The 121,956-nt window shown below is 46.2% G+C and overlaps 2 protein-coding genes and 1 non-coding gene across 3 annotated transcripts; 2 read left to right on the top strand and 1 right to left on the bottom strand.

Annotated features, from left to right (window-relative positions):
- Positions 1–18,486: 18,486 nt before the first annotated feature.
- fbn3 (fibrillin 3) lies at positions 18,487–92,710 on the top strand. The gene is made up of 65 exons (XM_088907551.1): positions 18,487–18,519; positions 21,161–21,464; positions 29,358–29,440; positions 30,031–30,129; positions 36,373–36,468; positions 37,528–37,623; positions 45,707–45,904; positions 46,459–46,584; positions 51,089–51,214; positions 54,764–54,916; positions 56,305–56,496; positions 56,932–57,075; positions 57,297–57,416; positions 57,985–58,110; positions 58,862–58,984; positions 59,208–59,483; positions 60,173–60,226; positions 61,055–61,180; positions 61,378–61,503; positions 61,840–61,959; positions 63,035–63,172; positions 63,655–63,705; positions 64,130–64,255; positions 64,636–64,863; positions 65,035–65,160; positions 65,376–65,504; positions 66,127–66,252; positions 66,748–66,873; positions 67,215–67,337; positions 68,015–68,140; positions 68,720–68,845; positions 69,030–69,152; positions 70,157–70,279; positions 70,729–70,854; positions 71,896–72,018; positions 72,943–73,065; positions 73,572–73,733; positions 74,162–74,230; positions 74,634–74,759; positions 74,895–75,020; positions 75,170–75,319; positions 75,992–76,063; positions 76,206–76,331; positions 76,474–76,599; positions 77,063–77,188; positions 77,679–77,795; positions 77,960–78,088; positions 78,223–78,342; positions 78,885–79,010; positions 79,845–79,997; positions 80,347–80,412; positions 80,633–80,758; positions 81,664–81,783; positions 81,909–82,031; positions 82,207–82,338; positions 83,059–83,184; positions 83,691–83,897; positions 84,375–84,500; positions 85,287–85,409; positions 85,904–86,020; positions 86,610–86,738; positions 87,079–87,198; positions 87,417–87,648; positions 88,234–88,411; positions 88,813–92,710. Exons 2-65 carry the CDS (start codon positions 21,289–21,291, stop codon positions 89,188–89,190), a joined length of 8,634 nt encoding a protein of 2,877 aa, XP_088763677.1. The 5' UTR covers positions 18,487–18,519; positions 21,161–21,288; the 3' UTR covers positions 89,191–92,710.
- A 1,203-nt stretch (positions 92,711–93,913) lies between these two features.
- ctxn1 (cortexin 1) lies at positions 93,914–106,463 on the bottom strand. The gene is made up of 3 exons (XM_088907677.1): positions 106,274–106,463; positions 96,214–96,506; positions 93,914–95,552 (listed from the first exon to the last, which is right to left on the bottom strand). Exon 3 carries the CDS (start codon positions 95,530–95,532, stop codon positions 95,125–95,127), a length of 408 nt encoding a protein of 135 aa, XP_088763803.1. The 5' UTR covers positions 95,533–95,552; positions 96,214–96,506; positions 106,274–106,463; the 3' UTR covers positions 93,914–95,124.
- An 11,643-nt stretch (positions 106,464–118,106) lies between these two features.
- LOC148813827 (U4 spliceosomal RNA) lies at positions 118,107–118,240 on the top strand. Its single transcript, XR_016086198.1, has one exon. It is a non-coding gene; the product is annotated as a U4 spliceosomal RNA (small nuclear RNA).
- The last annotated feature ends 3,716 nt before the right edge of the window (positions 118,241–121,956 follow it).

Below are 121,956 nucleotides of genomic sequence, written 5' to 3'. Positions count from 1 at the left end.
TGCAGGACGAAGAGGGAGATGGGAGATGCTGAGAAAACAGGGGCAGTTTGGATGACTGCGGGACAGCTGATCTGGATCGTCAACTGTAAGCAATAAACCCCCCCCCTCCTGCTTTCAGCCTTAATTAACAGACACATGCAAAGAAAGCCAAATGCATCCTTGTATGATGTCATCTGTGACTATGGAGACAAGCGCTGTTGCCTTTAACAGATCTTCTCTCAGTCTCCAGGTCAGCCCTCCAAAGCACTCTCACTTCCTGGTAAAGTCTGTTGTGTTTGTTGGCCCAGATTCTTCTGAGCCGCCGTCAGCGTCTTGTAGAGAAAGGGAAATGTCTGAACTGTTCGTGTGCTAGACGACTTGTCAGGGCTAACCAGTCCTTGGATGTCTGGTTTAACACCGAGCTCTGTGATCAAAACCCTTTTTTTTTTTGGCTCAGTGAGTGATAATGCAGAAGTCTCAGAGCGTATCCCATTCAAGAACTCTTACTATAAGAAGTCAGTGGCAAAGTTCCGATTGCTTTCTTTTCAAAAGCTCTTAATGTACAGTTGTAGCATTTTTAAATATGTTTTGTGAATGTGTGGGGGGAAAAAAACTGTCAGCATAATACAGGAGGCTGGGCTTTATTAAAAGAGCCATCATTTTGTAGCCTGACTCGATTTATGGGTGTTATAGCCTTAACATAGAAGGGCAGGGAGGAAATGCATTGAAATATGACAGAGATAGTGTTTTCACAGTGAGCCCTGAGGGGGACAAGGAGAAGGATTGTGATCTTAAATCACAGAGATCACGGCTGTAGCCTTAGACAGTTTAAATACTAGCTGCAGCTAACGGGTCACTTTAAAAGCAAAACCAGGTGAGTTTGCTGGGGTTTTTTTTTTGCCTGAGGCCATCTTAAAAAAAGACAAAACCTGCTGAAGAGCAGGGTCCTGCAGTAATGCGATCACAGTGATCCAACTTGTAGCTTTTCCAGACTTCTCCAGCCCTCAGTAGGGGCCCAGTTAAGTTATTCTCCGCCTTGTGAGACTGTGTGGTTGAGTGCTCGGGCATACACTCTATCATGTACAGTCTCTTTTTTTTCAAAAGGGAAATGAACCTCTGGAGGAAAAACAACTTGAGATCGACTTGTTGATATCAAGGTCCTTTTTTTGTCTGGGTTCGTAGTTCGGGTTGATGGGGGGGGGTCTCTTATTTTCTGAATGCCAATAAATATGCTGAGAAATGCATTTGGAAGGGCTGCTTTTCATTATGTTACTACACCAAAAAAATCAATTAACCATGGCAGTGTGCAGCAACACAATTAGGATCTTTGGAAATCCTCAACAGAAAAGAGCATGCCAAAACATACATATAGTATACATATGCATGCATATACACAGTAATAGAGTGTGTTTGTACATATGCATCTCATTTCTAGGGAGGGATAAGGTATATTTGTAGTCGGGCATTGGATGAATATCTTATTGTTAAACCTGTAGAAGTTACGATCACACTTTGCAGCGATATGTAGCAAGCATCACACTTTCATAGAGGCTATGATAATACATGATGAGATGCTCTTGTACCCTGACCAAGGTGCTTCACTCAGTGTGCTCCAGTAGATGCACTGCTGTGCAATCAATCTGTTTTATTATTTTATACCCTCTTATTATATAGTGTCAACCCAGAGCACTCAAATACATAGATTAAACATATAAGAAGTACAAGGGAAAAAAAAAGAATGCCAAAAAACCATGTATACATGTGAAATTAAAAGAAAGAAACAGTTTAAGAATCGAGGGCCATTGAAAACAAGTCAAAAACATCAGCAGAGGCTATATTTTTAAAAGGGGAACTGCAACACCATATTTATATTTTGGGGTTAGAAAGAATTGGCATTGATGAGTGCATTTAAAACCACAATGAATGTCAAATGTACACAGTAGTGTGTAAAGCCTTCATTTTACATCACAGAATAGATTAAACTTTTTAGGTATGCACACCACCATTTTGCTGTCATTGTCTGTGATTCAGAACAAGGCGACAGATCTTGTGATATGGGAATACATCTCTTTTAATTCATTGTAAGTATTGCTCTCAACTTGAAGACAGTTTTGCCAACGAACAACAAGATACCAACTGTACTTATTTGTTCGTACGTCACATTACATTAGTCATTGCAGTGACTAGTGAGCAGGAAGGGCCGCTTCAGGTCACACCTCTCACGAACTCTCGCTCTCGCCCATGGTGAGACCAGGGGTTTGCAACAACATGGCAACAATACAGGACTTTCACAAAGTTATAAATCACAATTTTGCAATACCATCAATTTATTTTGTTACCAAGATTGAATAACCAGTCGGAGAAATCAGGACTGCAGTGCCCATTTAACAAGGTCAGGAAGTGCAGATCCCCTAACATACGATGTGATGTTTTGGAAGATCGAGGCAGTGAGCTGAGACCTGTGGGGATAGCTCTTGAAGGTACTGTACACAGGAGACAGACTACGCAAGTCCTAGTAGGTCAACAAAATACAGTCAGTAGAGCTTCAGGTCATCATTGTAAGTGAGAATTTGTTTTCAACGTACTTACCAGGTCAAATAAAAAGGTCGCATAAGTAGTGACAGTAATACACACTGTGAAATACAATACACACTGTAATACACACTGTGAAGGCCATAGCGACTCTTAGGGTTATTGTGATTGATGTGCCTGGCACATGTGTAGGGTTACAATTGAGAGGAGGCTGGCTCATTAGGTTGCTAGTAGTCAAGTAATTGGAGGACCTCATCCTACCCTTTCCTGAAAGCCAGGATATAAACTTTGAGCACATGGTCAGGTAGCGTGTTCCTGACTCCCACAAGCCCTCTGCTCCCGTGCTTGGTTTTTCCTGCACCCCTCCCCTTATCCCCCACCTGTGCCCTCTGGCCTGTGATACTCAAGTCCAGGGGGCTGATGACTTTGCCAGTGCCCTTCAGTGTTAAGGGTGTCGCTGCAGTGCTGTACATAGACTGTTTGCTGGCTCCGCACAGACCACGTTCAATTGAAGCATTGCTGAAGTAACCACTGTGTCTGTGCCTTTGGGATGCTTCCTGTAAAGCACTGGGCTGCTCAGCTGAGGGTGGTGTTTTACTAACCTCTCCTCTTTGCCCCATGGCGTTTGTTCGGGAGGCTTTTTTTTTTGGGTTTGTATTAAGACTGTAATTGTCCTGTGGCTGCATCACGTTTGACTAATTTCCTGGTGCCCTGCTAAAACATGATAGAAGCTGAAGGATCAAAGTCACAGTCCCACGATGAATCTCAAAGTGGAAACACATTTGGGGAATTGGCCACTTGCTTTGTATAGCATCATCATCTTGGAAAGTTTGTTGTCTGGCGCCAGAAAGAAGGATTTTTTTTTTCCCATCTGATTCTGTCCTGCAGCAGATTTTGTGTTGATGTTCCCTAGATTAAGTTTTTTTTATACTTACTTAAACCAAAACACTAATCTCCATCAGAGGCACTTCTATTCTCTTGTTATGGCCAATCAATTTGTCTGACACCATAACGGTAAAAGGTCAGAGGCGTAATGTTGCATTGCGAACAGCACCTTAAAACAGCCTCTGTAAAAATGCCTGGCAATGACTGCACAGACAATGAGGGCACACAGTCTGTAGAGGCTTCAGATGGGCTGATATGCTTGTGAAAATTGAACTGCTATAATCTGTGTTTCAGCCTGATGGCTTTAGAATTACTGTAACGTCAACGACAGATGTCATCCTGTTTGTGCCCAGAAAGACTACACTGCCTGACCCCTGCAGTGAACAGGGATGACCAGTAGCGAGACCCCTGTGGTCTCCCTGTCCTACAGCAGTAAACCACATCTCCAGTGATCTAGCCGGTGGGCTGAGGATCGTACCACTGAGAAGCTTGCAGTCTCCTCTGACGATAGATTAAAACAAAAAACACTTCCCTTTGATTCTCAGGGCCAACTAGCTCCCCCCATTGCACAAATGCTAGTTGCAATAAAGGCTTAAAAACCTGCTCAAGGGAGCAAATCAAATATCCAACATTGTGTGTAAAAAGAAATGCTCGATAATGAAGATGGACAATTTTTAACTGCACATGTGTGTCAGAGAATAGGGGCATTCCTCCCTTGAAAGATGCAGTGGGATTGTTTTGCATATCTCTGGATTTGGGTTGGATGAATGGATTATCTGACATCAGGATCCATGAGTCTTGATCACCCACAGGGCGCTACATCCACTGCGCAGGAGCACAGGAGTCACCAATCTGCACTGCAGACCCTCCTCATCAGTTCTTGGCAGGTCAGTATTGCTTTTTCTGACATAAAAGATACTTGAGAGGTACTGGAATTACTGACTCGGAATACGTCCTTAAATTAACATAGCCGATGAGCCTTGATTCTCTTCCTTCTCCACAAGAAGCTCAAGTTGAAGAGACAGCCACTTTTGGACAGTTGCATTCAAGTTGAGAGAGTGTACAAATAAGCTATTATCTAGAAAATAGCTTATTGTATCACTCTTTTTTATGTTGCAGCAGAAAGGTTGCCAAAATCCCTATTTTAGAAACGCGGGTGACATGCAGATTTTGTTTACTCATTTGGTGCTGCCTTGGGCCATTTGCAAAAGTTGATCTTTGGGGTCTCTGCTACATTTGGACACGAGAAAAAAAATCCGTTCCGCCCATCTAGCACAATCCAGCATGTGGTTGCCAGTAACTAATTGGATCTAAAAGGATCCCATCCGACCACTTCTCGAACAGGAATCCCGCAGTCTGGGAGCTCACCGTGTGCTTCTGTCCGTCTCTGTGGTATCTCAGGGCCAGGGAGAGTAAGATAAGTTCAGATCTCTTTATTGGCCCTATACAATTTCTTGCAGTAGGAATTTGTCTTTTCGCATACCCCAACTTGCTCTCCATGAGACGCACAGATAGGGAGAGAAGCTTGGGGTCAAAGTGCAGGGTCAGCCTTTAAAACGGCGCCCCTGGAGCAGTTGGGGTTACGGGCCTTGCTCAGGAGCCCAACGGAGTAGGATTCCTCTGCCGGCAGTGGGATACAAACCAGCAACCTTCCAGCCACAGGCGCAGATCCTGAGCCACAGAGCCACTGCTCCGCCCTGAAAGTGGCTGAAAGTTAGCCCTGTTGGGCGCATTTGGTCACAAATATTGACTCAAGTGTATCCCGTTCACACCAGTCCCCGGGTCTTGCTGGGAAACAGCTGCCCACCCCTGACACAACTCCCCATCCCAGCCTCCCTGCCCCCTGTGCGGCACTGTCTGATTACAGCTCTCACTTCAAAGCTGCAGCCTGGGTGTTCCTCTGAGATGACACCCAACTGTGGCCATGAATCCGACAGGATCACACTTGTTAATACATGGCAAACAAAGAGGTGTGTGTGATGGACACAGAGAGGCTGGAGCAAAGGAAATGCAAGACCTGCCCTCCTTTTAACTCGGCTCCCCTTATGAACGCCATCGGATGTGCAGTGCATGAGGACTTTTGAAGTGCAATTTTCTTTTCTTCCCTGCAATGGAGAGAAACAGTGACTTGAACTGATTCTAGTTACAATAATGTTAGGTTCAACAAACTAGGGACAAGAACTTGATTTCCCCAAAATAAAAAAGGAAAAACAAAAAGCAATGGAACTGCCAGCTAGCTATTTTTTGGAGCTATCAGGTCATATTGTTCTCCATTCTTGGATTTTAATGTAGTGTTTGTGTTTTGCAATGCTTCAGCTTTCGTATTCGTTGTTCTTTCTGTAGCTTTTCTACAGAAATCAGTTAATCAGACGTTAATCAGTTTGGGTTTGTGCACAGTACTGTGCAATGCTCTGCTCTGCTGGGGCTTCTGTTCGTCACCCAGGTGGGGGCAGTAGTGGATGAAATGGGTGCCCTCCTATATATAAAGCACTTTGGGATCCTGTGAGATGTAAAATGCTGTACAAATGAAAGTTGATTTTATTGCATGTGTGCCACAGGAGGACTTAGTATTATTTTTGAGTGTTATGTCAGACAAGGCACAGACATAGACAGGATCTTAACCACTTGTATTGGTTCTAACGCTCTTAAGGCCTCCCTGTTCTTCAATTCCCAGAGCTAACAAAGTGCAGGTCTGTATGTTGGTCCTGGAGCCATTTGAGCTTAATGGTGCTTCTTCAGTCCCAAATGGTTTGGAGAAATAAATGGTTTGGTGATGTCTGTGTTGAAGATGAGCTGTGCTCTGTTAAAATGGACTTTCTTTCCAAAGCCAGACCTCCATTCAGTGCTGGTTTGTGGTGCTGAGTAAGTTACAGTTCTTGTTCAATCTGGGCTTTGATTGAATACATACATAACTGGGATGAAACAGGCCAGCTATGCAGGGCGGAGGTACAATAAGTATTATTTTGTGTTGTGTTTGCGTTAGCTTTTTTTAATTTTTTGCCAAATTCAGTTGTGTATCTGGTAGCTTTCCAACATCAAAGTTAGTTTTGGTAGAAAAATATTGGTGTCACCCGCTTAAAAATATGGATGAGTATTGGACAGCAGAAAATGTGATTATTTGAGTGTGAAATATTATGTTGACTGCAAGAATGCAAGCCCCAACTTTGATCCTCTTTCCACTCTGCATATTTTGCCTTATAAGTTGGGAATATGTCCTAATGCTGTTTTTTAAATATCTCAGAATAATTTGCTGAAGTTATGCTTGCCCCCGTATCTATTGGATCCCATTACAGTCCAAGTACTCTATAAAGGTTAAGGTTCCAGTGAAAATAATTTGGAAGTGAAGTATGTGCCCTCCTTGCCTGTGCAAATAAGCAGCGCAGTGACTCATGGTTGCAGGGCAGCTAACCTGGGAGCAGTTTATTATAATTGAAGGAATTCAGTGTTTCCTCAAGATCGATCCACACTGAGAGGCAGCATCCAATTTCCTCTTTCTCTCGTGCGGCTCGGGGGTAAATGTGAGCGTCATACAGAGGGAGTTTGCATTTCACTTGAAAAGGACTTCAAATCACCTGCCGTGGACCTGACTGTGCCTGCTGCGGTGTTGACAGGGCAGAGTAGAGAGAGAAGGAAAGGTCTAGTGCCTCAAGAGGTTCTGTAAAGGAATATTCCATTCAGGAGTGTCACGCAGCGTCTTTCAGGACCCTGTGCAGACAGCACAATCCGGAAGGGAGTGAACAGACATGGGGAGGAGACGAGGAACTGGGCTGGTAGATGAACAGGGGGGCGTGACGAAGGTGCTCAGGGGGGCGTGGTCCAGGCATACAAGTCCGAAGGGAGTCCGTAGGAAAATCCATGAGTGAGCGAAATTCCAGAGCCGGGTAATCAATCCAAGACGAACAAGACAGGAGTTAAAAGGGTCGGGAAATAGAAGGTGTAAAAGGGCCAGGCGCTCCGAACCCCGGACACAGACGGTCAGGACGCCGTTGTGAAGCCGATGCCGCCGAGCCTCTCCTGGACTCGCTGGTAGGCGGGCTTCCGGGCGTCCATCTTCCAAAGCTGAGCCCAGATTGGCAGGAATGTCTGGCTCTTATAGGACAGGGGCAGAAACCGGAGGCAGGTGCAGGAGATCAGGTCAGCGAGGAAGGGCTGGAGCGTCTTTAAGAGGAGGGGTTTACGATCGTGACAAGGAGCCATTAGTGTAAAATAGTCTCGGAGGATTTTTGATCATTGGTCATAATCTTTAGTGCTGAATATGCAAGAGGAAATGAAGTGGAATTGTGATTTGGACAGAGAGTTGGAGGTGTTCCTTTTTAGATAGAGTGTCAGGATCCAACTGCTCGTCTGTGCGGATGAATCCTGTTCCCTGGGAATCATCAAGTTCTTCTTACCTGTCATTTGTCAGGAAAACGGATAAACTGAAGGGCAAAACTTTTTGTTTTAAAGTGGTCTTAAATCCAGAGAATTATTAACTTTAACCTCTGCCCTAACCCAAAATTGCAAAATGTTGGTGCTTGATTGGTAAAGTCCAGGGGAACATCTGGACAGGACACCGGGGTAACACCCCTACTGTATTGTGTAACATCAGAGGCTTTGTAGGATATAGAACCATCTCTGGGTTGACGACATCACTGCCACACTCTCTCTCACACATATAAACATTTGTATTCCTATGTACTGTACGTGGGGACAGCCCACTGGCTCTCATTCTGTTTTTAATGTTCTTTTTATTTTGCTTTTATTTTGCTTTTAACAATAACAATAATAGTAGGTAGTCCGTTTACAGAATACTCTGAAGGTGTCAAAATATCATCATCGCCCATTGATGCTCAAAGAAATAAACTACGCAATGATGCGTTTTGGCATATAGGGACAAAATTACACAGCCCTCCAGTACCAAATTAATCTCCTTCTGTTTTTAATACTATTCCACCATTGCGCTCAAAGGAAGCCCCACAAGGGGCAAAAATTAACCTGGTATAGGTTTTTGGAACTTTTAAATCTAGAACTAATATTAAATGTACAAGTGCATAAGAATTCATTTGCCTTTTGGGTATGTCACCCTCCTGTTTGTCACAACTTACTAACTTTGTGGCAGCATTTTCTCAAATTTTGACAGTAATACATGTGCGCACACATGCTTACTGTATGTTTCTGTAACTAAGAGAGTCTCCTATAGACTCTCATCCTATTTTTATTTACTCCCAGAAGGAGACTTGACTCAGGGTGAACCTAATAATACAACTTTTTGGCCTTTAATATTTTTAAAAAGGTGCCATTTGCTATAAAAGCAGGCTCAGTAATTAGCCCTTGGAAACACAGGTGAGGAGGTGTCAGAGAAGCCACTGTCTTTGGGAAGCCGTTATCTCTAATTTGGTCCTCACACACATAGTAATACCTCCACACACACAGGTGTCTGGTAACTCTGAGAGGAAAACTGTGAAGCTGCTTGTAGGAAGAGAAGGCAAAAAAAAATCTCTCACCAGGCAGCGCAGCCCCTGTGAAATATGATATGCACTCTTACAAGTCTCCCAGGCCAGTCTGTCTCGGCTTTTTCATGAGTCAGATGCAGACTGGCCATGTTGTCTTTAACCCTCTCTGTCCCAGCTTGGCTAACTCCCAGGTGCCCAGCACAACAGAGCAGCACTCGCAGGTACAGCTACCCCAACAGAAACACTGCATTCTGCATTCACCACAAGCGCGATCAAAAGATTCGATTTTCCCCACACAATGAACGAACAATCATGTTTTTAGGGCAAAGGTGCTATCAACAAGGTGAACCCAACATTTACTGACATGCCAGGAGAGAGTGTAGAACTTCCCTCCTATCACTTTTACTGTGTTTTACAATGTAAACTGTGTTTTACTTGTAAAACTGTTTGTGTGTTTTACATGCGAGACTGTTTTACTTTTCCCTCAGTTTGCATGGCTTCACAGTCACCAGTCCTCTGCCCACTCTCATCCCTTCCAGTTAGAGCTGCTTTTCAAGCGCCTGGCTTCCTGAGTTCAACGCTCACACGGACGATGTATGGAATTCGTAACTAAATGTCGGGAGGGATGACAACAGCCAAGTGCAGTCAGCCTCAGCTGTCAGTAATTTGAAATCAATCCTGACATTATTTCCTCGCCTACACATTAGAAACGCTGTACGTTATCCCCTTCTCTCCCTCGCACATGTCTTTTGTATCCCCCCTTCACCCCAATGCGACCTCTGACCCCTCGGTCACCCCTCACTCTGCAGGGGGGTCCCAGCCTTCTCGTCCTCTGGCCAGGGGGTCAGCCCTTGGCCCAGTGAGTAAAGCCCAGTTTACTGTGAACCTTTTAATACACCGAAGTCTCTGGTGTTGTTATTCCTAGTGAATGTAGAGTTGAATCCTTCCTCCACCACTTCCAAAACCTGCAGCAGATCCCTGCATGGTTCCTGCTGGAAGACAAATGCCATTCGGTAGAAGCAGAGTTTTATTTCTTCCAGGTGGGCTTGTCGGCAGGGATTAAACTTTCAGCGCTGACCAAAGATATTGACTGATTGGCGATTGCTAATCAGGAATGCTTGGATGCTAAGTCATTCTCTGGATTTGGAATGGTTTTTCCAGGTGTTCGCTGATATGCAGTGGAATGGATACATCCCTGTTTTTACAGCAGGAACGGTAGTCTTCACTATTTATTGACCAGGCAGATCTTATCATAAGGACATAGGAAAGGTTACAAACAGGAGGAGGCAATTCAACCTATCTACCCTGTTTGGTTGTTCATTGATCCGGACATGCAGATCAATTTGGAACATCCAAACATCTCGTCCAGCCTTGTCTTGAAAGAAACCAGGCTTCAACAACATGGCTGGGTTGCTTGTTCCAGATTCCCCCCAACCATTTGCATAGAGGGGTCTTAAATGCATTTCCATGTACTGTACTGTACTGTAATGTCGATTGCAGACAATGCATTTGCGTGGTTTCTCGTGCTGTAACGTGCAGCGTGTTTCTCCCCTGCCTGTGTGCACCACATGGATCTGCGCCCCTGATAGAAAACATCACTCGGTTTTTACGGACACATTTTATCGGCGTGACGTTATGCACCAGATCTGAGTCACTCCATGGTGCACGGAAGGGAGCTGCTCCGTCAAATCAAGAGGTTCTTGACGTTTTGGCACAGACACTTCCATCAGGAAAGCTTTGCGTGCCTCACGTTCACTGTATGGGATCTCGGCTTTCAGCTTTCCTTTGGAGAAAAAAAAATCATCTAGGTGCACATCCAGTTGGCCTGAAATGATACTTTGAGCTTTGTGTTTATGCATGGAAATCAAAGTGTTTAAGCTTTACTAACATCGTACAGTTGAGTAAAACTGTCATCCGACCCCCCATTGGGTCTGTATGAGTGTTGAGCTATTGAGAAAATAAATACATTTTAACAAAGTTTCCAGCCTTCCAGTTTTCCCAGGACCAGAGCTCACTATGTTTCCAACCTTGCTCTGTCAGATAATTAAGCATAATTAATTTGTTTAATGGACCGTGAGCCAGTTTCAGCACTCAGGGTATAAACAGTTACACTGGGAGAATGAACGGTTTTTTGGTCCAGAGCCAAATGTCCTTCTCTTGTTGTGAAGTCATTGTAAATGTTTCAAGGTGTCTTTAAGCCCAACCAACTGAGGCCTACACAGACGCAGGCGAGAGATCTGTTTTTTTCACTTCATCACAGTTGTGAACATTTAACACAACACATTTAAATGCAGTTTAAAGAAAAGTTATAAAGAAAAGTTTTTATTTTTCAAGACAAAGCATAGCATGTACATAGTCATTTCTTCTTTAAATACGCATAAAAAGTGTCCCCAATTAAACAGCTGCCTTCCAGGAGACTTTTTTAGAGTGACAGAAACAAGGGCTTGAAAGCTAAAACAGTATTTTTTGAAGAACCTGTTTATTTCTTCCCTGCCTGGTAGATAATTTGCCCGGCTCTGTAAAAAAAAAAACAACAAAACATTTTGTAGTCCGATCGCTCTTGCGTCTTACTCATTTAAGAAAATAACATGGAAAGAAAATCTGAGACTACAGCCCCATGTTACCATTGAAACAATTACATTTGAATATATTGTGAGAAAAAACCCCACTGAAAATCCTTTAATATATGCCTTTTGTCTTCCTCCAGTGTGACTGTTGCAGTAAATTCCTGCCGTTAGTAGGATTCCCTTGAGACAGAGTGTTTGATGTACTTTTGAAAATGAAAGACGCAGCACATCTGAAAACCATTAGCGAAAAGAGCTGTTAGCAAGAGACGCATTCTTCCAGGCTTTCTTGGAATCCAATTACATTACCGTTTCTTTCTCTATTTTCTTTTAGCAGTTACAAGGAACTCAGGAATTCCTGAATCTTTTTGCAGGGAGTCATTGAGACTTATTGCATGCCTCACTGGCTCTCAGTAACTTCCAAGGAGTGCACGTTTCTTTATCGTCTCCTGACTGTCTGTGAAAAATCAGTGAGATAGCTGTGCAGGAGACTGCCACACAGTGTAATTATCAGTGAATGAAGTGCTCTTGGGTTCAGTCTTTGGTGTATACAGTGCATGAGTTGTCTGTGTGCTGGGGTATATTTCAGAGGTATTGCTGACATCAAGGAAACAGTTACTTCTTTCCCATAAGAAAGATCTTGTGTTTGGAAGGGTTAGGAGTCTGCGTTTACAAATCTCAGATATATTAAATTTAAACGTATAGTCCAATGTAAGTAACATTTTCTCCCCTGTAATATTTGATCCAGTTTTTACTGCCTTTTTTTTTAAGTCTACAATTTAATTAACTTTCACAGACAAGAAATGTAACTTCTCTTTATTTTCCCCTGTCTCAAAATCTGGGCTTTTAAATTTGTGCTTTGACATACAGAAATTAGATACTGTATTTATACATTGTAGCCCTGCATCCTGAAGAGCAAAAGAAGTCTGATGTTTCATTTAAAGAGAAAGGCCAGAGATTAGATGGAAGGTCCAAAGGTTATGCACATGATTTCTCCCCTAGAGATAATGGTAGTCAATAAGGATCAGTAGTAGCAAAGACTTAAAATAAATAACACATTGCTTGCATTTATATAGACCCTTTCTTCTCAAAGATTCCCATAGAATTTGGACTAGAGGAGGGAGTCCCATTTCATCCCACATGGATGATGTGGTGCAGCTACTGTACACCTGTAGCTCAAGCCAGACAGATCAGGTGGAGCAGAAAGAAACTGAATTAAGGAGGAAAAAGAGGGATGCTCAACTGTGAAAGCCCTGAACTGAATCTAGCCTGAACACCAAGGATCACTCTCCTCTCCCTCTTGAACAGTCTCATAGGACGTTTAACGACCAAGTAGTCAGGACCTTCAGGACATCTCATCCCTACAACACAGTGTCCCTATGCCTAGAAACTGGTTTAGAAATTCAGATCCAGAGGGAAAAACTCCACCTGTCGGTCCAGTAAGAATGGCATCAGAGAGCCTGCATGGCCTACCCCTGAGCTACAGTCCATCTGGACAACCCTAAATGTCTTTATCCTCGATGGGATACAGAGGCAAAGGCACAGGCTTAAAATGGTTATAAGACAATGATGGTATATAGAAACTGCTTCGGATGTCCTGCTGCTCAAGCTCTGTGATGAACTCAGAGGTTGCTCAAAGGGATTTCTGGGGACCACTGCCATTCGCAGTGAACTTCGTCCCTCTCCTCCCTCAGTCCGCTTGCTTTGCTCAGCTCTTCCTGTTCTCCCAGGGTAGTGAGCTGAACTGGTTCCTTCTATCCTGGCAAAGGCAGGCAGCTCCAATACCACACGCGCCGTGACTCGGGGAACATGCCCCAGTCACTCATGGTTTTGGTTTTGATGTTCCTTTTTGCTTCTTTGAGTTTTTCTTTGGAGAGACCTAAAATTGCATTTCCTCGGGGCTAACCACCAGACCACACTGCCTCTCAGTTCTGAGCGTCTGCCTGCCTGACAGCCCCACGCTTCTAACCACATGGCCACATGGCCCTCTCGCTGTTCCTGTTCCTGTTCCTTATGCTCATCACCAGCGCACCAGAGTCCCTCTGTGATCTGTGAGACTCAGCCCACTCCAGTCCTCGCCGTCCTCCAGATCTTGCAGTCCTCATCGCAGCTGTAGTATCGGTTACGTAACTGAATCCGTTTATTTTTAATGGGGCACAAACACCTTTCTTTTTTTTTTCCGATCTGGAGCTGTTGATGATTTCAGTCCCATGTCCGACAGGTTTTATAGGGAGTTATAAAAAGAGTAGAAGCCTGAAAAACAGTCGCTTTTTGCAATTAAGCCACAAATTAGTCCAATTAGAATCTCCTATAGCCAAGGGTAGAAAGAATATACAGTACATATACTGTAGCTCTCTGCTTATATGCAAATCCAGCAGGACTGACACTCATGGCTCTACTGTAGGTTCATCCTGTCCAGTTTCTCAGACTTGCAGACCTGTACTATACTATACTGTACTCCTGAAAATCCAGTGTCTTGAGCAGAGTCCTCCTCCTTTGACACAAAGAAGCTGTGCCCCGGAGGAAGTCTCCCAGCCTTTGCTTTCAGACAGTCGGTCTTGCTGGGCTGGCAGACAGAGCGGCTGCCGTGGACGTTATGGTCTCTGTTATGGTGGACGTTATGGTTATTGCCCACTGACAGCGCCTCACTCCTCCCTCCGTCCCCACTCCACGACTCCCTCGCCTCTCTGTCTGCCTCCATGCAAGACGGCTCTTGGGTTGTTCTGGCCCTGCCCTCCTGTGACCTCCAACCACACGCAGAGACACGAAAGCTCGAGGAGGTCAGTAAACAGACTGCATCTGGCTGTGTCCCTCTCTTAATTTGTCTAAACTTTCCGATTTTTAATGCTCTTCATTCCTAGGGAGTAAATAGTGGGGGTTGAGGTTAAGGCCTCTAGGCTGAATACCAGGGGCTGGGGTGATGACTTTCGCATTGTTTGTGTCCACACCATCGTGTGCTGTGGGGCTAATCAGCAGCCTGTGTTCAAACCCAGAGGAGGGGCTTCCTATGGAATAATTACCAAGTCCTTCATTCCTTCCAAATTATTATGTAGAACATTTTTTTTTTCTAAATCAAGAGAGACAACTGTTAATGGTGCAGCTTGTGGCTTGCAGAGCTGGGCTTTTGCCTTCCCTAACGTGTCCAGCAGACCCACTCCTGTTTTGACCCTTCTGGCCGACAGCGAGAGGGAGCTAAAGGGTGAAAGCACGACCTTTCACATCCTTCAGTCCTTAGTGCCCATCTAAGGCAAGCTGACACTGGCCTGCACAGACCCTTCATGAGAAAACGGACTACTCTATTTCCAGGGTCTGGAGTGGTGATTTGTTGCAGATGTCCGTTTTGTTTTCCCATATAGTCCAGTTTTTACTCTCTCTCACTGTACAGTACGTCTCCGAAACGTTAATAAGGTACTGTAGATGGTTGTGCCGGTTAGTCTACACTGAGTGGATAAAGGCATTTACTAACAGCCCCCCCCCCCCCCCCCAGCTCTGCTTTTTACATAATGGACCTGTCCACTCCAGACATCTAAACGTTTTGGTCTCTGTTGAACAGGAAAATAGTTTAGGTACCATCCCTTGCTTTGAGGTTAGTGGGTTGTGTGAAACCAGGGAATAGGGCGGATTTATAGGAATGACACAACTGTTTGGTGCTGCATCCTGGCCTACAGTCCTTTTAGAAGCCTGCCTGTTTCAAAACGGAGCAGTAAACACCCCAAAGTTTGCAGATTTGAGAAAAGTCATTTCACGCATTCCTTCTGAAGGTGCTGATTGCTTCAGCCTCTGCTTGATATTGGGGTGGCTCCTGTTAAGAGGCACGCCAAAGGCTGCCCTGTTTGAAGGGGATGGCTTTGTACAGCCTTTTTTGAGGATTATCTGTCATTGCACTAACCACAATGAGACACTTCTGTTGCTCACGGCTTCCTAGAAAATATTTTTTTTATTCGCTTGTTTTTCAGCTGCGGTGCCCTGTTTAATCAGAACTGGAAATGAACTGGGCTGGGGATCAAGAATCCGAGCCGTTCCTCCCCCCACAAAAAAAAAGAGGGACTTGTTGCATTCTGCTCAAGGAAATTGTATTGGAATACCGGTAAGGCCAAGGGGGTGGGGCGGATTGATCAGTACATATGGAAACCAACTGTGTATTCATCTGGTTTCTGTATGAATGTCATTCCTCATACACAATAAATGCTGGGAAGGACCCCAGCTTTAAAGCTAGGCAGTGCCTGAATTCATTGTTCTGTACTCTTTGCGTTGTACACATGTTAAAACATTTACTTTGGGGAATGCGAGCGAGGAAATTGTTGCTGTTTTTATCGGCGGTATTAACACCCACCAACATGTTAACAGCCCCCTGGTAGATGTTAAGAGCCTATATTGAGTTAATTAGCATGACTGTGGATATCCTTTGTGCTTGTCATATACATTTCTTGATAGGTATATACTGCTCTGAAATTTTGAAATCGCAGTACTAAAAGCTGGTTACCCCATGCACTTCATTTAAGTACTGTTTGATATTTTACAGTGTATCTTGAGATGAATAGAGCCACTGTACAAGGCGAGTCTCTACGATATAAGTGAATAATCAGAAATGTAGTAATGTAGTGTGTAATGACCAGGTACAGGAACATTACGAGATGAGCCTGGGATGGGGAAATTCCCCAGAGTGTTCATGGGAACTCAAATTCAATTGTTGCTTTGCCTTAATAACCCCCCACAGGCATGTTTTGCCCAGTGCAGAGCAACAGAGAAAGAGGGAGGAGAGGTGGCTGTGGTGGTGGGGTTCAGACCACTCTCTCTCTCTCTCTCTCTCTCTCTCTCTCCCTCCAGTCCCAGCAGAATAAAACAGCATGTTAACAACACAGCCTGGGTCTGTATCTGGTTCTGGGGGCAGAATTTGCTTTTGTTTAGGACGAGGAAAGACAATTGCAGGGGCGTCCTCATCGTGAGCATCACCCACTGCGGCTGGACGATGGAAGACGCCAGCTACAGACGTGTAACGGACTCTGATCTGACTTCCCCAGCTCCTGCTGCAGCAGCAGAGACTCTGGACCTCGGGGGAATGGAGTCATTCTTGATGGACAGAGAAGGAAAATGCTGAAGGAAACTAAAACTGGTGTGCCCTGCCTGCCTACTTTTCGTTCAGATGCCTTAAAAATGAGTTTTTACATGCAAAGAAAAAAAATCAGTGAAGGGCTGAGGAGCCAGCTGGCCTCCAGCAGGAATTCGGTTTGAGAGGTTTCAGCTCTTCCCCCTGGTAGAAGGCATTCTAGTTGGGTGGACAGACTTAAACATACACAATCAAACTGTCTAATTATGCCCTAGCATTCCTCAGTGCAACAGGGGAAAGGCTTTGAAACAAATTTACAGCCCCACAGAAGTGCAATAATTGTAAAACGAAGAAAATGTCTGAATAGGTTGCTGCAGTAACTGAATAGTCTCTTGCTCCAGTTGAAAAACCTCCTGTAAAAACACTTCTTCCTCGTTTCGTGACGAGGAACGGGCGTTTTGGGTTTTCTTAAAGGTCAGCCCAACCCCACGACCTCTTCTGTTCCCCGAGACCGGCAGCCCATGTGAGCGTGGGGCTGTCATGTGATCTGGCAGTGTCCACAAGGGCTCCCGTCTCTCGGGGTGAAACCGCGCCCCTCTTTCCTCCCACCTGAACCCTAATGAGGCCGTTCCCCTCGCTTGTTCTCTTGATTGGACGTCTCGTTCCTAGGTGTGCTGAAGAGTGATTCGCGGCGACCTACCTATAGGACTCTGTTTTTGCAAAGCAGCCATAGCTTAGAATACCTCGCATTCACCCTAGCGAGAGCAACAAGCTCGGGCTTCTGAAATAGCTTCTGGTGGGAATGCAGCTGTACTGCAGATCCTTTCAGACAACCCAGAAGCTCTGTAAAAGCCTAAGACGGGCTTAATGCTTTGCTTTGTTTAGTCATCGTGGCTACAGAAGTTTTACCACCAAATTGAGTAACCCAGCCCCAGCTAGCATCTGCCCCAGAAACCCCCTCTTCTGCCCAGTGGTCACCTATCCAGCTGTAACCAGCTCAGCTTTTACAATAATCTTTCCACAACACCACAGCAGCTCCGTCCACTCATTTTCTAACCAGTACAGGGTCACAGGGGAGGCGGAGTCTATCCCAGCAGGCAATGGGTGCACAGAGGGGTACACCCTGGCCAGGACGCCAGTCCATCGCAGGACACACACACTCACACCAGGGCCAGTTTTCCCAGAAGCCAATTAACCCACCAGCATGTCTTTGGACTGTGGGAGGAAACCCATGTGAACTCAGGGTGAACATGCAGACTCCACACAGACAGCACCCCAGGTCTGGAATTGAACCCAGGGCCCCAGTGCTGAGAGGCATTAATGCCAGCCACTGCGTAATCATGCCGCCCAACACTGCAGCAGTTTAAAAATATTAAATTTAACCATAGATAATAGTTATGTGAACTACACATAATTCCTCCACAGTTTGTACGCCTAAATTCGCTCAATTAAAAATATATAATTTTAAGGTTTTAAGAATTGTGTATGAGTTAAGTCTCCGCGTGTCCAATTTTTACAATCTGTAGGCCTATTCATGAAAAGAATACTGATGAGGAAACCAACGAAATAGCTGTGCCGAGAATTATCTTGGCCTCAACATATGTCTTTTCCTCTAACCATCCCCGCTGGATCGGGTCTGCAGGCGAGGATGTGAACGGCGAGATGGACGCGTCGCGGTCTTGAGATGTCAGCCGCGACCCCCGCAGTATCTGGGGTCACTCCTGCCAACGGTGTCTCGAGCGAAAATGAACCCTTGAACAGTTCTGCGTGGCGTGGCGTGGCGGACCAGCTCGGCCCGCGTTAACCCCATCCCCCTTCGGAATTAAAGAAATTTGGCGAGTGTGCCTGCGAGAGAGGGAGACTTGAGGAATGCGGTGGGTTTGTCCTGAAGACCGTTAGCGAACCCCCCCCCCCACCTCCCCCCTTTCTCTCGTGCGCAGAAAAGGGACCTCCCTTCTCCCAATATGGGTAAAATGTTGCCTTTTTTCCTCACGCTGGGATGGTTTAATTCTCCTCTCTGAAGCCCATTCCCCATTACAAAAAGAGACTCATATACTCCGGACACTCCGACAATTGCAAGGTATCGTGCTCTTTTATGCAAATTCTTTAAACCTTAAATGTTTTCCTCTTTTAACCTAGTTTAGCGTGTGCTCAACACAAGCGTTCTTGTGCAAGATATGTAAAAGTTAAATGTTTTTGGAACTTATTTGGAAAAGTCTATGGAAAATATATCTTAAGTGGCTAAAATTCCTAGTAATGAATGTGTCTCCTTCGTGGTGCTACAGTTAGCTATAGATATTGCTTAATCAGCAAATAGATTATTTTTGCAAGAACTTCTATTTTTTCACGATCCACTCATAGAAAACGGCATACATCTGTTAAGATGATCCTATTTTTTAACCTATGCTTTCGGTTTCAAAGCTAATTAAATCATAGCCGCCACTTACTTCTCACGATTCACACTAGTTCTATTATAAATTCCTTTACATTGAGTTAAAGTTTATCGGAGTTTATTATGAATCAGCCAGCGCTTGTGGGAGCTTATCTCTTGCAATGCCCGGAATGTATATTAAACCTCGTATCTTTAAAAAGAACCTGGAATCTTTTCCACGGTTTCCTGTCTGACGGACAGGACAGAATACAATGTAGTTTCTCAAAGTTACCCTGTGATGAAAACCCTTCAATGGTGATAACCGTCGCGTTTTTTTCCCCCCACCTAGAGTGTATGAACGTTTTTAGTGCGGTTTCCTAACTTTTTCTACGGTCAGTGGTGCTGGCTTTCCAAAAAAACATAATAATAATAATAATAATTGGGCAGTCAATCTGAACCTGAACCGGTTTGAAAATGACACCTTTAAAGCGGGCGGCCAGGACCGAATGTGGCGAGAGCCCTGTGCGTGTGCGACAGTGACGTACCTGAGCCCAACAGAGGGTCGAGCCTGCGGACTCTCCGCCCGTCCTTTGTGAGCTCGGTCCGCCCCCAGTGCAGGGGCTCAGAAACCCGAATCTCTGCTCTCCGCTCCAGCCGGCTGTCAAATAAAGGCTTCACTCGCGAATGGAGACCTCTGCGTTTGAGCTGAATTCATCCCCCCCCCCCCCTTTTTTAATGCGGTTTGAGAATGATTTAGAGCGTTACCCAGTGGTTGTACCGTATGTTACACTGGTCACTCTATGTGCAGAAATAGTTCAGGTCAGTAGCGATGCGCAAATTCGCTAAAAAAGCGTTAAATCTAATTGCCGACGTCTTGAAGAAATCGCACTTCCGAATGCTACACCGCTCCAACCAAAACTTCATGCGCTGTAAGATCGCGCAGGGGCCATGTCAGACAGTTGCAAAAACTTCAGACTAAAGCACAACTGCGTGATTTGCGCTTTTGCAGTTGGTTGATCGTCCTGTTAAAGAAGGTAGGAGCGTTAAATAATTCAAATAAATACGAGTACATTGATGGTTTCCATTCCAGAGTAGTAAAACGATTCCAATACAATACATATCCAGAATTTACTGACAGCTTGGGGTGGTAAGGGAATTTTGGAAATGCGTTAATGAAACGGAGTCTTTCATCTGAAATTCGGTCAAACAGCTGGGTGGATTTGATTCCTTCCCGACAGCCAACGGCCTCTGAAATCGTTCCCAAATATTCCTCCGTCTCTGTGGCCCCTAGTGTTGAACCCAAAATGTATCAGGGTCGTAAATCGCCAGTCTGTCGGTGCAGAATTCTGATGCTTTGTTCTGAGGAGCACCAAAAACACACGCCAGTCAGTCCGAACTGCGCGTTTTTCCAGGTAATAAATCATATATATCAAAGAAGGGGCTAACTCTAAGCGAACGGTTTACTCGTGACTGTTATTGCCTTATTGCTTTGGAAACCCAGGCTGCGACAGTTGTAAAGTTATTAAACTTCGGTAAACAATGGTATTTAGTTGCACTTAGTCTCAAACAACCTCACGGTGCTAAATAGCGCAGAACCCGCTTTTCCTCCACGGTGTCTGAAAGGAAGTGATAAACTCAGTGAACAGGAGTGCAGACTAAAGAAAATATGAATGTAAATAAAACGGGCGCAATCCCTTCCACTCGGCTCCCCTCACACGGAAAGAGCGGTTCGGCAGAGCTCATTTTTGGTCTGCAGCACAGCACAACCCTGCTGAAGGGGGTTGGCTTTGCTGTTTGTACAGAGGCCGTGGAAAACTTGATGCTCACTGTCACCCAGCAGATGAACACGCTGACGTTCTCAAGCCCCCTGTCCAATTCTCCGCAATTTCTAACCTGAAGCCAGTTGTACCTCCGTGCAGGAATGTCGCTGTCTGGGTATGTAATGTGTAATGAAAGGGCACTGTCGCCGGCTCACCTCCTGGTTCTAGATAGTAAAACCAGGGCCAAAATACCAGCCTCTCACTGCCAGGAGCTGGGGGAGTAAGAATCGCTCTTATTTTACATGATTATACTGTCATACTTTTCAGCTCCAACATCTCCAGAGTGACTGACAGGCATCATTCTCATTGATCTGAGTCTCCTCAAACCTTGATCAGGCTTGTCTCTGAACATCCAATCCACAAACCCCAGCAAAGCTTTAAACCTCCTACCTCAATTGGCCAGCCCCTTACCTGGAGACTTGAGAGAGTCCTGGAGGAGCGATTTCCCCATAGCTGTCTCACTTTACTCCTCCCTGTGGAGGAAACATCCCTTGCTTCCAGTCATCTCTTGTCTTTGGTTTTCTCTCTAGCCCCTCAAGCTGGAGTGTACCGGGACGGGAACCATCGTTAACCGCAGCGTGTTGCCGGGGGAGCAGCAGGTGGAAGAGCGCAGATTGGCGTGAGGGCACCTGGAGAGAGAGCACACAGTAGGAAGCCAATGGCGGCTTTGCAGCTGGGGAAGCTGGTGCTGGGATGGGCGGCTGTCTGTTGGGCGGCACTCCAAACAGCGCATGGCCAGCTGGACGGGAACCTGCAGGCCAGTCGCTTCACGGGGCGGGTGGACGAGAGGGAGTCGCTGAGGGTACGAAGAAGGGGCCAGGAGTCCCTGAGAGGGTAAGCTGTCCGATTGGAAACGGTTTCCTGAACTTCGCAGAGACGTTCAGATGGGGGTGGAATCCGGATGAGCGCCGGAGCCGGGAAACTTGGGTGTTTTTGCCACAAAGCCCTGCGCCCGTGTGGCATGATGGGAGTGTTGATGTGGCTGCGACAATGCGAGTAAAATCGGACTGAAATAAAATGGTTCAAATTTGTAAGCAAGTAGCCATTCTCCATTGAGCAAGGGTTTCAAAACGATCTGCGGCTTCCAGTCTTTCACTTAGGACACATAAGGGCCACTTACATTTTTTACACAAGCACTAGCAGAAGACTAACCAGAATGTGAGGTCGTGGGATATGGTAACAATATTGGATTCACATGCACAACTGCTGCAGATATCCCAGGCGGTTGGCACATGGGTGTTTCTATAGTTGATAGCTTTGAATGTTGAGAGCAGAGGAGCACGGTTCCAGTCCTGGAGCTCTTACGTACCTAATTGATCTCCTTATTTGCTTAATGGCACAAGCTGAAGCCATGCTCTTGGGAAGCTGCAGATTTAGACAGACCTGTAAAGCCTCCTGGGCAGCAGCTCTCGAGGGCCAGAATTGGGCTCCACCATGTTAGAAGTGACCAAAGGAATGTGCTTATTTGTTCAAGGCTGCTCTGAGATATGACCTCAGTATGTTTCAGCCGATGATGTAAGCCAAACCTGGAAGGTCCAGGGACAGGCTGCTGTGAGCTAGGGTCTGGCTGTGGCCGCCTTGTCGGTGTCTGCGTAATGTTAGTGCCTGCTTGGAGTCTGTCCGTTGATCGGTCACGGCATCTGTGATAGGCATCTATTGTTGCTGGACTCTTCTCGGATCACAGCCCGGCTCTTTGCCTGTGCTCTTCCGTTTCGAATCGAACGTTCGCACTGTCCGCCAAAGTGCAGCCCTTCGGGCTCACGTTTGTGTGACGGCTTGGAAGGACTCCCAGAACCTTTGGTGAAGCGAAGGACGTTCTGCTCTTCCAACCAGCCACTTGCACCATTGTTCCTGCCAGCGTGCCAGCCACAGCAGCTGACGGGGACACGGGGCTTTCCGTTTCAAATACAAGACCCAAGGCCCCGTACACTGACCCCGCGTCAGTCAGGCCACCAGTCCCATAGCTAAGAGAGATTCCTCACCGTGCATAGAGCATGGGATTAAGTATAATGAGGGACGGGGCTTTAAAGAGGTTTAATCCAGGATGGAATTGTGGTGGAAGGAGTTTAGGTGCATAAGAGTTTGTATCCTGCACTGTTGTAAGAATGGGTTTAGAGCAAACTGGTGTAGCCTTCCTTATCCTGCCTGTGTCCCCCCTCTCCTACGTCCTGAGCAGCCAGTCCTGCTGTTTGAATCACCTGGAGAGTGTTACTCTGTGCTGAAATGAGTGATGTCATGGTGCAATGGTAACATGGGGTGGGGGAGGAGCCGGTGTAATGGTGGGGGCTTAATTCTTTATTTCTGGGTGGTGGTGGGGGGGGGGGGGGGGGGGTTGAGTGCAGATCAACCATAGCAGAGAAACCACAAGCGCCCCCCCCTTCTCTCTTCACCCCCGACATACACACACACACATCCTCCAGGGACTGAGACGGGGAGTGAGCGCTGTTTGGGAGGGGGGAGGTCGCCAGCAGTCATTTTCTTTAATTTTCCCCAAAAAAGAAAACAAGGGATGTTTTGTTCCGCAGGCGGAGTGACTTTAACTCCAGGTTTTCTTCAGAGTCAATTATTCCAATCAGGCCCCACGTATTCCAGCATAAGTCTCCCTCCTCGCACACGTCTCAGGAAATGATGTAGTCTGATCAGTCCAAGGCCAACAGGGGACGTGTGTTTCCAGTTCGAAAGGCGATAAAGTCCTGGAGAGATATGGCTGGCGCAGAGCTGCAACACAAAGAAAGCCCTTCATCTGCGTGCTTTCGAAGAAACAAAATGTCTGCTTCTAGGATGGGAATAAAGGCTTGTGATCTTTGTAAAATAAAAGTGTTTTTGCCACAAATATTAGGTAGTTTAATGTAGTCTCAGACAATCCACTGTTGTTCTGTGGGATGGCTTGTCATTGGTGATCACATAGAGCTTCACATATATCTCTCTGTGGAGCGATGCAGTTGTAGTAGGATATCTATTAAGTAACAGTGAAGCTCAATTTTGTCTCACCTGTTCAAACACACTGATGTGACAACCCCACATTTCAGCTGCAGTAATTAAAATGGAAAATGTGGTTCCGGACTTCAGAGTCCAGTCACATACTGTAGGACCGGTTTACATTAGGATATGAAACTGTCTTGCATGTGTTTAGGAACTGTGCTTCCTCAGATAAATATTGCTATTGTTTAGCCTGGTCCAAGGCGGGGTTAGAATGTAGACAAAGTTTTCCCTTCAGTTTAAGTGTAATTAACAAAATTATATGGCTCGCAAGTATTTCCATCAGTTAATCTTTGTGCATTAAACAAGCGACTTTGTGCAGCCAAATTCTGCTGCTTCTGGAACTTGACCTGTGGCTCTTTTCAAGACCGTTGTTGTCAACCAATTGTTTACTAGTCTAAAGTAAATTTGCTGGTTTTTAGTCACGATCATTGTGTGTTGACGTCAGCTCTATCTGTAAAAGTAAACTGCGTCTTTCTCTGCCACAAGCACTCCTGGGTAGGCATAAGTTCAGTGTCACTACAGTGTTTGAACTGTAACTGTCTTTGTCTGACAGTCTTGGAGTCATGTTTCCAGGGCATGATAACCCTGGTTAGACTGTGTTCTATTGTTGTTCCAGCCCTCTAATTGGGAACATTGAGGAAGCCATGGACCGACATTGCAGTACTTGCTTTTGCTGAGTCACCAGTTTTTTTGGCTGCCCCAAATGCATTTGGCTTATTGGCGTCAAGCGCTAGGCAAAAACTGGAAGAGACGTGGCAGAAACCCAACTGCAACATTTCTGGGGACCTCCACAAATCCCATTAATAAAACCGCTGATAATTGTAAACCCGGTGGATTTTGGGAAAAAAACCCTCATTTGTCACGCCTAGCGGCCAGCCAGCCATTATGATTTATAAGATGTAACAGCGCTTGAAATAATAAGTGAGACTGAGTCTTTGTATCTGAAAGAGGCCCAGGCTTGTGGGTTCAGGAGCCAGCTGTGAGCTCAGGGGAAATGTTTTGGAAGTGGCTTGCCTGACTGAGTTAGTCAAGACAGAGGATTGCATTCAGCGGCTCATGTTTCTTCCAAAACCATGTCAATTCTGCTTTCTAGCCAACTGATGGGCTATTTTGGGTCCCCAATGGTTCGCCATAATGGATGTCACACATGGCTCATATGTACAAACTCCTTTTGACCTTTCTAAATCCATGCCATATAAATATAGACGTACGTAAATAGTTTTTATGTTTAATGAATTTTTAAGTTAATCTGAAACAAAAATTGATGTGTTAGACATCCAGTTCTTTTTTTTTTGATGTATCATATTTTTGTGTGTCTGCTTCTAAGCGCAGTTTTTCAGAAACCATACAGGAATTTTTCAGATCTCCACATTTCCTGGAGAGTGCTTTGTCTGATATCCCTCCTCAAACGGATTGCCGCTCCAGACATATTTTTCAGGAACATAAAATGACACCCTTTGTAACTTCTGCCCAGAACTGCAACTGGGAAGAATAATGAATCTGTAGGATTTGTTTGAGGTTTAAGTTTATTTTTCTTTTTTTGGTCATTAAATCAGAACCGCTTAAAGATGATCTTCATAGCAGAGAAATAAACCCTTTAAAAACAAGAACACTGACATTGTTAATAGAACTTTTCTTTTACAAAAAGGCTAAAATGAACCTGCCTTTATGAAGAGAATTTCCCATAAATACAATCAGCAGGAAATTTAATAAGCAAATTCCTGACAAATAGGAAGTAGGAAACAGTGTATTAGTGTCTATCTGAATGGTACTGACTTTCTAGCAGTCTCATTGACCTCCAGGAATTTAGCACAGCTTATTGAGACCTCATTAAGCAGCCAGAGAGAGAGGTATGCTGGAGCTCTTGTCTAGACAACAGTGATGAGAAGTAAAGAGTTTGGAGCAGAACAGTGACAAAGAAAAAAAACAGGCACACGTGATCTGGAAGTCTTTCAGACTCTTTCAAGACTAAGGCACCACATCCTATTAATGTCAGCCTTGACAAAACGAAGCACAGCCGATCTCTCAGTGGAGAATTAGACAACAATCCAGGCATCGACAGGGGTCAGATGCCAATGAGTTGACCTCTGACCCTAAGCAGTGGAGGCTGTAGGGTAATGATTGCCTTGGCAGTCTGAGCTTGCCTTGGGAATTCCCAGCTGATTTTTTTTTCTGCATCACTGGTGATTTCTTTGTCCTTAAAGACCTGTTTTCTCACTGCCAGGAGCTGACCCCACCCAGAGCCTCTGGTTCTCATCCTGTCGAGACCGGAGTTTGTTTGATCCTTAAGTTTTTCTGACTTGGAATACCGAGGAGCTGCAGCACATGTCATGTCATGTCATTTGCCAAACCGCTTTGTACCATATGGTATCGCGGGAAGCTGGAGCCTACCTGGCAAGCAACAAGTGCAAGGCAGGGTACACCAGTCCGTCGCAGGGCAAGTGCAAGCCAATCATACATGGGGACAATTTGGAGGCCACGGTAAAGGCCGAGGGGGGAAATTTGGCCTGGTCACCGGGAGAACTCCCTACTCTTGTCGAGAAACGCCCAGGGATCTTTAATGGCCACTGAGAGTCAGGACCTCAGTTTAACGTCTCATCCAAAAGACGGAGCCCACTACAGTATTGTGTCCCCGCCACTATACTGGGGCATTAGGACCCACACAGACCGCAGGGTTGGGCACCCCCCGCTGGTCCCGCTAACACCCCTTCCAGCAGCACCCATAGCTTCCCAGGAGGTCTCCCATGCAGGTACTGACCAGGCTCAACCCTGCTGAGCTTCAGTGGGGCTGAGAGCTGCCCTGAGAGCTGCAGGGAGACATGGCTCCTGGCCCAGTCAGGAAAATGCAGCATTTCTAAAAATACAGGGATCTTTCAATGTATTTTAGCCAAGCCCTGAACACACCTGCATTAGTGAATTCAAATTTGAGTCTGTATTTTAAATCATATCTCAGGCCTGTGGCCTATGATTCTGTTGTATATGAAGTCAGCACAACCGATTCATTCAATGACATGATGTGACCCTTTGTTTTTTTCATCTGCAGCTCTGTTTTGGCTGTTGTTCCCTTTCCTACTCTCTTTTCTGGCTTCATCTTCCCCCTCTTCCCTCTTCCTGTCCACTTCCTCTTCCTGTCCACTCTTCCTGTCCACTTTTCCTGTCTCCTTCCTGTTCCTTTCCACTTCCTCTGTCTGTCCCCTCTTCCTGTCCACCTTCTTTTCCCTTTCTCCCCCTTTCTGTCTACTTTCTCTCCCTGCTTCCCATCTCTTGGTTTCTCCTCCTTTCTCCTGATTTCTCTCCAACCGTCCTCACTCCCTCCCCCCACCCCACCCCCTCACCGTCTCTCTCTGTCTCTCTCTCTCTGTTTTCCTGTTTCAGCCCCTCCCGCCATCTGGTAATGTGGTTAAATCCAGCTCCTCCTTGAAGAGTTCATCGAAAGAAAGGACTCGTTCGGCAGCTGGGCTCTTGCTGGGCTGCATAGGCTACGGCCACTCGTAACTTTTTTTAGCCTTGAGCAGAATGTCCAGAAGAGGACAGTAATTCTGAGAGAAAGGGTTCAATATCTACAGGGCACCTGAAATAAAAGCAACATTCCCTTAGCCTGAAATTCTGAAGAATGATTAATCCCATTTGTAGACGTGAAGTTAACTCCCATCATGTTTCCATAGCCTAAGACACAGGTCTTCTCACCAAGGTAGCTCAGTTAGTAGTTTGGACTAACACCGTCAGGTCGGTCACTTTTGGCAGGCAACTGTGTGGGCAGGCCTCACCAGTGGAGATACTGTATGGTAGATCAGCAATTTGGCAACCAATAGTCTGACATTTTCTGGCAGATCTGGCAAAAGTATACTGTACTGTTTTTATAAACATGTTCTCATTAAACAGGTACAGTACTAAAGGGAGCATATTGTACTTTGCATGGAACAAGCTGACGTAATGCACTGCACAGCCCTGTTCCTGTAATACTGTACTGTATTTGTGTTGTCTCCCCACATTATTTACAACATTTTTATACAGGAAACAATTTCCAGACACTAAAAACACAAACTCGGCACCCCAAAACACCCACTTTTATTACAGAATGTGCAAAACTAAGATCCTGTGACACTATGAATTTTGGACGAGAACTCTCTCCCCCCCCCCCCCCCCCAGATAGGCATGTAATTTATCATCAGCTGTAATTAGTCATAGTGTGTTGCATCCGTTAAAATACTAAGAGCACACAACACGGAGAAAATTCATTGAAGGAGAACTTTGCCCAAGAAATAGCATAGTTCTTGAGCACACGGTCTTGAAATCTTCATTTTAGATAGGTTTTCAGTACCAAGGTGCTAAAGCTTTAACCTGAAGAGGCTTTTCATAAAATGTAGAATGTCAACATATTTGATCAATGACAATGAAAATGACATTTTCAACCACTTTGGTAAGATCAGACTAATTAAAAATTACCTTGATGCAATTTTCTGTGCTAACAGTGAAAGGGGAAGGAACAGTTTAAGGTGAAGCTGGACTAAGGTAATACAAATATTGCCGTGTACCATGTGCATAAAGAATTCTGGAATGGCTTACTAAGGAGATCTTAGAAAAAGTCAGTCGCACAGTAATGCATCTTTGGGAGAGAACGTGCCAAACATACGATCAAGGGACTCTGTGTTACTGAAAATGTCAGACAAAACAGAGCCAGGGAGAGATGAAGATGTTCCCTGCGAGACGCGTGTGATCTGGAAGGACTTTGATCTTCACAATGGGACGACCCCTGCATGTGTCAGGGGTCAGGAGTTTCTCTCGCTCTGTCAGGAGGAACGGGGAGCTGCGACCATCGGGGCATGGAGGAGGATCCCAGACTCTGTGGGACTCCCGAGTCACTGTCAGAAAGTTCCAAATATTTCCAAATTTATTTTAAAGATCAGAGCAGAGACTTAGCCGGTGTGTCCATAAATATGCCCCCTTCTGGGATCTTAGGCTATGTGGTAAGCAGACTAGAGCTTCTGCCTTAACATCCTTTTAAATGTCCCAACCAACTGAAGGTTTTGGCTGAAATATTTGTGATAGCCATTCACAAGCTGCTTTCATTACTCTGTAGTGGTGTTATAATAGTAAAAGCAGTATGGGAGATGTTGTTTATGGACATAATGGCCAAACTGTAGACAGTGTTATATCAGCCTGTGAAAACACAGGCATCTGCTCCCTTTCTCGAGGAAAACATCTACTCAAGCCATTGCTTCCACAGCAGAAGAACAATTCCACCTGTATGTGGTGCCTAATTTAGGGCAAACATGTCTCAACATACAGTATCTGTCTTGCACAAAATCAGAAGCTGCAGCGTCAACCGCTGGAGGAAAGGTTTAGAGACAAACTAGTGGTCAAGAGCTCTGGCAAATATTGGGAAGCATTTCAGGAATTAGTCTGGGAGAAATCCTAAAACGTCTGTTTGCTATAAACAAGGCGGCACTCCACTGTGTCTGGGCTCATGGGAAACCGCTCTATCAAAAAATGATGTAAGGTGCAGCGAAGCAACAGCCTTCTGTGTGTCTAAAATCAGGGCACTTTTCTGCTTAAAGCACAGCATTCTGAATACAAAACCTGTACATTACATAGTGGCTCATGGAAGTGTCCTATATGTTGCCTATAGCATTGGTGCAGAAAAGTGCAGTAAAAGGACAGTACATTGTGTTCTAGATACATAGTTTGTCAAAGCAGCACAATGAAATAGCTTTTGAGCTCACATGGCCTCTCTCTCTGACACAGGCCCAATGTGTGTGGATCTCGTTTCCATTCCTACTGCTGTCCTGGGTGGAAAACACTCCCGGGAGGAAATCAGTGCATCGTCCGTAAGTATCCCACTTTCCTTTTCCTTCAGCAGAATCTCCGCGCCTCAGGGGAGAGAGGGGTTCGTTCTGGAGCTCAGCTCTCTTTCTCTCCGTTGTCGGAAAGTCTTTTTTTTTTTCTCCCCGAGAGATGAAAAGAACAGATCTAGCAAAAGATGACCTAAGTGCAACAAAATGATTTGTCCGCGTAACGTTAGAAGAACCAGCTGGAGTTTATGTGTTGGGGGGGTTTCGAAATGGGAAGCACCTTTGACCCCGGAAATGTCACGGATTCTGTTTCTTGAAAAGCTCCGCGCTGCCTTGGTTGTTAAAGAGACTCATTTCCAAAATTAATAGCCAGTGTTAGCAGCAGTGGAATGTTTAATGTGGAAAATTCTTAACTCTTTTTTCGCTGTGACTCATGCATCAAAGCGTGCCCTGGAGCGATCTCCGAACTGTGCAGGTGTTACCGTGTCACGCTCGGCTCTGAAATACTGTCATTCCGGTAACTGCCCCCTCCACCAAGACTGGTGTTGACTGTGTTGTCTTCCTGCTTATTTTCGCATCCGACCCCCTTGCCTGACGTTCCTTCTCCCTCCCTCTGTCCCGTTCAGCCATCTGCAGGAATTCCTGTGGGGAAGGCTTCTGTTCTCGCCCCAACATGTGCACGTGTTCCAACGGGCAGCTGTCCCCCGGCTGTGGGGCTACGTCAGGTGAGATCTCACTGTCCCACGATGCCCCTGGCATGGCTGGGAGATGCGGAAATGTATTTATGGTGGTTTGGCTCATGCCATATTGAAAAATGTTGTTCCATAAACAATCCAAGAGCCCCCTATCTCCAAACACTCATTTGCAGTCCAGATGTTTTGATTTCTTTCGTTTTTGAGATCGGCATTGTGAGTTGTGTTGAACGACGACTGATCATCGGTCTTAAAAGCGCAAGATATTTCCCTGCTTTTTTGTGCAGGCTACCCACAATGCTGATTTCAAGACAGTGCGTTGCATTGCTCAGCAAGTGCTGAAGCAGGCCGTGTGTGATCTGGGGTTTCAGGAAAAGCTCAAAAGCTGCATTTCTGTCAAACCGCTGTCATTTGCGGAAGCCCCTTCATGATGCCTGCCAGGAAAAAAAAAATGAACTGGGCGATGAAAACCAATTGATAGCATGACTTGGAATCTGAACAACTTTCCTGTTTGGAGAACTTTTCTGATTTGTGTTTCTGGAAGAATTACACAGGATCATAAGAAAGGTTACAGATGGGAGAGTTGAGATAATTCGTAGCTAACTGATCAAGCTGTGTCTTGAATGGAGCTAGGGTACGGACGTCAACAACCTAGCTTGCTTCATACTGCCACAATGTCTCCTACAGCGAAGGTAGGTGTGAAGGTTTTATTTTTCCAGTCTCCACAATGTATCTACAGATACTGATCGTCTAGAATTATTGAAAGAGGAAAGAGAAGAACGTTGCTAAAAATATCTGTAGCCACTAGAATTTTTTTTTAATTAGATGGTTATTTTTCTCATTTCCCATGCAGGGTTTAACATTTCTTCATATCGCTGGCAATTAGCCACTGGCGTACTGTAAATTACTGTACTGTGTGTGTGGGAGTGTGCTGTTTGTATGACTGTGTGCAGTTATGCCCTGTAGGAGCATGGGTCTCTGTGTATTCCTCTCTCTTTCTGCACAGAGACACACACCTACAGTAGCCCTGCCTGGTCACACACAAGCGCACACACACATACAATTCACAGCTCTGGTTGTCTGAGCCTCTAGGGTGTAAAGAGGGACGTCTTTTACTGCCATGAAACTCGGGGGAGGCCCTGCGCAGGATTTATGTGCTGGGAAGTAGTCCATAGTCCCTGAACAGAGAGACCAGCCTTCATGCAGGTCTCTACTGTCAAAGAGGGCCTCTTTCTGGCTGGGAGCTGGAAATCCCTATGAAGTCATTTTCCAGAAGGCAACACCTCACATAGCCATGCCTAACTGACTATCCCCGATCGGCTGCCCACGGACTGTACCAAAGATGCATTTTAGATATATATATATATTATATATATATAGTTCAAGTAGGGAGCTGCGTCGGCATGCGTAGACTGCAAAAGAACAAGTAAAGGTTTATTCCATGCTGAAAAGAGAAACGCAAATCTTGACACCCGAAGAAGGCTCCACAGCCGAAATGTTGTGTTTCTTTTCTTCTCTTTTTAACATGGAACAAACCTTTACTTGTTCCTATATTTTATATATGTGCATTTTATATAATGCCATGCAAGCCCCTGTAATGCATCATATATAAAATGCATCTTTGGTAAAGTAAGTCAATCTAAAGTAAATCTTTACCAAACGTGCGTTTTATATATAATGCACTACATGGGCTGGTTTTTGCATGACGTTTCAAGCACTAATTCCTGACATACCTGAAAGGCACTAGTTGATGTGCATGTGTTTGACAGACAGAAGAGCTTAATCCTCAAGTTACCCCTCCAGACACAATATTCCCTCTTTGTTATAGTCATCACTTTTAAACTTTCAAACACTTGTAGTAGTCCCACCAGCTCTCTTTCCCAGAACTTCGCACACGGCTCTAGGACGGCCGTCCTTTGCCGTCTTTAAAAACCAGCCGCGAGGACTTTGTAGTGCAGGGACTGGCTCTGGTTGTAAACATTTCCCAAATGTGATAAACATCCTGCCGGCACATTTATGTACCAGTTATAAACAAAACATCCAATGGACTCTATGTGGAGTTGTGGCTCAAAGAGATCTCATCACTATGGATTGATTCCCAGTTTTTGAAGAAACATCTGTGGGTTGCATTGCTTTCTGAAATTAGACTCTGGTGCACTTCTAAAACGAGTTTTCTTGGTGCATTTAAGTAATGTTTAAGCTACATTGTTTCCTCTGGCTCTTCTTTGGGTATTGGAATGATAGGACAGGCTACAGTTAGTTCCCCGATGTTCTGTCCAGTGCATGCAGGGAACTGTAGACTGAGGCTGTGCTTTTATTACCCAGAAGGGAAACCGGAATTAGCTCCCGAACAACAAACGCCGTGCCTCCTGTTCACTGGGCACAGTCATAAAAGACTTGCAGGGCAGAGAATGTGGACTGACTGCCCCTCCTCCTCCTCCTCTCCTTCGAACTTTAATTGTCCCTGAGCTGCTGTGCGCATTAATTTTCGGTTCCTTCAAAACAGCTGTCAACAAACAGCAGTCATGTGTGTCCAATAAATACGTGGGGCGGGGGCCAGCTGGCGAGGAACAGGACCTGGAAGAGAGCACAAAGTTGTGTCAGCCCTGGGGCACTCCTTTTTGGGCTAATCCGAGACACAGTACCGCATTGTTCCTCTAGCTCTGTGGCCCATGAGGCCTAAACATCCTTAACACATCGGCATTGTTTCTGGGCACCGCTGGAGAAACGGGGCGCTAGCTCCGCAGACGCTGTGTCGTGCTGGAATGAGAGGTGCTTACGTAGCTCTCTGTGAAGCTGTATCTGCATTTAATTATTGTGAGCTCTGGGCAGTAGCCTCTTGAAGACGGCGGTTGTATTGCTCCCTTCAGGCAGACAAAGTTTTAAAGAATGGCATCTTAAATATAAAGGATGTAGAAATATAATATTAAATATGAAGTAGAAAATATTATAAATATAAAGGTGGATACTTCACATTGGTGGAGGAGAATCCCCATTACCTGTAAGGTGCTTTGAGTGGAGTGTCCAGGAAAGCGCTATGTAAGTGTAAGCAATTATTATTAATTATTAATTATATGTGGAGCCCAGCTGAGGCTTGTGTTTTAAGCTCTGCTGTAGCCAAGGCTTTGTTTTGTGATTTTTAAGGAAAGAGTTTTCCGCTTCCTGGGTAAAAAGCATCACGTTTTGTGCTCCCTGGCTAAAAAGCATTGCATAAAAAAGTGTTACAGAACTGTATCACAAGGAGAAGGTTTCTTCCCCCAAAAACATTGCCGGGCTGCGCCGTTGTGAGCAGTGCGATTGCATCCCAACTCTCCAGCGGGGACAAAGAGAATCAGGCCTTGCTAAAGCTCCCGGACGCCCCATGGATCGGTTTCCTGTTTACAGCCCGGCTGGAGAACGTGACCCCGGTGTTGCCTTTCCCTGCTAGGGGCCGTGTTCAGCCGCAGCCAATGGGAGGGCCGTGTCAGCGCCCAGGCCAGCGCCGGAGGGGTGTGAACCCCAGTTCTCATCCCAGTGCCTTGAGCCAGGGGCTGCAGCCTCGTCTTCTTCAGCAATATTGTGTTCTAAATCATTCCCTTTCCACGGCCCTAGGGAGCCTGCCTGGTTGTGTGTTTGTTTAAAATCTATTTTTTTTTTAACCAATTGCAGGCCTTGTTATCCTGGGCGCCTGTGATTGAATTACGTTACAGCATTCCAGTGGATCTTTGCCTTGACTGAGAGCTGAGGGAGCTTAGTCATAGACTTAGTCATAGACTGTACTGATGCTTCTGCCTGTGCTCATGACTAAGACACACCCTCTGTTTGGGTCTTTAGGTGGATTAAATCCGGTTATAAGTGCTGCTATCAAGTCCAGTTCTTCAATAGGAGTGAGCTATTTTTTTAAGCCGACATCATGATACTCTTGATATTTAGAAACATTAGAGTGGCCTTTGCTCACGGCACTGCTAAGCAGTGGAGCACGCTGTGGTCCATCAGGAGAGCAGAGCTGCAGTCGACTGAGGCGAGCCCCAGAGAGCGCAGGCTGGGACCGGACGAGGCTCACCCAGCGAGAGGGCCTGTCGTTTTCCTTCAGTGCGCATAAAGAGGAAAAGAAAAGGACGGTGTGAATATTTTCCAGGGACATGGGTGTGATGCGGGTTCCACCCAGAACTGGGGGCTCTGGAACACGTCGCTTCCAGTGCCAGTTTGCATGACTCGCCAAATCTGTGAGAGGCGGGAAAAATCTCAGTTTCTCCTTTCCTGTTCAATTTGTTTTTCTTAGGGACGCAACAGGGGCATGGAGCCAATTCAGGTGTGTGCAGAAACGCCCCTGGGGTGACAGGTTCGCCAGGTGGCTTTAACAAATGTGTAAATAAAAATCCCATAATTCACTAATATTCATAGTTATAACAATGTACATGTGCCATGACCTCATATGCCATCATGTCTGCGTGTCTGCACTGGACATTACTCTACCGACACACGGTGACAAAACTCAAACCATGAAGTCATTTTTAAAATCCAGCTGTTCTACTGCCTCCCCTCTCGTGATGCAATTGAATTAATGTGCTGGAGAAACACAAGAAAAGCAGTATTTCTGGCATCACGTGAGTTTCCTACTGTTGCACGTACAGCCTGACACGGGGGAACTCCAATATATCCCATATTACTTTGGGGATTTTATCATTTGATCTCAGTTTGGACTTTGTCGAGGAGAATGATCTAACCATTGTTACACGAGCTATTTGGCAATCGATAGAGTCACCACCTTGTAGCTAGATCTCGTCATTTCTCAGAAGCTAAGCAAGACAGGGTTCTGGTCTGTACTGGGATGGGAGATCTCTTTGGAAATCCCCCCAGTGGACCAAGTTAGTGTCACTTTCACCTCTGGACCAGTTTGTCCCATCTAATTCTCTAGTATGATGACTGAGGACACTGCTGTATGAGGTGCTGTCATTTAGACAGAATGAAAACAAAGTCATTAAAGGTCCCGTGGTGTTGTTCATTAAGAGCGTGGTTGTTGCTCATGCTAACATGCAGTCTTTTTGGATACTTTTTCATTTTTCAATTAGTTAAATTATGCACTCCTAGTTGTAACGTCTGCATCATGTTTTTGCTCTTGGCCTTTGTGCTACTGGTTTCAACTAAAGCGTTTTACTGTGATTACAACTACATGTCTCCTAGAACACGCTGTTTCACTGCACGTCTTAGTCTGCACAGGTAACGGCATAAAAGGCTGCACAGACAATAAAAAACACAATGTGTGCTTTTCCACCGATAAAATATCATATTTTACTTTCCGGTTTTGCTTCCTGTCCTTGAAAATTGGAACACGCAGTGTCCTGACAGTGTCTTGATGGAGACGAGGAAACTTGGCCCTCGATTGCATATCAGCGCAATCCCGATTTTATCGGAACCACCTTTGGCGTCTGATTCGAAATTGGGCCTCTTCCAGTAGGTGTTGGTCCACCCAGAGCATTCTCGGGTTTCCTGCATGGCTCTGACTCGAGACAAATTGCTGCAGCTCCTGGTTTGGTTTAGGAGTCTGACTGCTTTGAACCGCACCTGACCAAAACCTCCACGTTCTCCAACAGGCCCTACATTTACAAGCCAGCTGGAAGGACATGAATGAGTAAGGAAGTACTGACCTGATTAGCAATTTAATCATTGGTAACAGTCAAAATGAAAGATGAAGGAAGCGCCTGTTCAATTTTTTTTTCTTCTGCGCTTTGTTCTGCATTAATAAGAACTTTCGGAATGCAAGCAGTTTGAACGCCGAGCACGAGCTTATACTTCTTGTCCCAGTAAAATATCAAAACCATAGTATGGTAGGTGTGCAGTTATTTTTTTTTCCTGTGCAATACTGTTTTTTTAAAAAAAGTTGTATTTAACCTGTGGAAGTAAATGTATATACTGTATGTCTTGTGCTAGCAAGTGTGTGCTGGCTGTGAATGGTTAATTCTGTGCTCAAAAACAGAAAGAAGAAATGCAACATTTCTGCTGTTGAGTCTACTTTGGATGAAGCCCTTCTGTGGGTTGAACCTTCTTCAGCTGAAGAAGACTCACCAGTCGAAACGCTGTGTTTCTTCTGTCTCCTTCTTAGCGTGGAATTAACCTTTACTTCCTCCTTAAGTCTGGTGGCTTGATTCCTCTATTGCGAAATGAAAATTCAAGCGGATTCCCCTGCGCGCCCTGTTGAAAATGACGACCTCGCGTTGCCCCCCCCGTCCTGTGTGAGGCTTTGAGCCGTCGTGATGCCGACGACCTCTGACCCCTGTGTCTGTGTCCTCCCTGCAGTGCAGTCCTGCAACGTCCGGTGCATGAATGGTGGGAGCTGCAATGACGACAGCTGCCTCTGCCAGAAGGGCTACACTGGAACTCACTGCGGCCAGCGTGAGTATTTCTTCTTTTTCCTCACCGTTGTACATTTCACTAGGGTTAGGATTGGACTGCACGACAGCACAGTGGTGAGCACTGCTGCTTCGCAGCGCTGGGGCCCTGGGTTCAACTCCTGGGGTGCTGTCTGCATGGAGTTTGCATGTTCACCCTGTGTTTGCAAGGGTTTCCCGCCACAGTCCCACACATAGGTTAACTGATTCCTGGGAAAATGTTCCCTGTTGTGAGTGTTTGCGTCTGTGTGTGTCCTGTGAGGGACTTGCGTCCCATCCGGGGTGTATCCTGCCTTGCTGGGATAGGCTCCAGCTCCCCGGCAACCGGGAATTGGATAAAATGGTTAGAGAGTGGATGGATCAATGGAGTTAAAATCACATCTTATTTTGTTCCCCAGTCTGTGCGCCTGCCATTTTGGAGTGACCTTAAATTCCAGTTTATCACCACACACCCTTCTTCAAGCCTGCGTCCTCCACAAATTCTACTTGTCCTGTTCAGAGCTCTAGATAGCGGTTTGGACAGGACTAACACAAGTCTCTCTCTGCGTAGCAGCACAAGCTCGCAGGCGCCCCAAGTGTCACCCCAGATTAGCCAGTCCTTTCGGAATCCCTTTCCCCGTCAGCATCACCGGGGCTGGCCGCAGGTTGCAGCACATCATCTTCTCAAAAGCGAGAGATTTAAGAGCCTTGTCGTATTTTCCACAAAAAAAAACAACTCTCTCCATTCCCTGACATCCAAAACTTAAAACCATGTTCTGTGAGAGCAGGCTCTCCAGTCCCATCTGCGTGCGGCCCGAAGGACTAGATCCTACCCCAGTGCTAGTCTCTGGTCCATGCTGAAATAGGCCCTACTTATTGAAAGTTTTTCTGGGCAAAAAAAAAAAAGAAAGGTGACCACTTGGGCATGACATAAGAAAAAAACAGCACCATTACGCATTCAGAAGAGTTACAGTCCTGCAGGTGGTTCTCAGCCCTGCAGGTGTGTGTTGGGTTGTGGGCACCGGTGCATGGTCCGAACACGTGATCGCTAACCCCGAGCCCCCGCGGCTCTCTCTCCCGGCAGCGGTCTGCGAGAACGGCTGTCAGAACGGCGGCCGCTGCATCGGCCCCAACCGCTGCGCCTGCGTGTACGGCTTCACCGGCCCGCAGTGCGAGAGAGGTAAGGTCCAAGACACGGCTTCCCCGCCTCAAACAATCTTCCATCCCACCGCCGGCTGAACAGAAACCTGAAGGCGATGAGCGTCACCGGCCCCGGCACCTGGTTATTCGTAGTATGACCAAAACCTATGTCCGGTCCAAATCACGGAAAAGGTGGCCCGGGCGCGCGTAGTCGCCACCTTTTTGGATAAGTTCAGGGGGGCAGCTGCGTCAGCATGCGTAGGCTGCAAAGGAACAAGTAACAGGTTTATTCCATGTACGTTATATATATATATTATATACATAAAATGAAGTGGTCTGGGAAGTACCCTGTGTTTGAGCCCTTTAAAATGGAAGTAAGGGGGTATTTGCAGACTATTTCGAAGTGCAAAAATATGAAAGCGGCGCGGACATTATTTTTGATTTCTTTCATCTTCTTTCATGACTCGAATCGATGTAGTAATATGTACCCCTGACGATATTTTTTGTCTTGAATTGTTGTATGTACTCTTGTTTGTATGGTATTTTTTGTTAAGCAGAAATAAAAAAAAAAATGGGGGGAAAAAAAGGGTTTATTCTATGCTGGAAAAACAGAAGGAGATAGAAAACACAACGTTTCGGGCCTGGAGCCTTCTTGAGGTGTTCTTCTTTTTATTGAGGATGGAATAAACCTATTCCTTGTACCTTTTGGATAAGGCTTGATGTCGTTGAGACCGGGAGCGCTTTGTCGGCCGCTCTCCGAAATTTCTTTTCTTTTTTTAAATGCGTAACTGACACCCCGCGCGTGGCCGGTCTCGTGTTACTTATTGTTGAGCAAAGCTAACGGTATTTACAGTGTAACTGACTTTATTGATCAGCTTTATTTACAGACCGTAAAATGCGAGGGGAAAAATAACGGATTTAACCAGAAACGATACGGAGAAGTTTGGACGATGGAGGTTTAAGACTCCCATCGAAAGAAGTGGACTTTTGTGACTTTGTACGGTTGCTTAACACAGCGTTTCTCTACCGTGCAAAGTACGCAACACGCAAGTTTCTTTCCTTCTGTGGAGTCTTAAACCTTCATTCTCCGTACCGTTCCTCGTTAAATTATTTTTTCTCCCTTTTAACAGCCTGTAAATAAAAACTCGGGAAGGGTTGCTGTCGTGTTGTTGGTTTAATAGTTTGTATTTTCTCCCTTTTGATTTGTGTTGCTTCTGTATCTCTAATCGTTATTTCCTCTACGCAGTCAGAGCCACTGGTGGAGAATTTTATACCCAACACCTAGTAAAAACCTCCACAAGATTTACAGCCGCCTTGGATTTCTCTTGTTATCCCCTGATATTAGCTAATCCCTATGTCTTTATACATTACAGTTGTGCATCCAAGCACTTTGAATGCATTCAGCAGACCACTTAGTTTATCGGTTATCTTTGTGGAAGATTAAACAAATACAGTTGAAAGCAAACAGTACAGTACAGATACTGTAGATAAGACTTTATTGATCCCGGAGGAAATTGATGAATTGATAAGGAATCCTAGTGTCTTGTCCACATTTCCAGACGTTGCTGCTTTACCTCTGATGCTGCCAGCCGTACCTGAAGGTGATTGATCTGAATAACCAGAGTGTGGAATTCTTATTAATAATACAGGATTTTTACAGCAGATGGATGGAAGTTGTATTGTATTCTTTTCCTTGTTCGGACCCTGGTCTTGTTCAAACAAAAAAAAAACAAATCAAGCCCAGACGCTTTTCACCTGCTGTGTGTGTAGACATGCGTCTGTGTGACCAAACCACCGCACTGTGTTTCGCTGCCCATGGTGACTTTGCCAGTCGGTCTTTTGTTTCTCGCCCCCGGAGTTGTCTGGGGACCGTCGGCGCGAGCCTACGGAGCTAGGGGCCCTGGAAGTTCAATTCCTTAACAGGCCTGCTGGCGAGAGAAGGCCGCTCAGCTCAGGAAGTCGGCTCTTCTCCCTCGATGGCTGTGCCATCGCTTGTCTCCGGGAATACAGTGCAGGCTGTACCAGCCCTGTGTGTGTGCGCGTGTGCTTTCCTGTGCGCAGGATCACACGCTGAAACCAGACGTTTCCTCTTGACTGGTGGCCTAACTCAATTTAGGGCGCGGAGCAGTAATGAAATCTTCAACTGAAACCGCAGGGGCAAAGGGGGTTACTGGAAAGTAATGAAAGGCAGAGTTTATTGATACCAGGGCCAGAGCTTCCTTGAATGAACGGGGTCGCAGAGCCCTGCCAGGAGCAGGGAGAGACGTGGTCTGAAACCAGCTTCAGCGCTCTCTCCACCTCCCCACACCCCCCACCCTGCCTTGCTCTCCATCCATTCTCTGGGGCTTGTTTTCTTGAAAAACACGACACTTTGAGAGAAAACGTGCAGACATCTGGCAATAAATAAAGCTCCCCAGGAGTGAGAGAGAAAGCGATTCTTTTAGCGGAGCCCTGGACATTTCCTGATGGGGATGGGGAAGGCGGGAGGGGTGGTGGTGGATGTCTGAAGAAAATGGCCTCCCCAGCTGTGTACACACAGCCAGGACCAGGCTTGCACAAACAGTCTGGTCTTCATGCTGAGCCAGGACGAAAGAGAATAAAGGCCTCCACCAATCTCCCCCCCCACCCAGTACCTCCAGGCCCCACCTGTGCCCCCCCCCCCCACACACACAACCTACAAACAAACCAGCCCACTCGCATTTGGAACAGTCACTGTGGAAGGAGTTCAGTCAGTCCCCCTCTCTTATTCTTGAGGTTTTCTTTTTGAGGCCTATTGGAACAGACTGCCCAGCAGCCTGCTTCAGAGTAGCTCTTCACCCCCTCCTTGCCTCTCGTATGAAACCACAAGAATGTTGCGACCAGGGGGGTTGGGTGGGGTGGAGGGGGTGTTCAGCTCTCTGTGCACCCTTGTCTCGAGTGTCTTGAGCAGTTGTCTCTTGATGGTTCCCATGGGAATCGGTTTTCGACACCATGCCTTGGCCATGTGGGTGACAGCTTGTGCTAAAGCTACCACACTGGCAACACTTTGAAACGGATCTGGGTTGGGATTGAAATTCTCTTTGAAGTTATATGAGGCAAATAAGAAGGGATTCAAGTGGTAATGCTGTGCAAATAACGTCACCCCCCCTCCCCTTCCCAAGCTATTTGGGTGTTTTGTACTGTAAACAAGGCATAGGGCTTTCTTCTGTTTTTATCCTGCTCTTAGGTAAATATTGGAACACTTGACTGCTCAGTGGGTCAACAAAAGGCAATCTCTTGTGACTTAAAATAGCTTTTTCCCATTCACCTGACCCCCCTGGAGTGCTGCCTCATTGCTTCACACTGGACTGCAATGCCACTCAAAGTGTGGGTGCAGTACTGCCATTTGGGGTGCTGTTACACCCCACACTGTAATTCATGCACACAGGCCTTTGGAGCATCAGCCACTCAACAAGTGGCAGAATCAGCCATCCTGCTGTCTAGTGCAAAGCTGAGCCACAGCGTGATACCTCCATAAAGAGAGGATTACATACAGCAAATAGTTACAAACAGTATGTAATTAAAAGATGGTCTGTCATCTTCAATTTGGGTCAAAACATTTACAGCTAGCACCTACTGATTGGGGAAGGGATCTTACGGCTATATTTGTGCATTTCAGTGTGCATACTCTTTTTTTTTCCCCCCACTTTTAGCTGAAACGGGAAAGCAGTAGCTTAGTGGCAGATCTCTTCCCTGCGAGGATGGCATTGTTGATGGGTTTAGTCTGTACCCAGGGGGGCTGGGGCTCAGCAATCTGCTGTTGGAGCTTGACTCAGATCGTTGCAGTAAGGCCCTGCGGTAGAAGTGGGAGCTTTCCAGGTTGTCACTGCAAGTGTGGTTTTGCTTTCAATTGTCCCAGCTTATTCAAGAAAGGATGGAAAAAAAAGAACCACATCATTGTGTTTTTCTTTTTAGCTGTCCGTGAAGTCTCACAGAAAAAAACTACAGAGCGGTACTTGCTTTAGCCACAGGGTTGACTATATTAAGTACAAAATGGAAACGAGCTAATCATCGACACGTTTTTACTTAAGGGCAGTGGGTCTTAGTGCCAGTTTCCTCAAACAAGATAGCCATGGTGCCAGAATCTGAGTCTTTGTGGCAACAACCCGTAAAAAGTCAACAATGCATCCTGTGTACTAAGAGCATGTGTGTTCGTGCAAAGATATGCTAATTGAAACATCTGTTGCAGCTCTTCGTTGAGCAAAGCATTGTATGAGCTTTGTGGTAGTTTATCAAATAGCAACAAGTGACACATACTGTATAGTGTTCTTGATACACCACCTGAGCCTGTATGATATTGAGCACAAACTCAAGTCTCCTGGAGCAAAGTCTGTCTCACTGGGATCTCTAGGAGAAGGCAGGGAGGGAAATTCCATATTTCCTTTCTACACTTAAGTGTGGATCAAGTGCTCCCCCTCCTATACAGAAATATGATTTGGGATCCTTTAGAATGTAGAAATGCAAGCTACTATAATTAATTATTATTACTCTATAAATACAAATACTAACATTTGTTTGATGTATAACTGTTCAAACCCTATTTGCACAAAACAACGTAGACTCTGCTCCATGCTTTTGACTTTTAAAGGTGACGTTGTTAGTTATAAAAAAAAAAGGTGCCAGCCACTTCATAAAGGTGCTCCGAAAGCATTTTGCTTTCCCTGCTTGAAGTGTTATCATATATATTGGCTGAAAATGCTCTTCCAAAACTCCCCACTTGGCGGTGGGAAGGACAGTTGTGTTGCACTGTGCTCTGATGTGAGTTGTTGAATGTTTATGCGTCTAAGTCTGTATAACAAGCATATTCTTCCCCATGTTTGTCAGCCTTGAGGAACAGTTTAGTAAGGGACCATTAACAATTAGCAGAAACATTAGTGTAAGAGTATACCCAAGAACATGCACAACAGGCAAGAGGTTGCACAGCATGTGAAATAAAAGAATGGGATTAAAGACTGACATCAGCTACTAATTTTCAGTGGCTGGTCAAGAATGTGAGGCCTTTGCTCTGGCTGCCCTTGAAAAGAACACGTTCTCAGGAGGAGGTGGTGGGAGGGGGGTCATTGCTTGTCCTGTTTAGGTGTCTTATAAATCACTCTGCTTTAAGAGGCCAGGCTGTTCGATACCGGAAACATTAAACTTCTGTCAGGAAAGCCTAGGAGTTTCTAATATTTCCTTTTTGCTAGAGAGTGCCTTGACCTTTTGCTTTTTGAGCACATTCTCCCCTTCCCCAACGTGAAGAAGTTAGGCTGTTGAGTTTTGCTATGGTATCATTTAATTTGGGTTCAAAGGCTCAAGATATTGGTGGAAACCACAGTTTGGCTCTTTTTCTTTCTTGTGACAAGATAAAGGAGCATCCAGCTCCATTCTGACTTTTATTCTGTTTAACTTGGCACTTGTGAAACCTGCACAGAAGGCAGATACTTGACCCTTGTAGAGTATCGTTACTTGATCCTGGACATTGTCTAGAATGTTTTACCTGTGTTACAAGGACTCCTCCTGCTGCTTTAGTACAAACACCACTCGATATTACTCCACTTTGCAGATTTCCATTACTTTTGGAAAATATAAACCTATTCTGATGTCCTAAAAAATTGGATGGTTAGTGATGAAATATCTCTGTAGGAGGTGATTAGTTTTTGCGAGATTTTCTTGGGAAGGGATGGCATTTTTCTGTAGAGTATGGAGGAGCAGGCAGCGTAGGAAAACTAAGGATAATGGCAGGGAAGGGGTTGGGTGAGGTTTGAGTGACCAAACATCCCACAGAAACAAAGGACAACAGCAGGAGGGGTACACTGTGTCCTCCTGTGTGATCTGTGCAGAGTGTAATAAATGTAGAAATTGCTTCCGAATGTTGCCAGCGTTCCTAAACTCCCAGTTGGCCCCTACACCACCCATTTCTAGCTCTCTGGAGTCAGAATGGGAATGTTCTCAGGCTACGGAGCTCACAGGAGTTTACCGGTTGGTTTTCCAGCTGTGTACAGAGGCTGCTTTCCTGAGCCCCTGGGGTCTGAGGCTGTGGCTTTGTAATTCTTAGTCAGCCTATTACAACCACGCTCATAACTCAAGAGTCTTTTGTTTGACGGGTGCTGTTCTGAGTGTGATTCTCAGGGCCTGCAACCAGATCAGCTGTGCTGCCCAATGCTGGAACAGCACTTTGTGAGCTTGCTTCTTTTCCCCCTGTTCCTGCATTATTCTTGGGTCATACGTAATGAGCACAACACATTGTGCAAAGGTTTGGGAGCTCACATTTCAGAATATTTTTTTTAAAGATCAAAGTATTGGAATATGGACTTTTTCCCAAATTCAAGCAGCTTTTCTTCCCATTCATGGCTCCTTTGATGAAATAGCACCGACCTTGTAGAGTTGGGTGGCCTTGCAGATCAACACTGCATGACCTTCTTATCTGTTCATTTCTGTAGGTGTTGGTTTTAATCTTGCACAGGCCAAAAACTTTTTTTACCATCTTAGGCTTGGTGAACTGCAATCTTTCTAAGAAACAGCATAGTCAGAAGAGGCATTTGAGCAACCAGGAGACAGAGGAATGATTTATTCTGACTGTTAATAAAACCATATAAAAATGCCTGACTTTCTTACACTATGCTAGTCTAAGCGGTATAATACAGTAAGTATTATATTATCATGTTGGGGTGGCATCGGCCTCCAAAGCACTTCAGAGCACTGCAGCTCCCTGCAGCAAGAGAGTAGTGTTTTGGCACAGTGGGTTGGGCTCTTGTCTGTATTGTCTTGGTTGAAATAGGGCCTGACAACACAATATCCTTGATTTGAGGGCACCTATCCTGTGCAGTACATCTCACAGTGTTAAGCATGCAAGGCAATCTGTGCTCAAATCAGAGTGTAAGTCAGAGGAGCACCAGAATCCGTCAGTGGGATAAAACAGTAATTAAATTCTGGATCCAGATGTTACAGGTACAACAGTAAGAAAATAAAAAATGTCAAGTTTAAAATAGGACAAGAGGTCCTGATGTGAATAGCATTGACATTGGTCTGGTTTACTTTAAATGAGTTAATTTGAGAGACCGGGGGGTCAGAAGGTGTGGTTGTCTTTTCTGTATACCTGGCCTGATTTTGTTTCCTAGCATTGGAGGATTGTAGTATATGGTACTGTATATGCTGGGAGATGGACAAAATCAGAGTTCCATACACGTCGGGCCACATTCAGCCTGGAGTGGTGTCTCTAGCCTCGTCTCCAGCCAGGCGGGATGATCAATCCCAGATGTTTGTTGCTTTGCTCAGCGGGTCTTTGGGCCTCAGAGGAGATTGACATGCCTGGCCTCAAATTGGCCAGGAAGATTGTGAGGTCACGGGAGTGAGCAGGGGGGAGGGGGGTGCCCTGGGGGACTGACTGCCTCCTGCTCTCAAGTCTGTCCTAGTTTAGGTGCAGTGCCGTTTTGTTTTTCATTAACCACAAGTGAGCCACAGGTTCAGAGGGGTTTACCTGCCATTTTGAGGGAAACATTTTAGGTCATTGAGAATAGCGATCTATTACCTGCTGCAAACTTCTGTACAGACTGTACTGAGGGGGCAGAACCATGATGCATCTGACTTTATTTTAAGTGCACACAAGTGGCAATTGCAAATGTGCATTGCAATAGGCAGCTCAGGATAAGGTAAAATGCTTATAATATTCCGCACCAGTTACCCACAGTTCATTCAACCACAAACAGACCTGTAGGAAATGTTCACTGTTCACTGTTTTGCCCCTGGACTTCTGAAGTGCAGTTTACTCAATTGCATACTACTTCCCAGTAAACAGCTCAGTCAGTGGCCACTGGTCCCTCACTAATTCCTGAAAGCAAAGCCACACTGGTGCTGTTTGAGCCAAGTTTGAATTGCTTCTCTCTCTGTCTGTCTCATTCACATTAATCCATTTTTTAAAAGATTTGTATAGAGTGATGCAAAATGGCCTGTCGAAACTCAGATTTTTACAGTTCCTTTCAGAAACTGATCTCTGCTTTGATGCAGGGGGCTTTGTAAATCCCCCTGCAGAGGCTTCTGTCAAAGGCCTCTTGGTGAGCCCTTCAGTTGGATATCAGACGACTTCATTCTTTTTCTCTGATTTCTCTTGCTTTCGGTCTCTCCTCCAGATTACCGCACTGGGCCCTGCTTCACTCAGGTCAACAACCAGATGTGCCAGGGTCAGCTGAGTGGCATCGTCTGCACCAAGACCCTCTGCTGTGCTACCATTGGCCGTGCTTGGGGTCACCCGTGCGAAATGTGCCCAGCCCAGCCACACCCCTGCCGACGTGGTTTCATCCCCAACGTTCGTACTGGGGCCTGCCAGGGTGAGCCTAACATCTGCGGGTCGGCTGGGGTTCCAGTTGAATTCATCAGTCCAATACCTTTCCCTGTTTGTAGAGATATCCCTGCCTGCATGTTCCCTGTTTCTGCCTGTGCATCACGGCACAATTTTAGGAGCTTTGCAAAACGCTCAAACGAGTCTCTTGCAGAATGTCTTCTGGAGCATGTCTTGAAAAGGTCTTGAGCAATTCATGGCTCCTTGTGTTCTTTCTGTATCTGCTAGATCACAAAGAAAGGAACAGTAATTGTAACTCCAAAGTATTACAAATAAGATTTCCATGCTGTGTCACTTAACATTCCCTAAGCTTTTATTTCACTGAAGGTTATTGATACCACCGTATTCAGAAGTTTACTGTACCAGAACATGAATGTAGCTTTGAAACAAAATTTTGCAAGGGTGATATTTTTAAATTATAAAAAGATTGGTTTTTCCTGTAATCGCTGATAGCTCTGATGGGTCTTACAGAAATGCTTTGGCTCAGTTTGTGCACATTCCCTAAATATCAGGCATCATGGATTCTGTCTCTCTCTCTCTCAGATGTGGACGAGTGCCAGGCCATTCCGGGGCTGTGCCAGGGTGGGAACTGCATCAACACTGTGGGGTCCTATGAGTGCAAGTGCCCTGCTGGGCACAAACAGAGCGAAGTCAACCAGAAGTGCGAGGGTGAGTGGGTGCACGGTGCGGGTTCGAGACTGAACGTTGCCCAGAATTTTTTAGACTTGTGCATTAGGTCTGTCTGGGCATGGGGGTGGCTTCAACTGGTAAACAAGCTTTTTCTCTTTTGGCCCTTCCATAAGGTCATATGGTTTTATTTTAATATTCATGAGTAAAGACTGATTAAATCATTCTTAATATTTTGCTGACATATTACAATGTACACAATTAAGAGGGTTTGTATCATGCCAGAAAGATTTCGTTGTGTGCGCTATTCACTTCTAGGACTCTGAAGTTCTGCAGTGTTGCCAGCAGCAGTTCCTCTGTATTTCTCATCCTAGACATTTGACCATTCAGACCCTAAATTGTCCTGGGACTGTTCCTGTATAAATTGCCTTTACATTGTCACGACTCCAGTCCCAGCAGTCCAGAAAAATTGTAGAGAGTCAGACCTGGAGAATACAGCAGCCAAGATCAGAGGTGTCTTCAGTGCTTCTGCAATGATTTGAAATCACTCTGCTCTACTGTGGTAGAGAAACCATATGAAACTCTCAAGTGGTGGCAGATATATATGAGGCAAAGCTAATTCTAAGCATGAATTGTTCTGGAGGTTCTGACTTCACACTTGTTAAAGGAATAAAATGATGATTGTGTTTCTTCTTTAGTGTATTAGTCCGAAAACATTCTGGTAGGTTAATGTGTGTCTGCCCTGCGATGCACTGGTGTCCCATCCATGGCGTACCCTGCCTTGTGCCCATTGCTTGCCGGGATAGGCTCTGGCTGCCCTCTGACCCTGAATTGAAAGCAGCAATTAGAAAATGGCTGGACAGATGGATGGGCTCATGGCTAAGAACCCTCAACCGCACACAGGAGAATGAGGGAGTGCAGGCTGACACCTCCACCCCACCCACCCACCTTCCAGCCAACCACAGATGTTCGTGACGTGCCCTAAGCACCAAGTGGTGTTTACTGGAGTTTCTGTACTATAAATGTATCCTTTACAACAGCCCAAGTGACAGTCTCAATCCATCCCATTTCAAAGCTTTATTTCCTATTCTTTGGTCCCTTTTATAAGGCCTCCCAACAAGTGTTTGCGTTACTGTTGTGCAAATACTGACTGTAGTCCTGTGCATTGGTGTCTTATGAGCACTGATCAGCAGTTCAGGTTTCAATCCTGTATATGTGCTGCATTCCGTGGCGCTGCTTCAGCCAGAATTTAAACAATGCAAAGTGAAAACAAACAAGGACCTTTCAAGAGTCATGGTGAAAGTTTGTATCACATCCTGCTCTTCAGGAAGATATGTGGTCTCATTCTTGTTGCTGTAGCTAAAGGAATTAGAGGTTGCTTTTAGTATCATGCCATTATTTATGTGTGTGTTTGTCCCACGCTAAAGGGGAGGAACATGTCCAGTACAGTGCTGTATTGCGAGTGTTTCTTTTATTGGCTTGCCGGTACTGGCCTGAGCTAAGAGATTAGACTCAAAATCCTCACGGGAAGACATGTAGAGGAAAAACTGAGGTTGTGAAGTCGTGGGTGTATTTGTGTTCAACACTGTTATGTGAAACCATCTGTGGTTGGCGGGTCTAGCTAAGCACATGTAAGGGTCATTCAGAAACCTCTGAATCTGGTGTCGAAGGAATCACAAGAGGCCATTGCTTGTGCTGCTAAAAGGACCAGGGTGGGATATTCTCTATTGCTTTGTTTTCTTCTTTGTGTTTGTAATTTTCAAATCAGATCATATCACATGCTGGAAATTAAAAAAAAAGCCTTGTCCTGTGTTCAGACTTCTGCTTGCATTTCAAATTTGCTTTAGCACTGTGGTCTCTAGGGCCAAAAAAGGCGAGGCTTGCATTTTCTGGTTTCTTCTTTTCTAGAGGGGTCTGCTGAGTTAAGAGATAAGTACATGCCTATACATAGAAACACTTGGCAGATGGCGTTATCTGTATCACTCCTCCTTTCATCACTGTCCGCTGACAAAGGGGATTAGTAATGATCAGCCTGAAGGCTTAAAGGGTAACTTTAGCTGGGAAGAAGCTCAATGAGCTAGGCTCTAGTCAGAACTGCGTAGATCGGAATCACGTTAAGTTGCGTATCTGTCGAACTGGGAGTGGGGAGGTGTTCTTTTTTGATCTTTGTGTGTGAGCATAGCTGCTTCTGAGAGTCCCTGGAAAGAGCTGATCCATGCTTTAGGGGTGGGCGGGTGAGTCCATTCCAGCCAGCTGAGGTCACCGCTTAGTACGAGTCCAGGAGCATCCTTTAATTAAAATGTCAGGTAGCGCTTGGCTTCTGGCTCCTGAACAGCGTGTCAAGCTAGTGAAGGGGTGGGATTATCTTAACTACAAGCTGAACGAACACTCCTTAGCCTTTGACTGCCAGAAAGGTGCTCTCTGTCCTTTGAAGCACAGTATTGCGAGTGGGGGCTGGGAAGAGGGCTGGGGGGGTCGAAGTGTTAATTGCGGGACAATGAGAGACTGTAGAGTTAAAGTCCCTGGGCACTCAGATCCATGGCTGTTTAGTCTCCCAGCTGGGATAGCGAGGAAAAGGGTGGGAGGGAGTGGGGGAAACCTGGGTTGGTGAGATGCAAAAAGTTTTCTGGGACGAGAAGGGCGTTGTTAACATCTCAATAAGTTTCCAAAAAAGAAGCTGGAGAAAAACCTAAAGTTCGAGGTGCAAATCATTGGGGTGAGGGGTGGGGGGAATCATAAGCTATAAATTATGTGTAGGGAATCTTTTATTTCACTTACAAATAGGTGAGGGGTTTTGGCTGATTGCCGAGAGAGTGGCACTGGAACACCAGGCTTCAAAGCCCAGCCTGCAGGAGGAGTGCACTTCCGTCTGATATTAGAGCGTGGAGGTGTGCTTAGATCAGTGATGCTTCTCCCGTGTGAATAAAATTGTGCTCCTTGGAAGCAGAAATATGCTGCATTTGGGGCAAGACTCACACTTTTTTTCATTTCGGTATCTTTTGATTTCATAAATCCAGTTCTCTGGTCACACTTCCAGGTGTTAGCATCTGGACAAACCAAGGGAAAAGAATTTATGAAGGAAGAGAGAGGACCATAGGCTAAGATTTGCTTATTATTACAAGGAAACCTTCCAAAGTCCCCTGATTCACTCACACACACACACAGGCTTGCAGACCTGTGCAGTGGCCATTTATCCAGATGGCAGACATTTCCTTTTCAATACAGCTGTCTGTCTGCTGTGAGTAAAGTCTGGGCTTGTTCATGCGGAATGCTGACTGCAGGTTTTGTTCTCCTCTTTAACAACGTTGGACGTCCTCTTATAGAGGTTCTCAGCTGGGTCACGCAGTGCCCCCTTTACAGGAACGACTATTCCAGCAACAGGCTTCAAGTTTTTTAACCTACTGCATGCAGATGGACCCTACTGTACCTTTTGTTTATAATATGATCGAATCTCCAATGTGCCTACACCAAATTGAGATTTACTGAGATAGAATCTTTCCTCTATTATATGTATGGATGTATATGCACAACGTTATTGAGCTTTACGTATATAATATACTGTATACATAACATCATATCCTTATCAGCCTTTTCTGATCCACCCCTGGATCAATCCTTTAGCTGCTGGCTATCCATGTCCATCCTGCTCCTCTAACCATCTGGATTTTATCACATCATCTAACAGGGGGTTGGTGTCATCTTTCAGTTGTTTTTTCTTTGCTTGTGGGATTCAGCTTAGTGTTTCCTTGGTCCAACATGTGCAACATTATAAAGGAAGACAATGGTTTTTTGTCACAAGCGGTTGGCCGACTGTTCATTCCAAACCCTCATATCTTGGGCAGGGATTTCTGGTACAGATCTCAGGGAAGCAGGGAGAGGTGGGCGTTGCAAATACACAAATCAGAAAGCAGTGTGCCTGCATCAGGAGTGTTTCCCTAAGGCAGATTTTCAGTTTCCTACAGTAGATTTCTGTCATGTCGCAGTATTTTACTGGCTTCAAGAAGAAAAACACATCCTGCCAGCTCTGCTGTGTTCTAAACCAGTTTAACACCTAGAGTAAATGCCCCCCGATGTATTAATATGATGTATTAAAAAGGTGGAAAGGATTTTAATCATAGAGGAGTCGAGACTTTATCTTGTCCTGTTTACTACAAGCAGCTCTGAAGCAATATGAAATGAGAGGGTCTCCTATACAATGAAATGCTGCAAGATATGAAATTTCAGGAGAGCTGATCCCTGGCTCCCAGTTAAGGCCGGAGCAGAGTTGCTCAGATGGGACAAGCACGGCCGCTGGAAGAATCCTGCAGCTGGATTCCGAGATCATGCGGTCAGGGGAAAGGATTACACGGTGGCCGCCTCTCCCCAGCAAGGGAGCCAGGCCTTCTCCCAATCCAGCTTTCCCATGAAGCAGAGAAGGCTGACACTGCAGGGTCAGCACTGAGCAATGGCTGTAGCTGTGCTGTTGTGCAGTGATGTATGTTTGCCTTGAGAGTTCTGACCGGGCCCGCCTGGCCACCTGACTGCTCTGTGCTGTGTGTCTGTTCAGACATCGACGAGTGCAGCACCATCTCTGGAGTCTGTGGTGGTGGGGAGTGTACCAACACAGCGGGCAGCTACGTCTGTACTTGTCCCCGTGGCTATGTCACCAGCGCAGATGGTTCCAGATGTGTGGGTAAGTGGCTTCCTCTTGCCTTGGCTCTGAGACCTAGGCTTATGGAACATTTTATTTGCATGAAATATTTGGATTTCAGAGGCGATTGTTAAATGCCTCTCTCAGGGGGAACTTTTTGTCAAAGAACAGATAACCAGTCCAGCTCTCATGAAGAGACTTCTTCAGCGAGCTCGTTTCTTTTTGGAACAAACGGACATTTGTAGCCCATCCTGCAGGAACTCACAATAATCCCATGCCTGTCGGGGTGACGTTATGAACATGTGGATTTGAATTAAAAGACAGGGCGTTTCCCCTGTGTGTGTGAACTTACAACTCCACCTTTAAGCATCCATCTGGACGTCATTCAAGTGGTGCCAAATTTAAGCGAGGCTTACAACAGACTCAATTATCCAATTCCATCCAATGTGAAAATCTGAACACCTTTTTCTTGGTGTCGGAACCTTCAATTGGAAAATCCTTCCATTGAAGAATTTTGGAAGAGTTTCCCATGTTAAAATACAAAGATTTCCTTATTCATTGTCTACACTATGCCATTCTGACACCTGTGTGCCGTTTTTGTTGTTTGTTTATTTTGTGTGAAATGTAAATACCTGTCTTCAAAACATCAAACCGACTTGACGTTGATCTCACTTGGATCTCTTAGGCGTTCACATTGGACCATTTAGTGGTAATGTAAACGCATCTGGGATCACTTATAGGCGGAGGCGAGTGATCGAATTTGACACCAGAATAACAGAATGGGCCAGGGACATCTAGAAAATTGCGGGCTCTGAATTTCATACAAACTGTGCCAACGATGGAAAATATTACGCTGTGGTTATAAATTTTTGTTAAATGCAACAAAGAACCTGCCAGTCAGAAACGTAGGTGTAGATTGAAGGAGAACATGGCTGGAAGAAATGAGCTGTTCGGCACATTCGGGTGAGTGAGGTCTCTCTTTCAGAGCCCGACTGGGCAGCCCTCATGAACATTCACCATGGGAGATCTGCACTGTGCGTTCACAGACATTGCCTACCTTTTCCCTGCTGTGCTATTTCCGTCCCATCGCACACGATTTTCCGAAGTTTGCGTTTCACACCTCCCTGTGCTGAGCCGATGTTGCTATGCTCGAGAGCACTTTCCTCCGTTGTTTTACGGAGGTGGACCACAGTCACTGCTTAAGATGCATTTTGGTTCTTTTCAATAACACAGCAACAAACAAAGTGGGGGTGGGGCCAGGGGGGGGAGAAGGGGGGGGGGGGCTCACACACCAAAAACAACAGGGAAAGGTGGCAGGTACATGCAGCACCTTATTTAAGATAAAAAAATCACCTGACTGCGTTATCGCAGTGCTTGTGCTGGCAAAAAGCATCCTACCCGTACTTCTTTCAATAAGAACGGTTTCTGCAAAAGAGACCGTCCAAAGCACAGTGCAAGGGTACATCAGTCTCTTGCTAGGGTGGCTGGGGTTTTTGAGAATGGGCCGCCTGCTCTGTGCTGTACCTCCTCAGCATACCCCTCTGTCAGTCCTAAACGCCGAAGTGGACACATCATGCAGAAGCTATTTCCCCCAGCTAACGTTTAAATATTGTTTCTGGCCGAGAGGCCGTTTTTTTCCCTTACTGCAGGGGTCCTGCCTGCTTTCTCGCATGGCCTCCCTCTCTTTCTCCTGCTCTCTTTCTCGTCTTTCTCCTCTTCCTGGTTTTTCAGACGGCTGGATGGTCGTAGGTCCCTTCCCTTGCAAACCACAGCATCCCAGGGCGCCAATAGAAAAAAAAATAACACCCTAGAGTTAGATTAGGGTTTTTGATAGGTCCCTGTTGTTTCTCTGTCATGGCTGACAGTGCAACATCCCAGATCGCTGGGCAGGTATATGCGTTTTTGTGTTTTCACATCGCTTGAAGGATGGATAGATTTTTCTGTCTCTGAGTACGTGCTATTCTAAGGAAGGTTTCCCAATCCAGACTTAGTCTTCAGTCTCCAAACTGCCCCTTGCTAATGTGACCTAGATTCTTTGAATACAATGGGGGCCCCTTAACAGCACCCCCTCCCTCACAGAGGTGAGCCAGGAATGGGGGGCCGGGGGGGGCGCTCAGAATGCCAGTGGCTTAATATTTGGAAGGGGCCTGCTCCTGCGCTGGCTCTGAACTGTGTGTAGAACAAGCCCTGGGGGAGCTGTTCAGAGCGACACTAATCAGTTCTAATGCCCTGTCGCAATGTAAAACCTCAGTCTGTAAAAGGCTCTGCAAAATTAAAGCATGCATTTGTGAACAAGGTCTGTTTCTAATTTCTTTCATGCCCCCCCCCCCAACACACACACTCCAAATCTCCCCCCTTTCTCTCCCTTCCTGCCCCCAGCTGGTGTACTCACAGGGGAGCAGTCCAGCACTGCTTAAAGTGTACTGCTGCAGCCCCAGACGAACAGCTTCTCATGTCCGATGTAATTGGCTGAGATTGCTCCACATGGAACTGATTAATTCCAGACTGCTGGCTCGTTTGTCTAGTTAATCACCTAGCACCCCTTCCCTCTCCCAACCAGACGCACACACCCCCCTACCAAGAATGGACCCCCCCCCCCCCTTCCATACACACCATCCCCAGCTGATCCCAAACTCCTGAAAAAGTCACATCTGGAATTAACCGATCTAAAAGTACATCAAATACCCATCTGTGGCCACTGGCTGCATGCTCTCCACCTTCAGAAAGAGTCCCCTATCTAAATGCCCTGGAGTTACTTAGAATAGCCCGTTTGACATGTCCCTGTTTCTTTTCTGTTATGGTTTGTAGGCTTTCCAATCAAACTACCAAGAAACAACAGCGTCCTCAAGCTTTCAGCCAAATAAAAGTCTTTCTTTGGCATTTCAAGATACTTTGCTGTAGATTTGCCTTGGGCTTCATCCCTTCATCCATCATTCCCTTCCATTACAATAAACCTGTCTGCTTTGGTAACTCTCATGACATGTTACAAAATGGATTTATTCCAGGATTATCAATTTAAATCAAATTGATTCTCCTTAATATGTGTAATTTGTTCTTAAACTGCACAGATTCCTCTGTTATGTGGTATGCTTAGGTGACTATTGTACAAAATGTGCTCACGGTAAAAATATCCTATGGAGTCAGTGTTCTGTGTAGCCCTCATAGTTATTATGATTATCACGACCCTGATCGCTTAGAAAAGGTTTAGGAAATGGATGGATTAACTCCAGAAAATAAAAGTGGTAACTGATGCAGGTTTCAGCTCTGTTCCTTGAAAGGAAGCATTCTTAGAAATGACAAATGCTCAGAGCTCGGCATAATCCATGCATTTCCCAAATTACTCCATTCTTTGCTTTTCTTTGACTTTGTTCTGATGTTGAATGTCATGTTAAGTGTCTCGTGTGCCTCTCTGCAGGATTCTCACATGATGTACATGAGCTGTTACTGTATGCAGCTAGTATTACTGCAACAACCAGGCAGTCAGCCTGATCTCAGTTTTACTGCAACAACCAGGCAGTCAGCTTGTTCTCAGTGCTCCCGTGGGACACTCTGTGACCTGTGTGATCAGCGAACTCCTCTTCCCCTGTGCAGACCAGCGGGTGGGCACCTGTTTCTCCGCCCTGGCAGGCGGGCGCTGCGCAAGCGAGCTGACGGGACAGTACACCAAGATGCAGTGCTGCTGTGACACGGGCCGCTGCTGGGCCGTGGGGCAGATCCCCGAAATGTGTCCCGTCAGGGGTTCTGGTGAGTGTCTGCATCCCTGTCCGCACCTTTACACCAGCTTGAGAACTTTCCTAAAGACAGAGGGTGATGCCACTGTCATTGTGCAGGTGCCTTCCTGTGGGCTGTCCAGATTGTTAGTCATTGCCTTTATATCAGGGGTGCTTAGTCCTGGTCCAGGAGGGCTGGGGTGTTTCCACATTTTTAGTTCTCTTTAAAGCATCTTTTAAGCCTATTTGTAACTGATTTAGCTCATCTTAACCCATGTCATCATCTTTTACGATAAAAGCACCTGCCAAATAAATAAGAAAATGTATTCCTGGGAAATACTAGCGGTAATTAACACGGCCCCTCTGCTTTCACTCATCCTCCTCCGGTTCTCCCCTTGCGCAGTGTGGTCTTCAGGGCGCCGGCTGGATTTTGTCCTGTTCAGTCCATTGTGAATGTGCAGCTATAAATAGAAATGATCCGACTCATTTTTAATGCAAGTCCCAGTTCGTGTTTCCACAGAGTGGCCCTGTGCCTGACTGCTTCTCAGACGAGCTCCAACCCATTCAGGACAGGAAATACTGGTCTAACTAATCTGCTGAGGCCCCTGTAACGTCACCGATAGCCTGATTGCCACTCATTTTCCTGAGAAACTAAGGAAACAAGCATACATTAAAAGGATTGGGGCCACTCTAATAACCCTAATGCCACTAAATTTGCCTAGAACACAAATTCCACTTTTCCCCTGGCAGTCTGAAAGAGGACTAGCTGGCCTCCTCATAATTCTCAGTGTGTGTTTAACCCCCCTGGTCCTCATCAGCAAAAGAGGCCTCTTTTTGGCTGAAGCAGACCCAGGCTGGACACTAATTCAGTGATCAGCTGGTGCAAATACCTAAAACCATTGCTGATCCTAGTAACAATTTCAGGTTATATCCATTGCACATACTCTATATACCAGATATTTACTTTTAAGTAGTAAAGGCTTTTCTCCAACCCAATCCATTACAGAGCACTCACGGAATTGTGAATTTTTACCTTTGTCAGGACTCATTTCAAGATGACTAATAGAATTGATCAGATATGTCTTTTGTGTTGGACAGGGGGCAGCAGAGGTTTAAAGTGAACAGTCTTTTTTTGCCTCAGTCCAGATCGTAGAACACGTAAATAGTAAATCATAGAAAACAAGTTTTAGTTTTAGTTCTTTAGTGGTGTAAAAAATCTTCATGCAATGCGGGGATGGTTGCTGTAAGTCAGGGGTCTCTGATTCTGTATGGCCATAGTGACTGCAGGTCTTCTGGACTGGACCAATTTAACAATTTTCTCCCAGTGTCCAGGTGCTGCTGCTTTAAATTTAGGCCTGCTCTAAATCAGTGTCCATGCTCTTGTGGTGCAGTAGTCACTTTGGTCTCCATTCTCTGTTCTAGATGAGTACCGCCGCCTGTGTATCGCAGGGGTACCCTACGGGACAGGAAACAATGGGGGCTTCACTGGGGGGGGCATTAACTACAGACCAAACACTGGGTGGCCAACTGGCAATGGAGGTCACCACGGCAACGGAGGAGGAATTATAGGGGGCGGAGGTTTCGGAGGAAATGGTGGCCCAAGCCCTAACATCGGTGAGTGGTACCATCACGTTGACTTGTCTTCTACCAGGGTGGCCAAAACTGTATTGCTTTCCAAGGCATTTGGAAAAATAAATGGTCTTTTCTAAGAATCACTGTGCTTTAAAAGAAGAAATGTTTATTTGTGCTTTTCTCTAACCATCAAAGATTTTTAAAGCACTAGCTGACATTTCTTGTTGTGTTGCGTCTCATTCTTCGTGAGAATTGTATTTGTGATGGTCAAAGGTCTTCATTATTTGTCAGTACTGTACCCATTCCCTGGCTGTACGATTTGTTCTTCATATGTATTTTCTTTTATTGTTCCCATATGGCTTAGAACATGGTTTTGCATGCTTGTCATTTCCTCTCAGTGGTGTACACATGAGTTTGAAGTTTTTTGACAAGGCTGTCTGACTATTCTGCTGTCTTTTCACGTGTGTGCCTGTGCAGGCACAGTCACACTGAACGAGACCATCGATGTGTGCAAGCATTTCACCAACCTCTGTCTGAATGGCCGCTGCATCCCCACTCACTCCAGCTACCGCTGCGAGTGCAACTTGGGCTTCCGCCAGGATGTGCGCGGGGAGTGTATCGGTAGGTGCTCCGCTGCGCTGTGCCTGCTGAGGCACTGTCTTTGCTACCACCTTCAGGCCACTTGGAGGAACGCCTTGTTTTGTCTGAATACCAGAACTCCGGTCCTGGACTTCCTCTGCATTGTTTATTGAGCCCATAGTCGAAGTATTAGTAAAAAGTAGGAAAACAGTGGAAATGATCACAACTCTGTTTTTTGCTCTCTCATTTTATCCTGCCCTCAGATGTGGACGAATGTGTCAGCAATCCCTGTGTGAACGGCGACTGTGTGAACACCCCAGGATCATACCACTGCAAGTGCCACGATGGTTACCAGAGCACCTCTACCAAGCAGGCCTGTATTGGTATGTTCCTATTGTTCTGCCACAGATGGCTGAAACTTTCTCACCCAGTCAGCTCGTAGGTCAGAGATGGCTGAAAGTTTCTTGCCCAATCAGCTCGTAGATCAGAGATGGCTAAAACTTTCTCAGCCAATCAGCATTTAGGCCAGACATGGCTGAAATTTTTTCTACCAGTTTGGATGTAGTGAGTGATGGTTCCCAGGGTATCAAAGTACAAGTAAAATATTAAAATCCCTTTGGTCAACCTCACTGGCATTTGTTTTAACATGGAATACATATCACCTTATAGTAATATAAACTCAAAGTACTCATTGGTTCTTTTTTATTCAGCTATACACATTGTGTACAGCGAGTGTGCTACAATTATAAACGAGAAGAGGCGGTTTGTCCCATGTAGCTCATTTGGTAGTTAATTGAGTATTGACTTCAACCACATGGCTGGGTAGCTTGTTCCACACTTTCCACCCTTTGTGCAAACAGCTCCCTAGGAAGTTCCTCATTAGGCCTGTCTGTAGTTTTCCTGTGTCGGGCCAGCAGAGGTCACTCTTCAGGCTGCCCCTCTCTTCCTCAGATATCGACGAGTGTATTGTCAACGGCGTTATGTGCCGCAATGGCCGCTGTGTCAACACCGACGGCAGTTTCCAGTGCATCTGCAACGCCGGTTTTGAGCTCACCCCCGATGGCAAGAACTGTATAGGTGGGTACTGCTGCAGCGTCTCCACCATTGCCCTCCTCTCACTGAGGAAAATAAGTACTGTCCCGTCGATCGTCACAGCATGCAATTGCTGATGCAATTTAACAAAGACATGCTTGGACTATTGCATGGCAGGGTGTGCTGACCTTTGGTGTTCGTTCTTGTTTTGCTTATTTTTAAATTAATTTTAAATTAGTCACTGCCTGGAGCCACCTGTTCATTACCGACTTGCTCTTGGCTAGTAATAACACAGGACTCTTTGCAAATGTGAACTGAGTCAATGAGCCTGCATTAAGAGTGCAGCTAAGATTTTGGCTATTCTTTGGCCAGATTTTAAAATCTGACTAAGATCAGACTTTTTTTTAAATATTTGCAAATAAATGCTTCTTCTAATGGTTTGTTGCAGTGTGTTATGTGTTTATGTGTAAGAGCATGTGTATGACCTGCTAAAGAAAGTGGAAAATGGTAAAATGAGATATCATTCTCCTATCATAACAAAGCCACAGTTAAAATCTTCAATGTAGAACTGCAGCATGATGAATTGTAGTTTTTCAACCCCGTTTTTTGCAACAACAGAATGAAAGCACGAATTAATGAAACCTGGAGGTAGGACCCATTGCACAGCCATGAATGTCAGACACCACCTCTGGATGTGGCCTTGTACTGTATGATACATGACTTAACAATTCCCAATTACAGTATGCACAGTAAGTGATGTCATAGTTCATTTAATCTTCCCCTGTTCTTCTCTCAGACCACGATGAGTGTGCCACCACCAACATGTGTCTCAATGGGATGTGCATCAATGAAGATGGCAGCTTCAAGTGCATCTGTAAACCAGGCTTTGCCCTGGCGCCCAGTGGCCGCTACTGTACTGGTATGGGGCATTTCTCCTGCTCTTCTCCGTGGTTATTTATTCATCACAGATAACGTCTTGCAACGCAGGATTGTTGCCGTTGTTTTTAATGTTGTGTTTAACGTCTGATTTCTGTGATCTTACCAACCTGGATGCCCTTCTCCTCTCTCTCTTTTCTACTTGTGCCGTCTTGCGTGCTGTATGTTTCCCACAACCCCCCCTCCCCCGGGTCCGGGTTGCTCAGACATCGACGAGTGCCAGACGCCGGGGATTTGCATGAACGGGCGCTGCATCAACTCGGAGGGCTCCTACCGCTGCGAGTGTCCGCCAGGCCTGGCCATCGACGTGGACGGGCGCGTCTGCGTGGACACGCACATGCGCAGCACCTGCTACGGGGCCATCAAGATGGGCACCTGCTCCCGGCCCCTCCCCGGAGCCGTTACGAAATCAGAGTGCTGCTGCACCAGCCCCGAGCACGGCTTCGGGGAGCCCTGCCTGCCCTGCCCGGCCCGCAGCTCAGGTGATCACACTTGTATTTCACGCCTCGGGTCGGGACGTTCCTCTTGTCGTGCAATCCACCAAAATACAAAAACACAAGACTAAACTGCTCATTTAAGACACAGTTGTGAGTTATATCTGATGCATGGCATTGCATCGACACACAATGTCAAATGTAAGCAAAACAATAATATTTAAGGAATTCATACAGTATTGACTTGTATACAAACTCTGCCTGCATTTGACATCTGTACTCTATCGTTGAGGTGAGTATACTGGACACACCTACCTTACCTGTGGATGTGGCGACATAAGAGCATGTTAGAAAGGATAAGAGCTCATTTGTCCCATTTATCACTCTGCTCTTGTGAACTTGACCATGTTAAAAGTCTTCTACTTGTGTTGTAATTTGTCTCAGCCTCCGCCCAGGACTGAAAATGCAGTTAGCAGCTTCTCTGTTCTTCAGGAATCTGCGCACCACAGATTGTATTTCACTGCTGTTGCAAGCCCCGTGTTTGTCCTTTCAGCTGTGCCTGGCTGGATTCCGCCCTTTTCTCCTGTGGTCAATAGCTTGTTGCAGCAATAAAAAACCAGTCAGGGCGAACAATTTCCTGAAGTCACTTGCTGCGCTGAAGAGTCGGGGGGTGGTAGTGGAGGACTGGGAGTGTGCGGAGCTGCTGTGTTTCACTGTCCTGCTGTTTCCTTCCGCAGCGGAATTCCAGGCTCTGTGCAGCAGTGGGATTGGGATCACGGCAGACGGCAGAGGTGAGGACACAAACACACAGCTCTTCCAAGAGAAGCTGGCAGTGTGGGGAAAATTAGTGGAGATGAGTCAATAGTGAAAGTGTTTGTGTGTGCCAGTTATCCTCTAGCGATCTAGGATTATATAGCATTATATAGTCGGTGATTTATATGTAACATATAGCTGTAATTTGTCTCACGATTGTCAATCAAAACGTTAGGTGAAAAATCATAAAAGCACAAGTATGTGAACTTGTGATTATATATATTTTAAAATCTAGAATCGCAGCTTATTTTTGTTAAACCCCACCTATTTGGAATCGCCCACTGTATACCTTTCACGTCTCAGCTGAGAGGTGTGGACCCCACTACGTACACGGGAGAGAACAAGGAAGTGTAGGCAGAGTCCTCTGTCCTGTCCACCTTCTTCTTAAAGCATCACAGGCTGCCCAGCTCAAAGACGATTGGACAAGAGGCTTGTCCCTCCCCAGCAGGAGATTGCTGTGCTGCAGGGAAAGCTCAGCCAATAGCGCACTACCGCTTGAGGAATCCCAGTCAGTGGCTAGTGATGTTACCCACGCTCGAACACACAACACTCAGATCATAGAACGCAGCCTGGTCTTGGGCGAACACCTTGAGCCATTCAGGGGTCCCCTATGATTGTTCCTCAACACAAGTTCTGTACAGGTCTCTTACAAGTTGCATTTCAGGAGGTTAAACTGCAGTGTATGTTTGTGACACTTGTGCACATGGCTTATGTATTTGGGAGCATTGGATGAATTGTCTTTATTATGGCATAGGGCAGCTTGGAGAGGAGTGTTCCTAGAATAAAGTCCTTCTGCTCTTCCTCAGACATCAATGAGTGTGCCTTGGACCCGGATATCTGTCCGAATGGCATGTGCGAGAATCTGAGAGGGAGCTACCGCTGCATCTGCAACATCGGCTACGAATCTGACACCAGTGGGAAAAACTGTGTCGGTGAGTCTATAGCGCCCTCAGCAGGCAGCGTAGGGAATGAGCACACTCCTCCCTCTTCCCACCATTCTAAATTGTAAAACTCAGGTTTTTTGATGTCTTCCTTTATGCATCAAAGATCGAAGGTAGTTCCTGAATAAACATGTATCCCGAACATTTTGTCTGGCCCTGTGCACTTACGCGCTCTGTCATTCCTGCAGACATCAACGAGTGTTTGGTGAATCGCTTGCTGTGCGATAATGGACTGTGCCGCAACACCCCAGGCAGCTACTCCTGCTCCTGTCCCACAGGCTTTGTCTTCAAGGCAGATTCGGAGACCTGCGAGGGTGAGTGCCCCCCTCCGTGTGTTGGGGGGATGCCATCATTGTGCGTCAAAAATAGGGGCTGTTTTTGAGAATCACCCTATTGAGAATGCACCCCCTGACCCCATTTCCCCCCTCTCCCACCCACTGTAACTGCATTGACGTTTGCCTATTCCTGTCAACATGGAGGTATGGTAGTTCTTTCCATTAATTAACTCAGTATTTATTAGGTACACCTGGAATGGTCCCCTTTAATAAATGATTAAACCAAAACATTCAGAGTCTCAGGCGCGAGTCTCGGGGCTGCTGTGTGTCTCTCACTGGCCTGATCCCGTGCCCTACTCTGTGCTTTCCTCTCAGACGTGAATGAGTGCGAGTCTAGCCCCTGCGTCAACGGAGTGTGCCGCAACACGGCGGGGTCCTTCAACTGCGAGTGTTCCCGTGGCAGCAAGCTGGACTCCACCAACACGGTCTGCGTGGGTAAGGGCTGTCTTTCCAAGTGCCTGCTTGTAAGCGTTCGCAAACATTGAGCCAGGGCCTTTTCTGTGCTCTGTTAGCCCATGAGCAGCTTTTCTCCTGCGCCTGTGTCTTTTAAAAATTCTTGACTTGGTAAAGCGGCTTAAGAAAATAGCAACCAGTTTAGGTCACACTGAAAGGTATCATTGATTAAATTTCATCCCTGCTGTTCATGTCTTATTATTGGAAGTGATGTCATAGTTGCACATTTATTATGTTTGGCTGTGAACTTCGAAGTGTCTGCAGCTGGACAACCACACAGTCCAGAGAGTTGTTAAATGAGCCAAAAGAGCACCGTTTGTCACGCACAGCTTTATTTGGCTTACTTTTATAAATCGCGTTTGTCTCACTCTTCTTTTAAAGACGTTTATAATGTTATAATTCTAGACATTTAAAGACGAGAGAGAGCACACAGCTCTCCTAATGTGAACCACATTGTGGCGTGGGTGGCCTAGCCATTTGGATAGCAGATCATTAAATTCCCTGCTTGTTACATTGCTGTTAGTCACTCTCAAAATCAATAGTGAGTCTCTGACATTCCTGTGCACACACAGACATGACTAGTGAATTCATTGTTAAAATTGAAATCTTTTTGAATGCATCACAACATTTTTTTGTTTTGCTTTCCTTTCATACTGTATTTAACAACGTTACAGTGTTCCCACATATGTGGTCTCTCTGAGAGCAAAACTTTAACTGTAGCCTGGCTGGTACTTTTTGAAGATGTCAGCGACATTCTATGCATATCAAGAAGGGACACTGTATTCCAAGAACGGACTGAGATTGAGTGCTGCGCCCTTACTCACTGAACTACAGTTAGAGAGAGTATTTGTCAGAGGCAGCCACTGGAGTTGATATGTCTTAAAAGCAGCTCCCTCTCCCAGGTTGTATTTAGTAAAACCTTTGAACAATGATTGTGACCTTTTGTTTAATTCAGAAGGTTTTCTTTTTCTGCATACTGGAGCCTATCATTTTACTTAAGATTGCCCAGATTTAACAGTAACTGAAGGGTGTCCTTTCTTGAACTCTCTCCCTGCAGACAGCATGAAGGGCACGTGCTGGCTGAACATTCAGGATGGGCGCTGCGAGGTCAACATCAACGGTGCCACTCTGAAGTCGGAGTGCTGCTCCACCCTGGGGGCCGCCTGGGGGAGCCCGTGTGAGCGCTGTGAGATTGGTGAGTGGTGCCCTGTCGGCCTCAACAGCTTGCACCCCTTGCCCACTCTGTGCTCCTGTTCACCTCCGCTAGGCTCCACTGACCCCGTACCCCAGCTTTTCAGTGTACCCAGCTTTGTAGCTTTTCTCATTGGAGCCGAAGTTGTTTTGCTGCAAAGGCTGTTTTCCATATCGAGTTCTTTGCTAATAGAACCAGATTCCACCACAAGGCAGACCCACATGTTCTTTGCTTATAACCTGCAGTGTCTCCCTAACTTTGAAAGATCTGTGCCTTTGTTTTTTTTACCAAGATTCCTTTCTCTTTCTTTCTTGCCACTTTGCCTTTTCTCTTTTTACCCTCATTCATCCAGATTAACTCAATCAATGTGTCACTCAAAAGAAAAATGAAAAAAAATTGTAGTGGCTGTCTAAACCATTAGTTTCAAATTAAAGGCCATTTAAAATGAACAACCTTCCCATTTTTCTCTTCCTCTTTCTCCACAGACGCGGCATGTCCCAGAGGATTTGCACGGATGAAGGGAGTCACCTGTGAAGGTAAGAATACCATCGGTCATCATCAATCCCTGCTCCTCTTTGCCAGGTGGCTCAAAATCCAGTTGAGGATGCCTCTTCCTAGTAGACTTGAGCCAAATGCATGTGTTATGCTTTGGTATCACAGAAGTATAAAAAGCAGTTGATCATGAGCTTGAAGATAAGTTAGTTAAGTGGATCTGACTCAAGTCGCTGCTATATTATCAGTATCCCTAAGTCAGACACAAGCTGCTCCGTAAGTACACACAACCCAGTCTTGCACCTCCTGGCCAAATTGAACAACACATTGCTGTAGAGTCGTGCTGTGCACAGGCAGAAGGAATTCTAAAACAACCTGTAATCCAGGGTCGAGCAGTTACTAGAATGATAAAGAAAATGTTGCTTAATTTGCCCTTAACCTTTCTGTACCACCCCCCACCTTACCCAGATGTGAACGAATGCGAGGTGTTTCCCGGCGTGTGCACTAACGGGCGCTGTGTGAACACCCCGGGGTCCTTCCGCTGTGAATGCACAGAGGGACTAACCCTGGACGGGACTGGGCGCACCTGTGTGGGTAAGAGACTGAGAGACACTTTGTGCTGAAATTTAAGTGTGAAGTCGCGGTTAAGGCTGGAGACTCCTGATCTAACTGCGTGCAATGTCAATGATCGGACAGTGTGTCCAGCTGTGTGTGGTGTTAGTGATCAAGCAGTGTATTGTCTGTGGTCAGACAGAGTGTCCAGCTGTGTGTGTGTGTGTGATCAGACAGTGTGTCTGGCTTTGTGGTGTCAGTGATCAGTGTGTCCAGCTATGTGTGGTATTAGTGATTGACCAGTGTGTCCAGCTATGTGTGGTATTAGTGATTGACCAGTATGTCCAGCTGTGTGTGTGGTGTCACTGATCAGTGTGTCCAGCTGTTCACAGTGCCATTGACGGGAGAGTTTTGCCCTGCAGATGTTCGTAAGGAGCAGTGCTATCTGAAGTGGGATGAGGATGAGTGTGGGGAGCCCCTGCCAGGGAAGTTCCGTGTGGACATGTGCTGCTGTTCGGTGGGCTCAGCCTGGGGCGTTGACTGTGAGGAGTGTCCCAAACCTGGGACCCCTGAGTACAAGACCATCTGCCCGCGGGGCCCAGGCTTCGCCAGTCGAGGGGATTTGTTAACTGGACGGCCCTTCTACAAAGGTAACCTCCCCATACATTACATGTCTGCCCAGTCACAGATCAGTTTGTATTGCTGATAATATTTAATGCGCTGGCATACATGCTAACAGCCCGTATCTCCTATTTATTATGTGGATCGTGTTTGGCTCATGTTGCCCTTTGCTGATCTTTTCTCCAATCTTTGCTGCCCAGATGTGAACGAGTGCAAGGTGTTCCAGGGGCTGTGTTCCCATGGGACGTGCCAGAACACCATAGGCAGCTTCAAGTGCCGCTGCAACAGTGGCTTTGCCCTCAACATGGAGGAGAGAAACTGCACAGGTAAGGGTCTGGATGGAGAATAGAAACAACAGGAACCAACACAGAAGGCTTCTTTAATCAGGAAACCCTAGTAAAGCAGCACCTTGGACGAAGCACGAACGCTGTCAAATTTTAGTTTTCTCCAGTCGTTGCTCAGTATACCTCCAGGATTTGAAAAGTTTCAAACTTTTAAGTTTGGTTTTCCAACCCGCACTGTCCTCTGTCTCGCTCCACAGATATCGACGAGTGCCGGATCTCTCCTGACCTGTGTGGCCATGGGACGTGTGTGAACACGCCGGGCAGCTTCGATTGCGAGTGCTTTGAGGGTTACGAGAGCGGCTTCATGATGATGAAGAACTGCATGGGTAAGACAGCGTGACCCCCAAATCCCTCTGTCCTGCATCTACCTCCAGATCCCCTCTGTCATGCCTGTCTAGTGCTTATTCCTGCGTGTGATGGATGAGTCAGTCACGTTTGTTAACATGGCAATGCTGATCCAGTTATGCACCTCTGCTTGGGGAGTCCCAGTCACAGCAGGCTTGTGATATAACCCAAGCTTGAACCCGTGACTCTGCCTTAGAGCTCCCCTGCAACACGGATGAGCATGGATCTTTGTAAGCCTAACTGTCCACAAAAAAGTATAGAAATCTTAATTAAAAACACATCTGAAACTTTCCACTCCTTCCTTTACTAAACACATGCTCATCTGTGTTTCACAATTCGCTCTTGACTGCAGTTGACTGCAGCCATCGCACGGTCAGCAGTCCCTTCCTGAGGCGACTGCGGACAGATTCATTGGCAGTAGCGTTTCCAGTTGGGGCAGAGGACATCAGTGTGTGATGTACCACGCACTGGTCAGTGCATCCAGCGGCCATGGAGGCTCTTTATTACACAAGAAGATGAAATCCTGTGTAGCTGGTTAGCTCTCTCATGCTTTCCCGCTGTGACTACTGTACATGTGTTTATGAACCTCTCTCCTGGTGGCAGACATCGACGAGTGTGAGCGAGACCCCCTGCTCTGTCGCGGTGGGACGTGTATCAACACTGAAGGCAGCTATGAGTGTGACTGTCCCCCCGGCCACACTCTCACCCCTGAGGGCGCAGCCTGTGTGGGTGAGTCACATGGTTCACATGTCACATGGATTTTCTCTAGAAACCTGCATGGATGTTCATTGTCCATGACCAGGAACAGGTGTATATGTGTTTGTATGCAGCAGACGTTGTAGTCACAAAGTTAGTGTACATCTGTATTAGCCTGTAGCCTATATAACAGGTAACCTTGTAACCCAGGCGCTGGGGTTTTTTTAATTTTCCAGTTTCTAAAGGCTCGGAAAACTTTGCTTAAGATTAATTACGGGTAATGTGTTAAATGATGTAATTTGCAGATCATTAGGAACATCATTCCTCGGCTGTCAAGGATAAGAGTTTCTGCATTTAATATGGTGACGGTAACAGACTATGAGAATGTTGTTCTGCTTTTTTGTACTGAGGGAATTCCAGTGATTTTTGGTATAAGTGCAACTGAGAAGTGAACAGACACCAATAATCCACTGTGCAGCTGTTCCCTGGCTTCAGTTCTGACCTCTGCACATCTGTTCTCCTTGCCAGACGTGAATGAGTGTGAACTCAGTGACAACCTCTGTCGCAACGGGCGCTGTGTGAACGTTGTGGGCACCTACCAGTGTACTTGTGACACCGGATACCAGGTCACGCCGGACAGGCAAGGCTGTATAGGTATGTGCGGCCACTTACAAAATTGTGGACCTAGTCCCTAGCCATTTAGTTGTATTGTATAAGAAGGCTGGGCAGCAGAAAACATTATACTTGTAGTCGCTGTATGTCTCCAGTGTGATTCCCCAACCTTAAAAACCATGTTTTTTAATTTTTATATTATAGTTTTAGAATTTGACACATTTTCTTTATCAGACATCAGGCGTGTGTATTTTTATTAAGGATATACATATCCTTCTAGTTCATGCGTTATGGACCACGTGGACAAAATAACTTGTATCAGGTGGCAGACACTGTTTCTCTGCTGCAAAAGCACAGGTGTGACCTGCTTAGTTCTGTTGCAGATATCGATGAGTGCACCATCATGAACGGAGGCTGTGACACCCAGTGTACCAACTCGGAGGGCAGCTATGAGTGTAGCTGTTCCCAGGGCTATGCCCTCATGCCCGACCTGAGGACCTGCGCAGGTGAGACTGGGTATAGAGCAGCATTTACACGCTTTCTCTCACCAGCTGGATTACACTCCCACACACTTTAGAACCCATAAAAATAAATCAAAAACATGTTACTTGACTCTGAATACAGCTTGTCATCCAGAAGGATTGCAATTTGATCTATTAGGGCTGGGAGGTGGGACACACTTCTGCTGCTGCTGAAGTTCAACACCCATCTGGGTGAGAGACAGCCTGGGAATATTTAGGAAGGACAGACTAGGAGATGTGGAATTTAGCCAGGATGCCCCGGTTAACACACCTAGTGCCAATGGATCTTTAAAAGCTCGGTTTCTATCTCATCTAGTGGACTGCACTTCTTCAGCATAATGTCACCTGCCATCATACCATGGAAGCATGCTCATAAGAAATGGAAAAGCAATAATCCATTTTCTCTTTCTGAACTCCTTAGATCACTGGCTGCAACTATGACATATAGGTAAAGTTTAATGTAGCATATATGTTTCTAAGGTTACTTTAAAATTTTGATTACATTTTCCTTTTTCACAAAAAGAAATATGCAAGCTGTCATGACCATTCAGTGTCTACTCTTGTAAAAATATACATTCTCACCATTTAAAAAATGCTCACTATCAAATGTTTTGCTAAAAAATCTGGCTTAATTTTAATCTGATTTTCTTCCTCGACGGCAGACATTGATGAGTGTGAAGAGACTCCAGATATCTGTGACGGAGGACAGTGTACAAACATCCCTGGCGAGTATCGCTGTCTCTGCTTCGATGGCTTCATGGCGTCCATGGACATGCGGACCTGTATCGGTGAGACTCAGATAGATAATACCATGTTAATACTATATTAATACCAAGTCAGTAATTCCATGTTAATACAATTTTAGTAATAACATGTTAATACCATTTCAGTAATACCATGATAATACCAAGTCAATAATGCTATGATAATACCTTGTCAATGGTACCATGTTAATACCATTTCAGTAATACAATGATTATACCATAATAATACCATGTTAGTAATATCATATTGCCATGTCGGTAATACCATGATGATACCATGTCAATAATGCCGTACTGCACAAAGAGCATGGTATTATTGAAAAGCTGAATAATAAAAGAAAGCTACTTCCCATGGTCAAGTGTTCCCAAATGTAAGAGCAGATATCAGAAATGTAAGAGCAGATATCAGAAATGTAAGAGCAGATATCAGAAGGCAGCCTGACCCCTCTCTTATTTTGGTCCCCTCCCCTCATTTTGGTCTTAAACACTTGTTTCACACAGTTTTCTAAGGATCGCACAACTGACCATCAACTCGATGCACAACTGACCTCTCTGTTTTTTATTTGTTTTGTTTGTTTGGTTATTCTTCACAAATATGTCCAGATGTCAATGAATGCGACCTGAACCCCAACATCTGTCTCCATGGAGACTGTGAGAACACCAAGGGCTCCTTTATCTGTCACTGTCAGCTGGGTTACTTTGTGAAGAAGGGATCCACAGGCTGCACAGGTAAAGCAAAAAGTCCTGCTGCTATTTATGGTATTAATGTACTACCATTATACAGTGAGAGTGAGACTCTTTCTCCTCTATACTGATGATAGAGACTGATCAATCAGAGACAGACCCTTTTCAAGACCAATGAGCATCTGGGCCCTTGGTGCAGTATTCTGACTGAATTTTCTTGGGGTTCCAGACATTGACGAATGCGAGATCGGGGCACACAACTGTGACATGCATGCGGCCTGCATCAACGTACCGGGGAGCTTCAAATGTCGCTGCCGAGATGGCTGGGTAGGCGATGGAATCAAGTGCGTGGGTAAGTGTGGGGAAAAGACAGCAGCAGGGTCTGAGCTTGTGTAGGTCCCGACAATGGGATCTTTATTCCTTATGAACGCAGGGGCGCGTTACACAGAGGTCACATCTTACCTGAGCTGTTTCTGTTAGAGGTAGAGGGTGAAATTGAGCTGTGAAGGAGGACTGTGAGACCCAGACAGGGAGCAGAGACAAGCAGATTCCTGGGTGTCAAGACATTGTCCAGAGAAGGTCAGAGGTCAGGTCAGAGAAGCTAGAAGATGACCAAATATGGGCGTGATCTACTTACCCACCTTGAAAAAATACAGCTTTAGCATGAATTCAAGTAAACATGAAATGTATATAAGCTGCACAAAACGTGTACTCTGTAGCTGTCTCACTGCAGTAGCTCCAGTTTGTTGTGCAACATTCAGGTTTGGAGGTAGTTTGTTGGGCTATAATGTTTCAAGTGAAGCTTGGGGGTGGTGAAAGACATAAGCTGCCCCTACAACAGCTGCAATGAATAAAGTTGAAGATTTTCCATATTTCTGTGTCTTGAGAGTTATCTTACCCACTACAATAAGTTAACAGCAGACTTGACTCAAGATAAAGTGTTAGTCTTCTTAATACTTGCTGGAACCAACACTGAAATCTGCAACTAAATTCGAGTGACATAGACTGCTGTAACCAGTGTTGAGGAAAGTCACTTTCAAAAACTGTCCATAAGGGATTATTTTATTATAATTAACAAAAAGTTAGGTGGCAAATAATTTTAATGTTATCAGTTTAAGTAATGTATGTAATTTGTGTATAGTTACTATGTAAAGTAATATCTCTTAAAATCAGATTTTACAAGTAATTGTGATGGGTTACTTCTTAAGTATCATTCCTTAATGCTGTCTCAAAGCACTGATTGCTCTGGAAAAAAAACCTGTGTGTGTATTTTTGTTATTAATCCTTTAATGGAGTGTCTTCAGTGGCATGTGACATGCACGGATTCGACTCATCATTGCCTGTGGTGCTTTGCAGACCTGGACGAGTGTGCAACGGAGGAGCACAGCTGCAATCCCAACGCTAACTGCGTGAACACGCCTGGCTCCTACCGCTGCACCTGCAAGGAGGGCTTCAACGGCGACGGCTTCTCCTGCTCAGGTGAGCGATCGCAGCGTCCCGGGTTTCTGGAGAGACCCTCGCCAGCAGCAAGGGTCAGTTTCTGACCAGGTTTGGGCATCGCTTCCGAACTCCGTTATTTCGGCAGTGGCGGCTTATCCCGGCAGCTATCAAATTATCACCAAATCTGCCCTACTGTACTGCCTACTATAGAAGGGTAAGTAGTATCAGGCTTTTGTTGAATTGACTGTGCTGCCACCTGCTCTTAAATTCATGATCAAGTTGGTCTGCTTTTGCCGGACACTCGGACGTCTTCTGTTAGGTGGGGAGGTGTGTGCGTTCCGCATGCATCAGAAGAGCCTCCACAGCCACGGATTTTCATCTCAGCAGGCTCCTTCCTCTTGAAACGTGTGTCTATTTGAAGCGTTGTTAACTGGGATGTTTCTGTCCGAACTGACCGATGGCCTGTCTGTCCTCTTCTCGTTGTGCAGACGTGGACGAGTGTGCGGACAACGTCAACCTGTGTGAGAATGGGCAGTGCCTCAACGCCCCTGGAGGGTATCGCTGCGAGTGTGAGATGGGTTTCACGCCCACGGAAGACAGTAAAGCCTGCCAGGGTACGACTGCGGCACCTGTAACGTGAATTCCTTCTGAAGCAGCACTCTGAGTCTGTTTGCAACCACGTAATACGGATACTGGGCCCTTTTTAGTATTAAATATATTATATTTAATTATTAAATATATTATATTAAATATAGATGCAAGTTAAGCAATGAGGACAGCATTATGTAGCTGGTGAGCCTCTGGATTCCTACTTCAAAAGTTGTGGATTCGAGCCCCTGCTTGCAGTCACTGCTGTTGTAGCTAGAGGGAGGTACTTCACCCCATTTTTTCCAGCCTCCCCAGCTATATAAATGGGGACTAGCACTGCCAAGGAGTCATCCCTACGACAGACTGGTGTCCCATCCTGGGGGTTGCTCTCAAGTCCACCTAGCCCTACAGAAACCAGGGTGAACTCTGGCCCACTGATCTGTTGTACTGTATCTCTGGTCTGGACTTTACCTTTTTTTTACAAGGTACAGTATGCAAATTCTGTGTGCAGTATACGGTGTGTGTCATGGGAGTAAAAGAAACACATTTTCCATGTATAGTATTAGTATTTCACCTAACATGCAGGTCAGTACAGCAAATCAATTTTACAGCTTAAGTAATTATATCTGAAGCCATTACACATATACATCTGTAGACACAGATCTCCTTCATCTTGTGATAGAAATAATAAACTTTTACCACCCAGATTAATGCTCAGTCTGAATCATTTACAATTTTTTAAGGGCATTAGTCTTGGCAGTTATGTCTTTTATGACAGTTATGGATGCCACAGTGTATGATTAATTTAGATGAGCAATGTTAGATAAATTCAGGGAATTAAAACAGCTAAGTCTTTTTAAAAGGTTGTACATTTTTCACCCTTGATTTGATGAATGGCTCTTTTCATTTTCCGTGCAACGGTTTGTTACTTCTTGACATTTTACTAGGTAAGTGGTTTTCTTTTTTTTTTTGAAAACAGGTTTTAAAACATCTGATCTATCTGTCCTGTCCGAAGAAGGGCTGGCCAGTGCCTCCGTTCTGAAAATGTCTCTCTCTTCCCCTTCCAGACATCGACGAATGTAACTTCCAGAATATCTGCGTGTTTGGCACCTGTCAGAACTTGCCGGGCATGTTCCGCTGTGTGTGTGATGATGGTTATGAGCTTGACCGCAGCGGGGGCAACTGTACAGGTGAGTGGCCTGATGATGGGTTCTGTGAGTCCCTGACTTTCAACCTGAAGGAAGGTAAGGCAATACAGGCAGCAAACACCTCAAGTACTGAACGCATTCCATATTAAACATTTGACTTCTGAGCTCCAGTTACCTGTTTGCATCTCCTGTAAACTAAAGGGGAGTACTTAAGGGGAAGGTTTAAATTTAAGTTCAGTTTATTTGTCAAATGCACAAGTGCAATGAAAGGGGAGAGAAAAGCGAGAAACGAGGATGACTGGTATCCGTAGCAATACTTCCAGCATTCCTAAGACAGTGAGTTGTAATAATGTCCACATTATATCTTGCATTCCTTTGTGAAACAATGCAATTTGCCTTTATAGTTATGATCAGTATTATTTAGTGTGATATTAGGTGTTTTGAACATTGCAGTCCATTTTCATCTTGTGCTTGACCCCATTGCTGGCTGATCTCAGAAGGATTATGCCATAGCTTTAGCTACTGAACCTGCTGTAGCTCTTGTGAGCAATATTGTATTAATATGTTTGTTGCACCAGTGTGTTTCTCTGCATGTCTTCTCTTCATTCTTTCTCTTTTATGTTTTGTGATGTGCATTGTGTATCTCAGAAATAAGCGTCTCGTTCTATAGTGGGGATGGGTTTAAATAGATAAAAATATAACAACTGTTCAGAAGATTAAGGTGCTCATGTCAAAGACACGGTGGAATTCTCCAGGTTTTAATATGAGTTGCAGCACCATCGGGAAGTAATTGATTGTAATTTTTTTGACAAAACCAAACAACAAAGTATGCATCTTGATAGTTTTACCCACTGTGTTATAGGTTAACCCATTCCCATCAAAAATAGAAATGTCCACCATAATAACTCAATAGTCACTCATCTCACCTGCTTTCTCTCCTACATCCCCTTGTCTTCTGCATTTCAGATGTAAATGAGTGTGCTGATCCAGTCAACTGCATAAACGGGCTGTGTGTGAACACGCCGGGCAGCTATCTGTGTAACTGCCCTCCAGATTTTGAGCTCAACCCCACCGGTGTGGGCTGTGTGGGTAAGTGTCCTCCTACTGGAGTTTTTCTGTACTGCACCACTTGGTAGCTGGGGCCTATTGAAGTTTGATGACTGAAGTTTGATTGAAGGGCTTTTCAGGATGCAAGTAGTAATTAATTTCACGGAGATGATTATTCATTTTTTGAGAAGAGATTAAAAGTTACAGCTTCTGAAAAATGAAGGTTTTTGAAAATGAAATACTGTAGTGAGCAGCAGTGAAAAAAACACAATATCACCTTTATTTCCATCATTCATAGCATTAAGTGCTTTCATTGACACTGTCAGATTTCATATTTGAGCAGATTGCATGTTTGGAATTAAAATAAACGGAAGAGAAAGATCAAAGAATGAAGCAGAAAGCGGTAAATGTTTTATAAGTTAATTTATTCTTAACAGGGGCATTACAAATTCAAGAGTAGTAAAACTTTTAGTTTTAACATTGCTGGATGGAATGGATTTTTCTGCCTGAGCCCATCTCACTCTCTCTCGCTGTCTGTCCCTGGACAGATACCCGCGTGGGCAACTGTTTTCTGGACACCCTGGATCGGGGAGACGGGGGCATATCCTGCAGCGCGGAGATTGGCGTTGGCGTCACAAGGGCATCCTGCTGCTGTTCGCTGGGGTGGGCCTGGGGGAACCCCTGTGAGCAGTGCCCACCTGTCAACTCCAGTACGTACCGTCGTGGACTTCTGGGAAGGGTTTAGAGGCGATAGAGGAGCAACACTGCTGCTCAGAGTCAAATTAATCTGGGACAAACTTAGAAGAATGTTATTTCCTGCTTGAGAATGAATAAAATACCTTTTTCAGATTCTGATCATTTTAAAGTGCTGGCTTTATGCTTGAAAAACTCTGCACTATACAACCAGCTAATTGATAAATTACTTTTAGTACCTTTCCGCATAGGAGAGCCCATTGCGTCCCTTTGCTACATTTTCCTGATGCTGAAACTGAAGAAGGTGCACTGGTTATTTCCATTTTTGTGTTTTTTTGGTGTTTGGGAGAAGAAAAATTGAATTTCTTGTGTTGACTACGACTGTGAGCTCTGCCTCATAAGAAGTCTGGAGGCTGGAGGTGATGAAGTGTTTTCTCTCCTGTAGCGGAGTACAAGACTCTCTGTCCGGGAGGAGAGGGGTTCCGTCCAAATCCCATCACTGTCATCCTAGAAGGTAAGAGAACATGGAGGCTCCTGGTGCTTCTGAAGGCCACCTACCCACAGAGCTCTGGAGGGTTTGTTTGATGGCTGTCTTGAAATATCTTCCAGCACTAGTATTCATGAAGTGGTAGAAGTGGGTCACAGGGTATCAGTATTGTTCATTAAAAGTATGTATTTAAAATGTGTTTTAGTATATTTTTCTTTTTTATTAGATTTTATTAACTTCCAGTGTACCACACATAGTACTGCCATCTCAACGTAGGACAGCTTCAGTATCCTACTTTCCTTTTTAAGACACTCCGCTATAGAATGATCTGACCTGAATTCAGAGCACATGGGTGGAAGGGAAACATGGACAATATAGGGTCCCTTTTTCCTGCATGCTGAGCGCAGTCCTCCCTGTATTTGCGCCACAGATATTGATGAGTGCCAGGAGCTGCCCGGCCTGTGCCAGGGAGGAAACTGCGTCAACACCTTTGGCAGCTTCCAGTGTGAATGCCCGCCTGGGTACTACCTCAACGAAGAGACCCGCATCTGTGAGGGTGAGTAGAAGATCCCAGATGAACTTATTCAAGAACAGGCAAACAGTGTCCTCCTCTACAACACTTTCATAGTTCCAGTCTATGTTACGATGCCACCTGTAAGCAGAAGCTCAAGATCTAATTGTTTTCTCCCAGATATCGACGAGTGCACAGCCCATATTGGCATCTGTGGCCCTGGCACCTGTTACAACACGTTGGGCAACTACACGTGTGTCTGCCCACCAGAGTACATGCAGGTCAACGGGGGTAACAACTGCATGGGTAAGTGGCCATTATCTTGAGAAATAAATTGAGATGTTTCCTGCCCATCATTTTGGAGTGGCTGATCTAAAAGCATGATGCCAGTGATCAATGAAAGTGATCGTCCCTCTTTCCACAGTCTCACTGTTTTTTTTTGCTGGTGCTTGCAGACATGAGGAAGAGTGTGTGCTATCGCAACTTCAACGACACCTGCGAGAACGAGCTGTCCTTCAACATGACCAAGAAGATGTGCTGCTGCGCATACAACGTGGGCAAAGCCTGGAACAAGCCCTGCGAGCCCTGCCCGACGCCTGCCACCTGTGAGTCTTCAGCTGTGTGGCCGAATTGTCCCTCATGCCAATCCAGATCTCCAGTCAGTAGGCATACTGAGGCATGCTCAAACTGGAGTTATTTAATAGAAGTTAAATTCTACTCTTATGGTTGCTCTCTCCAACATAAATACTCGCTAGCTGCCCCTCTTTTCTCCCTCCACCCCCATTGTACCCTTGAAGCAGCTCCCTGGTTCATTCCTCATGAGTCAGGGGTTGTGTGACAGCGCTGATCTTTGGCCAGCGCTGGTATGTCCTCAGCCAGGCGACTTAACGCCAAAGTATTAAGTATGCTACCCCTTTATATGAATCAACTAATTTTGTCGTTATTGGAATTTGACTGAACTACAGAACAGCGTTTGCTATCGTCAATACAGTAGGATAAATACAGTAACATAAAACAGTTTTCTAAGAATACCAGGGTGTTCCCAAGTATAGAATTAAAACCAAGTAATTGAGCCTCTGAAAAGGCTACAGTCCACTCAAGCATTAAAAAAAATAAACTTTTTAGTTTGTAGCAAGCTCCACAGTGCTTTTGATATTTAGCTGATCAACTGTGTAGGATGTACTTTTCTATAGTTCTGCAGCAGGAAGGATATCTTCACTCTTCACTCTTTTGAAAGTATTGCAGCTTGCGATTTCCTTCTGCTTTATTTTGTTTAGCGGAATACCAGCTTCTGTGTGGAAACCAGGCACCAGGCTTCATCATTGATATTCACACGGGAAAACCCATCGGTAAGATTAACTTACTGTACTCTGATCGGAGGCAGAAAATCCACATCTAGTGCTAGGATTAGATGTAGGATCACTTAAAGTAATGATTATTGTCAGGGTAGAAAAAAATCCCCATCCCTAAAATGCTGTGATTGTTTTCCAGATATCGACGAATGCCGCGAGATCCCTGGGATTTGTGCCAATGGTGTGTGTATCAACCAGATCGGCAGCTTCCGGTGCGAGTGTCCCATGGGATTCAGCTACAACAACATCCTGCTGATTTGTGAAGGTGCAGATTAATATGGAAACCGTCCAGTCACCTTCGTACGAGCGATGCTTAATTAGAAATAAAATCACAATATGACCGTGTTACTTTTTGAATGCATTTTTCAAGGCTTCAACCTATCTGCTCCTTTTTTCCTCTGTTTCAGATATTGATGAGTGCAACAGTGGGGAAAACTTGTGCCAACGTAATGCCAACTGCATCAACATCCCTGGCAGCTATCGCTGTGAATGCTCGCCCGGGTTCAAGCTTTCCCCCAGCGGAGCATGCGTAGGTCAGTGAACTCTTCTTCTTTTATCTTATAGACTAAACTGTAGTAAGGTCCTGACAGACCATATGGTTGTGCTGAGATTTCCCACTTCCTGGCAGAATAGCTACTTTTCTTACTGCCAAACACAAGACACTTGAGGGCTGCACAGCTTCTTGAAGGGTTATTCTTGCACTGTATGTATTAATTAAGGAGCAGTCACTTTATAGCAGATGGTAAATTGCAGATCTGAACATTCCAGGTTATGCGTGCTCATGTAACAGATTAATTCTCTCACTTAGAAGAATATTAATCACCTGCTCTAGCCTAAGCATTATACGTTAAAGCTACAGTGAAAGAGGCCCCTTTCTTTCGATGTTCATCCTCTCTAATCACCAAAGTTATATCTGGCCCCTCTTTGCAAGCTTTGTCCAGCAAAAGTCTCACTGGGCTCCACTCACCATCCCCCCCCCATCCTCTTCTTCTGCAGACCGAAACGAGTGTCAGGAGATCCCCAACGTGTGCAGTCACGGAGAGTGTATTGACACGCAGGGCAGCTACCGCTGTCTCTGTCACAACGGCTTCAAGGCAACGGCCGATCAGACCATGTGCATGGGTGAGGAACCAGCCACGTGTCACGCGATCAGCTGAACATGTGTTGTGGGTAGACATGGGGTCATGTAAGAATGTAACATTGACCAACATAATTCTGTAATTATCGCAATTGTTTGCATCCTTAATTTGTTTTTTCTTTATTCAGTGAAATTACTTCCTCTGGCTCACTGAGAGCGGCTGCTTTTTGCCACTGTATGAACGTGCTCTTCATGTTGTTAGCAGTCTGACTTTATAGAAGGTCATGTTTCATGGAAGAAACTGCACATGGTGTTTATGTAAGAGTAGTCCCCACTAAATCTGAAATAATCTGAAATAATTGGGAATAAGATCAAGGGATATTTTGTGCACCAGTGGTGTCCTTCCCTTTAAGCAAACAAGTGGCTTTATTCAGGAAGTCAGTTGGACAAGGCAGTATGGTGATCGTCTATGAGACCCCGCTCGTACACATAAGAGACTCATAGATAGAATGTCACCATCCTGTCTCTCCCCAGACATCGACGAGTGCGATCGTCAGCCCTGTGGAAATGGCACCTGTAAGAACACTGTGGGCTCCTACAACTGCCTCTGCTTCCCCGGATTCGAGCTCACCCACAACAACGACTGCATGGGTACGTGCACAGCTCTCGTCTCCCAGTTCCTGGAATATGCCGCAGTACATAACTTGGTAGGCATGCATGCAGCGCAGAGTCTTCATGAGCCGGGCTCCTCCACTGTGCCGTACGGAACAGTTTCCAGTCTATTGGGAGTCAGTGCGTTGTGTTTTTTGTTACAGATGTGGACGAATGCACGGCGCTGGTGGGCCAGGTGTGTCGGAACGGCCAGTGCATTAACAGCCAGGGCTCTTTCCAGTGCTTGTGTCAGGAAGGCTACGAGCTCACGCTGGATGGCAAGAACTGTGTCGGTAAGTGGCCTACTGGCTTTAAGCGCGCCATGGAAAGAAAGCTGTGACCACTGCCTTTCATGTCCAAGAGACCGCGGCTGGCAAAGGCCCTGCTAGTGCCAGTGTGTCCTAACCTGCTTCTGCTCTTCCCTCAGATGTCAATGAGTGTATAAGTTTACCTGGGACCTGCTCTCCCGGGACCTGCCAGAACCTGGATGGCTCTTTCCGCTGCATCTGTCCGTCTGGATATTCAGTGCAGAACGACCAGTGTATCGGTAATATAGTAATTTCCTCCTGGCCTTTACCAATCATGGCCTCCTATTGTTCCCCATCTGTGAACTGGCTTCATCACTCTGCTCTCCTTCCCACTGAGAGCTGGTGTGGTTAGGAGTGTACTGGCGCACTATGGCTGCCATCACATCATCCAGGTGGGGCTGCACACTGCTGGTGGTGGAGGGGAGTCCCCATTACCTGTAAAGCGCTTTGAGTCGAGAGTCCAGAAAAGTGCAGTATCAGTGTAAGGAATGGTTATTATTAATTAAAAAATAAATTATAATTGCTTACATTTTTTGTACTTTAAATCCCAGAGCCCCCTACGTATAGAATGGGTTTGGATTTTTCCACCACTGAAGTGCAGCATCCACCTGGGTGATGCATGGTAGACCTCATCTACAAAGCCTGTATCTCCTTGACGGTGAACACCAGAGCAGGCTCGCCAGCCCCCAGGGGTGCTCAAAGCCACTCCCCTGCTGGGATCAGTGCAACCAGGCAAAGCTGCTAACACTAACAGCACTGTCCCTTTGCTTGCCTCCCACAGACATCAACGAGTGTGAAGTGGAGCCCAACCTCTGCCTGTTCGGTGAATGCACCAACACCCCAGGCAGCTTCCAGTGCAACTGTCAGCCAGGCTTTGTGCTGTCCGACAATGGGAGGCGCTGCTTTGGTAAGACCACAGCTTTCCTGGGCTGTCGGGGTGATGCTCATTAACCCCCTTCCCACCAATCCAGAATTAAATGGTCTCTTCTTCCTCTAATGAGATTCAGTTTTTTGCTGTTGCTGTAAACATGATAATTAGAAATCTAATACGAAGTCATAACTTGTGAGAGCTGACACTACTCTAAATACTGGCTAAACAATATTCCGGTAAAATCTTTCTGCCTTATTTCTTTGTGCAAACTCAGTGATACGCATTATTTTGTTTTACTTGGACTGGTCTCTTCATTGTAAGTGGCGTGAATGTGTTTTCCTAGTGTACACTGCCAGCTTATTTGTGGACAGCCATGGTACAAGGCAGGGTGGCTGAATTACATAGTTATATTTCTATAAATAATATACTTTAAAGGTGTCAATGTCTGGAAATGTATAATAAAGTCTAAGTACCTGTGTATTGCAGTGCTGTTGTAAGTAGCACAATGCATTTTCCATATAATCAATATTAGTAAATGTAAAAAAAACATCTAGAATACTTGCAGCCATTATTGGATGTGTAAATGGAAATAAGACTTAGCCAAAGTATCTTCTATGTATTTCCAAGCTTTAGGTTCATTTATTTATAATTCTAGAGTTACATTAATAATGGTGCATGCTGGTACATATTTATGGAAGAAATTATATAAATGTATATAAAACCAACACTAACGTAGTTGCAGGGGTGTATATTGGCTTCCGTGATTAATAATAGTCTTTCAGAGCAGAGCCTGTTGTCTCCACACCTGGCTGGCATGAACCGCCGTTGGCACTTCCCTCACTATGCCCTCCTGACCTCTCTTGACCTCAGATACGCGGCAGAGTTTCTGCTATACCAGCTTTGAGGGCATGAAGTGCTCCGTGCCCAAAGCCTACAACACGACTAAAACCAAGTGCTGCTGCAGCATGATGCCAGGGGAGGGCTGGGGTGATCCCTGTGAGCTGTGCCCACGCGAGGGAGAAGGTGAGTGCCAACCGAGCATGACCGCAACATCACGCCATTAGTTCTCAACTTTCTGAGCCTGTGACAGCAAGAAAACTCCTGAGCCTCTTGGCTGTTCCCATGGTGCCCATGGTGGTTCCCCTTAAACTAAGTTGCAGTATTCTCAATAGTTCTGCCATTGATCCATCCTGTGTCTTTAACTGGCGTACCTGAAAGGATGCTACAATAAAATAGAAACCACTGTCCTAGCTATCTATCATGTAAATACATCGCAGAGGCTCATGTACAGGCGTCCAGCCTCGTAAGGACTTTGAATGAGGACCATCTTGCGTTTGTAAAAGAATCATGACTCTGCTTTCCTGTTTCCCAGCCGCCTTCCTTGACCTTTGTCCCTACGGCCATGGAAGCATACCTGGCATTGGAGACACCCGTGAAGGTGAGCACAGAGAGACACCAGACAGCACAAGCGTGGCGGAGCTAGTGCCTTTTCAAACGGGGACTGTGGAGAGCCATCCCAGCCTGCTTTCTCCATCTCTGGTGCAGCCTGACCCCGAGTTTAGCAGATTAACTATTAACTATTAACACGGTGGCATGTGGGCTCCTGCACGCTGATGTGTCCTTTTCACTGCTATCCCTGCCATGCCTCCCTCTTCCAGACATGAACGAGTGTCAGGAAAACCCTGGGATCTGTGTAAACGGGATATGCATCAACACAGATGGCTCCTTCCGCTGCGAGTGCCCCTTCGGATACAACTTGGACTATACCGGCGTCAATTGCGTAGGTAAGGAGGGCCGCTGACCGGGAGGAGTGGACGTGGACACATGGCAGCTCCAACTCGGAGTTTGGGGAAAGGGAATTCTGTTAAAAAAATGGGATTTGAGGTTGGCAGGATTGTTCCCAGGCGTTCACATACTGGTATCAGGCAAAGGGACTCTAAAGGTAAATAGCTATTTAAATATTATACTTTCTGTTTTCTGTATCTCTAATTCTGTTGCACACGTAATACTGTAGTACGATACTGACTTTTTTAAAGTTAATTGTTTAGGGCAAGCTGACTCTGACACCTGATATTAGCTTTCTCAGTCTGACCAGGAGTTGGGAAGTTTTCCCATTTAAATTGTTATCTGTTGGTTATTAATGAGCTGTTTTCTGCACTATTTAAAAAAAAAAATAAGACACCAAATTCGGTGACAGTGAGAGATGCTTTTCTCTATGACCTTTAAGAGGTTTTCATTAAGTTTTGCTGAACATACTGTATTTAACTTCCATGCCACAGTGCTTTGTGGTGTGTTATTAGTTATCGGTTTTAAAAGATTTTGACTGGATAAGGACTTCTTAGGACAGTTAAATAAAAGGTTAAAGTAAGCAGGTCAGACTGAAAGGTCAGTGTTTTTATGTCAGACTTGCATAAAAATCTCAGAACTATGCAAGTCTGTATATAATTAATGTGGAAGCTGATACGATTGCGAAGTGCTGCAAGTAACTGAGTATTAATCTTGAGGACACCCACTGAGAGTTGGGCCCCTGCCTGCATTCTGATTCAGCTGTTCACGTTTTTCATTTTGCAGCAGAAAACAAGCTGCGGCCCCCTGGTCGTTTTTAGTGAGTCTCTGCGGCCTCAGAAACAGGGCTGCGGCGGTTTTTAATATCTCACCCCCTCCCCCTCCTCTCCCTTCTCTGTCCCAGACACGGACGAATGCTCCATCGGGAACCCCTGCAGGAACGGGACCTGCACCAACGTGGTCGGCGGCTTCGAGTGCGCCTGTCAGGAGGGCTTCGAACCCGGGCCCATGATGACATGCGAAGGTCAGTCCATGACAGACACATGGTTTGTCTGCACCTGTGCATTGATTGGTGCAACAGGTGATGTCTGATGCACCGATCTGCTCTGGCCCTTCAGTCCTGACTGCTGCCTGCCTCTCTGTCCTCAGATATCAACGAGTGCGCCCTCAACCCCCTGCTCTGCGCCTTCCGCTGCATCAACACCTTCGGCTCCTACGAGTGCACCTGCCCAGCAGGCTACACCCTGCGAGAGGACAACAGGATGTGCAAAGGTAGCGCACCAAGGAGCTGGGAGCTGTGCAGCAGTAAAACCGCAGTGCCATACTTGTCATGGCAGAATGGCGAATGCTAAATATCTGCTTGCTGGGCAGGTGCTTTGTATTGGTCACCCCCCTACTCTCCTCTTCTCACTGCACCCCTGTTCTCTCCTCACCCCCCCCACCCCAGACCAGGACGAGTGTGCCGAGGGGCTCCACGACTGCGAATCCCGAGGGATGACCTGCAAGAACCTCATCGGCACTTTCATGTGCATCTGCCCAGTGGGCATGCAGCGCCGGCCGGATGGGGAGGGCTGCATGGGTGAGTGCGGGCGCCGGGAGGGGGCGAGGGCGGCACTGCCGAGTCCCAGGGTGAGCAGGGTGGAGGAGAGAGATCCCGGAAGAATGAAGGCTCCTGCTCAGGGCATTGAGCAGATCACCAGAATTACTACAGGGACACGTTAATCAGTGTATGCATATGGCCATTATAATACAGAGATGCAGGGAAAGTCTTCCTGCTTGTAACTGTTATAATGAGATGAATAAATGAGTATTATGGCTTATTTATATATTAGAATACAAAATTAATCATTGATTAATGAACATTGTATTATACATTTTGCAAGTTATACTTCATAAGTGCATAATTAAAATACACTTGATGTATGATGTATGTTAAGCTATACATCACCACATGCATGTGGGAGCTGTGTGCACTTTTGTTAGTCATGTAATAAACTGATAATGCTGTAGGTCAGCTACTACCTGGTTAATGTCACTCCTGTAATACTAATACAATACATTTCTGGTTACAAAGAATTTATCAATTCTGCTGGCAAATTCTTGTCTGAATAGCAAATAAATCCTCCATATCATTTGTCTCCACACAAAAACTAAAGTAGCTTTATCTTAGCTTTAAAAGGAGACAGGAAGAGACATGGAGAGATTATCCAACAGTCCCGTATATCCTTGATTCTTGCCAACATCTGACCTCCGCAATCTGCCCTCTCCTCTCCACCCTCCCCGTTTGCATCCCTGGCAGACACCAACGAGTGCCGGACCAAGCCTGGCATCTGCAAGAACGGGCAGTGTGTCAACACTGTGGGGAGCTACCGCTGCAACTGCAATGAGGGCTTCCAGGCCAGCCCCACTGGCACAGAGTGCATTGGTGAGTCTGTGACACCAGCACTGGCTCTGGCACCGCACCCTGACACCAGACTGGCACGCAGGACTGACCCGGAGCGTTTCCTCTCTTATTTTAGAAAATGAGGTGTCTGAACGCAAAGGAAACCAAGAACCAGTTTATTCTCTTTTTTTACCCAACTGTTTAATGCTGGAGACAAAAGATTTTATTGTGTATTACACCTGACACTGTACGTATGAGGACAGTTGTATGAGGCTTTAGGCATCTGTGCAGTTTGCAGATGTTTTGAATAGAAGAATTTGAATTTGTTATTGTACTAGAGCATTGCAATCACCGATTGCTAAGATGAATAAGAGTTAAATAAATTAACGTTTATTTAGAGAGTGATCTTTCAACATCCTAAAGAAGAACAGGTTCACAGCTTCTATTACGGCAATACTGAGTTCTGCAACCCCGTATACACACGAAGATCGACCGCGTGTCTGTGGCTCTTGTATCGTTGGCACGCTGTCTTCTCTCCTTCTCCACAGACAACAGGCAGGGCTTCTGTTTCACTGAGGTGTTGCAGACCATGTGCCAGCAGTCGTCCACCAACCGCAACTCCGTCACCAAGTCCGAGTGCTGCTGCAACGGGGGCCGTGGCTGGGGCTCCCACTGTGAGCTCTGCCCACTCCCCGGCACAGTCCAGTACAAGAGGATGTGTCCCCTGGGGCCGGGCTACACCACTGATGGCAGAGGTAAGCACTGCACGTTCAGGACAGTCTTCCTCTTACCTCAGCTTTTTTGTGAGGGCGTGTCCTGTCTGTTAAATCAGAAAGTGAGAGAGAAAAAGACGCCGTCCCCATCAGACCCCGGGTTCGAATGCGAGCTGAAATAGGTTTGAAGGCCAGCCTTGCTCTTCGAGGCGATACCTGCACGTCAACCACACATCTGCCAGGCGCTGCCCACCCAACTCGGTCAAAACCACCTGCTCAGGGCATCCTCAAACACTTCAAAACTGCCCGCTGCACGGGCTGGGGCTGATGAGAGTTGAACAGATGAGGCGTGGAGGAATATTCGCTTGTGTTTTTGCAAGTGCACTTGAAACCCACCTCTGTCTTTGGTCGAGTCAGCTGCAGAAGAAAACAGGGAAGGAGGGGGGGGGCTGTTGTGCTCGGTGTCCCCCCCAAGACAGTGTGCACCTCTAAGAAACCCCCTTCCGGCTGTCGTTTCAGATGTGGATGAGTGCCGGGTGCTTCCTGACCTGTGCAAGCATGGCCAATGCATCAACACCCGCGGTTCCTACCGCTGCCACTGCAACACGGGCTACACCACGGACCTGACCAGCACCACCTGCGTCGGTAAGGACCCCTGCCTCCCTGCTCCAGCTGGCAAGCACACTCAGGGCACTGTCGCTCCAGATAGCCCGTCAGCAAGTACAGAACAACACAGGAACAGTTACAGAGCAGAGCAGGCCAGTTTGACCCATCTGGCTAATTTCATTACTGGACTTCATTCAGTACTGTTTCTTAAAGGATCCCACAGAATCTTCTTCAATAATGTGACTGGCCAGTTTGTTTCAGACCCCCACAACCCTTTGTGTAAAGAAATGCTTACTGACTTCAGACCTGAATACTCCCTCTTAGCTTACACTTGTGTCCTCAGATCCCTGGTTCAGTATTGGTCTTGCAGTAGTGTTCTGTGTGAACTTGCTCAGTAACTTTCAGGATTTGAAATACTTGAATCAGACCCCCCTGACAATCTCATCTGAAGCAGTAGAATTGTATTGCATGAGAAATGAGAAATGCTTAAGATTTTCCCAGCATTCTGTCTTAATCCTGACTTTGTTTCTAACTCCACCTTGTGTACCTCATGTTCCTACAGGAAGAAGATGATCTTTGTCCTTTACGTGAAATAACTTTCATCTGTAGCTGCTGGGCTTCATTTATTTTAGTTCTATGCAGATATTAAGAAGATATGTTATGTCTCAAACCCCTCGATGGCCCATATCCCAGTGTCTGAAACATCTAGCTTCACTGCATCAGACTAGTCTTTCTTTGCCCTCTTATATAGCTGTCACCCTGTTTAGTAGCTTGTCATGTCTGGTGCTCTAGCTCCCTGTTCAGTTCTGTTCCTCTGATGTGCAGATTTGGACGAGTGTTCGCAGTCCCCCAAGCCGTGTAACTTCCTGTGCAAGAACACAGAGGGCAGCTACGTGTGCTCCTGCCCCCGGGGGTACATCCTGCAGCCTGATGGCAAGACCTGCAAAGGTAGGCATCCCTGAGCTGCGAGGGTCAGTCTGGTAGGGGGTGCGGGACTAAGACCAGCGCTCGGGAAAGTAACTCTGAGGTGTGCTCAGTCTGACCAGCACAGGCCCTCACAGTAAATCAAGCTAAACCGTTTTTTTTTTACCATGGCAAAGTGATGCAATGTTCAATGCAATGCCTCCACAGAAAAAAGTTTGCAAAGAGAAAGCAGGTAGCATTGTGGCGCAGTGGTCAGTTGTAAGTTCAAGTCCTAGTTGAGACACTATTGGAGTCCCCTTGAGAACTGATGCACTAAAATACCCAGCTGTTTAAATGTTTGCAAATCTAAGTCGCTTTGGATAAAAGCGTCGCCAAAATAAATTAATAAAAATTACATACTCCTGCCACACACCAAAAAAAACACACATTAGGGTTCTCTAACTCCTAGGCTGGTCTGATGTTCTGTGCTTCAGTCTGGTTTGGTCAGATGTTGTGTTTTGTCCACCTCTTCCCTCTAGACCTTGACGAGTGCTCCACCAAGCAGCACAACTGCCAGTTCCTGTGCATCAACACCATCGGCAGCTTCACCTGCAAGTGTCCTCCTGGCTTCACCCAGCACCAGTCGGCCTGTATTGGTGAGTGAGACCTGTGGGAGAGGGGGCCTGGTTCTCCACGCTCAGCTGCAGACTGCAGTGCCCCCAGGGGGGTATTCAGACTTTGGATCAGCACAGATTGGAGAACAGCACGCTGTTCCAGAGCAGCCTGCAATAAAGATAGTCAGTCTTGTCCCTGGCACGTGTCAATGGATAAGTTAGAGACACAGATCAATTTGTTCCTCATATTTTAGGATTTGACAGTGATACAATTGTTTTCCACCTAGTGACCCAGGTAACATAAATAGTTATTACTATTTAGCTCACTGTTCCATCCAAGGAGACGATATTCAAAACAATTGCTGAAAGGCAAAAAATTAACTGTGCAGGAACAGAGTGAAGGAAATTTGCACAGTAACAGCACAATACAGTAACTAAACCAATGCAAGACAAGGTACAAAGTATGGTCAAATACAGACGTTACAGCTCTACAGTGATGAAATGTAAGCTCTGAAGGGATAGTCTCAGTGGGTGTGTAACACCTGTGTGTTACTCATGTATTCTCACTTGCTCGAGCGAGGCGTTCTGAACGCTTGTTCTCTGAGACGTGTGTCCCGGCTCTGTCCTGCAGACAACAACGAGTGCACATCCCAGCCCAACCTGTGTGGCACCCGGGCGTCCTGCCAGAACACGCCTGGCAGCTTCAGCTGCGAGTGTCAGAAGGGCTTCTCCCTGGACGGCACGGGCCTGGACTGCGAAGGTGGGTGCTCTGCCCTGCGTGTCACGTGACGGCGTCTCATACTGGGGTTCTACTGCAACGGCACAGCGGGTCGGCGTGGGGCCGGAGGTCAAAGCAGCGCTCTTCACTGGCTCTGCACTTTGAACACAATTCAGGATTCTCAGCCTAAAACTAAAACTTGATAAAAGGAAAACCATGTCTATAGGAACTGTAATTCCGTGTTTGTCCGGGCAGTTTTCCAAGTGGTTTCGCTTGGTTCTGGCTCAAACATGGTTTGAAAGCCAAAGCGAACGCAGTGTGTTCTGGTGGAGAGCGCTGGACTGACGCCCCCTCCCCCCCCTTCTCCCCCCTCTCTGCCCAGATGTGGATGAGTGCAGCAGCAACCACCGCTGTCAGCACGGCTGCCAGAACATGCTGGGAGGCTACCGCTGCGGCTGCCCCCAGGGCTACGTGCAGCACTACCAGTGGAACCAGTGTGTGGGTGAGCAAAGCTCCGTTCCTGATCCTACTGTCTTAATTGAACCGATATACTTGAGTGTGGAGGGCAAGTCAGGCCTCCTGTATCATGTAGATCTTAACCAGCTGCTAAAGGACAGTGCCTGTAAAACGTGCTGGGAAAACATGTCTCTGGAGGGGCAGCACATTGGCAGGTTGACATTCTCTCTGACGCGCCCCCTGCCCCCTCTTTGTCTCGCCCAGACGAGAACGAGTGTTCCAACTCCAACACCTGCGGGTCGGCCTCCTGCTACAACACCCTGGGCAGCTTCAAGTGCGTGTGCCCGTCGGGCTTCGACTTCGAGCAGAGCGCAGGCGGCTGCCAGGATGTGAACGAATGCTCCCTGGGCAGCAACCCCTGCAGCTTCGGCTGCTCCAACACGGATGGGGGATACCTGTGCGGCTGTCCTGGAGGGTACTACCGAGCAGGGCAGGGGTGAGTGTGTGGGGCTGGGGGGATCCGTGGAATGGACAAGACATTCCCCATGCCAGCGACGCCTTACCTGCTGGGGTACCTTAATTCCACATTGAAGAAACTTTAGTCTGTCCAGAATTTGGTAGCCAGAATCCTGACCAGGTCACATGCAAGTGATCGCATTACCCCTGTCCTGGAGTCCTTGCACAGGTTTCCTATCAGGTTTTGTGTCACCTTTAAAATCCTCAACACAAACCCCTATAAGGCTCTTCATGGCTTGGCACCTCAGTACCTGTCTGACTTACTGTCTGTCTACTCCCCACCTCACAACCTGTGTTCATCTTATTTTGTCCCCTAATCTCTTTTACATACAATGGGTGACGGGGCCTTCTCTTGTCATGACGTATAACTCTGGAATTCTATCCCTAAGGATAGCGGAGAGTCACCTCTCGCGAACGCATTCTAATCCAGATTCAAAACCTTCTTCTTCAGACGGGCTTTTAATTGAATTGGCGTCTGTGAAAGCAGTCCTGTCTCTGTGAATGCAGCTGCTCAGTTAGATGTTGAACTCGTCCTTCTCTGTTTCTCTGTTCTCTCCCTGCACAGGCACTGCATCACCGGGCTTGGCTTTGGCCAGGGCCAGGGCCAGGGCCAGTACCTTATCCCGGAGGAGGACGACGAGAGCGCCCTGTCCCCGGAGACCTGCTACGAGTGCAAGATCAACGGCAACTACGACAAGGGCGCGCGCCACAAGCGCAGCACTGGGGACAACACGCTGCAGCAGGTACAGTACCTCTCTCCTGTGCCCAGGATATGTGGGCACTGGGTATGAAAAACTGAGCATTGCAATTTGGCATATCGGTGCCAGTCTGCTTAGGCCAGTGACAACAAGTCTTCTAATGCCTTCTTTGCCATCTTTGTTAGTGCTTCTCAGAAGCTTGCACTTAAAAATACACAACTTCAGTTCTAAGTCTCCTCAGAACTGTACAATCCACTTTACAGTCTCGGCATTCACAATGGGATTTCTGGATCAGGGGTTAGGGTTGTTCATGGCCAAATGCCATTAATAGCAGGTTACTATAGAGTGGACTGTAGTATCACAAGTGTAACCAAATTCACATTAAGCAAAGTCCCGATTTATTTCAACTGACTCCTGCCACCTTGTCGTTGGCCTTGCCTTCCCAGGAGCCCCGTGTGAGCCTGGCCAGTGTGGACACCCAGGCCGCCATTCCCATGAACCTGAGCCTGGCCATGCTGCAGAACAAGGAGCCCATCCTGGAGCTGCTGCCCGCAATCGAGCCTCTGGAGCACCACGTGCGCTACGTCATCACCCACGGCAACCAGAACGGCCACTTCCGCATCCTGGAGCGCCGCGACGGGAAGAGCGTTCTGCGCTTGGGGCGCAAGGCCCCCGCTCCCGGCTCCTACCGCCTGGAGATCGCCAGCCTGCCCATCTTCGGCCCGCGCCGGCTACGCCAGCTGGAGGACGAGCACGACGCCAATTACCTCCTGGGGGAGATTGGGGACGCGCTGCGGATCAAACTGCACATCCACCTTCACTAAAGAGCCCTCCCCTGCCCCCGTTCCCCGGCCAGCTCCCTTTCTCCCCCTGCCCCGCCTCTCCCCTGCTCATCCAGGCCTCTCTTTGAAAGGAAAAGCTGAAACGTTCAGGAGCCACCTTTTGCCTCGGCGTCCCAGCGAAGAGGTTTGTGAGAAGACGCGCGCGGTTCGGGCCGCGTTTCCTCGCCAGTGCCTGGAGCCTGCGCGCACGGCAGGCTGGGGCAGTAGCGCCGGTGCTTCTCCGAGGCCATTCCAGCGCCCTCAGCCTCTGCTCCGCGTGCCAAGATGGAAGTCTGGGAGCACGGGGGAGCTTCGGAGGCAGAACTGCAGGGTCTGGGAGAACTACAGTAAGTCCAGTCCTTGATGCCGACAGGCCAGCAGCGTTGCTAGGTCTCCTTTAATCAGCAGCAGCACAAGGCCGATTGGCTCCAGGCTTTAACTGAACCCGTCAAACCCCCCTGCACAGGTCTGCTGCCACCTCAGAGCAGGCATGTCAAACCCGGTTCCTGCAGGGCCCGGTATCTTCTGATTTTTATTCCTCTAGAGCGCTCAGTTACAGAGCTGGCCTAATTAATTAACACTTAACCAGGCCGGAAGGTGTTTCATAGGTAACAGTTTTATCACTGCAATGACTAGAATGAAGTGAGTAGTATAATTATACAGTATATATAGTCATGATAATACATCAATAATTATCAGTAAAAGACCTTGAGAAAACTCCATTAATTTATAAGAAAATTAGATTAATTTTTTTAAATTGAACACTCAGAAAGCAGAAGACACCAAGCCCTCCAGCAATCGAGGCTGAAACCTCTGTAACCGAGACCTACAGCCCTAATGGTCTTTTGCTTTCCACATCAGGACTTGGAGCCCTGAGCTACAGCCTCACGAGAATTGCAGTCTTAGTGTTGCCAAACCCTTTCTTTGTACAATGTAGGGCTTGCGTCTCTCCCTTTGTGTTCCAGAAGAGGACTGGGCAAATTCTCCATCCTGCAGAAAAGAGCCCCAGAGAACCCCTGTCAGTTTGTACTGTATATAATGCAATTTTGGTGAGTAGTAGAAAAACTCCCACAGCTTGTTTTAACTCCTTCCAACACCTGGATCTGGTCCATCTTTTAACTCTGTCTAATGTGTAGGATGGTACACTTCTTGTATTCCATCTTTCCCTCTGATGCTGGGGAAATAGTAGGGATGCTAGGAGCAGGCTGGTGAAGACGATGAGATGCCAGATTGGGGAAAGTAAAAGGCCACGAGTTTGAGTACCTCGATCCACCCGCTAACCCAGACAGCTGTGGTGCAGACTGTTGCCCACTTTCTAACACTGTCCCGACGCTGGGGGGGAAGGGAGGGGGGGCGTCAAAACTGTGTGAAGGGTCGAGGTTCCTCTGCTGCCAGCAGTATTCTTTGTAATCGTAAATGTATCATATTGTTAAAAAAAATTGCTCACATGAAGGACTGCAACACTCAAGCAACCTTTCAGATCTTAAGAAAAATGAAGGTACTGCGCTCAGACATGACATAACTGGCTACTAGGCTACTACTGTTGCAATCATCTCTCAATGGAGTGGGAGTTTCGGTGCACCAATGTGTTTGTGTAGGTCACAGCATGCCTCTACCTCACCCCCCCCCCCCCCAGTAACTGTACATCTGCAACTGTTCCAATCACACGATGCCTGACTGAACCAGAAACCTGTCATGCTACTTGTGTGCAGCAGAGGGAGCTATTGGGTTAGGTGACTGGTGCGGAACTGGAATTTGGAATTAAGACCATTTACTTGTTTACACAAAAGTAGACCTCTTTCACAACCGGAGGAGGTACAATTTGAGCATGTAGCTGCATGCTTGTCACAGTTTACAATAAACGCAACTTTAAGGAGAAAAGAAAAATGTGGGACAAAGATGACCACAGGGCCTAAGGTGCTTTACAAGGATGTTTCATCTTAATGCATCCTACTAGGTTCTCGATCCTTTGACAGGTCTTAGGGCATAGACAACCAAATAAAGCTGATATGATGGCTTCCTATTTCGGTGATTCATCACCCAGTCAAAGGACAGATTGCTATTGACAGGTTGTACACTGTTAATACATCATTTTTTGTATACACAATACTCATGTACAAATGAAAGATGCATGCAAACACAAAGAAATCGTGCACTAAAACTCACAGCTTCGTTAAGAACACAATGTATCAGGTCTTTTACTTTTTTTATACAATGGTGCTAAACAAATCCAAAATCCATACTGTACTAGAAGTGATACCGCAGTCTCTGGGAATCTCAATTGCAGAAGAAGAGGAACTTTTTTTTATAGTAGGTACATTTTGAATATTTTTGTTTTGTGTACTGTTTCAATGCTGAAAAACCAATAACCTTAAACTCGCTTTTTTTTGAAAAAATTGTATATTTTTAAGTGAAATGTAGATTTTGTTTTATTATTATTTTAAGGAGCATCAAAGGCTGTCAAACCAAATGGGATTGAAAACCTTATGTGCTGATCCAAAGAGTTTGTTCTGCTCAGTTACAGCATTAGGGCATTGATAAAGGAACAAGCCTTAGTAGCATAACCTGCCCTCCCTGGGACTGGTTTTGATCACTGCTGCTCTGCAGTCTAACCCAAATAAATATCAGCATGTAGCCCTTGTGCTCGCTCTCCTCACTGTCTTTACATCTTCATACTGTCTGATAATGGAGGGAAGGGGGGTTATATGTTGGAGAATGTAAAAATTCCCAGGATCCAAAGAGAGCCTGGCCCATGCTACAGAAATGGCTAATAAAAAAACTGGTGGGGGTTAGTCTGCCAACTGGAAAAACCTATCCTTCAAGTGCAGAGCTAGGAGACTTCAGAGGCAACCAAAAACCTGCAGTAAAGCACAAACAGTTTCTAAAGAGCAACACAAACTGTCCTCAGTACTAAGGACCTTCAGTCACCTACCTTTTAAAAAAAAATCTTCTGGTGCTAAATACCCTACAGTGGTTCTGCTATCTAACCATTAGTGGATCCTACACTGTTACCAGCCTTCAGCTATATTTATGCATAACCGTTTATTTTCAGCTCTTCTAACATGTGAACGTGTATACTTTGTATCTCTTTTTGTCCTTTTGTTTTACTTGCCACTACATTGTAAAAGTAAGAATGTGTGTGTACTGTATCTCCGCTTTGGTTTCAGACTTGAAAAACACGGTTACCAGTCAGTCTGGATTTTGTTTTGTTTTGTGGAAAAACAGGCAAATCATCAAAGGTGCTGTGAGGAAGCACTGCCATTAACCCCTCAGGCCCTGGATTCTGATAAGCGGTTATACAATAATTACCTGTTGAGGCAAACCAGTTGTAAATGGGGGGTTTAATTCAGCTTGCTTCCTTAATACTCACTTAATGTTTTTGCATTGTACTGGGAAAAAAAAAAGATTGTTTGCTTAAGGTTTGGGCACATATATCTGAAAACTGTAATTTTCAGATTTGTTTTTCCACTGTTGTCTCAAACATTCATGCTAATAAAAAATATTGTGGGTTATATTTTTAAAATCATGGGCCAGTTTTCTCTTTTTGTTTTATCAAGAACAAAATAGTGGCAGAAAGCAAAGATTCTGCGACATTGGTTCAAAGTGCCAAACTTTAATAGCTCTAAGAAGATCCCTGCTGGCACACAGGCTTGGGAAAGGGCTGAAACAAGTTACCCCTTTCCTGCTCTCTACCCAAATTATTTTCCTTCTTATTCATATATTTTCTTAAGGTCTTTCACACTATTACTCGAAAATTCAGTATGTGTAAACGTACTTACAAAACACCTCAGAGCCTGGATAGACATATTACTGTTAATGCAGGTAATTAACAATTAGATTATACTGTGGGGAACAAAAAAAACACTTCGCCCTTCACATTTGACTTAAACTACTGCGACGGGAGGCCAACTCAAGACATTAGCTTATAAAGCCTGATCTTTGGGTTCCATATACCTGTTTTTGTTTGTATTTGTTTCATATGGAAAAATAATCTCAAACTGCAGAGGCGACATAAACCTTGTAAATATTCCATAGGGCATTGTGTTCTTTCAATGAATGCTTCAGGCAGTTAACCTCAGATTGAATCAAAAAACAGCAAAGGAGCACAACTGGTAACCCCTTTCCCAGACTGTTCTCCTAAAGACACTGGTATGCTGTGTTTGAAATAAAATGCATTTTTCTCAACCAGCAGGCCTGTGTCTGTAGCCCTAATGGGTCTCTCTCCACGCTGGCCTGAAGGCGCTCGGACACAACTGGAAAATCCTCAGGATAAAAGATTATTCCTACACCTTTTAACCGGGGAACTATTTCAGCTGAACAGAGATGTTTCGTCACAGCTGTTTCCAATAAGCAGGGTAAAACACCAGTGCTTTGATTTCAGAGATGTAAATACACATGATCTCACATGAAGAAACAGATGAAACATTCTGCTAGTAAAAAAACCTTAGCAAGCTTTCAAGATGAAAAATGCATTTTGTATTACGTGAACATTAATGGTGCAAGGTGCACAGTGTCTTGTTTAAGACTTGAGAACTCACAAACTAGGTCAAATTCGTTTTTCTGATTCTCAAAACTGGAAGCATGGGAAGGCTGATTCTCCTTTCTCTCTTGGCGTAAGCCAGCAAGACGTGTGTACAGATTCCATAACTGTGATGATAATGACAATTAGCATTCCTGCTGTTAGTTATTCACTTCAGAGAATAACAGACTCTAAAGCAGAAGGCAATGGAAGGAAAAAAAAATCTCCTTTATTTCATAGAAGTCACCCAGCTGAATAAAACTTGTGAGGATAAAATATCCAGTCTACTTAGAAATCTTCCAGTCAAAGCACAAACGTGTCCTCACCTACATCTCTCACCTATTTCTCCAAAGCTTGGTAACTCCAACAAGACTCCTTTAATAGAGTCTAAGAACTACATAAAAAAAAAAACTTTGCAAGCATTTGCAAAAAAACTGATCCATACAAAAAATAAAAGCAGATCTAACCTTTTACATGTACACAACGCAAGGTCGCCAAGCTTTGAAGACCAAGGTAAGGTTTAAGGACCTAAACATTGATACACACAGAAGGTCTAGAGATATGGCTTTGAAAGACAGAGAATAGACTGTCGCAGCTTGCCAGGGTGTGCAGTGAAGAATCTCTCAGTGTAGCTAGCACTAAGCACTGTCTTTGCAAAAGGCTCTAAGGCTGTAGTAAAAGCAGAACCCTTTGGCTCTTTATAGTAGTGATTTTGGACACAGGTGTCCAGTATCACTCCTATAAAGAGCCAAAGGGTTCTGCTCTTTATAGGAGTATGCTCACCAAGCATTCAGACTTATCCAGCCAATCTCTGCACCCCAAAATCCCCACCTTTCACACTGCCCCCCCTTTTATAAAAAGGTATCCCATTCAGAAGTCATGTTGCACTCTGCACTTCACCCAGACTATCACTGGATTGATCAGTCAGTTGTTCCACGGCTCATCTTGTTTCAATAGGTCTGTCATCACTTTCGTTTTTCCTCAGCAGAAAACTAGTCAAACATTTTGTATTTATCAGGCACAGCCTTAGAAGCCTTCACTGGGGCTGGCTAGTCTTCTGTAATAAGCAGAGCCAGTGTCAACTGTGCTTCGGCCAGCCAAGGCAACACAGCTGCTGCATTCTAGATTCTCGTCCAATAGTCTCGTTCCTTAACTGCTGCAGTCCTGTATAACCTTGATACACGTGACACACTCAAACATGAAACGGTCCTCACCTTTCCAACCGCATGCACCTGTTAACAAAACTGGGAGCTAGCTACCTCCATTACTCCTTCTGCTGGCAAAGGATGGTGTCCACTAGGAGAGGGACTGTAGGCTGGCCACCCTGAAGCTCTCTTGTGAATGGGGGACAACGGGACGAGAACAGGGAGGGTTTAAGGCAGAAGGGGGTCCCTGGCGCTCCTCCCTCTCTCTCCGGGCTACACCAGCGCGTAGTCGAACTGGCCCCTCTCCAGCCCCTCCTTGTGGTCGGTCCAGGAGGAGGCCGGCATGCGGCTGTAGGGGTCCAGGAGGATGCGGAAGCAGCGCACCACCAGGAAAACCAGGAAGACGAGCAGGAGGCCTACGAAGGCGAAGGCGGTCTTCTGTTCGGCGTCCCCCACCAGCGGGGGGCCTGTGGGGGGGCCGGTGAGCGGAGGCCCCGGGGAGAACAGCTTGTAGTCCAGGGTGGGGGCATCGCTCATGGTCCAGGGGGCCAGACGGCAGAACTTGCAGACCGTCTGGATGGTGGGCGTCCTGCTGAGGGCGAACAGGCTGGCTGATGGCCTCCGAGGCCGACACCCCCAGGGACTGATCTCGCGACTGGCCAGTGGGAGTCTCTGCTTCATGCAGTGTGGTCCAGCTCTGTCTGGAACACAGTTTGCAGAGGATGCACTGTACACAGCACTCACTGCAATGCAAATCTCCTCACTATGTACAGACAGTCTGCTTTAGATTTTTATGAGGCAAACACCATCACAAGTTAAAAGTGAAATGTCTCCCAAAAAGCATACCCTAACTGAGAATATGCACTTTTGTTTGCACAGCTGATGGACCCAGAGTAACCGTCATCAGACGCACAGTTTTGGAAGGGAAGTACATAACAATTACAGTCACAAAGAGCACTTTCTTAAATGAGTCGACCTGAGAGTGTGCTTTGCATTTCAGTGCATTACAGGATTATGGATTGAGCAAACAGTAAAAAAAGACATTATATATCACTTATAGAGATGGACTGTAAACTCTGCTTGTTTGTGTGTGACAGATCCTAAATAAGTGGTCGGCGTTTGTGCCGACTGTGCACACTCTGGTCAGTGGGACTGTATTTATTGGCCCCTGTATTGTGGATTTAATGAGATGATTAGCAGTTTGAAAGCATTGTGTTTAATGCATGGAACGGAGTACAGCTTTTCTCATCAATCCTTTGGAGTTCTCTAGATTTACGCTTTCCAGGCAAGTCATCCTTTCAGTCTGCAAACCCGTGCATGAAATTGTCAGCCCCCCCCTTTTTATGAATAGCTTTTCCAAACCTCCTATCTGCGCTGTGAAGAAAGCAACTTCTCCTGAAGTTCTTTTTGAGGTCTCCCGTCCTGCAAGTGAGTTAGGACCCTAGAGCTCTGCGTCCAGGAGTAACCAGTGCCATCAATAGTGCACTGCCCCCCTGAGATGTTGGGGGGGGGGGGAAGGCTCCTGCTTCGTGCTGCCTGGAGCCAAGCAGGGTCTCGATCACCAGTGAAACAGTGCAGTCTGCAAGAATCCTTCAGTTTCCTCGTCCCAGCTGGCTCCGCTTGATAGTCCAGGCTTAGGTGTATCAGGTGGAGCCCTGAGAAATACAGAACGACGCTGTCAAATACCAGGGAGTTAGCAGCTATCACTGTCTTGTCTAGCAAAGACATGATCAATATACTGTAATACAAGCGCCTCCTGTTTTGTTGAGCCAAAAGGTTAGTAGAAGCACTGCTGCTCCACAGCCGACTTATTCCAATGGGAAATCATACATATAGAGAAGACCAGACTATAAGAAGGACCAGATAGACTACAAAAAGAGGAGGCTACTCATCTTATTTAATTTAAAGATGCAAATTGATCCAAGAAACTTGCACCAGACCCCCACAAATCTTTATGTAAAAAAATGCTTCTTGTTCTCAGTTAAAAATATACCCCTTAACTCCCCCCCCCTCTTCCCTTACGTAATAAACTTGGTAGCTAATGACAAAATGAATGAAAAAATAAATCTAGAAGTTCAAACGTTTGGAAAGTAGAGCTAGGGCTGGCAGTGTGCGTCTTGAGAAGATGAATGAGCCGGCTGGCACGGGCGATGCCCAGCCATGGAGCGGCCAGGGCCCGTTTACATGAGTCACCCTGACAGGAGTCAGAATCACAGTGGGTGCACATCACCCTTCAGGCCAGCGGCTCTCCGGTCCCGGGACGCAGTAAATCAGACAGCTACTTCAACCCCACTTCCTCTCAGCCCAAAGAGAGCTCACAAATCACGGCTGGCGAGAACTCCCAGAACCCAGGAAGAACAGCGGCTTTCAATAAATCCAAAGCATCTGTCAACAGCCCACGACAGGCGCCCAAAACAGCTGTTTCGTCGCTTGGAATGAGTATTCCAGAGAGGATTGACGGAGAGGAGTCAGTGCATGGATTACCCGCCACTACAATTATGCAAACAAGTGAAAATGACCGTTTTAATTAGAAACAAACTCCTGGGCAAACAAAGATAAGGAAGAAAACAGGAACGGGGGAAGTGGTTAGGGTGCAGGACTCATTCGCTCACTCGCTGTGTGGATCAGCTTCTTTTGCCAGGTGCACCGATGAATCAGAACGGAGCTGGCTTCCGTTTCGAGTGTCAGTGCTGTCCCCCCCCCCCGAGAGAGAACGCCACTCAGACAAGCGCACAATCGTTCCACAGGGTCTTTCTGGTGTGTGTGCGGTGGTCAGTGCAGCTGAGAAAACAACGCCCCAAAGGGGAGAGTCTGTGGATTACTTCACTGGGCCCACTTTCACGAGATCACTTGGGATTTCGTCTCCTTTGCTCATGGGTGGGGTGCTCTCTGGCGCAGCTTTGGAAGCACAGGGAGGAGGAGGGGAGGAGGGATATAAGAATAGGAAAAAAAATTCAGAGAGGGCATTTATAGAAGAGTTCCTGCAGGACGACAGCGGCAGTGGGCTGTGCCAGGCGGTTGGGGCTGCAGGGTTGATGCCAGGCAGCGTGACGGCCTCATGCCTTCTGGCCTGGACAGTGCCAGAGAGAAATCTGCTGGTGAGGGGCAGATGGCAGCGCCACACGACTGAAAACAAAACACTATTACATCACATCGGAGCACCAGGCACCCAGGGCTGACAGGACCAAATGTCTGGTGACTGGGACTGCTATCACAGCCGTCTGCAAACCAAGGCCCAGCCCAAGCCTCTCTCTGAATACCTACAGCGTACGCAGACACAAATATAAACATATAAACACACAGGTACCGCCCACGCGTCCACAGCGCTCCGAGATCCACCAGCACACCTGCATGTTCATTCTGTACAGCTCTCCGACCCCTCCCCCCGCGAAGCCCACCATCACAGGAGAGCCGCAGGCTGGGGTGCACATGGGACCCCAACCAGTTCTGCACCTGGAGCTGGATGCCGGCAGCTGCACGGCTCAGCTCCCGCAGCCAAAGCGAGGGACAAGGACAAAGCCGGAGCTGCTGGTCTGCTCCTCCTCTGGGAGAAGGCTCTTGCACGGGGACGTTCACTGCTGCCTGGTCAGCAGGGAACACGGAAAAAAATCAGCGGCCTAGTATCTCCCCCCCCCCCAGCTACAACTGCCCTCCGCCTCCCACCTTTCCTCAGGAAAGGAGAAAGGAGGTCCTGGGCAAACCGTACAACACTTGGCAATCCGAGAATGCAAGTCAGCAAGTCAAAACTGCAGCAAGCACGCGCTGGGGTGAAGCACTGCGCGCTTAAAACGAGACCGACATTCGTTCACATTGACTCTACGTACTGTGCACTGTCCAGGAAGCAGCTCTATGCACAAAGTACAGGAACAGATCATGTTCATATACTCTGTATACCAAGGCTGTCCAGTCCTGGTCCTGGAGGGCCGGTCTGTTCCAGCTCCACTCTTAATGACCTAAATCAGCTCACTGATGGTTTGTAGACAGGAAGCCACAGCTTCCTGCTGCTCTTCAGGTGTTTCTGCTTTGAAGAGACTTAGAAAATCTGCAGACACACTGACCCTCCAGGACTGGACAGGCTGCAGACACACTGACCCTCCAGGACTGGACAGGCTGCAGACACACTGACCCTCCAGGACCAGGACTGGACACCCTGCAGACACACTGACCTCCAGAACCAGGACTGGACACCCTGCAGACACACTGACCCCCAGGACCGGGACTGGACACCCTGCAGACACACTGACCCTCCAGGAACAGGACTGGACACCCTGCAGACACACTGGCCCTCCAGGACCAGGACTGGACACCCTGCAGACACACTGGCCCTCCAGGACTGGGTCCAGGTACACCCTGCAGACACACTGACCCTCCAGAACTGGGTCCAGGGACACCCTGCAGACACACTGACCCTCCAGGACTGGGTCCAGGGACACCCTGCAGACACACTGACCCTCCAGAACCAGGACTGGACACCCTGCAGACACACTGACCCCCAGGACCGGGACTGGACACCCTGCAGACACACTGGCCCTCCAGGACTGGACAGGCTGCAGACACACTGACCCTCCAGGACTGGACAGGCTGCAGACACACTGACCCTCCAGGACCAGGACTGGACACCCTGCAGACACACTGACCTCCAGAACCAGGACTGGACACCCTGCAGACACACTGACCCCCAGGACCGGGACTGGACACCCTGCAGACACACTGACCCTCCAGGAACAGGACTGGACACCCTGCAGACACACTGGCCCTCCAGGACCAGGACTGGACACCCTGCAGACACACTGGCCCTCCAGGACTGGGTCCAGGGACACCCTGCAGACACACTGACCCTCCAGAACTGGGTCCAGGGACACCCTGCAGACACACTGACCCTCCAGGACTGGGTCCAGGGACACCCTGCAGACACACTGACCCTCCAGAACCAGGACTGGACACCCTGCAGACACACTGACCCCCAGGACCGGGACTGGACACCCTGCAGACACACTGGCCCTCCAGGACCGGGACTGGACACCCTGCAGACACACTGGCCCCTCCAGGACCGGGACTGGACACCCTGCAGACACACTGGCCCCTCCAGGACCAGGACTGGACACCCTGCAGACACACTGGCCCCTCCAGGACCGGGACTGGACACCCTGCAGACACTCTGGCACTCCAGGACCGGGACTGGACACCCTGCAGACACACTGGCCCTCCAGGACCGGGACTGGACACCCTGCAGACACACTGACCCCTCCAGGACCGGGACTGAACACCCTGCAGACACACTGGCACTCCAGGACCGGAACTGGACACCCTGCAGACACACTGAGCCCTCCAGGACCGGAACTGGACACCCTGCAGACACACTGGCCCTCCAGGACCGGGACTGGACACCCTGCAGACACACTGACCCCTCCAGGACCGGAACTGGACACCCTGCAGACACACTGGCCCTCCAGGACCGGGACTGGACACCCTGCAGACACACTGACCCCTCCAGGACCGGAACTGGACACCCTGCAGACACACTGACCCTCCAGGACCGGGACTGGACACCCCTGCTGTATCTAAACAAATGCATCTGCCCAGCAGCGACTGAAGAGTCAGCGTATGCTCCCAGTCAGCATGCCCTGCAGTAATGGAGATTAAACTGCGTTTTTAAACATCCAGCCTTCGGGACTAAATCACTTTCTCAGCTGGCAGGACTGACAGGACTGTGACCCGCAGCAGACTGGGAAGACAGATTCAGTCTCTTTTCTTTGTTTTTGCCAAGCAGACATAACCCCACACTGTTCTTTCAGCTAAAACAAATAGGAGAGCTATCCTTATCACAAAGTCACAGACACACGAAATGATGGGTGCTGAATACCTGAACTGAATGATTTCTACTCCGTATAAAGAAAAAATAACATTTTCCGACACTTCTATGTCATCAGAAACAGACACGATCCACCTTTGGACAGGCATTTGTGTTTAGGGAAAAAATATGTAACTTTGCAGGCACTTCACATACAGTAAGCAGTACTACTGATCAATTGTTACAAAACAGGTTGTAACAGCCAGAAGAGCAATTAAAAGTATTTATTTTATATTTTGCATATATTATGGAAATCAGTTTTCAATTAGGGAAAATGAAGTAACATAGTCCCTCAGAAATTACAACTGTACAATCACAAAATAGTTCATCAGAGTAGCGTGTGGCTGAGGCATCTTTAGTTAAATAAGCCAGGAGTGAAATGAATTGGCAATTGTATAACCATTTTCCACATCATCTCCAAAACAGCAGTTTTCCCTCCAAGACCTCAATGCCAGGCTCTGATTAAATGTTTTTGCAATTTTCTCCCACTGATCCACTGTAGCGGGCCCTAAGGCAAAGAACAGCCACAGAACACTGGGGACCTGTTCTCTGCACCCCAGATTCGGTGGTGGTGATGTGCACAGACCTTGAGCTGAACCTCCTGAGAATGTGGACTAGCCCATTTCCATAGAGGGCAGGGGGGGGTTGACCACTATGTGACCATCCTACCACCATGGCAAATGGAACAGCGTGAAAGGTTTAGAAACTGAAGTATAAAATAAAGCAAATAAAATACACATTTGAAATGAAGTGAAGTTTCACCACATTAACTCTCTGTGCTTCTGTTACATACTGTACATTTATAATCCACCCCCGTTTTCATTATAGACATGCCCACCCCCCAACTGCTCCTTAGAAACCTGGGGCCTGTTTTCAAGAACTTCCCTTCAACTCTAAAAGTGGAGACTCAGCTTTGCAGTATCGGAACAGGAGAGAAGGGGGAATAAAATATAAAAGCGGAGAGTTTTCACACAGCAGCAGTTTCCAGAGACCTGAAATTTATATTTCAAATAAAAAAAAAATTTGAAACAAACTGCTCAAATCCGCATGGGATTTGGAAGAAGGTGTTGCTCACATCTGTTACAAGCGAAAGAGCGCTCCATCACAGACTGCAGCCTTCAGGAAACCTGGCGCAGGGAGCCAAGGCTGTATTAAAAAGAAGGCAAAACCCAGTTAAAGCCTCTACAGAGAAGGCAATAAAAGAGCAGCACTAATCCTTCAAAATATTGAGGCAGGTATTCATAAAGAACTCAGATGACATAAATCAGGGGAACCTGGGAGCCAGCACATTCAGCAGAATATGGAGAAGTCAGCAGGGCAAAACTCAAATGCCAGCATATTTATATACAGCACAGGGGTCAGACTCTGGAGACAGTTTCAAGTTCCTGACTGGCACAAAATCTGACATTGCGAACCATACAAGGCAAAACCGTTCGGGCGATTTCCTCCGCAGTTCTGCGGATTCAACAGCTTTCAGAGAATTCTGGGATTGGCGCAAAGCAGCCGCCAAGCTGCAAGACACCCAGTTAGATCTGTGCTGGAGGCGCAGTGCGTCAGGGTCGCACACAGGGGGCGCTGTGAGGCAACGTCACCTCCCACACACACATCCTAGAGGTATCGGCTCTACCACACTCCTGAGAACTGGGTGTAGAAGATACAGATACAGGGGGAGATACAGGTCTTTAGATTATCCTCCGGAGCCTATTTACTTATTCTCACACTGCAGAAAGACCCCCCCCCCCCCCCCGGGCTCACCCTGTCACAAGCCAGGTCCGTCTCCTCCAGAAGCCCGAAAGAGTTGCGTCATGGAGGGAACAGTGCTATTAATCAGCACTGACATACAACAGGACCCCCTGAAGCGAAGATAATAAGGGCAGGCAGAGATCGCCTGAGCCAGGCTCCATCTTGCTTTGTTAATGAGTGGGGACACGTTGAAAATTAAGCTGACTGTGCAGAAGGAGTAATGGCTGATGCTGACAAAGGGAAGAAGGAATTACTTGCGTGTACAGCTCCCACTCATTTGGGGACTAAAACAAGACAACAGATAATTCTAACATACACGTAAACATCCAAAAATGCACATGGCACTGTTCCTAGAAAACCATTTTACTTACAGAGGTAAACATCAATAAATTTCACAAAAGAGATGCCGATGTGGAACTGAGGATGGAGCAATTGTCAACCAGCAAACCACTAGGAATAGAGAAGCCAGAAAAAAATTACATTTTGGGCACTCAGAGTTAGCAATATGAAAAGCATAGAGTTAGTGATACAAGAAGCAGAAATTTCCAAAGCACTCAACTTAAATATTACCATACCTCACAGATTTAATACAAAAAAATACACTCAGCAACACATTTTACTGTTAATAGTTCCTGTCCTGAACATCTACTTTTATACTGCACAGGCATTTCAACAGCTCAGGTTTCTGGACAAGATAAAGTGGTAAAAGTGCTCAAAAAGACAAGGAGAAGCCAAGAAATAAAAACATTAGGCTCTTTAGGTGTCAGGTTATCAAATGGTCTTAGGGATTATGAATATGAACAATCGAAGAGTGCTTTTTAAAGGCATTTTAGTGCAGAAGTCCTTCAGAAAAGGCCATGTGATCAATTACTTTAGACAGTGGGGAAAAAAACATCACAGGCTTTAGGATCTTTTTATGAACTCCAGAATTTATTTTTTGAGAAGCTTGATAAACAAAATATCTTTATGCTCTTCTTCTGGGGGAATCAGATAGATTGTGAGCACAATCATAACATTTTGCCATTCTTTTAGAAGCAAGGGTAGTCAAAATGTACATAAGGTAGCAGATCAGCCGAGAAATGCTTACTGGCTGAGGAACAGCTCCGAGACAAAAGACCGAACTTGGTTCCTGCATGAGGTTTTTATTCACAGGTATTTATGAACGTCAAACTCACATTCTGTAGTAGTGCATTACGTTTTCTGCATGAAAAATATGAAGCTGCATTCTACACAGATTCTGCCATTAAACCTTATTCCAACGGGCGTCGCTGAAAGTAAAAGTATAACAGCTACAATCGTCCTGTAAATCAACAGTAAACTACTGTGGACAGGCAGAACTCAGCCAGTATGAAACAGAAATGGAAAATACAGGATTATGAATTCTATTTTTCACAGGGAATAAAAAGAGGTTGGAGCAGTATTTCCAATTCAGTTTGAAGTTTAAATTTAACCCTACGGAATAAAACAACACACTTGAATGCACGAGACTCCTAGTCCCACTCCCAGGTTATTTCAGTCCAGGAAACTCGGATGCTCAAGACTTTGCCATTCCGATGGCAACACTGAAGGGCAGATTGTTCCGGCTACACAGGCGACCTGCAGCCTGGGGTCTTTCAGAGATGACTGCAATACTCTCCTGAGCCTTCCCACACCGCGCCCTGCAAACTAGAAGGGCAGCTCACGTTCCCAGTGATGGATGTGGAGGATATGAAAAAGAGCCCAGAATCACCCCTTAACTGTGGTGCTTCCTAATAGATCCAGGCCTCCTGTAAAATATTTATTACAATATAACCTTGGCAAGAGCTTTGAAAAAAATCCATTTGGGGGAAAAATGTCAAGCATAAAGCAAGAGATATGAACCTATTCCTAATTACTGGGATGTGTGATATTTAAGATTTTTTTTTTAATCCTTCATCTGATCATGTCAAAACAGTGCTGGAAACCAGAATGTATTGGATACCATTTGGAAGTGGCTTCATCCATTTAAGCGTGCGCTTCACGGCACGCAACATTGCATACATCACCACCATCTGCAAGGCGTCCACATTTAAATATGCATATGTGCATTAATGTGTCACACATGGAGTTTTCACTTGGATGAAAATTGTGTGATCTATCAAATGCACAGAGCCTGAAGCATTTTATTCAATTTCTTTCGCCGTTTTTTGTTAAATCAATTCCAAAAAAAAATCTAATGGTCCAATTTTTCTTGGTGATGTTTTTTTTGAACACCACAATGTTGCTACACTGTTGCGGTTTCGCAAAATGCGAGCTGAATACCAACACACGCTCCACAGTTTGGAGAGCAGGGGAAATTGCTTTGAAGTACCACAAAGGCCCTTGAAAGAAATTTGCATTAATGGAGACCTCAGTGTTAATAAACACAACACACGGAGGAGCTCCTTTTTGGAAACACAGAAACCCTTTTAAGTGTTGCGATGTGTTTAATACAGTGCAAATGTTCTCTGCTAAAAGTACATTTCATACTCCTCAAAATATTATAACAGACCATTAATAAAGTCTTAACCACAATTAATTACATGCTTATTAGCTCATTTCAGATTATGCAACTATGTGACTACATTATGATGCTATAACTGTGTTAATAGCTTGTTTGATCTACACATAAAAAAGGACAATTTTCCCAGCAAAAAAAAAGTGAAACCCAAATCTTTTCAACAATTTTAGGAGCTTTCTCACTCTCCTTCTGAAGATTGATCCGTCTATATTAAGACTGTGCCCAGATTCCTTAATTAAGGAAATGCAAAAAGCGCAGCCCAGCAATCCCATTGCACTAGGAAGAACATTAAATCTCAGCGTTGCAAAGGCGTGACTGTAATAACTGGACTTTATTATATTAAAATTAGAACAGAATGTACCTAAACAAGAACAATGCACAGCAGCTATTATCGCTCTCACAGAAGGTATCCGTCATCAAGAACAGAAAATGGATGCACTTCTGTTTATTTTTCTTGGAACTTTTTCCCCTCGGCAATTAAAACCTAGAGTATCAGCCCTGCCTTTGGAGCTTTTCCGTCCGGAATTTGGCATAGAGACTCTGTGATTAGCTAATAGGGATTTGGCATTTTTTGGATGAACAATTACGAGGAAAAACAACTTCAGATCAACGAGATGTATTAGTGCTGCAATATTTTTTTATATTCTAGTGATTTTTTTTGTGCGACGCAGTGATTTACAATAATCTATTGAACAGAACTAAAACACGGTAGTACAGGAACTGGACAAACTGCGTCGTTGAATACCAAGAATGTAAGTACGGGCTAAAAATCAGTTGCATTTTTTTAAAAAAACAGCGGGTTATTATAGGGAAAGCACAGAAGTATTTTATCTCTCGATGTGAGATAATAGTATTTTATCTCTTAATGTGAGATAACCTACAGTAGTCAGAATTTTAAAATGAACACAGACACAGCCGGATATGTTTGCATATACATTTACAAACGAAAAAGGACGAAAAATAATACAAAAAAGATTACACTGAAATTTCCGAAATGTTCAAACTTTAAAAGCCTTTAAAAGTCAGTAAGACACCTAGCGACAAGCGTCTCTCCAAAATATGGCAGCAAAACGAAAACGGATTAATAACACATCACGATAAACGCCCTCCTCTCCGAAAACAATTGCATTATTGACTCTTATTCTGTACTCCGTGCCTCCCGCATCTCCAGTGCTGCCTTTCCGAAACCTGTAGCAGATTCTGCCCTCAAAAGAAATACACAAGGACTGAAACCCTAACCACGCAAAAACTTCAGCTGCACCGGCAGCACATTCATAAAAGACCAGAGACAGTCTGCACGCCGCACCTACCTGAGGCTCGGGGGGTTGATTTCTCGATATCCTCAAACAGAAGTCCCAAAACTTCTCTCTGGGCAGCCCTTTATAATAGCGCTGCACTCGGCGTGCCTGCTTGGGGCGGCCATCTGCCTAACCAGAGACCAGTCCAACAGCCAGCCTCTTAAAGCAACCCGGGCGCTTTCCACGGAGGACAAAAAAAAACAACAGGATCACGGGCTGGGGAAATAAAGGAATAAATAAAAAAACAGGTTCAACCATTCTGCTGGGTTTGTACTTGACGCGGTGGCGCACGCCCCTCCCTGTGATAAGTACGCTGAACATGGATGGAGGATCACAAGCTCGGTTATGCTGTAAGAAAAAGGTCACCCCCGTGGTTAACGTGGGGTAACATAATCAATAATCGGGGTTTAAAACAGACAAACCGTTACAAAGCTTCAGAAAAGTGCGTTTAAATACATTTAGTTGTTGGTGGACCAGTAGGGGGCACACTTCCTTGGGTGACTTGAATTTCCAAACCAAGGCCCAGTTGTTGTTGTTGTTATTATTATTATTGAACCCAGTGGTTGTGTAAAGTCGGAACCCGCAGTTCACGTTGGCTGTGTATAGAAAGGCAAAGTGTGAAACGTGTAAAAGACGCAGATCTCGTCTTTACGCACTTGAATCCCAAATTCCTCTCTTCCATCCATTTTCTAACCGCTTCATCCAGTTTAGGGTCGCTGGAGAGCCTGCGCCTATCCCGGCAAACACCGAGCGCATGACCCCTGGGCGTCGCCCGTGAATCCCAAATTCATATTTAAATAAAATCTCATATGTGCTGCAACCCTGGCGTGACCAGAACTGTTAAAACAACAACACTGGGGCGCTGTTTGCTGTGTTTTCGCATTTATAAACATGAGGTTTGTCCAGTCTGTACCGCGACACTTCTTTGCTGGGGAGCATTTGGTTGTTGGTGAGCACTACGTATTCTGTGCCCTTTTAAAAATCACTATCGCTACAGTGAACAACTCTTTACTGAAAGGCTCCTGCGAGCCAGATTCGAGTACGCTCTGTGCTGTAATGAAAGCTTTATGTGAAGCCCTCAGATTCACGAACCGCTGGCTACTCCAGCCCTTGTCTGGGTCTTGGACAGTGTGTCCTGCCCACACCGCTAAACAAATCAGGAATCCCAGCGCCGTCGATGTGGTCATCATCATCATCGTCGTCGTTGTTGTTGTTGTTCGACTGCCATCAACACCGTTGCTATGACTACAAAATGCACCTGCCTCGCTAATTAGCAGATAATTGATTGCGCCTCGTGGCTTTCCCGAAAACTATTCCCCTCAGTGAAACACTGGCCGGCTTTTTATTGTTTGGACCGCAGCCTGCGGTATTAGCTAATGGCTTTGTAGTAAAGGTTTGATTTTTTGGTGGTTGTTGGGGTTTTTTTTTAAGTTTGAGAAATCTTTGCTCGCGCAAAGTCCTGCATTCCTGATTGGCACGCCATGCGATTGTCCCGGAACGGCTGTCAAATCCAATCATATATACATCCTTTCTCACGCACGGTTTAACAGAGTCTATACAGTAGGTGCTGAAACCTCTACAGCTGTCGCCCGCTGCGTGCTCACCCCACGTTCCCCTGTAACCAGGGCAACAGACTCAGGCTTATAGTAAGGCTTCCTTTCACATGGTACCCCTGAAATGTGTGGCACCCTGTGCTATGTTATATCCTTGACATTCTTGCGGACTTGTTATTTGGCTGATATAAAGGAAAGACCCTTTTGCCTGGGCGTTGGTAGTATCCCCCCCCCTCCCCCGCGCTGAAGCGCTCGTCGAGCCCTCCGAGAGAGCGCAGAGAGTGGGGGGGTCTGCGAAAGGCGCGTTTAGCAGGTGGTTCCCCCTGGAGGAGAAATGAAAGCCATAACAAACAAACAAAAAACAAACAAACCGGACAGCACCTGCGGTCCACGGACACGCTGCGTTACCCACTGCCCCCTTAAACGGACCGGGCTGCCCATCTGCCAGCCAGCTGCCCGCAGCGCCGCACGGCGCTCGCTCCGGGGGAGCCCGCACGGACCCCGAGCCCCGTCCTTCCTCGCCAGCGGGATTTTGGAGGAGACGGACGTCACCGGCTGCGAGTGACAACGACGGGATGAAGACTTGCGATGCGCCGTTGGGAGGGATGCGAGTGATTTTATTTTGTGCCCCCCACCCCCCGAAACCGTGCAACCGTGTCTCCTCTGCCGGTGACGTCTGCTCACATCTGACCGTTTAATGAGCTGCCGTCTAGCTGGCATCAATATTTTAACAAGCCACCCAGACGTCTTGTGTTCATTATAGAAGGGGAAGTGAGGGTGGGGTGTACGTGCTTTTCGCCTAATTCCACAAATAGAAGCCAAATTGAATTTCTAATGATCGATGTAATAATCCCGCTTGGTGATGAAAACGCCCTGTCGCCTTGATCACTGTGTAGACCTGATGGTGTTTGTTTGCATAGAAAATACCGTATAATATCTAAGTGTTTTCACTCTACACACAAGGTGGAAAGAGCAGAAAAAGGGCAGCAGCAGCAGCGACCAGGACCAGAGGGCCTGGAGAAGACCGTGGGTTCGAACTCTCGAGTCAGACCAGCACACAGACAGCAGTGATTCCTGCCGCACCAGACAAGAAGCCGGGCCGTATAACTTCAATCACCGGAGCACTTTTCAGTCCACATCGACCTCTGAAACCCCCCAGGGAACAGAAGGACAGACTGTTAGCCTGAGCAACAGCAGCGCGCGGAGCTCTTGCCTCCTTCCAGCTGGACATTAAGGTACTGCCCAGGTAAGCCAATAGAAAACAAAGAAGGATACAGCCACCCTCTGCTGCCACCTTTGTACGTCTTCAAGCCCCGAAAAAGCCCCCTTAATAGTCCCAGAGCAAGGACACTGACAAGCGAGCAGACGACCCGCCATCATCTCCAGCCCTGTGGAGCTGCATCACCTGCGATATTGACAGCAGGCGCTGTACGTACTGCAGCCTGCGCTGTGCCCTGTCCAAGGTGAAGCAGTGACGGGCGGCAGTTCAGGAGAGAGGCAGGAGGCAGGACAGATGGCCCGATGACCACCTGCCTCGCACAGGGGCTTACTGTGGGTGGCTCTCTGAACCCAGGCGCAGGTCTGGAGAATGAAGTAGGAGATGCACGTGGAGTGTGAACTGAAGACTTGTCGCTTGGAATTTGGAAACCATTTGTAACATGCCTATTTTAAAAAAACAAAGCTACAGAAATAACCCAACCAAGTCTGAAAACCGAGCACCTGGAAAGGCACAGACATGTTTATCACTGAAACAATATCGAAATAACTGGCGTGCAGAATGTGGTGGAGGTCATGAAGATGTTATAATTAAATACATACAATAATGTAATTATATATTAAGGAGAAAAAATGGATCTTACAAAAGCAACAAGCAACCAAACTCACCATTGCCCCTCCATCCCTGTGAATTATTTGATGACTAAACAAGCACAGCCTATGTGTCAGTTCATACAAGCTGCTGACAGGGGGGCGCCGTTGAGTGGTCAGATGACTAACCTTCACCCAATCCCAAGGAGTGATGGCAGTTTTCTGTCCTTGGCTGCTTTTAGCCTGCTGACTCCTTTATATGTGAGCACCTGCATAACAGCAAGCGAGCACCACTGGAGCTGTATCGCCACCTGTCTGAAATTGCGGATTGTGTGCACTCTGTGCAAGATGTACATGTGACAAGCACACCTCTCCCTGCTCCGGCTGGGACACATGGTGCCACTCCCAAGACAATGGATGATAATAATAATTTTATCATTGCTTACACTTATATAGCACTTTTCTGGACACTCCACTGTGAGCGCTGTACAGGTCATGGAGATCCCCTCCACCCCCAGCAGTGTGCAGCCCCACCTGGATGAGGCGCCAGTCTGCTCCCCACACACCAGCTCTCAGTGGGGAGGAGAGCAGAGTGATGAAGCCAGTTCAGAGATGGGGATTATTAGGAGGCCATGATTGGTAAAGGCCAATGGGAAATTTGGCCAGGATGTCGGGGTAACACCCCTACTCTATTTGAGAAACACCCTGGGATTTTTAATGACCACAGAGAGTCAGGACCTCGGTTTTACATCTCATCTGAAGGACAGCAGCTTTTTACAGTATAGTGTCCCCGTCACTATACTGGGGCAGTAGGACCCACATGGACTGCAGGGTGAGCGCCCCCTGCTGGCCCCACTAACACCTCTTCCAGCAGCAGCCTTAGTTTTCCCCAGGAGTCTCCCACCCAGGTACTGACCAGGCTCACACCTGCTGGGCTTCAGTGGGGCTGCCAGCTGGGAGCTGCAGGGTGATATGGCTGCCGGCATAAAATTGTATTCCCTGACCGGGAATCAAACCCAGGCAGTGAGAGCGCCGAATCCTGACCACGGGACCACCATAGACCTGGTCCCGTGTCACCGCAGAGACTTGCATTGTCAAGAGTTCAGACTGGGGGTGATGTCACCTCTGTAGCTGGCTCGGCGCTCTGAGCCCTGCTACACAGCCCGTCTGCAAGCCGATTCCCCAGGCGCCGGCCCAGCCTCCTCTGCGCCCATTAACCAGGGAATGCAGGTGGCCCAGTCGAGTCAGTAACCCTGATAATGAGATCCGAGAGGTGTCATTACCCTCCCCCCCCATCGCCCTCGGGCCCTGAGCAGCTCGTCTTCCGTAAAGAGCACCGTGTCGCGCTTTGCTTTTAAAAGCAAACGCAGCTCATTAACCTTTACAGTTTCCAAAAGACCTTCCTCCGCCGAACTTTTCTCTCCCCTCTAAGAAGAAAGGAGTTGTGTCCCTTCAAAAAGAAAAGCGAGCCTGTATTTCTCGGTTAAAACTAGCTCGCATAATCCTAACATCTCAAAACACCAGAATCAGGTTGATTAGAAACTGTGCTTGTATATAGGATGTTGCACTGCAGGCCTCTTCATCCAAATATATTTTAGCCCAATAGCGAGCAATCTGCCCTTCAGGCACAGGACTGCCTACCGCACCCTGGTGCTCTATCCCTCAGACACGCTCAAAAAGCATAGGTCCAACATTACGAGCAGCAACAGAAGCTGAGAGCCACAGAAAGCCACTGCAATCTGCAAGGAGTACCTGGTGGGGAAAAGAATACTAAGTGTGATGTGAATCACATTCAGTTCTGCACACAATAATGCAATTAACCAATCAGGTTCACTTTCTCAGGGCTTCACTCTCTCGCTGCTGTGATGTGTTAGTCATGTCTCACGCCCCAATTCCTGCTGGTGGGACAGTTTCAATTCAATTCAAAATACTCCATTCCTCCCCGGGCGGTGTGGGTGGGGGACAGTTTAAGCAGCAAGTGGTGCAGCGTACTGTGCAGCACATAGCAAATAAAACAACATGGCTAAGAAAACAACTATATAAAAAACAAACTATTAAACTGATTATGAAAGCAACAGTGGGCAATATTTAAGGCGGCATTAAAAAAGAACATACAGAAATCTCAGGGGTCAAAAAGACAAGGAAGCCCAACAAAACACCACACCCTCCCACTGGGCTATTATTATATCCCAGGATTCCGTCAGTACAGTACGCCAATCGGCACCATGTGCTCCTTTTGTCAGAGTAGAAGAGTACAGCGGATCCACATCCCCAAAGCCACAGGGTTCTTCTTCTGCCTCTGGGGGAGCGGGCTGAGCAGAAGGCAAGGAGAGGAGACAGGTTCATTTCCTCCTTGTGCCCGGCGAAGGTGATTAAGGTTGAATTCTTTCTTCCTCGGCCGTCTCGTATCCAGCACAGCCACCACTGCGCTTGCCCTCACTTCACTGCAACCCGCCGTTCACACGCCATCAGGATTTTCTGTTTTCATCTCGTTCTAATTTAATCGCATTTTAATCCAACATGGCGGATAACGTCCCTCGTCTCTCCCTACTCCCCCCCCTGCCCTGTCGATATTTTCTCTCCTTCCATCATGTTTGCTTTTTCCTTTATTACCCCGAAGGTTAAAACCACAGCCATAGGTCTGCTCTAACTGGCTGCAATGTCACTCCAGTTTGACAAATACACAACAGTCGCTCCCCTTCCCTGAATTTAGCGCCGACACAGGAGAGATTCTCTTCACTCACTGCGCCTCTGCTAACTCCGGCTTCAGGCACTCATTCAGGGGGAGATTAATGAGGTGTTTTGATACCCTCTGTGTTGTGGGCTACTGTCGTGCATTAGCACCAAGATGGACAAAATACACCAGAACAGGGAATCTCCAATTCTGCTCAACTAAACGTGCAGATCAAAATTCCCATCTCAGCAGCATGCAGCAGAGTGATTTAATGCTGAGTATTAGCTTTGACATCAAGGACTACCTTTGCGAAGTCTCTGTACTGAACTGCAGATTCTAACTCCACCCCACTATTAACCCTTACACTCTTGCACAGTACGCATCTCACTGACACCTGCCCAGTTCGTCCCCATAAGAGCAACCCAGATCATCAGGCAGCACTGGAGCCCAGCTCTCATGACACAGCTCCTTATACACGATCAGCATCAGCTAAGTGATTTTCTGCAAGGGTATTTACTCCTACATTGGGTCACAGGTACCATCACATTTAATTTGAGCATGTTAATCAATGGCAATTACTGTAAGAACATAGTAAAAACAGACTGAGAGCAAACATTTTACACACTGCGACTGTGGAAAAAAATAATCCCAGCATAGAATGCTACCTTGTTAACATAGTGCTACAAAAGCCACAGGGATTCATTTAGTTCAAGCAGTACTAGTCTATTTATTCACTGCTGAGCTGTGTTCAGTTTCGGTAACTTAGTGTTTTGAGATATTGGTGGATCGAAGGCCAGAACCCAAAGGAGTATGTGGTTGTCTGGCAGTTATTTGATTTTGATCTTGTTACTATTCAGACAGACCTGTCTGATGAAAACCTTATTAATTTATCTCTGCTGCATGCAGACTGGGGTGGAGGAACCACAGTGCACTGGCACGACCTTAAGTAACGGCTCTAGCAACACAAAAAACCAGCAATCGATAGCAGCAGGAAGGAGTGCGTGCAGTGATCCCTTTCAGAGAGGTCTTTGGATAGGAATCCGAAAACACAAAGACAGAGCAGATAGGGGGCATGGTTTCCAAAATAAATCCTGAGAGACACTTGATTAAAAATGTATATGCACAAGCATTTACATAAGAGCTGTATTAAGGTACTGGAAAAAGCTTTGGTTTACTGCAGAGTGTAATATTTATATACTGTCATTGTTCATAAGTAAACAGCTGTAAACAGTTACTTTATGCATGTTTACCAGAGGCTGCTGGCTGGCTGCTCAGAGGGATTTCTGTGCTCATTTAATCCTGCTAGAATAAATTACCCGTACCCTTCACTGAAGAACTATCACATCTTCCCTCTAATCATCTCGGGAATACCTCTTTTAATTGATTCCTCCCAGGAACCAAGGGAGATACACTGTTATCGAGAAATACAGTTACAGCAATAACTTAGGACTGAAGCAACCATCGGAATAACAGAAGAATGTTGACAAATAAGAAGAGGGTCTTGGACACATCTAGGTAATAGATTTGAGGATCTCCTCTGTACATTTTGTGTATGGACGCCAGCTTGGCTATCAGCTTCAGCAGCTTGAGAATGTAGGTCATTCTTTACCCCTAAACCTAGGAATGTAAAAAGATTTTAGCTGGAGGAGTAATTTTAGGAAATTCTGTAAGTTTACTGAAGTCAGCCATGGATTTGGGAAGCATATTCCGATATGCCAGTTCAAACTGGGAATCCGTCTGGCTTCCAGTGTACCCTAATACTTCTACACACATATCCTAAAGTTACTATCCAAAAGCTACCTCAGACTCTAACCTTAAGTGAATCCTAACCTAGTTTTTACAAAGCAGAGGCTGTGAATAGGCTTTCAGGATCCACATACATAAAATTACTCCTGAAAAGAACCAAAGTGATGTTCGGATTTGTAACTTATTCCACACAAAGAGATCCTCTCAAGACAACATACCTTAATGGGGAAAGGAAGCCTGTTTTTTTTCTGCTTCTTACTTCAAATACCACTCATAATTAAAATGCCCTCTGTGGATGATCTCAAGCATATAAACTTGGGAAGCTGTAAAATATTGAGAACATTTCTTTTGAAAACAAAAATAAAAGTAAAAAGTAAAACAAAGCAGAGACAACTGTGCCAGAGACACAGTCTGTTATATTGCTGTAGTATATCATTTTTATCTTCTCTCATTAAAAGTGGGGATAGCAGTAACGAGAAAAACCCATTGCTTCTGTTTTCAATCAGAATCTCCATCCCCATCACTAAGCCCAGAGCCTTCGAAATTAAACCACCCAATTAGAAACTTCTCTCTTCTGGTATCACGGGGAAAGTGGAGATTTCGTTCTTTGTTAACTTTAGTTAACAAATAATTATTAGGAATCTCACATTTTGCCCTTTCTAATCGCAGTGACTTAATTAAGGACAAAAACTATAACTTCTCACAGACTGTTCAACCGTATGAACTTCACAAAAAACCTCAGGAGCTTTCTGCCAGCAGGATTTACAGCTATTTCAATTAGGAAAAAACAGCACAGCTCCCACCACCAACACCTCATATAGACCTCAGGGGTTTCTCAGGTCCATTAAAACCCCTGAGCACTGTCATGCTCACACGCCAACTCCCTCAGTCACATCCACCAAACTTTCTGAAACCTGCTACCCAATTTTGCAAGCCAGGTCGAAAGCAATTATTTGGCATTCCATTAAAACGGCACTTTAAGTAATTAAATGATACTTCTGGAGCAATTACTGCCATTTCAAACCAGGTATGGCAAAGGAAAGAAGAAAGCAATCATCATATTGCTCTTTAAAAGAGCGAAATAAGTACTAGGACTTGACAAAGCCAATTAAGGGGGACGGGGCTCCCTTGAAACCAAGTTAATTGGCTTTTAATTGATGGGCTTTAGACGAGGACGAGATGGTGGGGCTGGAGTGAGTGCGGTTGCCTCACGGTTCTTGGGTCTTGGGTTCAATTCCAGGCGGTGCCACCTACTGTGTGGAGTTTGCACGTTCTGTTTCCACCATGTCTTTTGGTTACCTCCCACAGCTCACAAAGGCGTGGTGTGTACGTTCACTGCCGTCTCTCTGAATTGGCTCCCCCCTGCTGTGTGTGCCCTGTCCAGTGCCCACGGTTCACTGGGGTACACCACGCCTCACCGCCGCACTGTGATGAACTAAGCAGTTACTGAAAACCGATGGATGGATTGTTGCAATTACTAGCGGACAGCTCTTTGGGGAGAGGGCCTTGGGATATGGGGGTGTTCCTTTGTGCAGCCAAGATCCTTAAGATACCCAGAATGACTTTTCTTCTCCTTCCGTCCTCCTGTAGGCCAGCCCAGGCTCGCTTCACCCCGTCATTTGCACAGAGGCTGGGGTGCTGTGAGATGAATCCCACCCGCCACCGCGGCGGGACGGCTCGGTTCGCATGCCAGACCTGACGCTGAGCAGTGAAGGGGGCAGTGTACAACCCAGAGGAACGAAAATGAAGTTAAGCGATACGACAACACACTAATCTTCAACTAGCCTCTCCATAGAGGCAAATGCATTAAAAATGCAAATTGGTTTGGATTTTTCATCACTTCCCAATACCCCAATAAAATGTAGATTTTGCGATCTTGGCCCGAGTTATAATTTCCTTGCTTTCATACGTTATCGGGACACACCCCCATCATCTGTTTGGTTCCCTTTAACCACCCCCCGGCACCTACACACACAAGTCTCCGTGCCATCCATCTTCAGAGCGGGCTGTAATACGCTTTGCCGGGGAGGAAAGCTCATTTATCACTGAGCGAAACCGAGGCGCCGGCGAACTACAAATTTCACCGCCCAGTAACCAGCGCAGCGACCGGCTTTCATCGCTCTGATGCTCCCGTTAGGTCTTACCAGCTCGGATCCCCCGCTTGGTAATTTAGTCCCTACCAGCAGCTGGAAAGCAACACACCGCTGTTTTTCTATGGTAAAAAAAAACTTCTCTGCACGGTCAGGGTCTGAGAAACACGCCGGAGCTCAAACAACCAAAGTTACCAATAAATACTGTCCTCCATGTTATACCCATAAACCTAGATCGTCCCCCTGACCTGACCCTGTCTACCTTTTGTCTCCTGTCCTCTGAACACACAAACATTTACCGCAACACCGCAGAAAGGGTCCATACTAGTGGCATCACTGTATGGTACGGCAATACTACCTTACATGCCAAAATGCGCACTACAAGGGGATTTGGCTACGGCACAGAGGACTACAGGATGCGACTTTCCATCGATTGATGAGATGCCCACCATCCGCTGTCGCAATCAAACCCGCTCCATTATTTAGGATCCCAGCCACAAACTCTTCTCCCCCCTGCGCACTGGCCAGCGGTACCGCACTGTTAAAGCACTGAGCACTAGACTCAAGAACAGCTTCTATCCCACTGCAGTGCGCATCCTCAACAGCTAACTGTGCAATGCCTCAGAACAGAAGCACCGCTGCACTCTGGACTTTAGACTTGGCTACAACGTATTGTTCTGTTTATTTATTGTCTGTACATACCGTAATTATTATGCACTGTTTTGCAATGTACTGTCTACCTTGTGTGGGGTTGCCTGTTGTACTGTACATGTCCTGGAGATCGGCGCGAATCAGAATCCCACTGTACATGTGCAAACGGCAAATAAACTACTCCGACAGCCTGGCGATCGGTAGGAGAGACCTACATCCGCTGCTCTTTTACTTCTCGCCCGACGCAGATGTGCCTTTAATTTGTTAATGAATTATTTCGCGTGAAAAGACAGCCCTGGCACGCTGGGAAAAGATGATGGATTTCTCTGACGCTTTCGGTGAGATCGGGTGCTTTGAAACGTGTCATTTGTTGTTTTCCCGTTAGCCTTGGTGATTTCTGTGCTTCAACAGGTTTAAGACAACAGTGGCTTTTGCACACAACAGTGCAATGCCGGTACAGAACAAACAGGCCGAGACATTCAGAGCGCACAGGACGTTCGCCTGCATTGAAACGTCCTTTGGGCGCTAGCTGTGACATCTGTGACATCGTGCCATCAGCTCTCTCTCGCACACAAACACACACCCCCGCCGCCACCAGTCATTCAAGCTCTACTGAGAGCGCAGCTCCAGACGCCGGCATTAGAACAATCACATGGGAGCACTTTTTAAGACAAAGTCTTGGCTGGCGTCTGCATTTCCCTGATCTTTGAGATGTCTGACAGCGCGTTATTACATTTCAGAGTTGTTGTTTTTTAGTGCCAGTGACATTTAGACATCTCATTATATCGGGTTTTGCAAACCAAAGTTCGCAAACAACAACAATAATAATAATGAATTAATTTAGTTATAAGACACAAGAAAATGCACTTACATGTGGAGAAGCTGGAAGGGGTCGACACGCCTAAATAATCATGAACAGGACAGAGGGGTGGTCCGATACATCATCTGACACCTTGTCTCATTGAAGGCAGCGTGCTTATTCCGCCCACTTCGACACTTAATGAATATATTAGTTGCTGGACGCATTAATCTCTGTTATTTAGAGCGTGATTTGCCATGCTAAACGACTGCTGCAGCAAACTAACTTCAGGGGGAAAGATGTGTAGGCCGCCAGTCGGGGGAAGTATTTTGGTGTTGCGCAATGCTCTGAAGCTCACCGAGGAAGCGCCGAGCTCAGTGTTTCTCCAACTCAGTAACGAGCTCAGTGTGACGCTGCGATAGTTAACTGGTTAGACAGGAATACTACATTTTGAATAGAAACAGCGATAAAGAATTAATGATTTAATTTACAATCCAAAGTGCGATACGAACCGGTGAGGAAATTAAACAGAAAGGTGGCAGTATTGTAGCCTACTGTATGGGGTGTATCCGAGGCGCGATGATTGCTAGTTGAAAACTTTTCCCAAACTTTTCGAAAACTTAAGAAAGGTCGCGGAATTCTTAAACTATTTAAACAAGATGAATGAAAAGTAGTACCAACATAGCAAATAAGGCTTCAATTGTAAAAGAATATTAATGTTGAATATGTAATCAGATCCTAACTTGAGATGACTGAGAAAACTGAATGTAATATATGACATTAATTAAACAGAATTCTTGCCTCGGGAAAAAAAAAAAGATGAAACGATTGTATTTAATAAAGCCATGAAATGAATCTTTGATTTAATTAAATACAATAAATCAACATGGAATAAAAAGAAAACAGAATTTGGTTCTTAAGATCAAGCTACTTTAGGGAGCTAGCCCACTGCTCACAAAGAGCAATAACCTCTCAAATAAAGGAAAAAGTTTTTGTATAATAAAAGATAAAGATAAAAAATCTTGATATCAGCCGACATTAAGGAAAAGCATAAAGCCTAAAATAACTCTACATATTCACAATTTTATATGTTTTAAAACGTTTTTTTTTTGGTAAAAAGAGCATCTACTGAATGATAAAAATTCAGATTTTTTTTAATGGGGTTGTTTATTTTTTAAAAAAATCCTGTGTACTGTGGGGCAAAAAGGGTTTGGATGAGGATCTCACACCTCCTACAGAGGGAAGCAGAGGAGTTTCAGCATGTGCTCCCTTTAACAATATAGCTTGGATCATAGAGAAAGCCCTCCCCTCTAAGTTTCTAAACCCAGCATTTTAATCACCCCTGGTCCTGATTAGCAGCAGACTGAAATGCAGGCAGGACATCCTGTGATCAGTCGCTGGGCTGTCCCGTCAGCCTCCTTCTCTTCCTGCTTATTCTAAATCATTCATCGTTGCAGAATGTATCCCCCTCTCTGCCACTGCTATTACCCTGACCTCCATGAGCACAGATCACAGGGCAGCTGTTCGGATCATGTCTGTCAATTCCCCGTCCCTCCAATGACAGAATTCCAGGACACCACCACTTGACACCCCAGAGACACGGCCCTGGCTCCCCAGATCTGCGGTGTGCGTCCCCTGACAAGAGCCTTCGGTTACATACACATAACATTGATATATTTCATGCACTTCCAATAGAGCACTACAGCATTTATACTTGCCAGCATTCATCCCACCAGCTGTCGTCTGACCCACTTCATCCAATTCAGGGGGAGCTGGAGCCTATCCCAGCAAGCAATGAGCACAAGGCAGGATACACCCTGGACGGGACACCAGACCCTTGCAAGGCACATACAGAAACGCGCACATCAGGGTCAATTTGCCCAGAAGCCAATTCACCTACCAGCATATCTTTAGACTGTGGGAGGAAACCCATGTGAATGCAAGCAGAACATACAAACTCCACACAGACAGCACCCCAAGGACTGAAAATAGAGACCCAGCATGGCGAGGCAGAAATGCTGACCACTGTTAGTTAGCTTTTCTGTCAGCCGAAACCAAGGGTCTCAACCCTGGCTGTGAACAGTCTGAAGATGTGAAACAACTTGGTGGTGATCCATTGAGCAGCTGATTTGTTAAATAAAGGAGACGTATCTTGGGAGAAAAAGATCACCCTTCAGTCCTCAAAGACCCAAGTTCTCTTCCCTATTTATTTCAACACCTTTCAACACCCTATTTATTTTCCCAGTCTTTAGGAACAGCTGATCTATAAGACTGGTGGGCCTGGGGCAGTGCAGGACCAGGGCTGGTGAGCCCACGACCTTGGACCGGAGCCTTCAGCTCAATTCTAGGAGTAGAGAGCCTCCTGCTGAGCCCAGGGATGGCACTAGTCCTCACTACAACCCCACTGAAGTGCGTCACTCTGTGGAAGAACTGCACAGCTGGGACTGATGGCGGGAGACAGAAAAAGAACAGACATGCAGGTTGGCGACAGGTATTCCCAAATGTATTCCCAGCGGCCCTGTGACTGTTAACGGTATTGATTTTTACCCTGAATGAACACGGGGGCAACCAGGCACTCAAGAATTCAACATGACAGAGCGCCAGCAAGATAAAACCACAGACGTGACGGCCGGGGAACGCAGTCACGACAGAGCAGCCGCGCACAGGCCCCGCTCAGGAACGGCAGCCCGGCTTTGCGCAGGGCCTGATGCAGATGCACACGCAGCAGTGCCCGAGTTTACAGAGCGGGCGGAGGAACAGGGTCAATAAAAACTGCGAAGGCTTTCAGCTGAGACACTCCCTGCGTTTCCCCAGGGGACACACTAAAGGGTCCTGGGTCATAATCGATGGTTTTGTTCAGTCCCTCCGAGGTGCTGGATGGTGCAATACAAACCGCGCAGTGAGGAAGTCAGCCTGGGTGCCGGGACCGTGATAACTAATAGACCGCTGCCGCACTGTGAAAGTTAATTTAATGGGAGCTCCATCATCATTACCGTTATTGATAGGGCTCCATGGACAGCAGGGGGTCGCCCTGCGTAATCACCAGCAGGCCCATCGCACGCTCCCTGCGCCGACTGCCGCTCATCGATTAAATGTTGCTTCCTCCCAAAACAAACAGGTGCTTGTGGGAAACAGCTGAGTCCCTGGCCTGGCACTGGGATAACTGCTCCTTTATTCCAACAGCGCAGAAAATTTGGGAAGGGGGGGGTGGGAATTGATGAGATCGGCATCCCAGAAAAACAGCAGCCATTTCACCGACCAGCATGCCTTTGGACTGTGGAGGAAAACCCACGTGAACACGGGGAGAACATGCAAACTCCACCCAGACAGCACCCCAAGGATTGATTGCAGAGGCTGCATCTGGGCCCAAGGGTTCAGAAAAAGCACCAGAGCAACACAAACCAAGAGCAGGAGGAGCCTTCCCTGAATAAATCTGCCTGACTGGGCTGCATCTGAGGAATTGAGGGGCTTGTAAATACTTGTCAGTACCCTTTTGTAAACACTTCCTCCAATTCAATTCCGGTCACAGGGGAGCCGGAGCCGAAGCCGAAATCTATCCCAGCAAGCAACGGGCACAAGGTGGGGTCCAGTCAATTGCAGGGTGGATACACACACACTCACAAACACACCAGGGCCTGTTTCTCCAGGAGCCCATTACTGGCACTACTGTAAGTGTGTGACTGTAGGCTTCACTATGAAGTGTTCGGGTAACCCGATTGAGCCTAAAGGCACTATACAAAAACGTCAGCCACACACTTAGCTAGACAAGCTTAAGACCCATGCAAAAACACCCAGAGACAAATCACACAGACACTTGTTTACTTAATTCCCTCATCTTGTTTCAAATGGCTTTATGATATCACAGGCTGTAAAGAGGTATCAATCATGCAGAATTAATTTTATTTTATCTGCTCCCCGATGCCAGCCAAGCATGGCAAACCGTGGAGGGAATTAAAGAGGGAGACATCCTCCAACAAAAATAAATAAAATCTGGGAGATTAATGGCATCTTCAACAGCAGCTCATTATAGCTAAGAAGGCCGAGACACCTCTTCGTAGTGTAACGATGTACCAGCACATGACAATCTTAAAGGTTGACAATATCTGTTACTAAAAGCAGTTTTTCTCTGTTGTGCATGTACAGTAACTGACTGGAGGCTCGAATACCTTTTATACCACAGATCTCCAAACTGGATCAATATAATTAGGACGAATTTACACTGTCTCTATACAAACAATCCCATCTACATTTTTTTGTTACAGTTTTCCATGATGGTTTCAGGCCTGGAAACCCTCCCCAGCAGCCTCGGCGAGCTCCTTTATCCTGCTGATGGTCAGGGGAGCCAGTCCCAGAAGCAATGGCCACAGAGAGGATTA

The sequence above is a fragment of the Atractosteus spatula genome, chromosome 28 (genome assembly GCF_055471065.1).
Source record: "Atractosteus spatula isolate fAtrSpa1 chromosome 28, fAtrSpa1.hap1, whole genome shotgun sequence".
NCBI classification, from domain to species: Eukaryota; Metazoa; Chordata; class Actinopteri; order Semionotiformes; family Lepisosteidae; genus Atractosteus; species Atractosteus spatula.
The sequence above is the reverse complement of the archived record's forward strand: the minus strand, read 5'-3'. Positions and strand labels throughout refer to the sequence as shown.

Excerpts from the sequence above, each read along its gene's own strand:
- fbn3 (XM_088907551.1), top strand. The coding sequence starts at position 21,289 with ATGGCGGCTTTGCAGCTGGGGAAGCTGGTGCTGGGATGGGCGGCTGTC. Across the intron at positions 64,256-64,635 it reads GACTGGGCGCACCTGTGTGG|ATGTTCGTAAGGAGCAGTGC; the intron begins GTAAGAGACTGA and ends TTTGCCCTGCAG. Across the intron at positions 83,898-84,374 it reads CTACACCACTGATGGCAGAG|ATGTGGATGAGTGCCGGGTG; the intron begins GTAAGCACTGCA and ends CTGTCGTTTCAG.
- ctxn1 (XM_088907677.1), bottom strand. The coding sequence starts at position 95,532 with ATGAAGCAGAGACTCCCACTGGCCAGTCGCGAGATCAGTCCCTGGGGG.